Genomic DNA, 124,040 nt, shown 5'->3' with positions numbered 1-124,040 from the left:
AAATCTTTACCATAATGATATGGTTACATCAGCTTAATTAAGGGATAAAATCACTTTCCACAACATTTCTAAGAACATGGTGAATGACTACAGAGACAGAGAACAACCATAAACTTAACATAAACATGGAAGTACAAATAACCCAGCAATCTACAAAGTTATAAGCATCTAGTCCAAAGTTTGGCTATGTCAGTTTCATTAAAATGTTACTTGTATATGGAATAGAAAGAATAATAGATGTTGTATAGATGATTTGATTAATATGGCAAATAAAGCAACTCTCTCCAACTACCAGCTGCAATTTTAATCTACTTCACATGATCACGAATGAGTATTTGTGTTGTTAACTATTTATAAACAAATGAAATACACAAGGTAAACTGAATTATCACAACTTTCGTTAGAACACTATACTCTAAAATAGATAACTTCATATCTGTAGAAAAATAATGAATTATTTATGTGAACACAATCGAGTGTGTGGTAATGTTGTGGATTGGGGCACTTTAAAAAAAGAAGAAGAAGGAAGCCAGTGGTATTTGACTATCTGTGCAATCCGTACCTTACTTGTTATCGATCAACTGTTTATATTTATCCAAAAGTTTTAGCAAGCTTAAATTATCAAAAATCATGTGTAAAGCCGGTTCCTCAAATAAATCTATAAGGCTGGCAGAGCGGTCCTAAAGACACTGAAATATGCAAATCACAGAAAAACAAAGAGAAAATGGAATTTACGGATAATGATGGAATGATAAATGGTGTATTGTTATAAAGTGACCACTAATAAAAAAAAATTCTAGCATATTTTTGGTCCTCCTCTGTTCAATTTGAAGAAAGTATACTTGAAAAGTAAAGGCTTGCCGCTCTATGATTCCTTTTACTACTTTATTTTCTTTAAATGCCTCCATATATTTTTAAAAGTGGTACCTGAGAAGTATCAACATCAACAGTTTATTAACTTTCAGCGATATACTTCATATATGTTAATAAACCAATTAAAATTGTTTCATAATTTGAGGGGGAAAAAAACAGATCAAAAGTAAAAGGAGATAATGTACTTGGAATATCTTACCGGTGAAAAAATGTTAGTCAGAAAAGAAAAAAATATATATATATATATATATATATATATATATATATATATAAATACATAAATGTGCACAGAAACTGTTAAAGACTTCTAGCATATATTCAGTCGTCTACTATTTAATTTGAAGAAAGTGAACTTGAAAAGTATGTGGATTGCCACTTGAGGTTCTTTTCACTACTTTACTTTTTTTTTTAAATTTAGAAAAGTCTTAAATGCAGTTCCTCAAACGAATCTATAATCTGGCAGAGTGGTCCTAAAATACTGAAAGATGATGAAGGGAAAAAAAGGGATATATATATATATATATGTATGCATGCATGCATAGAAAGGCTGGTTCTTCAGAAGTAAAATTCTAGAGGTCACCCGTACTATGTCGAACACAGCCTTAGAGAATCTAGACATTAAGTACATTTAGAGGGAGGTACCCTTTTCTCAAATATATGGTAAATAAAATAGAAAAGAGAAAAACAAACAAAACCTGAAAGAAATGGTAATTATGTGTCAGCAAGTGACAGTAGCAAGAGATACACTGATATTTCATGGTGGCACAACACTAGCAGTGCTTGCTAAGGAAGAATCACTTTCAAAAATAGAGATGAAAGAAGATAAAATATTAAAGGTGAAACAAGCAAAAAGCATCAACAGTGAATCTTGGACTAAACGATGAGAAAGGATTCTGTCAAAGTGTTTATTTAAGCAATTATAACTTTGTTCTCCGTGGGGAAAAAAATGAAAAAAAAAATCTGAGTCCCAAGTTTCTACCATTGGTATTAAGACCAAGATGATCTGTGAGAGATCTATAAAGCAAACCACAATTACATCAAGAAAATTCTGCGAGCTTTGGAGTATCAAGTCATTTTTTATATAAAGAGTTTAAAGTCCTATGAAATAATTTTTTGTTCATCTGGGAATAATTTAAGTCACTGTCGGATTTTCTTAAATAATGAAGCAAAATTAAATTAACCATGGAACTTTTCAATATGCATTAGGCTGATTGGGGATTAATCTTCCAGAAATAGATCAAAGACAATGTCTATCGACAGCTATGATTCAAACACACGGTTAAGTTGTAAAAGAGACTGTGTAGTACAAGACCGTCTATGACACGAGAACAGAAGTAAAAGCATGAGTTGGAAGTCTACTACATTTCTCTAAAATGAAGACATTCATGTCTTTCTCGTAAATGTATGTAATTCTCTATCTACATCATCTATAGGTTAGGCATTTTATTGACAAAAATAATATTTGGCTCAGCTATTGCAAACATATCATTTCATAATACATTCAGCTGCTTTTAAGGTAAAGTATAACACAAATCACCCAATTTTTTAAAACCAACTCAATTTACAAAACAAAATTTAAAAATATAAAAAATAAAATAAAGAGTAAACTTATATCACACAATTCCCACAAAACCAGAAATGTCTTGATTTAATTAATAAAGATAAGTTTGATTTTTAGGATCCAACCACAGATTTGGTCTTGTTCTGGAATGTACCGTCTTCATCTACACAAAACGTTATATATTTGTCATAGCGGTGGCAATCTGATTAGCTTAAAAGTTGTTCATTAAGAAATAATTTCTGTGCTGGAAAAGAGAGGAGCTTGTCTGCACTGCCTATTGAATTACATTTGCTCAATTCACCAAGAGTGACCAAAACAGTTTAATTTTCAGAAAAGAAAATCTTAAATTCTCGGATGCACATGAGGATGATGATACTGCATAATTTTTCACAAAATAATAATTCTTAGATTTCATCTACAATACAAACTTTAACGTTTCCCCTACACAGACTATGTTTCCTCTACCTTAGTATAATTTAGAGCAAATAATTTTTTTGTTTCCTAATTTGAAAAGAAAGAGTAATTTTTGAATAAAAAAGGTTATCCTCTACTTTGTACATCATTAAGTCTGATATAGTATAAAATGTGAATTTCTTAAAGTAAGAGTAAAATGTATGAAACGCTTATAAAAAACTACTACTGATAATGATTTGTAACCCTTGAAAGCTAAAGATGTAAAATAAATTGAAGAAAAAATAACGACTATTGCAAAATTTGAAGAACAGATCTGAAATATGATTTGGAAATGAAGAACAATGCAGAAAAGGAAATATTGCATATGTGTGAGAGCAAACCTGAAAACTGATTATACGCGTTCTAAATTTTTAAGTGTCAAGACCTCCATACAACCACTGCTAACTTTAACTCTCACCAATAAAACATCACACACATAGTGAAAAGAATTTCCTACAAAAGTACTAAAAAGTTATAACCAATCAGCATGTAATGGTGAGCGCAGATTGAAACATTACAACATGTACAACTTGACTGAATGTATCAAAGTCAATCGAGTGTCAAAAGTTTTGACCGTCTTTTCCCCAAAAAATTTTTAAAATGTTACAGAATATTCCAGCAGAAAGGAGATGTTGATAGAAATGTATCATTTCTACTTTTTCTTGTTCAAAAGATTGTGAATCACATAATCAATAACTCAGAAAGGTGCTTGCTGGCAGCAGTGAGTTGGTCTCTTCATATATTTCGAACAGGTCCTTCCACTTGTCCAAGGTTCCAAGAAGGAATTTATTGCCTGTGACTCTTTAACTCTCACCAATAAAACATCACACACATAGTGAAAAGAATTTCCTACAAAAGTACTAAAAAGTTAAAACCAATCAGCATGTAATGGTGAGCGCAGATTGAAACATTACAACATGTACAACTTGACTGAATGTATCAAAGTCAATCGAGTGTCAAAAGTTTTGACCGTCTTTTCCCCAAAAAATTTTTAAAATGTTACAGAATATTCCAGCAGAAAGGAGATGTTGATAGAAATGTATCATTTCTACTTTTTCTTGTTCAAAAGATTGTGAATCACATAATCAATAACTCAGAAAGGTGCTTGCTGGCAGCAGTGAGTTGGTCTCTTCATATATTTCGAACAGGTCCTTCCACTTGTCCAAGGTTCCAAGAAGGAATTTATTGCCTGTGATAGTGGAAGAAATATCATTATTGAACACACAGTGTACTTTTTCAGTGGACAAGCCAATTTGCCTTCACACAGGAAGTGTTTACAATCATATGGTGGCTGGTCAATTAATTAGGTGCGCTCAAGGATGTATCCTAATGGCAGTACTTGGTGTATTTATGCTGTCCAGTAACACATTATTAATGCTCGAGTGAATTTGAGGAGGACTATTTCCTATAGGTAGGCTTGACCGACATGCACGGCTCCACAACTCTAAAATGATAGTGTTGGCAGTGTTTAAGTACACGTAACAGTGACAGGACAATCAACTCACCGACTACAATGTGCCCTCTTCGAGCTCTTGTCATGGCCACGTTCATCTGGTTTTCATCCATCGTAAATCCGAGATGGCGTATCTTCCAGCCCTTCCCAGGTCTGTCTTCTATTTCAATTTTGGACATGGATCTGACAGTGGAGAATATCACATAATCCCATTCGCTCCCTAAGAGGAAGTGATTTAAAAATTATTACTGAAAATTATTTGAGACATGAATCCACAATCAGAGGATCTTTATCAAAGTTAACATACTTCATTCATTGCTCTTTCAAATTCCCCTTCCACAAATTCTATTTGGTTTATCATGAAAGGTGGAAAGTTCCTGCCGAAAAAAAAAAACCCATTCAATTTGGGTAAGATGACTTAGATGAATTGATTCATAAGAAAACTCCTACAATTTTGCCATATACATAAAGAAAAATGAGGTAACGATTTTTACCAGTATTCTAAAGAAGGAAACAAGATATCGGCGGCATGAACTATGCTATAAAAATATTCTTGACGAAAAGAAATTATGAAAAGTGATAGAAAATAAAACAAAAGGAAAAATACAAATTTATATCCTTGTTTGAAGAAGATTAAATTTTGTGTCCATTTAAGTCTCTTTACAAAATGAATTTGTTGATGATAATGTTAACTCGTTGGGTCTTCCCTCTTCAACCCTTACTTGCAAGAGACAGAGTTTATCAATTAAAGCTCCCTGAAGAACTGACACAGCCTATTCTTGTGTGATCTTAAACAGTGCTCTGGAAGTGAAACTTAAGTATTTAAAAATAGTCCAGACTCTCAGTAAAATACGAGCGATGTTCTAATACTTATTCGATCAAATTTCAACTGCAGAAATTTGTGTGCAATATTTTGGCTAGCTGCTGACAAAAACCATCACTTGCCCCTAATGACTTTGTAATTATACATTTTTATCATTGATTCATAGCTATTATATTTAATGTTCCTTTGGTATTAACAATATCTGCCAGGGGATATCTTCTGTCTATTAGTTTTTGAGAGAAAAAGAGAAAGAACAAAAACCAATCGATGAGTATAATCGTTACGTAAATGATATATTCTTTACCTTGACTCTTAATTACAGTCGAGACATGTATACCAGTGAGTCCAGCAGCTTTGAGTTTTTCTTCGATCTGTGAACACTGTAGTCTATACTGCGACAGAATTGCCAACTGTCCCGGACGTACCTTCAGACGATTTACAAGGAACTTTGCTATGCGAACCTGACGAGGAAGTGAAAAATTTACGTCAAAGATGTTTCATTGGCACAGTGTTTACTTCTACCCTTAACAAGTGACGAACTTCATTCCAAACCCTGTGTAGCGACCTTTCATGCACCTCATCTTGTACACCTCACTACTCCTCCATCATATGCAAGCATTTATTCATTTTTCAACATGCAGGCGATTTGTTTTTCTTTTCTTTTTTCTGTGAGTTTTAACTGGGTAAATAATTTTTAAAGGATATTCTGGTGGGAGACAAAGTGATACTTATATGGAAAAGAAAATATTCCAAACTGGTAGTTTTGAAGAAAGAAAAAAACCCATCTCAACATCTTCCTCTGGTATGGTTGATCGAATAAACTACTTTCTGACTGGCTAAATCCCCAACTACTTCATTAAGTTGGATCGCAGTTGGGGGAACTTGTGATGTTATCTGGGCAGATACTCTTCACATACTTTTCTTGAATACTATGATATTAAAACCTTGTTGTTGAATTATCCTTGAAATGTGATACATTTGAAAACTTTGCTGTGGCTGTCAAGGTCCTCTGTATTCAGAATTTCATCAAAATGCACTTTTCTGTAGAAGTATTATTTTTGTATGTGCATTAAGGGAATTCAATATATTGAGGGGAAAAACACAAAAGATTTCTTCAGCTGAATTGAGGCAATGACATCATGAATTCTGTGATGTCATCATGTTATACTGTTCCAGTCTGTCAAGAGTGAGGGTGCATTTCTTTCATCTTTCAGATCATACTTTTTAAGTTATACTGTTCCTGTCTGCCCAGTGTCAGGGAGTATTTTGTTTATCTTCCAGATTATACTTGTTAAGTTATACTGTTCCTTAACTTTCTCTTTTGAGATGTTTCTTGCTCATTATTTGTGTTACTTGACCAAGACTGGGGCCATGTAGCATCATAGTCATGTTGTATACAAGCCATATGATATATATTTATATATGCATCCCAGATAATGGTTCCTTTATATGTCAGCAAAGCAGAATGAACTGTATATTACTCACCACTTGGTAAATCTCCAGTGGGTTACTGCGAGACATCTCATTTCCCTCTTCAGATCTCACCGTAAGCATCTCTTCGACTCCAACAATGTGACAAAACACACGCGGATAGTCAGGACCATTGGGCCAGATGCGACCAGTTTGTTCATCAAAAATGCGTTTTTTCACAGCTTCCGCTGTTTGTAGTTCCCCTTCGTAGAAGGCTTCTGAAGGGAAGTGACATATCTCTTCATGCTATGGACAAAACGTGAAGTCATGAATAAACATACATAAAATGGATAATAAGAAGCATGGAAGTTGCTGCCTTACAGATATACCTACAAACAAACAAGCGTCTTCTTCCATTGTTAGCTTACAATAGCTATGGTTGTTTTATAAAGATAGCCGTTCACCTTTCATTTATTTTGGATATGGATCAATAGGTTAATTTTCCTTTAGTAATAATCTTGTTAATTAGTACCAGGATAAGTGATGCAATCAAAATGTCTGCTTAGCTTTTAAGTTACTCTGACTTTAAAGGTTTCGACAAAAGTGCAATTTTTTGTAACGAACAGTTGTTTGTCTCTGTTGAAAAATGACTTTTCGGCCCAATTGCAGTATGAAGGTTCTATTCAATATGATCTTGCCTGATACATTCATGAAAAAATCTGCAAAACTAACAATTTGTCAAAATCGAAATCAACTAGGCTATCAAGAACTAGGTTGCACACCTATTAGTAGATACAGCAAAATGTGTGCCATATATTCCACTTAGACCAATAAAACTATTCCTTAAACATGTCGCCATTCTGTTAAATCACACGGTCATGAAATTGATCTTATCAATCTATGCAGTGCAACTGTCAAATAAGAAACAAATATCTGGGAATACAGTAGAAACTACTTCCAAACATTTTATCTTAAAAAGTCTCTCAAACTCTGTGACACCATGTATCCAAAGTAAGACATAAAGAACATTGGGAAATCAAGAGAGAAATGCTCCATTAGAAGAGCAAAGACATGTGACTCTCATTTTGATTAATGATAATAACATTTTTTGTTTGTAAAGTATAGCTTGCTCACCATTCGGTATTGAATATTAAGAGTGATCGCCCTCTTCTCGTACCTCTGGTACTTCTCCATGAGCGACGTCTCTGCTCCAAGTTCTCTAGCATGAGGCTCTTGAATGATTGGTCTACAAAGGAAGGAAAATTTGACAAACATAAATAATTCTGTGAGGAAACCGAAAAGCAACCGATCTCAGTATGTTACAAATTAACTTCATTTTGGACCTTTAAAAACCTTTATTTTCATGTATGAAGCCTTAAAAACCTTTATTACTTCATTAACAACCTTAATAAAAGCCTTTATTTTGTCTTTTTTATCTTGTTTTGAGAGGTCTGGACCCTTAATACCAGATGAGTTCAATTCTTCCCTTTTTATTAAAAAAAAGTAGCCTTTTGTGTAGTTGCTGCATACAATACACACCAGTGACAAAGTGCAAAAGAGTCAGACGAAACTATTTGGAAAGATGGATTACCTCAACTGCATGTGGTCTCCGATCAGGACGACCTGGCTTGGGTTGTGGTTCACCAACGGGATGAGTGTGTCTGGCTCGGAGCACATACCAGCTTCATCTATGATAACCTGGACTATATTTATGGTATCAATCTCGGTTAATATCCTTCGTCCAGAAGCATTACACGTGCAGAGAATTACATGGTGCTTCATCAACTCCTCTGTCTGTAGACGGGGGTAATAATGAAAGAATATGATTCAATAATTTGTAAATCAAGTTTACAAGAAGACTCATTGATATAAGCTAGGAGCATGTGGGCTCTAGAACATCGATCAAAGTGGAGAGAAATAACTAGTTCTAGCTTTTATATATTTACCCACACAGGTTTTTGCTGTGGATAAGCACTTTGTTAACAGTTTTCCTCTCTTTCGCTCTCAACTTAAAATCAGGAAAGTAAGGAACCTTAATTACCATTGCCTTGGCAATCAGCTTTTTGAGAGTTTTAATTTCCTTCTTTACAGCTTTAGTAATCCTAACTGGGCCATCTCTAAGTTTCCTCTCAATGGTGAGTATGTCGTGGCCGTATCGAGAGCTTTCAGCTCGAATCCTGTGATGCAGAGAGATATTACTGTGCCGAGGATCCATCTTCGTTTCATCTTTCGAGCCAAACTTTCTCTCTATTCTGTTCACACCAGGCATGGGAAAGTCTTGTTGCTCGATGGACTCGCTGTAAACACGAACAATGCTAAAGTCATCCTTCTTCCGCATGAACTCTTTCAAGTACTCTGTGAGAAAACAGTATCGGTCATTATTCAAGCAGCAATGACAACCAGAGTTGCACCCTCAAGAGATGAACAATAAAGACAAATCAAGATGAGCTTTATGTTACGTTAACAGGTTAAACCAAAATAAAAAACAGAAGGCCTACTGTCTTATAGTGATATCAATTCCTCATCATACATCACATGACAATAACTTGAAACATCAAAGACAAATTACAGTTTTCCAAGTTTTGACTGATGCTGAAGGACATTATATTTTTGACACTTCAGAGGCAAAAAATACAATCAAATTCTTGTTCTTGCCATAGTAGATCTTCAAATCAAGTATGAACTTCATGCAAGCTGTACTTTTGAAGTTATCATATTATTACAATATTGTCATATTAATTTGATCTCTGGAGATCTCTGATATTTATAAACCCTACAACAGACGAAAGGGTTCTTGTATTAACTTTTAAACACTGATATATACCAAGTATGCACTTCATTCAAGCTTTACCTTTGCAGTTATGGTGTTAACAATGCTTTAGATGTTGACCGCTGTTGACAACAAAGACCTTTGACCTCCATGATAAATGATTAGTAAAATATACGCAGCAACTAGTCTTTGAAAAGTTTTGTTAGTGGGGGCAAGTACATGAGGTTCAGAAGGTAAAACCAGAGAAAAGAAGCTGGGATCATTATTATTTTGAACGTTAATTCACAAGGTAATCAAACACTCAGTGTTGAGAGAGGTGTCTTTGGCATTAAATCATTGAAATTCTTTTGTCAGAAATTAGAGTTAAGAGGTCACTAGTCAGTCTACTCATTGCTAAAATTAAAACAAAAGTAAAAGAAGAAAAAATTGCCACTAAGCTTCCTCCATACCAGTGATGACATCCACAGATTTGTTGGAAGGACCACAGTACAGTATCTGAGGAATGGTACCGGACCTGGGATTACACGGCAACGATTGGTTGATCCGACTGAAGAAATAAGCCAAATAGGCTCCAGTCCTTGTTTTGCCTGTTCCTATGAAGAAAGGCAATTAAGAAACGCCTAGAATGCAAGCAACTGATGTCTTGAATGTTTATATGATACAACACAATAATGAACATAAAAATATCAAAATTACATTAAGATGTGAAAGTGTGGGGAGCAGGGGGATCTTTCTCAGTGTTATAAGTGTAAAACTTATCATAATTTGAGGACCCATTTGTCTTAGAAGACTGGATGTTTTATATATCACCAACAAATGTCACACTATATAATTTTTATTCCATAACATTGACTCATCTGTTTCTTCCATTAACGTAATTCAATCTTAGTCATCCGTTTCTTCCATAAACTTTACTAATCTGATTCTATATACCATAAACCTTACTCATCTGTTTCTTCCATAAACCTTACATCGGTTTTTACGATAAATATTACTCAACCTTACTCTGCTGTTTATTCTATAAACCTTACTCATGTATTTTTTATATAAACCTTACTCATCTGTTTCTTCTATAAACCTTACTCAATATTACTCCTCTGTTGCTGCTGTATGATGAACCTCAGTCAACCTTACTCATCTGTTTCTGCTATGAATCTCAGTCAACCTTACTCATCTGTTTCTTCTATAAATCTTATTCATCTGTTTCTGCTATCAACCTTTCTCAACCTTACTCCTCTGTTTCTTCTATAAACCTTATTCATATGTTTATGCTATCAACCTTGCTCAACCTTACTCCTCTGTTTCTTCCATAGACTGTACTCAATTTTACACATCTGTTTCTGCCATAAACCTCACTCCTCTGTTTCTTCTATAAACCTTACTCTCTTATTTCTGCCATGAACCTCACTCAACTTACCTTATCTGTTTCTGGCAACAATCTTACACATCTTCCATAAGCCTACTGTATCTCAACATTACTCAATCTGAATGATGAGAAACTGTCTAACTCTTAATTTACAATGATATCATGGTAGATCATAAACATATAGTTCTTTGGCCAAAATTAAGCAAGTATATGCATAAAAGACTTCTTAGTGTATTCCAGTAACAAATTTGTAAACATCACACATTCAGCCCATGATACCAAAAATATATTGGAACTGCATTAAAGGTTCTGCTTGAAGGGTTGGGTCTTTTTACTGCTCTTTTTTCGACAGAGATCTTCATTGAGACTTGAAGCTTGCATCTTCAAAATTGTGTTTTATTTCTTGCTTTTTTATCCTCAACAATTGCATACCTTGTTTGATGCAGGTTGAGTAACATTGAAACTTACTTTCAAAATTAACTTTATGAAATTAAATTCCCAGATATGGATACCCAAGCACTCATGAAACTACAATGACATAAGGTTAATTACTTAGCTTACTACATGTCATATTATAAAAAAAAACAGAGAAAGCTTAAATTATAATTTATTTTTACCTGGTGGTCCCTGGATGACTGTAAAGGTATTTGACAATGCAAACTGGAGTGCCTTTTTCTGTGACTCGTTGGGAGGGCTATAATTCAATCCAGGAATATTTTGTGATAAGTTGAACCTTGGCCCATGTCTCAGAAGGTATTTGGAAACAACTTTGATATTTAAAGAAGTGAAAGAAGGAGAAAGGTTATAAGTAGTAGTGATAAACCAACTATACCATGATAGTATAAAAAGACAGCTGTAGAATGCAATTCTCCTTCCATCTGACCCACCCACAACCTCTCGTACATACATGATCAGGAAACCGTTTCCATGGTGTCTTGTATTAATGTCACAAAAATATTTTAGAATAAGCAATCCTGTGGACTACATCTCTAAGTGGGGAAGGGCCAAAATGTAGCCCTGTCTCCTCTGCCCTATCCTCCCCTTACCCTCATACGTGGCACAATAGTAGTAACCCCTTACATTTCAATGTTGATTGAATTAAACAGGATAAAATTTCATTTAAACCAAAGTTGATTGGGTTACGATTAATTGGTTCACGTTTATTCAATTAAGGCCTACCATCACTGTCTTCCACATTGTTCATATCAATCAGAGGACGTTGTAAACAGATGTGACGGATTAGATTCCTGCACACTTTTGTATCAGCAACCATCACCACTGCCTGTTCTACTCGTCTGTGGGAAAAACATCCGCATATTGGCACTAAAATTGTATGTTTGATATCTGACTGCAGTCACCATGGTAACCACATTTTGGGACACTAACTTTCAAAAATAAATATAATATCTTACAGAGTTTTTCTTTTTATCCAATTTAGAGTCTTAGATTTAGATGCCTTACTATAATATTTTTCTGTTTACTCTGTGATGCTTTCTGACACTTCCTTTTGTAAGTGCTTATATTGTTAATTTCTATAAATGATCATAAATATGTTTGATCTTAATACACCTATTAGAATTTAGACTAGAATAGACTAAAACTGACAAAAGTAAACCATGGAACAACACCAGAACGTGAGCATGCAAATACCCACCCATTCAACAATTTACACACTTGAAGAATATCTGCTAAGCCATTAAGGAGCTGTTTTAACAGAAAGACTCAACTAAAATTTGAACATTTTGGCTGTGTAACCTTGGTCTAAGTTATCATAGCAACCACATAGTTTGAAGCACTTGACATGCCTATTGAAAAGATTGCATGTCAATTCAATAATTCCCCTTGGAGTTACAGCTAAAAAGAACTTTTGCTTGATTTGCTGTTGGACCTTTTGTTCTAAAGGAATGCAAGACACACAAGTTACCTACACAGGGCACCTTCCTAATAAGTTTATAAAAGCACCTGGGCTATTTAAGAGGAGGTTGCAACAACTATTTTCACTAAAGTGATACATCCAAGACTGCACCCTGTAACCATTGATCCCATTTACCATGGTAACCACATTTGTTGACAGACCTAACAATATCAATGAAGATGGCAAGTCAATTCAATGGTTCTTCTTGAAGTAACACCAATGAATTTTTGTGTAATTTGAATTTTCCTTCTAAATATCTGGGAGACACATGTTCCTACCAAGTTTGAAGAAAATCAGCTCAGCCATTTACGAGCATTTTATGAATACAAAATGAAAGTGTAACAGACAAACACATGGACAGCTCTTCCTGATATGGACTTATGATCACCCTCAGTTACTCTGCCATAGGTGACCCCCTGGAAGTCACTGCTCAGGAACAATTATTTTTTACCATGGCAACCATTGCTCTGGCAACCATAATAGGTTTCAATAACCAACTATTTACAACATCTCATCTCCACCCAATATGAAATAATATGTCAACTTTTTGCCATTTTTGGTGACTTATGGTAATACCTTTACAAAAATTTCTTCCATTTTTGGCTTATTTAGCAAAATTTCTGCCATCTTAACAGCAAAGTCAAACCCTGATGACTGCTTCAAATCTATGATCAAGGTATTACAATTTCATAGCTAAATGCTTTGAAACTCGAAACACTCACCTATCTGGACTTGATTTTGGGATCATTTCAATAGTGCAAAGGGTCAAAGACTTCTTCGTCTGATCAAATAGTTCGTCTGGAATCTCGCACGAGGTATAATGCTCTTCAAATACTATATTAACAGTGTCGTTCTTCTTGTCTTCCGTTACTGAACTTGTAACTGCGTGGATGACCAATGACATGCTTCCACTGTGAGGGTTTGTGGTGTCAAAGCTACTTCCTGGCTTATGTTCCAGCTTCTTAAGTTTCATTTGAGTGCTGGGGTTTATGGTATGACCATGCACACGGATGCAGAGATAACTTCTGGCCAGCAAATCTTCTTCGGCGACGTCGTCCTCTGTCATCTTCTTCCTGTTGGAATGTTGATCATGTTTACCTTTCTGAGGCAAATAAAGTTTGATGTTTCTATCATTGCACCAGTCCATCTTCAGTGAGAAGCAGCCGCATTTTACCACTGAGCCGTTCTTCCTTTGCTCCTTAAACCATTCCACTGGCACATCTCGAATGTAGGTGGTCTCATCTCCAGACACAGTATTATGTACCACCATCATTTCCACCAGAGGGAGCCAGGATTCTACATATTGTGTGACTGTCTTACACTTGTCTGGAGGCTTTTCAGCTAACTTTGCAAAACAGATGATAGGATTTTCCCGGTGTTCAATGCAAAAGTTGAACTTTGGGGACATATTAAATAGCTGTATTTTTGGTACAAGCAATCCCTGTTCCAGTCCTGCTGTCAGCTGTACCTGAACCACTTGACCAGATTCAAAGTCACATCTAAAGTCTACATACTTCTTGGGGGCCACGTCGTCTCCGGTAGAGGTTCGGACATCAACTTCACTGGTAATTTCAGAAATCCTTGACGATTGGTCCTCACTGGCTGACAGACCCATTTCGACATCCCGAACCATCTCATATAGCAAGTCTTCCATCTGAAGTTCATCATCATCTTTCAGAGCAGAAAGAATCTTAGTCCAAGATGACTTTGGAACTGGTTGGATGAACCTATCTGTTTTCAAGGTGGCATCTCTGGCCCTGATCTCAGGAACTTTAGCTTTGTAGTCATAGATGCTGTTTTTAAATTGAAGAATTACTGAATTTATTGTTTCTCCATCATCCGGTTTCTTAGAAGGCTTCAGATGCTTAAGAGGAATGCTGGTTGAGCTCCGTGTTGCTTGAAGGTATCTCTCATGAGGATACAACACTCGAAGGCCAGAATCATTGGCAGATTCTATAAATGACAACTTAGGCTCTGCTGCCACCTTTAACTTAAGTGCCATTAGCAGACACTGTGTCATCTTACCAAATTTATTTGCCTTAAAGGTTTGGTTGTTACAATGATGGCAAATTTCATCCAACTCCCTGGCACTGTAAGGCGGTTCTTCTCCTTTAAGACTTGCAACCAGCATCCGGTGAACAACAAGGTCAATGAATCTTCTAATTGGGGAAGTAAAATGAGTGTAAAAGTCTTTCTGAAGAGAGAAGTGATGACATCCATGTTGCTGATCGCTTGCATTGGTGTACAGCGCATTGCCGAGTATCTTGTAAAGATGAGACAGAGCAACAGCTTGCTTAGGATGTCCTCCTTCATTACCTATAATGTATTGAAGCTCCAGGTGAGAATGGTTATCATTTGCCAAAGTGTTTCTGATATTTTGCCACGTTGCTTTTGTCAATGGAACACTCGACGCTTCTTGACCATCATCCTCCATGCTAAAGTCACTAACATCACTGTCCGGAATGCTGCCTTCTTCATCCCCGTCAATGTGTTGCAGTGGATTTCCATTGCTGTCTTCATTGGTCACTTCTTTGATCAATGGCAGCACTGATGATAATTTCAGGCCAGCATCTGCCTCGTTGCCAAAGTTGGTAAGCCAATCTTGAGCCTTTGCCGGATCTGGGGGAGGCTGACATCTGACAGGGACATTTCTTCCTGTGTTTTTAACCAAATAATTACCTACCACCTCATTTGCAAGAATCATCATTTCTTCGACAAGGGTGTGAGCCATCAAGTTTTTAGCCTCCTGCTCTCCCTCATCTGGTTGGTTAAAGAAGCGGCCATCACCTAGTCTCTCTGCTCGAAGAAAGGCGGTTAGATTTTGTAGATCTTTTAATTGGCTTCTCACAACTGGCAATATATCCTGGTCACCTATCTGGTCTGCCAAAAGTACCTCAACCTGTCCATAGCTCAATCTCTGCACTGAACAGACAACGGATCTTAAAATTTCGGGATCCCCGATGAGTGCACCACTTTTATTGAATGTGAACAAGACAGTCAGAGTCAGTCTGTCTTTGGAAGGAAGAAGACTGCACAGATTGGTGCTGAACTGAGTTGGTAACATGTGACTGGCTTTGGCATGAAAGTGTGGATAAAAGGTAACCCCTCTCTTGCTGGCCTCTTTATCCAGATTGGAACCTTTCTTAATAAAGTAGGAAACATCTGCAATGTGTACACCAACCCTTAATCTACCATCGGTCAACTTCTCAACATGAAGTGCATCATCAAGGTCTTTTGACTCAGGTGGGTCCACTGTAAATACGTCCTTGTTGCGAAAGTCCCCACCAGCTCTGATTATCAACTCTGATTTAGGTATCTCCCAGTTGTCTGGAAATTGTTCTTCAATTTCATGAGCAAGTGAACGATGCCAATTATCTTTGACACCATGCATTAGCTTTAAGATTCTCATTCCATTTCTTGGTGAATCGCATGGTGGCAACACCTCTGTAACAAGCCCCATGGGATATGGGGTATTTGGAAACCATTCATAGTATTGCACAACAAAGAGTTGGTTGGATTTGTCTTGATAACTCACAGAAACTATCCTGTCTTTCTCAAATACACCATTTCCTTGGTTCCTAATTTTGTATATTTGAAGCTTTGTTGCAGAGCCGTGACCTCTTTTTTCCCCCTTCTTACGACCCATGGGAAACATCTTTGGCGAGCTTCGATCAACAGGACACATGAGATCATAATTGACTTGGTCAATAGTACACACAAATTTCTTGAATTTTGGATTGACCGACCTTTCCAGGATGTGTTTAACTTCCCCATAAAGCTTTGTAGGTTTACTATCATCAGCTTGTGTCAGAGGCAGAGTCTCATAATCCCCTTCTGTCTCAGAGAGAATGTGTATCACCACCTTGTCTCCATCTAGTGCTCGTTCCCGTCTCCTCTTACTGCTGATGATGATCTCCTCGGTTGAGCTACCGTCGGCTAAAACCGCATAGACCCTTCCCGTTGGCTCAAACCTCACGACACAGATCTTGTACTGTTCCGGATGTTCGACGGTCTTCTGGAGCCAGTCATCTGTGTCATCTTGGTTCAACCTAGTTTCCCTCACTTCTTCGTCCTCATCAGAATCATAGACTTCGTTATCTCTGGCACTCTGAAGGTTGGGACGATTCGCATTACCTCGAACTAGATATATACCCCCATCTCTCTCTACCATGTGAAAATTAATACCTGTTGAAGAAGGCAGGGCATCTGTCTGATCCAACAAACTGTCATCTCCTGCAGGAGGCTGATCAATAGGCTCCAGAAATATGCCGACATCATCATCATTTTTCTCATCATGGCCAGCTTCTTCAATTTCCTCTTCATTTTCACTTCCTGAGGTGTGCAAGATAAAACTATCATTATCATCCTCATCATTACCATCACCAGCAGACTGCTCGGTAGCTTCCTCTAAAACGTCCCAAAGTGTTTTATCTTGTTTCAGTGTTCTCTCATCTTTCTGCACTTGTTTTCTCAATTCTTTCAAGATGTCATCGTCAATCTCCAATTCTTCTTCATAGTCACCAAACTCGTCCTCTGCAACCTCCTCTGTGGGTTCATAAAGTGGTGGAAACTCAGAACTAGAGAGTCTCTGCAGCGAAATGTTACTTGAACTTGAGGAAGGGTTGCTGGTGAAGGCACTGCTGGTTCCCACAATCTTTGGTGGTCCCTTTGTCCACGCCGAGGGCATTGCCGGTGGCTTAGGATATGGAGAAGACTCTTTAGCAGGTTCTTGAACCTGTTTTGGTTCTTCAATTCTTCTTTCAATTGGTTGAAAACTGGATGCAAATGGGTTTAACTGTTGCTTAGCTGCCTCAATTTCTTGTTTGATGGATTGCAGAGTCGTTCCAATTGGAAAGAGACTGTAATTTTCCTGACATTCCTTAATATATTTCTCCCAAGTTCCATGACAATCTCCTACAGAGCACAGAGCAATGGGATCTCCAATGACGTAGAGAAGACACTGGCAACGGGTAATGGCTGTAATTAGTTCTCCCTCGTCAGATAGGAACCCATAGTAATACTGCTCATTGTGGGCTTGGCCAGAATTTGATATGGCCGTAATTTGCGCTTTGTTCAATGTGTTTCTGGTCCTAACTGTGCTGATGAAAACAGCTCGGAACTGCTTACCTGAAATTAAGCAACACAAATCAAGCAAAGGCTGATTAAATTGCAAAGTCACTGTTAGGTACAATACCAGTACAGTCATGTACTAACAGTCCTGAACAAAACAGAGAGATATGATTGGCGTATGATCTGTTGGGCGGGGCTTGCAAATTTTGATTGAAGTCTGTAGAATCTACGGACTCTTTAATACATCTGGCTAATTTTATTCAGCTCCAAATGTTTAATGACAGATAACTCAATAAAAATAATGAATATTAATATGAAAAATTGCATAGAACAGTGATATTTTCACTCAGCTTTTAGGGCAATACAGGTACAATACCAGTACGGTTATGTTACTGTTAGACAATACAGAACATTCATAATCACTATAAGTATCAGTAGTGTAATCTTAATGTACTGGTAGCATAGTTTGCTGTTGCCTTCAGTAAGGAATAAACAAAGCATATTGATTTTTAGATAAACTTTCTTGCCACCCTTATTAACCTTGTCCTGAACTATGCCCACCCCCCCCCCCAGTTTGATTAAATACTACCTACCTTGAACATTTTGGACACCTTCAACATTGACTTTTCCAAGCCCCACTGCTCGAAGTTTATTCCTTATCTGATCAACCTGCAGGATAGGAATGTTCAAAATTAACCATTTTCTCAAAACTTGTATCAATTATATTTTACATATATATTGTGTAAAAGTAAGTTGGCCTGACATTTCGGTCATAGTAGGATCTTTTTCAGAGGCTAAATGACAAGTAACAGATGGGATAAAAACATGCAAGTACATATATTGTATTAACTTCACATTCTAGAAATGTTGTCATCCTGATGCTTTTCCATAATAGTGTAAATGAAATTCAAAGCTTTTTCTCACTCCTTTATTTTAAAATTTGTCAAATGTACATATCTACCAACAAGTGCTCACTGTAGAAAAAAAATTCAAAGCAAGTGAGCCAATTTCTATTAAACCAACGATACCACCAAATAATAAAATATTAAGATAAAAAAATCTTCATATCATTAATAATATTATGTTAAACTTAATTGTTACAATATATGCATAAAGTGTTCTATACTTAATGCAGAGTACACATTAATTTAATGGAAATGTTTTTGGGCAGGTCCTTGTCAACACTTTATTGTTGCCATGCAGTAACTGACCACAATGGTGTAAATATCTTCATAATTAATCAAAGCTGAAATTTAATTCACATGCGATTAGGAGACTGAATATGAAATTTGATCACAAATAAAAACTAATGGCAAAGTTGTTGAAAACTAGAAAGCCTAAGTTTTGTGCAAATTGACATTTTGGCAAGAATGGCTTCATCTTCTGACAATGACAGGCTTCTTATTTAAACATATTTTGCTTACCTGAAGCCTGTAGGGTGTTAAGACTGCAATGTCTAAATCTCCCCACTGATGGGGCCATCTTCTTGCCAGCTCCTGAACTTCTTGAACGATTGCATTGACCTACGAAGAGAGATACAAAATGCATCAGCTCAAGACCTGGTTCTATGCAAACTAATATGACAGTCCCGCAACAACTGACTAGTCCAGCAGTAACTGCAGGCCTCAATATCACGGCGCCCACGACGGCCATGGCCGATGGTGCCCTTCCAACTGGCCTTGGTGCCTATAGGAAATCTGACGTTTTTATGGCCAAAATGCCTTGCCCTTTTTGCTCCGATGGCCGCTGTGCCCTTTTTGAGAAACAAACCCCTTGCACATCCGGACAACTAGGTCAACGGAAAACATAATAAAACACATTTTTTAATGAACATCTTTCATTTTTTCTTTCAAAAAACCACAACCTCTTCTGACAAGAACCAAAATTTCTCCAACTCTTACAGATCATTGAATTCGTTTGAAAATATATATATCATAACAATCAACCACAAGGTACAGGGTTTACAACACTCCATTACAGAGATTTTGCTAATATAGACAATGATGCTTTTCCAAAATTCCAGTAATTTGATTTGATTATAGTCCCTATCCATTGTCTGGAAACATTCTGCATCTGTGCTCAATGAACACGAAGTTGTTTAACAACAATTACTTGCAACGTTACTTTCCCCTGTGTAGATATAACAAAGTTTGTTGTATAGGCTATCATATGTGCGCACTTAAATATCATAATGTTAGGTCTTGCCGCATACCATCCTACGTAACTTTTGACAATTACTCCTGGTAAGAAGATGCACTTGAATTGTCACATAATATTTGAATCATTGTTTTGATCAGAAAATGTTATGAATTGAGACAATCTATGAATTTTGTGGGAAGCTAACATCTGTGATCCTGAAAAGGATATTACATCTCACAGTAGGTTTCTTCTCTCTGCATTGATAGTTGCTAATGTGAAATGTGCATTCATACCACAGTGGTTTCTGTTGCAAATTTTTTTGCCGTCCAATTGACCACATGCATCAGCTGATTTTTTTGGTGCAACGTTGGTGTGTAACTACTGTGAATCTTCAAAGTAGACATTGAAGTTTGATGTTTTAATCCACATTCTGTAAAAAACATTTCACATAGGCCTGCTGTAATTTTCGTAGATATGATTGTTTGCAAAGAGCCTAGCCCAGGATAAATGTTGGGTCAGGTTTTGTGCATGTGTAGTTGAAATGAAGTTCGAACAGGCCTATGTACATGCAATAGTACAGTGAACTGTATGGAATTTAGCGAGGATGCACACTGTAGGAACAGGGAGTTTTGAAGAGTCAATGAATGGAGCTAGTACTACGTAGTTGGCGAGTATGGAAGTACAAGGGCGGATGAAGGGGAGGGGGAGTGGGGTAAAAATTGGTTGAAACGGCAGGATGGGCGAAAAAAGGGGTGGGCTAGGCCACCCCTGTCAAACAGCCAAGCTAAGGCACTGAGCCATCTGCCCTATCTATTGTGTATACCATTCACTAAGTTATCTATGGGTTAAATAATTCTATTGGAAAAAAAGGAAAGCAAAGTGAGAAAGACCACCTTCTTAGTGTTCAACCGATTATGCATAACAGAAAATACCGATTACCGATTATTTTTTTCATAATCGTACCGATTCCGATTCCGATTATTTGAAAATGAGAAAATATCCCGTTTATACAAAATCGGCAATAAAGTTTGACAGAAACAGTTATTGTTGTGATTTTCCCCTGTTTCCTTTTGCTTCGTTGTTATACAAGGCTCTAAGGTATCATTTTGTATGTACCAAATTACCTCTGGAGTTTCTCGGAAAGAAAAAAAAAGGTTTTTTTTTTTTTTTAATTTCCAAAATACGGAGATATGACATCCTACCTAGTCAGCACTGTGCTAAGCGAATGGCCTAACCACCTCGACGTGAATGTCACCTGTTAATGGCTTGAAATGGGCTAAGAATAGTTACTCAAAATATCCATCTCAAAAAGTATCTCAGACAAACCATCCATCTTCAATCTTTACCAAAGTGTAAATTTTAATGACATATTGCCTTCATTCCGACATTATTTTGTACTTATTTTCAGTATTATACCGTTTATGAACAAATAGAAATGTTATGAACTTGAAGTTAAACATACCTATTCGTTACCTATATAACTCCATTCAGGTTCAATTAGAATGTGTAAGCTTAGGCCAATCAAACTGAAAAGCAAATTGTACCATCGTAACTTGTTTAAAATTACTCTAAAATGTAATACCAGATTGATGTAAAGAAATAATAACAACTAGAAACTACTCCAATATAAAATATAGCATTCCCTCTATAAGACATATCACTTACATTACCTTTCCAAACAAATGCCGATTTCCAGCAAATGGAAAGTTGTAAACTAAGCTACGCAATTTTTTTTTTTTTTTTTTTTGCAAACCGATGGTTAGGCTACATTTCCCATTGACTTAGTGTGGTTGTTAGGCTAACATGTGGTCGAAGATTGCAGTTTCCGTGGATATTTTTAGTTTTTATTTGCGACACAACTAGAGCGAATAAACAGATGTCAAGTTTAGATTTCCAAGCAGTTGATTTAGTGTGAAGTAAGGCTACCATGTGGTCGGAGATTTGTGAGGATTTTAGGTTATTTTCGCTGGTACTGCAGGCCGTAATTTACCACGGGAAGTTCCCGGTGATTGTGGGCGACCCTCTCGCACTGCTTCAAATTTGATGCGGGATGTGTGAAAACTGTTTGCGCGATTCGCGATGCAACTGCAATTCCTAGCTAAAGCAAACGCATGTCACAATTAATTTTACACAGACACCTGATATAACGAGGGCGATTTTTTTTATAATTCATTTTTCTTTTTCGCACTCGTAATTGTGCTTTAGGAGGGCTTTTTAGCACTTGCGAGGGCGAATCGCCCATCGCCCCCGCTTATTTCCTACCCTGTCCAGCACATTCCTGAATTCGCGAAATTGCTATTGCTGCTATGCTTACTGTGCCAAGAAATATGAAGTCAATAACCACGAGGGAAGCAAAATTGGCGACCCTGGCAGCCTAATTTGATGAAAGTATACACTGTGAAAGACGTATAGGGGGTGCCTTTTTTTAATATTTCATAGTAAAAGAACAAACCTAATACATCAGTTGATATTTTCAACTTCCATATGTTTTTGGATAATGATATTTTCACCTTCCATATGTTTTTGAATAATCGGTATGACATAACTGGTATTCCACGTAATTTTTACCGATTCCGATTATGTACCGATTATGCAATATTCGTACCGATTCCGATTAGGTTAATCGGTTGAACACTACACCTTCTACAGTTCTGCTTCATTAAAACAGCCGCCAGGACCTGAACTGTTTCATGATGTTTAATATTTATGTCCTTGTTGCCCTTTGTTAAGATGCAAGCTGGCCTTGGTGCCTTACCTTATGGCCTTGGAGCCCTTTAAATTTTGCCCCATTCAAGGCCAAGGTGGCCTTGCCCTTAAAATTGTGAAATTGGAGGCCTGTAACTGACTACTCTAGTAGTACTGTAACTGACTAGTCCAGCAGCAACTGACTAATCCAGTAGTAACAGACTAGTCCAGCAGTGACTGACTAGTCCAGCAGTAACTGACTAGTTCAGCAGTAACTGACTAGTCTAACAGCAACTGACTAGTCTAACAGCAACTGACTATTCCAGTAGTAACAGACTAGTCCAGCAGTAAATGACTAGTCCAGCAGTAACTGACTAGTCCAGCAGTAACTGACCTGTCCAGCAGTAACTGACTAACCCAGTAGCTTCAATTGTAAGCTTGCTGTTTGAGATGGTATATTTTTACTCCTTTTCTCCTCTTCTCCTTTACTAAATTTTCCAGCACAGTTATTTCTAGAGTATCTCTTCCTCTTTTCTACAATAACTGATATATTTACAAGGATTTCTAAAATATTTACCTCAGCCATGTTGATGTAAGAGGTGCCAATCAATTGATCATTTCCCTTCACTGTGAGGAAGGACATGGGGTGATAGTCATGGTGACGATAGTGATCGCCTTTAGCTACCAGTGGGCTCTGGTAGTGATACCGAGCGATGAAATCGAGGATCTCCTTTACCATGCGATAGTTGTACGTCAGGAAACATGTGTTTTTGCACCTCCAACGTTTGTACCAGTAGAATTCTCTCTCTAACATCGAAATGTGAAAGTTAAAGTTTCTAGCCATCTCTGAGTAAACCTGCAGCAAGACAAGGAGAAGAAAGCAATGAGTGACAAGCCTATCTTTTATAAGTAAAACTTTTCTTACACACACTAAAAGAACAGACTTCTTTCAAAGGGATTTTCTTGCATAGTCCAGCAGACAATGCAACAACTGTTTATCAAAGAGAAATAATTTTCTGCAATGTTGGTTGAAACGTCCATTACAAGCAATACCTTGTTCCTCCTTCTGGATATGCTATTATGATGAGTTTTGCTCTCCATTTTGTTAAACAAGAACTTTAGCCACTAGAAAATTGCTTTATTTAGCTTTAAGTCCTTCCAAAATGACCAAAAATAATTTTCAGTGCTATTAACGGAAGCAAAAACAAAACAAACTTATCCTCCAGCTGTCTATGTAGCCTTATGACCAACACAAACTCAGATTAGAAAGCCTAACCATGCAGTGGTTTAAATGATCCCCTCTCTACGTTGTAAACGGTTTAAGCCATTGAACCTAGGAGAATGATAAGCAAAGACTCAAGCAACCCCAAGACCAGTTTGTCATTGGAGTAGCCTGTCATAAAATATAATTACATATCAATTTAAGAATATTATTTTCTCAGAGTTTACCTTTGGTCTCATCTGAATGTGGTCTCCTGCCAAGACAACGACGGTATTCTCAATTGCAAGCCCAAGAGGAATGATAGCTTCGGTTTCAAGAGCTTGTCCGGCCTCATCAATAATGATATATTTAAAATAACCTTTGACTGTCTGATGACCTTCCTGTAAGGCCACCAGATGGATGGACGTTGCGAGGGTAGCTATGACGATGTTGCAGCCTACAATGGACAAAAGGTTTTTGTTCTCAAAAGGTATACACACAATTGAATATTTACAAGATGTTCTGATACATGTATAGCTTCTGTTTCTTTGGTTAAGTAATGCAACTGTTCATGCTTATGTATGTCAAGTTTATGTCTCATTTCTGTTCTTGTTTACCCCATTTCTATACCTGCATTCAGTTAAGGTCATTCCTCTCCATTGTACAGAGCCCCTTATGACCATTTCATCTTTCACACTAACTTCTTCATCCACCACTTCTTGCTATTCATGTCAACAGACAATGCAGACTTAGCTTTTTGTTATAAGATCAAAATTGTGTAAAATGGAATTAACTTGTTTAATTTCAGTACAGAGAAAATAATAGTTACTACATGTAAAATGGCATATTATGATCAGTTTTGTAGCTACCAATAACATCTTGATGGGTTGGTTTTCTGAATGTCCTAGGTACCACACCCTCCTCAAAGATGGCATAGTTATCTCTGATAACCTCTTTAACAGAAGCAGGGCTTTTGATAGTGGCATATACCCTGAGGAGTTTCCTGTTGTACCAAGATTCTTCTCCCTTCTTCCTGGTTAAGTGTGGGTGAAGGTATTCGGTGATCAACCAATCAGCAGCGCTGTTAGAAAAGGAAATCAGTGTATGCTTAACATTAAAATCATCCTTGTTCACACCCAGTGCATGCTGGAAGAAAAATGGTCCATTCTGTGACATTTTAACAATGCATTTTTGTACAGCAGTAAGTTCAGTCGTAGCTAGGTTACCAAATGTCTTCTACACTTTAACCCCAAACTGTGTGCCTCGCTCTGAAAAGTTAACTTTCCGTTGCTGGCAGGTAAAGTTTTCTTCTTTTTGCTACAAAATGCAGACAGTAATGAAACATGATACCTTGTTATCTTTTATCTAGACCTGAGATGTCCACCGCTGCTATGTACACTGTGTTGTGGGTATTCTCAGTAGCTGTATGTAATGACTGTACACTAGTCTAATTACTGACAGTAGCAAGCTGTGTGTGTATTTTCTGGTATCGATGGTGGTGTCGTACACTTACCGGCATGAGACGTTTCTTTGTGCGTGTGTCTTCACACCCTTTAAGTACCAGTTCAAAGCCCTCGAACTGACAGTTTGAGCAGTTTTAATATTTTGGTGTGATCAGATATTAAGGTTAGGAACTGTTTGAACTGACAGTACGAGTGATTTGCAGCATGGTATGGGAGGACAATATCGAGTGGCTTTAGGATTAGAAAATTTTCCCAACTGGCTCCACGACATGATTTTGATCGTGACTATTCATTACATGATTTGCATAGTAATTAAAGTTATGTTGGCTGGCTATATACTGAGTAGCTAGAATTTGTAGTAGTCATTTCAAGCAGTCCTGTATATTTAATAAGCACAATGGAAGAAAGACGTTCACAACTGATCCTTTTCGAACAATGTGCTGTGATAAAGTTTGATGAAAAATTTGAACAAAAAAGCACTTTTAAGTGAAGGCATGCACAAAATGATGCAACATTTAATGAATTACAGGTTTACCAATATTTTTATGGTATATTAATTATTTCTATCAATCAATCAATACTATCAATATCACTACCTATTTGAGTGAGTACAAACAAGAATCTTGTTGTTAGGAGATTGGTCCAAGAGTTTGATGATGGTCAGGGCAAGAGTCAGTGTCTTTCCTGTGCCAAATGGGCCGATGATCAGGGTAGGGCCGGGCACAAATGGAAGGCTTTTGCCAGCGCCAACGATGTACTTTGATGCATCAGCTTGGCGAGGATTCATTTCTATACACTCCTCTCTCCTCACCCCTGGAAATCTTTTTCAAAAAAGAAAAGGGAAATGAATTTAGTTGAAAGTAGGAAATTAATACAAGCTATGATTTCTTCCTTCCAAAAGCTAGTTCCCCCCGACTTCTGCAAAATATGCAAAACAGATAACTGAAATTGTTTACTGAAAAATAAAACCTTTTCGTCACTCAACTCACAAACTGTGTTAATGACAACAAATTGCTTATGCTAAAGATATGCCTTAGTTTTACAAGTACTTTACTGTGTAACAACATGCAGCCTTATATCAAGTGTCATTAGTATGTACGTCAGTGCATTTAACCCTCCTGTTTTACAACTCTTGAGGATAAAACATGTTTACCAGTAACATCGAACCTACCTTGGCACCATGTTAGCGGGGGGGAAAATCAGTTTCATCTCTGTAAGGTTGTCAACGCCAAAATGCATCTCACAAAACGAAATTCTCTCCAACTGAAACTGGACCAAAACCTTGCTCAGTGATTTATTCGGTTCCAGCTTTTGCTCCTGAACACACTGCATTCCCAAACTAACATAGAGAGAATCTGCCTTTCTAAGGTCCAAGTGTTTCTCAGTCAAGATTTTTCCTTGGTACACCTTCTCCGATGCTTCATCGAACTTGATAAGAGCAAATCGGACGTTGGACACCACAATTTGACTGGCCTCTGAGTCATCTAGTAGGGAATCTGTCAGAGAAATCTTGGCATACAATTCTCCACCTTGTGCTTTGTAGTAGCCATTCTCTGTGATGGTGTCAAAGAGTTCCAATTTTGTCCATCCGCTAAACCTGCAAAAGCGCAAACATTTATTAATCATAAAAGCATGCAGTTAATGAAAACAACATTTCCCACATTTTGAAACCAAAAGAATGAACTACAGTTCTGTGTATCTCTAGCTTAGTATTAACTTTCCCATACATACATGTCAATGCTGTGAAGATTGTTCCTCTCTCTCTCTCTCTTTAAGGTAGGATGGCTTTGAATAACAATCATTTCATTTTCATTCTTTATTCCAGTATACGTTTACAGAGAATATATAAATAGGATAACAATAAACAGAACATCAAAAATACAGGTTAAGACATATAAAAGTTTATGAGATTAAGATAATAATGAAGGATAAAAAGCATTACAAAAGTTATCAAAATTATCAAGAAGCTACAACAAAGGATCCAAGAAGCTGACTTTACCAGTTTACAAAAAGGGGCTGCTCTGTAAATAAAATGAGTTCTTAAAGAGTAACAATTCTAAAACATTATCAAAAAGCTACAATAAAGGATCTAAGGAGCCGTTTTGTACAAAAAGGGCTGCTCTGTAAATAAACGAGTTCGCAAAGAGTATAATTCTAAAACATGGCTTGATATTTGGATTTCTCAAATCATAATTTGTTTTATTGCACAGAGAGTTGAGCTTGGAATGTAGAGGATGTTTGTTAGTAGTTTGAATATTTTTGACAAGTTTTACAAATTCATTCCTAGCAGATTCAATGACTCTATATACAAGATTCTCATAATTATTAGCCTGAAACGAATATTCTTCTCTTATCTTTAACGTGTAAAAAAGGATGGGCAAGACAAACGTCGTGAACACCCTTTCTATTGTATCACTGGAAAAGTATGGGACAGTGAATGCTAATGTCGAAACAATATAATACACTTTAGCTAACATTTTCGAGATATGATTTGTAAAAGTTAGCCTATCGTCAATGCACACTCCTAGATACAAAGTGCAAGAGGTACGTTCAACGCACGAGAATTATAGTTCTCTGTTCGTTAACATTCATTAAACCTTTGTGCTTAACATTTATATTTTCAAACAAGATTTCATTTTATTTACTTGGATTCAAAATGAGATTTTTCTGCTCACACAAGATAACAATTCTAGAAATAAAGTACTGATAATCGTCTTGATCTTTATTGTGTGTGCTTTTACTGATTCTGCAGGAAACAGCAGGAAAAATGTAAAACGTATTAATGCAGTGGCCTTACTTTTTCAACCTGTCATTACAAGCCAGTTCTTCCAGATACAGCATCTTGTGGTAGTGATCCTTTACATTGTCAGGTCTCATTTGGTGCCTTTCCTCCAGGACAATGTCGCACGGTACAGGCGGTGGATACTTCTCCTTGAGAGACAGATAAAATGGGTCCTTTGGGTATCGCTCTGGGTATTCCACTATCACCGAATTGTTAGTATTCCATGGTTCCATAAAGCTGATGGCTGGAGTAGAGAACTGAGGCGTGAAGTCTTCAGAGCCGATCTTGATCTGCAATGGCACATAAAGTGCAGGGTTTTTACCAAAGTCCAGTACGACCCACTGATGGAATCCTCCCAGCACCTCAGAGGTGAAGAATACCTCGAAGGAATATGTGGTCCACTCGCTATTCCCAACCAGCCTGCTGCCAGGACATATCTGTGGGCGTTCCTCGTCCGAAGGGCGAGACAAGTAAAAATGTTGACGGTGTTCATCATACAGTAGCCCAATTCTTTTTAGCTTTTTCTGGTGAAAAGGGAAAAAAGGGGTTAAATGCAATGGTAGTGATTTGGACAACTTGTGTACTTTCAGTGAGGCTGTGAAAAGGAGCCATAAAGAGACAATTAAATGAGTGAAATCGGAGAGAGGGAGCATAAAAAACATATAGAAAAGGAATCTTCAAAGCAATGATATATGTGCTGTTTTATGTACTACATTATATTTTATTTTTCACATGCTTTACAATAATGCATGAAGAAATGGTAAGAAATTGGTATAATTACACATATGATAGGCACTAGAAAAACAAGAATGTTAATCAAAGCTAGTGACAGAGAGAAGAAACATACTGTGAGATGTAATATCCTTTTCACGATCAGAGATGATACAAATTCATAGATTGTCTCAACTCATAACATATTCTGATCAAAACAAAGATTCAAATATCACGTGATAGTCTCAGAAACAATTCAAGTGCATCTTCGTACCAGGAGTGATTGTTGTCAAAAGTTATGTAGGACAGTATGTGGCAATGCCTAACATTATGATATTTGAGTGCACACATATGATAGCCTATACAACTGACTTTGTCATCTCTACACAGGGGAAAGTACGTTGCAAGTACTTGTTGTTAAACAACTTCGTGTTCATTGAGCACAGATGCAAGAATGTTTCCAGACAATGGATAGGGACTATTAGCCAATCAAATTACAGGAATTTTGGAAAAGCATCGTCTATTTTTAGCATGAAAATCTCTGTAATGGAGTGTTGTACACCCAGTACCTTGTGGTTGATTGTTATGATATATTTATTTTCCAACGAATTCAATGATCTGTAAGAGTTGGAGAAATTTTGGTTCTTGTCAGAAGAGGTTGTGGTTTTTTGAAAGAAATAATGAAAGATGATCATTACAAAATGTGTTTTATTATGTTTTCCGTTGACCTAGTTGTCAGGGTGTACAAGAGCTTTGTTTCTCAAAAAGGGCACAGCGGCCATAAGAGCAAAAAGGGCAAGGCATTTTGGCCGAAAAACGTCAGATTCCCTATAGGCACAGAGGCCAGTTGGAAGGGCACCGTCGACCACGGTCTTTGTGAAATTTGAGGCCTGATAGGGGAGGTGTTGGGGTTTGTGAGAATTCTGGTTAGTCTTTACATTATTCAGAAAACACAGTTACTGGCACTTATTAAGTCATTACTGCAGTCCAGACGACAGGAGTCGATGGAAAGTTTCAGAGGATAGTTCAAGAGATCATTTCCCCCCCCCCCCCCCCACATGTAGAAGAGGAGTATTATCCAAAGCACAACGAAGAAATTATTATTGGCTTTGTACTAATCACACCATAGACTATAAATATGAATTTAGAATTAACTGCTGATGACACCATGTATATTCCACGATAAAGATGAAACAAGCCAATCAATTGCTTGTTACAAATATGCCTTTAATGTCAAATGCACAAGTTGTGGTTCCAACATACACAATGCTGTCGCATAACAAACCTTTTCGCTATGAACTTGGAATTGCCAACGTGTCTTATAGGGCTGGTCGTTGTCAGTCTTCTCTTTAATTTCCATGGACACCTCTAAATCTTGTTCACATTTGACCTCCACTCCTGGTAATGCCTTCATCATCTAGATGAAAGAAATGGTTATTGATAATTCTCCTCAGCAGGGATGTAAACATTAAACAGTGTGGAAATGTTTAAAGGGGGGTTCATGAGGTGAAAGGGCAAGTGACAATGGGCAAGGGTGGGGAATGGGAGGGGGAAGTAGTTAAAAATTTAGACTTCTGGTGATGCTTACTGACACTTCATTATATTACTCTGATAACTTCAAACAAACATTTTGACCTTATCCAGTGTTCTACTATCACATATGGAGTGTAATGTAGTATGTAGTTATATCCCCATCATATTACTTTAAACATGTGCTTCCATGATTCTTTGTGTTAAGAGTAACTACTTACTTCCTGTTCCCCAGTTGATTCATCCTACACCCACATCATATTCGTAGAAGCCCCCTTTGTCTTTATTCCGTGAAATATTCATGCTTAACCACAGATGACAACCTGTTGCATCTCTTGTGTTTTACAAATGTGGTTAGTCGTAGCCATCTCCTATGTGCCTTAGTAATTATAAGTAATAAACTCTGTGACCAAGAGTTTATGTCACAGATAGGTTGTTGCCCATTCACAGGAAGTTGTAATGACTTAAATACTGTAGTTTTTTAGTATGGAAAGGACTAAGATCCCAGACTTCAGAGAGAGTAGTTCAGATACACTCCAGCAACAATATCGCCACACAGAATAAATAAAGCTTATATTCTACAACTATATCTATGTCTGGAGTTTCTCTTTACCTGTTGTTCATTATACTTATTTAATAAGGGAGCCCAAACTAATTGAGCCAGAGCACCCCAATGTAACATGGCGCCCCACGTTGGGCGCCATGTTATGTTGGGGTGCTCGATATTAATTGTTCAAATAAATAGCTTACTTCCAAATAATCCTGATGTTGAAATGAGAAACTGCCTGCCATACTGGATTGTTGCATTCTGGCATCGTCTTCAAAATTAACTACTACCATTGTCAGTACGCCCCCCATCATCAATTGGGGGGGATGAAAGTTCACTCTGCAGATTTTTTTACATTCAGTAGGGGGAAGACTTAGACCACTCCTATGGGTATCCAGCCGCACCCTTCCCCTCACCCCCTTTTCAACCTCACGCAAATATACAAGAGTACTTATTAGTCTATAATTACTTTACGACTAGACCTTATTTTAGAGTCTAAATATTTATAGTCTAAATATGCCACAGAATGCACTCATTGAAGTCTACATTATCGTACATGTGAGTCGTCTACACGACCCCAGGGCCACACCACTCCTTTATTTAAAATTTCTTAATCCTGCTTTGGCCCTTGAATTAAAGTTCATGCACCATGAAAAGCTGTGCATGCCAGTGTGCTTGATGGCTCTTTTTTCAGCAATAAGGGCTTGTGAGTTCTCTGGAGCATGAAGAAAGACAGGAAGATTTTGACATATGGCTCCTATTACCCAAAGCCAACTGACATACACTCATACGTCATGGACTAGATCAAGTTGGGGAGCTTGGAACATTCTGTCTGAACAAAACAGTACAGCTTGTCCAAGTTTTGCATGTAAATTGGAAAACACTTATTACAGAGGTGCAACCTTTTCCTGTTTGATCTTACCACAGTTTCCTTTTGGTTGGTGAAATTGTAAGCCTGTAACAGTTCGTCGAGGAAAGAGAATAACCTCTGTTCTCTCACTTTCTTCATCTTCATCATTCTGTACTTGTGTCTCTCTTTCCATTCCTTCAGTTCGTCTTCTCCGTGAGCCAAGTCGCATATGTTATCTTCGTCCCTCTTCCCAGAATACCGACACATTCCAGACTGATCACTGTTGACACGACAAGCAGATTAAAAATATGACGTTGCATGCTTCAGGGAATTAAGGCAATCCGAGCTACTTGCAACCAACGATGATAAAATATTGCGTGTTGTTGAATTCTGATCCATAGCAACTGAGTTGCCACGGTAGAAGACACAACTGCATTATGCCGCTAAACAATATCATGGTTTTGAAAAGTTGGGCAAGGCCACAAAATTATTTGAGATCAAAAAGTTCACTTGATAACTTTTTGACTGTGAGAAAAGTAGGAAAAAAAAACAACTCACAATTTGCAAATCTTGTAGTCACCGTTTGTCACTCCTGGTGGGGGGTCGCGATGCTCCCACTTCTTCTCTCTATCCGAGTTTATGTTAGCCAAGTGATCCGGAGCCTTGAGATGTTGTTCCAGTTGCCATTTCTCATCCCATGACTTTTTGCAGTAGGAGCAGAAAAACTGACTTCCTGCACCCTTGGGGCCGATAGACATACTTCTCACTTGCCTCTGGTCTTGTGCTGGTTGAGAATTACTCACAGATGAACCAGCGTTTGTGCCGCCTTTTTCTCTCACAGCAATGACTTCTGCGATTGTCGACACTACACAAAAAGAGACATAGGAAGCATATTGAGAAAATAAAATAAAAATGAGAAAAGACTTTGAAGAAAGCCTGCTTGGATTTCAACTCGTTTGTGGGGGCATGGGGTGGGGGTGGGCCATATAAATTTAATATTATTTCCCCACACAACACTATGTTAATTGTTTTTCTCTCTTTGGCTTTCAGTAAACCTGTTACAGTACCCCTTTGGGTGATCTACCTCATCTACTTTGTAGATTGGTTTTACATAATGATTCGTTATGTTCCCAGTTCTCTCTCCTTTTCCCTTGTGTCTGCTGTCTCTCTGTTCACAATGTCTAATCGCAACTTCTGGCTTCACAAGATCAGATTAAATGATTCCAATGAATTCATGCATTTTTTTTCCTGACTAATTCTACTCTATGTGTTTTTTGTTGCAATGTTCTAATTAGCTTGTCTTCCTCATCTACCTGTTTTAACTGCCGTTTTCCTCTGTGTTCTTTTAGGAGCTTGACCTGGAAGAAGAAGATGCTATGATCAAAATGTCAAGCCCTCTAATCACATGACCAAACCGGACTAGGTAACTGAAGGAATCTACTCACATGAATATTGCCGTTGATACACCCATAGAGCAACTTCCTCTGGGTAGTGACAAAACATGCACTGGGAGTTATGACTTTCTCTGTAGGAGCATCTTGATCCATGCCTGCAAAGGATGGGATGGACACTGGCTCTCAACTTTGGGTTCCGGGGGTAGACTCTCACCCACTTGTTACTAGTTGTCAAAAGTTGGTAAATGGCATAACTCTTTCGCCAAGGGTGAGCTGACATGCTGCATATCTTAGGATTATTCGCATTTTGCACGGAGATCTTCTGCGGATAGCAGATCCCACAGAGGGCTTGCAGTTCATACTTGAATGGTGGGGTAACTTTTGATGTGGATGGTGTGCTTTGTTGTTCAACTTTCGGTGCAGGAAGGGTCTTCTTCTTTTGCTCAGCGGGACGCTGGTGTATGAGTTGGCAAAGTTCAACGACTTCATCACGAGGGATGAAGGAAGTCCTCTGCTCAAACTCCCAGAATTCTACCTCGAAATTGTTATGCGCAAAGCTGCAACTGTGGCCATGTTTACAGCCGTAGTGTTTCATGTTGTGCCAACAGAGAGAAACACGAGCAGGTCTGTTTGGAGGTCGGGGACGCACTTCCCAAAACTGCCGGTTGTAGCTGAAAAACACCAGGACACGGTTGTTGATATTCCATTGATGACTTTGTTCGTTATTAGTGCAGATTGTCCTCTTCTTTGGATGTTGTACACTGATGCGACCAGGAAAACCATGAAAACATTGTTGGCAGCAGAAGAGAAAGTAGCCCTGTAAATTTTGGATTAAGTCTTCTATGATCTTTGACCTCTCAGATGTGTGCCCAGAGGCCTTCTCTGGACTTATCTTCTTTGCCTTCGTTGCTGGTTTCGATACATTTGTACTTTTCTCCTGTTGACTTGCTTTCTTGGAGATCTGTTTTGTAATTTCAGGTTCCTTTACAGGTGCAGGGAATGCTGGAGGCTGAGCAGGAGAAACTTTGTGTACCGCTGGTCTTGGTGGTGTCAACTGAGCCAGTGGCATCTGCGGTGCTGTACGTACTTCCACCCTCTGCTGAGAAGCTAATCGTTGGGATTGCTTAAGTTGAATTAGCTGTTGTCTTAAGAAAGCCACCAATTCTTTGCCGTTGAAGTTGTTCTGTCTTTCCGCTTGCCATATCACCATCTCCTCCTGGCTGTGAGCATAATGGCACAAGTTGTAACCGATTTGACAGCGCAGTCCTTGGAAGAAAGTCTGACATAATCTGAAATTCCCGGCAAAGTTTGGATTGGTTCTTTGGCGGATCCGTCCCCATATTCTCTTTTCTTCACCGAGGCTCTTCAATTGGCAGATTAAGAGGTCGCCTACACAAACATGATTCTCTCTGGGGAGAAAGTTGAATGCTTGGATACCCTCATAACGTGAATCCTGGACGAAACAGCTGGTACAGGCCAGTCGGAACTGAAATTTTTGCAGCCACAATCGTGTCATGGGCGACAATGAACGTGAAAGTGCCTCAAAATCATTCTTCGTTTGGGTTTGAGTTGGTGCGATAGGAGGTGGCACTGGCTGCTGTGGTGTTGAATGGGTGTGACTGAAGTTTGCTTTCCGTTGCTGATACCCAGTTGCTTGGTGCTGGGGTGGCATGGGACGACCCAGGGTTTGAGTTGGTGCAATAGGAGGGGGCGCTGGCTGCTGTGGTGTTGAATGGGTGTGACTGAACTTTGCTGTCTGCTGCTGATACCCAGTTGCTTGGTGCTTGGGTGGTGTGGGACGATGCAGATGTGCCTCAGTTTTTTGGAAGTCATCGAGGCCGTAACCCGATTTGGTCGAGGGTCTCTGGATTTGTTGTGATGATCTCTGTGGATGTTTCTTGGGAGGTTGTACCCCATCTTGATATTGCACTCTTTGTACTGGATCAGCTGGTTTAAACACCTTGTTGACAACTGCAGGGCTTGAAACTTTGGAATTCACAACCTAATGTTTGATGGGAAAATCAAATTTAATGATCCATTATACAAACATTTCTGTTGTTTCTAGTTAGAGTTTGATGAGATAATTTTACATCAGTGTACTGAAACCAAATTTGATTTCATTTTGAAGTTTCCAAACCTACACGACAGTTCTGCCATCTTAAATTGAAAAAAAAGCAAAAGGAGTTGCTGAGGCTAAAAATTAAGCTACAGTATACTTTCACAAGTCATAAGTTAATAGTACTGTTTTGTAGAGTGACACCAAAAATGGTAAATATCCTACAATGGCCAAAAAGTTCTTTTCAAAGTTTCAAGACCATGCAGCACATTTATTCATAATTTTATAATATATGGCAATCGTTAAAATCACAAGTTTGCAAAGGCACATGAACTGAACAAAACATATATAAACATCAGGAATAATGCAAGGCAGTCACAACGTCGCATCAATCGTTTGTTAATGAGTTTCCATGGCAAAAGATGCACAGTTAACACTTTGAAGACTGAAACTCTCATTGGGAGACATTTCAACCTTGCTACCCACATTGTATCTGACATGGGCCTTTCAAGGCATTGAACGTTTACCTTAGCAGGGAATGGCTGTGGGGGCAATGCCTTTGCACCACTCAACCCCAATGTCTCAACATCTAATATAAAGGGAATGACTAAACACCACCTCTCCTACCTCCCTATACTGACCGACCCCCTTCCTCCATCCCTCCTCTCCTCATCACAATTCCTGTCCTTCCACAACATTCACTTGTTACTTTCCTTCTTTTCCCGCTTTTTCACTTTCCTTTGACATATACTTACTAATTAACTACTAATTAACCCACATTATAATACACATCCTTCTGCACAGTTTATGTCCTAAGCTGTTTTGTCTCCTTTGTTCAATCCCCTTTCTTTTTTCATTGCTCATTAATGACTGGTCGAATTGAGTTGTCTGTCCATCTGTCTAGTTCTAAATGTGTTCTTTTCTATATTCGTTTCAATTTGCCTTTGCAATTTGCCTCCTGTTGGGATCGAAACATCACACCCTCTAACTTATATAACCTAAATTTATGAGATGGTATAATTCTATGCTGAATTTAACATGATCGTAAACAAATACCAAGTTATCTAAAGCAGGGGGAATGAAATAAAGTGGGATGGAAAATAATGTTTCTTCCATTTCAATTACATACATAAAGGGAAAAAGAAATACTTAAAAAAAGGGGCCCAGTGACATAATGTCCCGGGCCCCACCTGGCTCTTGACGTCCCTGGGCCCCAGAGGTAAGCATTGTGGTTTGATAAAAAATGGAAATTTATACTCAATCTACTTCTACTGAGTTTTTGCTTTGGAAGTAATTTATGCAACTACATGAAGTGAGAAACTGAAATTTAAGGAAACTGAACCTTCCTAGCAGGGAGTAGTTGACTTTCACAATTATTTATTTTGTGTAAAAGTAAGTTGGCCTGACATTTTGATCCTAGCAGGATCTTCTTCAAAGGCTAAATTACAAGTAACAGTAACAGAAGGGACAAAAACACACACAGAATACAGACAGGTTATTGAGCATGGTGAACACAAAGAGATAGATGTAAGGGGATTAGTAGACAAGGGATGGAGAAAAGAAAGAAAGAAACCAACAGGGGAAGAGAAGAGGTAGGAGATAATTATTTATTTTAATTGCAAATTACCTTGGCAGCTGGTGACCCATTCTTGGTTGGTTGATGTCTAGCATTCTTCTCTACTGCTCTTCTGCTACTCTTCGAGTATCCTGGAAGTATAGTAAAGGTTATGTTTATTACAATGAATATGCAAAAAAAAGAAAACAAATTATAAAATGGGCAAATCTATTCTTAAGACCAGCAGAAATGCATGTAACTTTGGTGTCATATATGATAAATTACTATTTCAGCCATGTGGAAACATCACTTAGTAGTTTCTTTTCCTGATTATTCAAATTTTCGTTGTTAGTAGCTGCTCCGATTAATGGGTTCTTCTTGATAAATCAAGCATCTGCTACTTCATTTATATCATGCACACTGATACAATGAAGGAAACGTATTTTGGACATCAAGTTCCCATAATAACCAGCTGCTAAACCCAACCTGGCCACATTATACAGATTTCAAAAACAAAGTTTATGATAGCCAAAAGCTTTTTACTCTGTCCAAGTTTCCTAACGATTTCCTGGTAAGCTTTTTACTGTTGATTTACTTATATGCTGACATTAAAAAGCCCTGTATATCTTAAATTCCAAATCCCTGGTGTAATGATTGTTGTTATTCTAAGATATCGACCTCTATTACCAGAGAGAGCATAACCCTGTAACGTATTGAAGAACATAATAAACCGACATAAAAATCCACAAGATTCTCCACTAATATTTACATGGTGACAGAATTGGGATCGATTTTTTTGCAATGGAAGGCCTACGTCCACCGGAGAATCTAATTTTGACAGGAAATGTTGCTGAACAGTGGAAGTTTTGGAAGCAGAAATTTACACTTTATAAACATGCTTCAGGCCTAAGCGCAAAGGACCCTATAGTACAGTGTAGTACGTTGCTACACATAATAGGCGATGATGCATTACAGGTATACAATACGTTTACTTTCGCGACTGACGAAGAGAAAAAGGACCTAAACGTCCTGATACAAAAGTTCGAAGAGCATTTCTTACCACAGAAAAACGTAACATTTGAGCGACACGTATTCAATACGACATTTCAACGCGACGGTGAATCATTTGAACAATTTTTGACCGAGTTGAAAAATCTTGCTAAGACATGTGATTTTGGCACACTCACAGATGACCTTGTGAAAGATAGAATTGTGGTCGAACTCCGAGATGATGCTGTTCGAGCAAATTTGCTTGCAAAGAAAGACCTAGACCTTGCCAAAGCTGCAGAAATATGCAAAGCTTCAGAAAGAAGTAAAGCTCAGATGACACAACTGAACAAATCTACGCGACAAAGTACAAGTGAAAGTGAAGTGTACACAGTCTATCATAACAGAAGTAACAAAGCAAATAACGATAAGCCTAGACAGTCTCGAAACTATGATAGGTCTAACACACAAAGCAATAGGCCTAGCTCAACTCGACACCAGTGCAGTAAATGTGGTTATAACCATGATCGCAGTGGATATTGCCCAGCAGAAGGGAAATCTTGTAATAATTGTGGCAAAACAAACCATTTTGCCAATATGTGCCAAACAAAATTAAATCAGTCAAAAGGCTCCAAAATACAACATGACAGACGTAACCAACAAAAGGTACATACAGTAGACGAGGCAAACAGTGATACCGGTACAGAAGGATCCGGCAACTCAGACTTTTTCATTGACGTTCTAGAGTCTCAGCAATGCAAAACAGCTGATAGTGAATGGAACATCAATTTGTTAGTCGAAGATGAGAAAGTCAACTTCAAGCTTGACACTGGATCACAATGCAATGTGATTTCTTCATCAGTTCTGGAAAACATGGAGAATGTGAAGTTGCAGAGATCAAAGATGCATCTGATAACTTACTCAGGACACAAGCTACAACCAATGGGGAAGTGTGTACTCCTCTGTGAACACAAAAATCGCTACTATGACCTCAGTTTCCAAGTCGTCAAAGGAATGAAGAAGCCCTTACTTGGCTTGAAAGCGTGCACAGCCCTAGGACTGATTCAACGTATCGACAGTGTGGAGTCATCGAAAACTCCAGAACCACAGGACAATTACAGTGATGTATTTAAAGGACTTGGTTGTTTGCCAGGTAAAGTGACACTCAAAGTAAAAGAAGGTAGTAGGCCAGTAGTTCACCCGCCCCGTAAAGTTCCCATTGCATTGAGAGAAGAGGTAAAAGAAGAGCTTAAACGTATGGTTGATTTAGATGTAATAGAGAAGGTCACTGAACCAAGTGATTGGGTTAGTAGTATGGTAACTGTCATAAAACCTGATAGAAAGAGGGTACGGATATGTTTAGATCCAAAAGATCTGAATGAGGCATTAGATAGAGCTCATTATCCAATGAAAACAGTGGAAGAAATCATAACTAGGCTTCCACAAGCTAAAGTTTTTAGTACTTTGGATGCAAATTGTGGGTATTGGCAGTTGGCCTTAGACTCAAAAAGTTCAAAATTATGTACTTTCAACACACCCATAGGGAGGTATAGGTACAAGAGGTTGCCTTTCGGTATTAATGCTGCCCCCGAAATATTCCAAAGAGTCATGACAGAATTATTCGATGATTTAAGTGGTGTAGAAGTCATGATGGATGACATCATTGTGTGGGGAGCTGATGAGGCTGAGCATAACATTAGGCTACAAAATGTCTTACAAAGATGTCAAGAAAACAATCTAAAACTAAACATAGACAAGTGTAAGTTTAAAGTCAGTGAAGTCAAATATATTGGTCACATATTGACATCAAATGGTATAAAATCTGACCCAAAGAAAATAGAGGCAATTCAGGAAATGCAGCCTCCAACAAATGTAACTGAGCCAAAGAGATTTCTGGGAATGATAAATTATGTTGCTAAGTTTATTAGGAATTTACCAGCTATCTCTGAACCTTTGAGAGTGCTCCTGCGTAAAGAAACAGTATGGCATTAGGAAGAAGAACAGAAAAAATGCTTCAATTCCCTAAAACAATTGATAACTAAAACTCCAGTACTACAGTATTTCGACACCAACAAACCTGTAACAGTAAGCGTGGATGCTTCAAAAGGTGGAGTTGGGGCTGTACTACTGCAAAATGAAAAACCAGTTGCATATGCATCAAAAACGTTCACAGATGCGCAAACAAGATATGCACAAATTGAAAAAGAGTTGGCCGCTATTGTATTTGGATGCGAAAAATTCCATCAATACATATTTGGCAGGATGACATACATTGAAACTGATCATAAGCCCCTAGAGGCTATATTTAGGAAACCATTAAGTGTAGCACCCCCGAGGCTTCAGAGAATGTTGCTTAAGTTGCAAAAGTATCAGCTTACAGTTAATTATAAGAAAGGCTGTGAATTATATGTTGCTGATGCTTTAAGTCGTAGTTATTTACCTGATACATCAGATGAAGTTAATGACAGCTTACATATCATGGAATGTGTAGTATCTCCTTTGCCAATTTCAAATTCAAAATTGACAGACATAGAGAATGAAACACAAAAAGATCCAGTTTTGGCAAAGCTTCATCAGCAAATTGTTTCAGGATGGCCAAACAGTAAACAAACTCTGGACAAAGATTTAACTCCATATTGGGCTTGCCAAAGTGAATTGACAGTTGAGAATGGGTTAATTTTCAAAAATGAAAAGGTGCTCATTCCTGTGAAATTGCGAAAAATGATGCTTGGAAAAGTTCACCAAGGGCATCAAGGAATCGAAAAAACTAAAAGGTTGGCAAGAGATCTAATGTATTGGCCAAACATGGCAGTGCAAATCACAGAAACAATTGAAAATTGTGATGTTTGTAATCGTTTTAGACATCAAAACCAAAAGGAGCCACTGAAGAAACATGAAAGCCCAGTGCGCCCATGGCAAAAAGTGGGAACAGATCTTTTTGTGTATGATTCAGACACCTACATAGTAATGGTAGACTATTACTCCAGTTACTTTGAGGTTCAGAAATTATCCAAGACTAAGTCAAATCAAATAATTCAGTTTTGTAAACAACAGTTTGCTAGATTCGGTATCCCTAGCATAGTAGTCTCTGACAATGGGCCACAGTATTCATCTGTTGAATTCAAGGAGTTTAGCAGAGCATATGGCTTTAAGCATGTGACATCTTCGCCATTGTATCCTCAATCTAATGGTAAGGCAGAAAAGGCGGTTCAAATAGCTAAGAACCTAATTCGAAAATCCAAGCTTTCTGGACAAGACCCCTATACTGCTTTGCTTAATTACAGAAACTCTCCCCAAGAAGGAATCGATTCGCCGGTACAAATGTTAATGAGCCGACGAACCCAAACACTACTTCCAACTTCACCCGCCTTGTTAAAAAGCAAAACACCAAAGAATGTCCAACAGAAATTCAAGAAAAGGGCACACAATCAGGAGAAGTACTATAACCGTGGTGCTAAGTCTTTGCCCCCCATAAGTGTTGGAGAGTCAGTGAGTGTCAGATTTGGCAAAGAGTGGAAACCTGCAGTGGTAGTTGCCAAGTCTCCCTATCCCAGATCATATGTTATTCAAGTTGGTTCTCAGCAATATCGAAGAAATCGTAGAGATCTGAGAAAAGTGAGACCTAAGTATGAAATACCATATGTGCAGGATAATGATGACGATCAACCTGCAAACGACATTGTTGACCCTGACCCGGTTTGTTCAAGAAGAGGACGGATACTCAAACCAAATCGTGATCCAAACTTTTCGTATTATTGATCGATGGGTTGACAAATGACAACTATAGGAAATTATGTGTTTTGTGTAATCATTTATTTATTACATGTTCAGTTTAATTTTTATATGTGATGTCTCACTTCCTTAAAAAAAAAAAAAAAAAAAAAAAAAAAGGGAGATGTAATGATTGTTGTTATTCTAAGATATCGCCCTCTATTACCAGAGAGAGCATAACCCTGTAACGTATTGAAGAACATAATAAACCGACATAAAAATCCACAAGATTCTCCACTAATATTTACACCTGGCACTTTCCTTGTTTTTTTTTTGGGGGGGGTGGGGAGAGGGGGAAGGTATCACATGACACTAAAATGTAATGTAATGTATCTGTCTGACACACCAGCAGAGAGATGGATGCAGAGGGATCAGCACCAAACCAAGGGACTAAACAGCTCAGTTTTTGTTTGGTCCTGAGGTTCGGTGGTCCAAATGCCAATCTTGCCAATAATTTCTTTGCTCATTCGGATCTGTAATGGAATTGCCGATGACTCCACAGCCTTCAAGACCGTCACCACAGATGATGTCATTTTATCCCAGATGAATATCAAATTTACGATACCTGAAGTGTTGGTGGGGCTTTCTGAATCCGAGTCCATTTCGTCAAATTTCACGTCTTTAGAGGATGATGCATCCCCGCCACCTCCGACAACTCCTTCATGTTGACTAGGCTTTCTCGGACCTTTGCTTCTTTTCTTTGATGTGTCGTCTGCAAGAGGGTCAAAAGGGATACAAATAGAGTGACTGTCTGTCATGTACCTTTGCCTGCAAATTCAGGCTACGTCATAAACTTGACAACTGTTGTTGTTACAGGACCGAGAAGGAAGAGAAGATGTATTAAACGGAGGGGCAGGTTGTTACAGGAGGAGAGAGATGGAAGGATCAAAGGGATCATGATGATGACGAGGACGATGAGAAGGAGGAGGAGGAGGAGGAGTGAAAGGAGGAGGAGTGAAAGGATAGGTTTGAAGGAAAAGAGAGAGGTGAGGAGAATAGGAATATAGCCGGACACAAAGGAGAGATGGGCAAATAAGAGGTTGCAAATGGTAAGTTCATATCAAAAGGACAAAACGATTCAAATTGCTTTGCTAAGATAAACACCTTACAAAGTCTTAGAAGTCTAATTATATTATGAGATCGTTCACTGAGAACGATAGTGGAGGAGAATTTCAAAAGGTGATCTCAAATCCAATCAAAAACCAAGCAAAATGTTCAGAATTTTCATTTTGAAAATGGTGCATAAAAACAAAGAAAGTTAAATCATTGTTCTTTGCAAAGATGTAGCACATCCACAATTGTGTCATGCAGTTTTGAGAAGTAAAAAAGTTTCACTCACCCGAAGAAACAGTGGTTACTGAGTCTGATCGTTGACGAGACGGCCTTGAACGAGACTTTTTCTTCTTCTGTGCAAAGAGGAAGAAGATAAGCAGTTGATTCACTTCTTCTTAAAGGGTGCAATAGCACTCAGCGTTTCAGCTCCATTCCAATACCAGATTTGCCTGATTTAGCCATGAAATCCAGTCTGAATTCTAGCCCAAATTTACCATATTTTGAAAATTGACATGATGTAATAGAATCTTTAAGGTAACAAGGAGAGGGGTGGAGTATTTTATGTTAATCAATGGGTGATGTTTGAAGAGAAAAAGATCTTTCTATGTAAGACTTTGTACAAGGAATAAGTATTATTTGAACTCCACTGTTTATACTAGGCTGCAGTGTAAATTCCCACAAATGTAGTCTGACATTCTAAACACATATAGTATTTCAACGGTACAGTTTGCAGACAACTGCTGCAAATTGTAGTGCATCAAGCCACTACTGTTAAAAACCACAACTGGAAATTAGATCAGAAATGCAAATGTAACCTGAAGGTGCCCAGCACTATCAAGGCTGACAGTGAAAGTGTTCTTAAAATTGATCTTGAGATAGAATCTCACAATTTCTGTTACTCACTCAGTTTGTACAAAAAGTGCTACAAATTTCCAGTTCGAATAATTATTGATTTCATTAGGGTAGTAAGGTGGAATCTACATTTTTTAAATGTTGAAGTTTGATTGTGAAGAAGTTTGTATTAATTGGGATAAAAGTTTTACTTTATCACTATATTTGACTTGTGGAAGTACAAAAAAAAGGACAAGAAAAAATCTTTTAAATGCTATTTTCATCAATTGAATTATGTTCCAATGAAAATAGGGATAATAATTTGAAAAGCAGTTTGATAGAATTTTAGTGTAGGCTGCAATAAAACCTAGCATGGACCTATGGTAACACAGTTTAAGCTTGGCAGCAGACCGTACTATGTGTGGTAGCTCTGGAACCAGTGTTTGTATAGTGGAAAAGGGGATGGTGGGTGATATTCATGATGCATTGTAAGTGACTTGTAAATCTACCACCTCTGAATGGAAGCCAGGTACCAGATTTGAAAACTTCCTCTAACGCTGCTGGAAGTCTGGTCAGATTTGAAAACCTACATTACTTTAACACACACACAAAGCTTTTGCCAATATTTGTTTTTATTGTATGACATGTAAATAAAAGAAAATCTGATTCTAGCCTCCAACAATCATTTTTAAAGTTTGTACTGCCAGGTATGAATCTCCATATCAACTATAGCCTGGACACAGCAAAGTCCTTCACTGAGAAATGCCATTCAGTCATTCTTGGCTATGTCAGGAAGTTCTTATGGAAATGCCAGTAGGGAGGCATCCTGAAAATATTAAATGTGGCTTGAAAAATATTCCACTAAAGGTAACAACAGAATACTGTTGTACACCATAAGCCTGACGATGCTCTGAATGCCAGAGATGAAGACATGTTTCTCTTTAACTGACGATTGTTACCTTATTGCGTTTTATGTTCTGGCAGATCATTTATGCCAGTCCCTCTCTCTACTGACAAATCACTAAAATCTATTGGCAATTCAGCCAATGCACAGCCTGAATTACGAGGCCCTTAGATATAAATGCCAATAAAAGACAGCAAAACCTCACAAGCACTACGTTCTATGACAGTAATTTACTATACAAATAAAACTATCCCAAGTAATTACAGACAATTATACCTCTTGCTTTTTCGTTTTGTTTGCTTCCACTTTCTCCTGGTGCTTCTTAACGCCTTCTGGAATCCAGGCGAGATCGGGGGCTTCAGTTTTATTGGCCTCAGCTTCAGCACTTTCCTGATACGGTCCCAACTCCTTGTCCAGTTCTTTTATCATCAGGTTCAACATTGCCTCCTGTCCTGTTCCCTGAAAGATAAAGAGATTGCATGATATCAGCAGGGAAATAATCATTTCGATAACTAATCTAGTACGATTCTGTTACTATGGACACAATATCGATCCAGGACGTTCCAGGATACACATTTTACAAATTTGAAGAAAAAACATGAACAAGAGATTTCGCTAACTGACTGCACCATGTAAAATATCCTTTAACAAAAGGGTCTTTAAGGCTTACCATCATGGCACCCTCAAACTTTCCTGTGACACAGACCTACAAATTAGTCACACAGGTCACACAGGCTAGAGCTATCAACATTCTTCGAGACATGGTTTAAAATTGTCTCAACATTTGAAACAAGGTATTTCAAACAAAACGTTCCCTTGTTTATAAATAACATAATTACTGATTTTCAATAAAAGGATATGAGACAAGAAGCGGAAATAAACTAAGAATGGTGAACTGGGAGGATGGAGAGGGAGGGAAGATGGGGAGCTGGTATTAAGAAAGTTCCGTGAAGTAAGCCATTATGTCTCTGGCTTCCTTTCATAGTGGACATAGATTGCTGCAATTAATCAGTCATGTACTAGATGTGTTTAAAGATTAAGAAGACAAATATACTCACATTCAAACGATGAAGAATTCTCTGTTGTCTCTCTAGTTCGATCTTGCTTATCCCTTTTTCTCTGTATTTTAATAAATCCAATCCTGCTTTTGACACCGTTATTATCAGCTGGGCCTCTTTCCTCCTCTCTGTGTACTGATCTTTTAAGTCAATCATTTCGGCAACTATCGAAAACAAAATAAATAAAACCAATAAAAAAAAAATGTTGACAGTATTTTTTACTTATTTTTCTTAAATTTACTAACACTGGACACAAAATGCTAAAGAGAAAAAGGTGATAAAATTTAAAAGAATATAACTTGATTGTGTATATAATGAATGTTTTGTAACATTTGCACGTAGAACATTGTGATCACCTTAGCATCAGTATGATTTCAAAAAAATTTTTTGTAATATACTACTCTGAGTTCAGACTTGAGACTAACAGAGAGTTCACATATTTTCTTCACATACCCAACATACCCATGCATGTTAAACCTGCATTCTTTAATATGTAAGAAAATAATTTTGAAATTGAGTTTTCTGATTCATAGTAATACAAGAGAAGTTAATAGTCAAGGCAGTATGGTTAAACTTTTGGTTTTATGCTAGCTCAACTCTGGTATTCTAATTACAGAAATACAATGAACATCTTTATTACCAAATTTAGCTTCAGCAATTGCCCACTGAAATATGCCCTGTAGAGAAAAGGAAAAATAAAAAATAAAACCAAATGCATTTTTGCCATAATTATGAAGTCCCTTTATAAAAACTTGATACTTGACCAGAAATCCAAAGAATCTCAATTTCAGTTGACTCTCATCTCCCAATCCCCCCCCCCTCCCTCCCCTTTGTAATAACCCTCCTCTCCTGCAATAAAAAACCTTTTACTATCACATAAAAGAAGAAAAAAAGTCCACAATGTAATAGCCCATGCATGCTGTAATGTTGGTTTATGATATGAAACAAGATTGTTATGTCTGCTGGATATACACTATACTAAAAGATGTTTGATAAACTGTCTACTTAAATGTAGAATGCCAGTGTTGATGTTTCATTTTAACCTCACTGGGACTTCCTGACTGACGGAACTCACACTCATACTTGAGTTTCACTTTGTTCATAATACGAAGACAACTTCAAGCGGCAATCAATCTACAATGACCAATCTACCATTCTTCATCAAATGAAGAATGAAAAAAATATATATATAAAATTAAATCTTATATTGGAAAAGGAAAAACATAAACGACATCTCACCGAATACACTGACATCGCTGCTTTAAACATACGGATCTCCAGAACCCGTTTCTCATCTTCGGGGATCTCCAGTCCGAGTGGATAAATGTGTTGCACATACACTAACAAACATTGGTGCAACAGAATAGCTGATTCTCTGAAATTTTTTTCCCCTTTCAAATCGATGGCCTCAGCCACCATATTCTTCAATAATTCATCGATGAAGGGTCTCAACTGAAATGAAATTTTTCAGGATAGCCAATCGTATAAGTAGGGTATTAAGTTAAACCATACATATCCTATCAGGCCAATTTTTCTCTAGTTGTCCCTGAGACAACCACGGCCTACTTTTCAGTCGTCCAATGGTAAATTTGGTTGTTCGAGAAAATGTAGCAAATGACAACGATTAAGGATCATAAATATATCAACTGTAGGAGATTAATCAATCAAGTTTATTTGCTACATTCCATTTTCTACATTTTGAACAATATAGGATAAATATAAATGGTGTCAAATGCAGTAAACAGTAAATATAGAGTATCGAAATAATAAAAGTGAGATGGAAGTAGAGAAACCACAAATAAGTGGATACTTTTCTGGTCTGGTCCCTTTTTGTAACATAGAAAGTGCAAATATACAACACCCACCCCACTACCCTTCCCCTAAGATGTGTAAGTAAGGAGAATTAAAACAGCAGGTTTTGGGCCAGAGATAACACTCTTTCGGGTGGATCATAGGCCTACAACTATTTTTTTATCTTCAAAGTGATGGAGGACGGTACCAATTTATTATTTTACCTATTTGGGGTGCTAAGTCGTCTGCTTCAGAAAGACCTCCAAAGCTGAGTTTGACCGTCCTTACAGAAATTTGGTCATCACGGATGACCATAAAAGAAAATTTTGCCCTACTTATTAGCATATTGCTTTAGTTAAGGTATTGTAATATAAACTTTGTACTGACTAAGTTGCCATTTCAAACAATGAAGAAACAATAGTCGGAGAATTTAAACTGTTCCCTGCAGCTTTGCTGGATGAATATTAATGCTACAGCATCATTGATGCAAATTTGTTGAGTTTTGAGTCCATTGACAACAGTTTAACTATTCCAAGGGGAGGCCTGTCATATACCCTGGTGGTATTTTTTTTCAAATGATGAAACCGTAGGGTTTCGTCATTTGAAACACAATTAATATTTGGGTTTGTCCAGTCATGAATATTCATGTTAACAAGTTGCAAAGTCACCCAATTATCAACACATTTGCTATGAAATATCCATAGTATACATGTGTATTGGGCATTGCAGTAGGTTTCTTCATATTGCAGTCTTCCAGATAGAAGGCCTTTACCAGTAAAAAAAATTAAGCTACTTCCTGTCATGTGCAGGTCTATGATCTTCAGTGTGTAACATGTCATGAGTCAAGTAATGAAGTAACCATAGAGATAGCACAGTGACTCGAGTGTATACAGTACTTGAGTATTTGTATATTGGGCGATGCACTTAGGTACTTAATATGGCATTCTTCCAAATAGAAGGCCTTTGCCATTAAATTCTTTGTACATGGTATGCTCTTAATAGTACTGTTGACATGATAATATTCAATTCATAGCCACATACATGATATACATGTACAGTGTATTACATCTGTGAGCAGGATTGCCAACATGGATAGGCTATAGTATCATAGTGTGTTAAACGACTAAATATCCAACTTACCACATCACCAGGTGGCATATAGAATGGATTCAGGTTACTGAAAGTGAAACCAAATTAAAGAAAATTAATAGATTAAAAATAATTTAGTATTGTCCTGAAATATGATAGAACGACAAATATGGTCTGATGAATTTATAAGCTTGTAAACAACATTGGAGATTTACTAAAGATCATCAAGGCCAAAAAATGGATTTCACTGATATAAAGAAAGACTTAGACATGGTTTCAAAATTAAGATCAACATTTCCGTGAATACACTCTGTAATAAAGGACCTTAGCTCAAACCACTAAATTGCAGATCAATAAAACACATAAAGGTGATGAGGATATCATTGTAAACACTGCAAATACATACATACATTTGCACATTATATGAGTTATATGATCACAATGTAAACACATATCAATCACCAGGGGAAAATCATATTGCAGCTTGCATTACCAAGTACAGGTTTAATTCAGAATTTATGAATTATTCTGCTGTTTAATATCTCCTAAGTTTGTGTCTGTTTTGTCTACCACTTGATCTCAACTGCGTCTACCCAATGTCTTGAAATATGTTTACGTGATTTTTCATGAAATATCAACATAAAACAAATTAGTAGCTCTGGTACTGCTTGTCGAGAGCTGTTGAAAGACTTTATACACCAGATTTCACATCTTTGCAAAGACTCCACCATCACTCAAAGAAATGACACCACAGAAACTATTTCTAGTTCAAGTTGTGAAGAACCTTAACAATTGCTTGTGACGTGAATGTTCGGACTAAAAGGGCACACACAAGTCCCTATAGTCTGTGTATAGCATAACAATTAAGCTGTGGTTTTGCATGTAAACGCATTTTGAAATAAAACCCTGAAACCAAGTTTGTTGCTTCAAACTTCTTGCTAATGTTTTTTTTTTTTTTGTCTTGGAGTGAGAGTATCTCAAGGATATTCCACTGACAGACAATATAACACTTTAATCATAAGGAGAAGTTAACGCACAGTAATCCACGCCCAGTCTTGCGCAATATCTTGCCAATAACTTGAGAAATGGCTGAGTAAATGGAAACCTAATGTGATTGGCGAAACCCTTCCCTTGCCTTGGGGAACTTTAGAAGCATATATCACAGTAAGTTGTCATCCATAAACAGATGTTTTTACAATATCCATATATGTACTGTTGCTTTCTCAAGGGTAGAATCCTTTGTTTTACCATGTAGCTATCATATGTAGCTAAGTATCATATGTAGCTATCATATGTAGCTATCATATGTAGGCTATGTACTATAGATAGCAATTACATTTTGCTAGGCTCCATGAAAACCTATCCTAATCCGTAATCAATTCCTCATCATACTCCCTGTATGTCAATATTCAATACTTTAGTTTTTCTCTTCAACCATCATTTCAACTTTATTATATTACAGATTTGAGTGATTATTCACAACAGAATAGTTCCAAAAAAAGATCCCTTGGATCATCAGGATTGAATGCATAATGAGGCTTAAAGTTGTATTTTCTATTCTTTTCCTTTATTGTTTGTGTCTTAACAATCACTAGCTTTTCTAAATAAACAGTTTTGTTTTCCTTCGTACTGTCTCCTTCATATTGCACTAATACTCAGATCGTTACTGGATAGCCATTTGTAAATTTCGAATATAAGCTAGATCGATTTGACCGGAATCTTTGATACTGTCAGAAGATCCAAAGCACTGTTTGTGTAAATCTATTACAGGTATATGACAGATTTTCATTTCTTTAATTTCTTCAAATATTAGAAGCCGGTCTTTCAAAATAGTACTTCAAGATTGATAATACACAAGGCAAAAATTCTAATTGATGTGGGCAAGGTTGCCCAAACCTTAACGACATGTATGTAACCTGTCATTCTGAGATGGTATAAAGAAGACCAATCCACCACTACTGCTACTCCCATTCCCTTTAACATCCAGCCTCAAATCATTCCTTCCTATGCTACTTTTTGCTTTTAATAGAGATTATTGAGTAACACCTTCAAAATGACTACGATTGCAAATGATAGCACATTCTATCTCTGTGTTGCTAGCAACTAACTTGTTCAACGAAGCTGGTTAAAGATTCACGTTTTTCTTTGATTAATTTGTTTCTTTTAATATTAACTGTACACTAAGTATGTGTTGAACCATGTAATTTTTTTTTTCTTTTTTTTTCTATCTGAAAAACAGCACTGTGTCATTTAAGGCCATAAATCTAATTTGGGGGAAATGAACCTTTGATATTTACATTGTGCCTCAACAAATAAAATTTTTCAAGTCTTTCATTTTACACTACACCCATCAGGGATTTTTAATGTCTAAAGACCTGTACCAAGTACACATACATTGGTAGCAAAGGATATCTGTCCTTGTGGGCAAGACAACACGGAAACAGCTGTAAATGAATTAACATTTGAACAATAGACCCTGGTGTTACGACAGACTCGCATACTGTATATGATCTGTGAAGAACGCCATGTTTGATGAATGTTTGAAAACTGCAACAACTGTGATCTTTTCTGAGCACTCCCATTTTCAAACCAAGAAAAAGAAGAAGATGTCAGAAGGGAGGTATTCACAATGTCTTCAAAATTTGACCTAAGTTGACCTGAACTGACCTTTCATCTCCATAAAAAAAAAGAGCAAGGTTGTTGTACTCAACAAGGTGGATCCACTGATTGTTTGATTTGAATATCATGACTATAAGCCAAGGTGTGACATGGATACACTCATACACAAAGGGGAGACAAAGCAGGAAAATATCCGTGTTTTCAAAATTTGACCTATGTTGACCTGAACTGACCTTTCATCTCCATAAAATAAAAGAGCAAGGTTCTTGTACTCAACAAGGTGGATCCACTGATTGTTTGATTTGAATATCATGTATATAAGCCAAGGTGTGACATGGATACACTCATACACAAAGGGGGGCGGGAGGGTGGGGGACGAAAGCAGGAAAAACTCCATAAAAATTTGCCCTGCTATATAGTACACCGCTGATTTCTTATAAACAGTTACAAATTATTACACAACTTCTTGCCAGATAACTAACATGAAGTCATATGTCACCAAGTCGTATGCCTCCTGACTTTCATCTTTCTTGCTGGGTGTTGTTTTTTTGTTAAAGAGAGCATTAAGGTTTAGTTTAATCCAAGGGGAATTTTTTTTTTTTTTGGACACTGTGACAAATTGTATTTAACATTTTCTTTTGTTTCTGTATTTTGCAGTACTTCTTTGTTACTGTTTTTAAATCCCTATTATAAACATAAACTAACCGCTATCTGAACTCTACAAGTGGGTTTTTGTACTATTGTGTTTAGGAAATAACTACACCATCACGACGCTGTACTTATTCTTTTTTGCATGCGTGAGCTCAAGAAGATTGCGTGATTATTCACAACAGAATAGTACAAAAGAAAAAAAGATTTTTTTTTTTTGGACACTGTTACAAATTGTATTTAATATTTTCTTTTGTTTCTGTATTTTGCAGTCCTTCTGTGTGCTGTTTTTACATCCCCATTATAAACATAAACTAACCGCTATCTGAACTCTACAAGTGGGTGTTTTACTATTGTGTTTAGGAAATAACCACACCTTCACGACACTGTACTTCTTCTTTTTTGCATGCGTGAGCTCAAGAAGATTGCGTGATTATTCACAACAGAAGGGGGAAAAAAATCTTTTTTTTATATTTTTTTTGACACTGTGACAAATTGTATTTAACATTTTCTTTTGTTTCTGTTTTCAGTATTTGAAGTCCTTCTTTGTTGCTGATTTTAAATCCCCATTATAAACATAAACTAACCGCTATCTGAACTCTACAAGTGGGTTTTTTACTATTGTGTTTAGGAAATAACTACACCATCACGACACTGTTCTTCTTTTTTTTTGCAAGCGTGAGCTCAAGAAGATTGCGTGATTATTCACAACAGAAGGGGGAAAAAAATCTTTTTTTTTTATCTTTTTTTTGACACTGTGACAAATTGTATTTACATTTTCTTTTGTTTCTGTTTCTCAATTTCAGTACTTCTTTGTTACTGTTTTTAAATCCCTATTATAGACATAAACTAACCGCTATCTGAACTCTACAAGTGGGTTTTTGTACTATTGTGTTTAGGAAATAACCACACCTTAACATTTTCTTTTGTTTCTGTTTCTCAATTTCAGTACTTCTTTGTTACTGTTTTTTAAATCCCCATTATAAACATAAACTAACCGCTATCTGAACTCTACAAGATCTGATCTTTCCCACAACTTTCTTACTTCATATGGCTAGTTTCTGTTTGAAAATTACACTATGCCAAAAGCTTTGGGCATTTCTATTGTTATTCTGCTAAGGATGATTACACTTATACATTTTCTTTACAAAAATTCAAGCACCTGGTAAGGAAACAAACAAATAACATGAAAAGAGAACAAGGAAGGAAAGTTGGATTTGAACTTGTACTTACTCCAAACGAAGGAGGTTGTCCTGGATTTCAAGGTTTCTTCTAACCCTGCGTTCTGCCATCTTGAGAGGCCTTCCGTTATTTCACCTCTTACTTGCAAATAGAAAAATCAAACAAAAAGATTTAATACGCCCTCCCTTTTTTCTTGACAGGAGACTGAGAGCACACTTTTGGCAATATTTTTTACTGTGTACAAAAATAGAGTGTATGTGATGTTCCAACACAATCCAAAGGGGTTCTTACTGACATGAAGCTCAAAACAAGTTTATAAAGTATTTAGCAGAAAGGTCTCTTTTCTTCCAGTGACAACAAACCATTTAATATACACTGCATTTGCTGACTCTCCATTAATACTTGCTGAATATTTTTTATGGCTGAGACATAGCATATATATTAATTAATCATAATAAGAACATTTGACATATATTTGTAACACTTGTTTTTTGAAATTTGTAAGCTATATTTTCTATTTGTAGTTTGCTAATATTTATACTGCATAGTTTCTGAATATTCATAAATTTATAATTTCACAGGATGATGAACAGTTATGAACAAAAATTAATCAAATACAAAAAAAATTTAAAAATCTAACAATCCTTCTGAAAAATTACAGATGCAACTCAACCACATGCTATGAATAACTTACGAAAAGACTATTTGCCAGCACCAGAGTTTCCAGTTTTTGAAAAGATGCCAAATACTAATTTTCCGTTGTTTTTCAATGTTCAGTGGACACTGTATAAGGGTAGATCTTGTGTTGGATGGCATTTTGTTGTATTTTGGGATCACCTCAGTCAACATTAGGAAGTGAAACGTGCTAAAAAACATCCAATGTTACTGACAAGTAGGCCTATACTTATATGAAACCAATTGAGTCGATCTGAACAACAGAATGGGTTGAAAAAGTTGTTGTACAGTTTTCTGTAATCAATAGGCTATTAAAAGATGACCAAAATGGCAAAGATGCTGATTGCATGGCCAGACATTTCAATTTTCATTTTCCTCCAGCCAAGGAAATTTGAAAATTACCAATTTTTTCTTACATTTGGCAAAGAGGGGTTAACTTCTGTAAATTACTACTAGTTCTAGAGGAGTACTGCTATTACTCTCATGTGCAAACGAACTTGCAATGTGTACTTAATCTGAATGTTGGCAAAAATCTTACCAGTAATACTAGAGAACATAAACACCAACACCTGTTGCTGAAATAAAACCATCTACGATTAGTGGTGAGATGGCTAAAAAACAAAACCTGTCAGACTCCTACTTCAAAGCATATCGTAATTTCATAAAACAGGTCACAATTTCAAGTTCAACATTGAAATCATGGGTATGACGAAAGTGAAGGTCTAAGTACTAGGCTAGCCTAACTTAGATCTATGATCTGGGTCACGTACTCTTAACAAATTAAGGAAGGCTAATGTTAAGCCTAACATGAAAGTAGTAACTATCCATAGGATAGGTTCAAACTTACGCGGTTTTGAAATGTTATTGCCCGTGGAACTTCCAAGGTTAATCTAAGAAAAGCACTGTGCCCGAAATCCACAGATACGGTGGTTTGTGCCAGGATTTGGCATTCTTCTGAATCTCCAGACCCCAAAACATGTACTAAAATCTCCTAGCTTTACAATGACAGCGCAGACGGTCGAAGCATAACAAGGTTTTCCTACGTACACTGAAAAGGAAAGCTCATTAATGAATACCATGCATGCACGTATTATGTATGTATATAGCCTTATATACAAGTAACCCCTGGTCGCCAGCCAATCAATGTGCTGACTTTGTTTGTTGATCTATTCACAAAGGACGGAATTCCCCAAACCGCGTTTGTAGGGGATTTCCCGACATTGCGCTCTTCTACTAACGCGCTTTAACGTTGGAGACGTTTTTTGAGATAATGGTGGTCCAACCACGGATGATTTACCTCCATGGTCCAACTTAAGGACAGACCTTTCCTGGCTGTGTGTACACGTTTACAAAAAATATATAAAATAATGAGACATTCCATATTTACAGTTATTGAGTAATAAAAGGAATCGGTAAAGATGACTGGTTGATTTTGTGTATGCAAATTTGTGCATCGTCAATTGTAGCAGGGAGTTGTTGATTGTAGTATATGACCAGAGGCAATGGAAAGGGTCGAACAACGGCAGTTGTATGTAGCCTACTGCACAAGTGCATATATTATACCTACTATGATATATATATATACTGAGGATTAATTAACTCGAAATCACTGCTAAGTAGACAACGGAACACACTTGCCCTTTCCCATAGCACATGTTCCTGGCGGCACCAGCACCAGAAATTGTTTATACAGAAGATGAGTTAATGATAGTTGATTTGAAGAAACAATTTCAAAATGATGCGTTCATTACCCTTTGCTTTAAATTACAACACCCAATTCTTGTATTCATATGTTGAGTGTTCAATTGCTATGAATATTCCAAGGTGATGCTCAAATTCAGTGAAGTTTAATCGAGCCAGAACTTTTTTGTCACAGTTATGTATCACCCCCACCCCCCCCCCCCCTCCAAAAAAAAAACTTTCTAGACCAATGATCACAATGTCCCGTAACACGAGTCCCTCAACACTAAAAAAATAGCTGCACGTTTGAAGGCACCAACTTTATATAGCGTCCATATAACTTTAAGGATATTTGATTGACGCCTCTCACACATGCAGTTCATTCTAACAATTGTGTTGGCAAGGCTTTCATCGCAAGCAAATAAACCATTTCGCAAATTGTATGACGACACAATTTCCACTTAGTAAACCACTCGCAAATTCGAAACAATACCGGTTATGTACGTAGACCAGCTTGCTTGTCGTGACATGTTTTAGATATGCCACAACTTGCTTCAATTTCATCACAGATTACGAAACCGCTCTCCTGTGTCGAAATAATATCACTAACATACATATATGCTAACGATCGTCAAGGGCGGTATGAAAGTCAACACCATTGTACGAGTATGGCAGGCCGAATGGGAAATAATTGCTGAGTTATCTCCGACATAATTGCTGAATTATGTCCGACATAAATCCGAATTATGTACCAAATACGAATTATGTCGGACATAAATCGACCAATCAGGTGAGCGCATCTCGATGCTTATTTATGCGGTACATTAATCGTATTTATGTACCGCATAAATCCGAATTATGTACCGCATAAATCAGTGGCGTAGGAAGGTACTTTTGAGTAGGGGGGACTGAAGACTGATGGCCGGCCTGGGGGAGGGGTCTAAGGGGAGGGGGTTTCCCCCTCCCCTTTAGAATTTTTTTGCATTTCCAGGTGGCCTCAGATGCAATTTAGTGCAATATAGCACACTTCAACACCCACTCCATTTTGTAAAGAATTTTGCATTTTCACCTGGTCTTAGATGCAATTTGGTGCTTCAAATGAGATTTTTTTCTCATTTGGAAATGAAAAAGGGGTTTTCTGACTTGCGGAGCGGGGGGGGGGGCGGAACGATACTTCCGCCCCCCCCCCCATATGTTTCACTGGGGGCGCTGGCGCCCCCCCCCCAGCCCCCCCGGTTCCTACGCCCTTGGCATAAATCGTACATGTACCACATAATATCTGCGTGATTTTCGTCGAGAAGCGAACGATACTTGTAGGTTATTGACAAATATCGACAATCCCACACAATCCGATGTTTTACCAGTAAACTATGCTTTGAACCGGTTTGTAAATCGTCGAAGAGCATTACGCTAGGCAAAGCTCGGAAGACTCCTGAAAGACGAGTACAATGTCGCATCAGTGTCTCTGGATGAATCAACGGGGGAAGTTTAACGCCTGGCAGAATAGCTGGAAACTTGTTAATAACATTGTATAATACACGTAGCCAACTAAAGTTGCAGTGCCAACTTAACAAATATGGTATATTTAAAGCCGGTATTAATTCCATCTAATGCCGGTATTAATTCTATTTAATGCCCGTATTAATTCTATTTAATGCCCGTATTAATTCTATTTAATGCCCGTATTAATTCTATTTAATACTGGCATATGAAGCTGCATGGTGATAGGCTGAGAATTAATGCCGGTATTAAATAGAATTAATGCCGGTATTAAATAGAATTAATACCGGTAATAATTTTAATTCGTATGGACATTAAATCAGCAATGATTTCCCGTATGGCCTACCATATACGTGTTTGTTATATACGATCAACCATGAACGTATCTGCTCACGATCATGTAGCTCAGTCTTAGAAAAGTTCGTTGGTTGAGTTTTCCAGTCGTGAAAACCTTCATCAAGTTTGTGTACCATTGGAAGCGAAATGTACATTATAAGTTCAAATGATTAAACAGTTGAAAGGTATATAGCCAGGGAGGTTAACAGTCGGCCTAAAATGCAGCCGCGTTTGTTTCTGTTTAGTTTCATGTTTCCCTTTAAGTTGCTTCCTTTTCTTAAAATCGTAATGTTCTGATTCTTTAGGGAAAGAAGTCTACACAAACATAAATCATAACAGCCTCTCTTCCCATCGGAAAAAATACCTGTTTTGTAATCCATACCATGCACAAGGTAACAGAACCCCTAACAATACAAGCGGTAAACCTTAAATGCTCCGAATATTAAACTGGTGACAAAGTAACAGGGTCTTGTACCATCACATCACAGAGACTGCCATGGCTACGTGTGCACTTGCATACATATGCTCTACATACCTCGCTACCCCCCCCCCCCCCCTGACTGATGCGAGATACGTACGACATAAATTGCCAGTCTGATGTGATCGTCAACATCCCGAGTGGGAAATTGCTATATGCAAATGAAAATGAATTAGTTGCGGGTAAAATGACCATGTATATACAGGCATGGCGTAGGAGGCAATATTTTTGTGGAAATTCGGGCAATATGCTGAGAATTCTTCGGGCACCTACTGAAAGAAAAAATAAATTATAACCAATATGGAAGGGTAGTACCGGTAACCCGACAAATGATTGTATGTTATTGGCATGCGATGAAATAACCGATGCATGCCTATATGATATTAGATTAACATATTGAAAAATTTGGTTATATTTTTCGGGCAAGTCGTTACAGCACCCCCCCCCCCCCATCAAACTGGGCTCCTATACGCCTATGATAGCCACGAGAATCGGAGGCTTGTTTGTAGAAATTATAAAAAGATAGATGTTGCATTTGTTTTGTTTTTGGCACTTTTCGCATTTGAGAGAGGGTGTCATTTCGCATGTTGGGGGAGGGCAAAGGGAAGGGATCGCCAGAACAACAGAGGGCCATCGTTTCAGTTCGAAGAAAATAAGATTAAATGATCATAAGAACTTTTGTCACAGGGGTTTTAATGAATGGAATGTCAGAAAAACCCTACAGTATGACTACATGATGTTCTCTGGGGTTCTTCCGTCACATTTTGATGTTAATTTATATCAAGAACTGAACGAAAGGTAAATCGCTCTCCAAACGTTGCATAACGAATCGCACAAATTTGTTGTTAACTGGTTTGGAAGATTAAAACACGTTGTTGGCACCTCTTCTGCAACATGGCCGCCCCCATAACTGATCATGGTTCACGTGAAAAATATAATACAATGGACATCTACAGAGAACTTGGCGTACAGATCTACAAGCAAAGAGAGTCAGCACGTCCTGAGAAAACAGCAACATTCCTGAATCCAAAAATGAGGGTTAACAGGTTGGTGAATGAAATGCAGTATTATCCTGACCAATTCGTGTACAGTTTATGTACACTGTGTAAAAGCAAGAACTAGTTCAGCGAAATTCGTGATCGTGGAACAAACTTCAATGATTCTCGAAAAGATCTTACTTACATATGATGACGACACTGCAAGAATTGCAATGAGCTTTAAATGTAAGGAAACTTTAAGCCAAATCTCATGGCTCATTTAAAAGAATAAGTTAGTCAGGGCTGATTCAATAATACTTAATAGTTGGCTCGGAATGCCATCAGCTTATGTTATTTAAACCTTAGAATTGCCAGGCTTTTTGCTGCAGATGTAAGGATCTAATACACTTCAAAGTTCAACTTCTATCTGTAAGTTAGTTACCAAGTGCATACTATTAATTGTCTGTAATGTGAGTTATTTCTAAGCTGTTCATTGGTTTTTGAGAACTCACAGTTCAATATAAGTTTCAATGCACTTAATAAGTGGAAGCAACTGTTTAGCTGCAAAATTCAGCGTCATGTTTGTTGGTACATTTTCTGTTCTATTAAATACACTGTATAATTCCTGTCCTAAAAGCCTATTTCTTTCAGCCTTTTTCTGACAGGTAACCTACAGTCACATTACAATGATGAGATATTTATCCTGGCAGATGTTAGTCCTTTTGCTAAGGATGATCTAATGTCAAAAAGGATTGCAAAACCAAAGCATGCGTCCTGTTTATTTGCTGTCAGATTAACTGTATAATTTGAAAACATACATAAAAGAAATTGAGCAAACCGAACAATCTTTCTCTTAAATGGTGATAGAAGTGCTTGTAGTTAACAACTGTGTCAAATAGCTAAGAAAAATTTGTCTCAGATTTTGATTTTTGAGAAATACTGTATTCTGTTTGTTCCTTGAACACTACAAATAATAAGTAAAATTTATATAGCGCATAATCACCAAAGCTGCTCAAAGCGCTTTACAAATGTAATACCTAAAAACAAGTCTGACTGAAGACTTGAGCAAATGTAAAAATGACATCATAGAACCACTCATGCTTGAATGTTTATTACTTTTTACCCCAACAATTACAGTATTGTCTTTACTATACTGGTGGTGTAAATATGTAAATTGATGGTTTTGTTTTTTTGACAAAGTTTCTAACATTACATAGCTTTGTTTTGTTTTTTTTAGTAACAATACTGTTTACTTAAACCTGAAAATATGAAAAGAAAAAAAATTATGGAGAACATGGCAATAGGACAATATGACATGATAACAAACAATGACAAAATTAACAGCCCATGGACATGACATTTGAAGCAGCTAGGGTATCTCCTAAAATGAAAGGAGAATTTTCTTATCTATAATTTTGGGGGGATTATTCCTCACAAGCATTTATTCATCCTGCAACATAAAGATGCGGATTAGATTTGCTTGTAAATCATCTTTTGCAATATGTAATAACTTGGTACAGTACATATATGCTTTGACCTCTCACTGTTTAACTTTAGTAAGTTCAATTGTGCATACATTAGCCATATCAGTCACAGACCAGCCCTATTATGATCATTTTACAGGGTATTAACAAGGAAAGGTAAGATGACTGATAACTTTGACCTGGACCTTTCAATCTCATAGAAGTGATAATGTATGTACATTTCCTTTGTCTAGAGAGCTCATTCTACTGACACTCGCAGTCAAGGTCAAATGTCAAGGAGATGATGACATCACAAGTTGTCTGGATGCCTTCTCTGCTTCTGGTGAGTACATCTACTTCTTCATTTTCCATATCATGACGTACAAAAACCAGAACCTTTGTGTAGTTTCAATGCATAGATTTGTACTGTAAGCAATGTCTGATAAGTATAATGATTCTTGAGAGTATCTCTCTAAACCAGTTATGGCTTTTTTAAAGGCATTGAAGACTCGCCCCAAACCGCGTTCTGAAAAAGTTAACTTTCTGTTGCTTGCAAGTGACATTTTGTTTGTGTCGCTACAAAATGTAGACAGTAATGAAATGTGATACCTTGTTATCTTTAGCTGGACCTGAGATGTCCATCGCTGTATCGTTTATACACTGTGCTGTGGGTATTGACCGCAGCTGTATATACTGACTGTACACTAGTGTCTAATTATCGACGGTAGCAAGCTGTGTGTGTATTTTCTGGGATCGATGGTGGTGTCTAACACTTCTGTTACACCTCATTCGAAACTAGGTCAGATTACCGGCATTTGACATTTCTTTTTGCGTGAGTCTTCACACGCTTTAAGTCTTTCATCAAGTTCAAAGCATAATATCAATGTGAATGGACACCAAGGTGCCATGGAACTATCACCAAAGGTACAAAAATAGTATGAATTCTACTCTCTCTATATTAAAATGCCTATGCAATATGTTTTTATTTTTTATTCATTTTTATTTTTATTTTTTTGTGTGTCATGGTGGAGGTCTTCCCAGTACTGAATGGTAGTTAGTCATATTTCAAATTATCAGTAAGTAACAATGTTATCATGCAGTTTTTATGTATTTTAATGCAGCATATGGAAAACTTTGACTGATATACTGAGGAGGGCTGAAAGGATTTAGCGGATTGTGTTATCCCTGAAGGGAACTGCAACTTATAGTGCTAAGTCAGTCATAAAAGAACAATTTGTACAAATTGTATTTACCATTGGCTACTATACCCTCGCTCTGATGCCATCAGTTTTACCAGATGACATAACAATTTAAAAAGGTGTCCAGTTGAGATTTATCTATAGATTTATTTTCACATGATGTTGTCTTGTAATTATATGGAGTTTATTTGTTGACTCTTTAAAGCTATTTTTCCAGACTTCCGGGCATCCCCGGAAGTTTGTTTAAACTCCTAATTCCTTTTACTCCTTTATAAAGAAGTCAAGACTTTATTACTGCAATTTTTTTAACTAAACTTTTTGGAAAAAGTTGTTTTCTAAGCCAGTTGTTCTGTTTTGATGGCATTCTTGTGTAGGCAGAGCTTCATGAGAAGTTGTCTTTCCCTAATTCCTACACTCCCTTATAAAACAAGAAGTCAAGAAAGTAATTAAGAGCATTTTATAAAGAAGAGCTTACATGGAAAGTTTCTTTGACACTTGTGACTGATTCCTTGGAGGAACTCAACCATAAAAAAGAAATTATGGGGGGGGGGGGGGGGGGGAAGGGGGTGATTTAATTCCACCAATAATGATCCTGTAAGTAACATCCCATAATTTAGTTTTCTGGATCAAGGCAGTTTTCACAGCTCACCAAGGCCTGGTCAGATCTCAAATAGTTATACTCAGACTTACCTTAATTGTGGCACACGGTAGACAATTGCGTGATCAACACTGATATTTAATTGATTATGACTCATTGATTGTGTGAATATTGTCAAACTTTAAAGATCGATTTAAATCTCTCTTCACACATTCACCACAAAATTAAAAAAACAGAACAAAGATTGTTCCAGCTACTATACTGTAATGTACTGTACTGCACTATACAATACTGTTCTGTACTGTACTGCACTATACTGTACTATTCTGCACTGTTCTACGGTGCAATGTATTGCACTGTACTCTTCTGTACTCTACTGTAGTACTACAGACATATCCCAATTCACAGACTTCAGTATAAATTTTGTACCATGGGAATATCAAAGCCTAGATTGCCAAAGATTCTAAAAGCAGCAGTAATACTGTATCTAATGATTGTTATTTAAAGGCATTGAAGACTCGCCCCAAACCTTGTGCGGCCATCTGAAAAAGTTAAATTTCTGTTGCTTGCAAGTGACGTTTTGTTCGTGTCACTACAAAATGCAGACAGTACAGTAATGAAACGTGATACCTTGTTATCTTTAGCTGGACCTGAGATGTCCATCACTGTATTGTTTGTACACTGTGCTGTGTGTATTGACCGCAGCTGTATGTATTGACTATACACTCGTGTCTAATGACCGATGGTATTCAAAGATTCTAAAAGCAGCAGTAATGTCTGATGATTGTTATATAAAGGCATTGAAGACTCGCCCCAAACCGCGTGCGGCCATCTGAAAAAGTTAAATTTCTGTTGCTTGCAAGTGACGTTTTGTTCGTGTCACTACAAAATGCAGACAGTACAGTAATGAAACGTGATACCTTGTTATCTTTAGCTGGACCTGAGATGTCCATCACTGTATTGTTTGTACACTGTGCTGTGTGTATTGACCGCAGCTGTATGTATTGACTATACACTCGTGTCTAATGACCGATGGTATTCAAAGATTCTAAAAGCAGCAGTAATGTCTGATGATTGTTATATAAAGGCATTGAAGACTAGCCCCAAACCGCGTGCGGCCATCTGAAAAAGTTAAATTTCTGTTGCTTGCAAGTGACGTTTTGTTCGTGTCACTACAAAATGCAGACAGTACAGTAATGAAACGTGATACCTTGTTATCTTTAGCTGGACCTGAGATGTCCATCACTGTATCGTTTGTACACTGTGCTGTGTGTATTGACCGCAGCTGTATGTATTGACTATACACTCGTGTCTAATGACCGATGGTATTCAAAGATTCTAAAAGCAGCAGTAATGTCTGATGATTGTTATTTAAAGGCATTGAAGACTCGCCCCAAACCGCGTGCGGTCATCTGAAAAAGTTAACTTTCCGTTGCTTGCAAGTGACGTTTTGTTGGTGTCGCTACAAAATGCAGACAGTACAGTAATGAAACGTGATACCTTGTTATCTTTAGCTGGACCTGAGATGTCCATCGCTGTATCGTTTGTACACTGTGTTGTGGGTATTGACTGCAGCTGTATGTACTGACTATACCCTCGTGTCTAATTACAGATGGTAGCAAGCTGTGTATGTGTATGTTCTGGGATCGATGGTGGTGTCTAACACTTCTGTTACACCTCATTCGAAACTAGGTCAGATTACCGGCATTAGACGTTTCTTTTTGCGCGAGTCTTCATACCCTTTAAGCAGTGAACATTTCCATCTGTAAGTTTTTCACAGAGTAGGTTTTGAACCCTTTCTATAGTGCTAAATTGCAGACATGTGCAATATATTAGACACTATTTGTAAACCTTAACAGATCACGATGAAAACAGTGATTGTGGCAAACTTATGAAAAAGTTATGAAAATTATTTTAATCCCTTAGCTTTTTCACAACATTCAATTGAAATGGAAACAGGAAATGAGTCCAACATGATAATTCAGAGATTTTTGTCAACTAACGTACAAGGAAAGGATTGAGAATGGGTCATAACAACAAACAGCCCACACCAAAGTCAGAATTGTGGGTGGCACGTCCATTGCTGCCATTGTGCCGACACAAATGGTAATATTGTGGGTGTAATGTATCCTTCTCAGTCTCTGTTAATGGTCTGTGCCAAATCTTTCATGGTTTGGTTCTCATAAGTTCAAAGGTTGATACATCTTGAGTCATATATGGTAGGAGAATGCATATTGTTCTTTGATTTTACATTAAGTTGATATCTATGCATCTGTTGTTCACTGAATTGCCCCCTGTTATGTAATCAAATAGTAAAATTCACATGTTTTGTTTCTCACATATATACTACAAAGCTGAATAGGCCAGTGTAAAAATAAATGTTTCTTTTGTATTAATTCAAGTTTCAACTTGTTTTTAGACAGTAAATTGTTTTTATACAAATGGTTAAAAATTGTGAAATTCTAGTTCCTGGCTGATGACTTAGCTGTAAGTAGGACTTACCCATATACAGTAATATTAAAACTTTTAAAGTCTAGATGACTGAGTGTTTGAAGACTCTTACTTCCATAAAAGTAGCCAGGTATAACTTTTTTCCCTTTTCTGGAGGGGGGGGGGTGCAAGGAGGGGGGAGTTTGGTGAAGATTTGATATACTTTGTTTTTGCCCAGGTGGTAGACAATTTTTGTTATAAGAGCACATTGCAATATTTAATTGTAATTGAATTTTTCTATAGATCAAATCAAAATCTTTTTACAATTTACAAATACAGTATAATTCTTCTGGAAATTGGAATGATATTCAGGTTCAAAATATTTATTCTTTCTTCCCTCAAACAACCTCACTTTTGAACTGTTTTAAATATCTCATCAAATAAATATATATTTATATATATTGAGACCATGTTTCATCTGTTTGTGTTAACAATGATGTAGAAGTCTCTCTGCATTGGCTGGAAGGCTTGGAAATAAGCTAGTTTACACTCCTTAGTAAAATCACTTCCTCTCTCTTCCTCTCTTGCCCTCATTGCAAAGGAAAAGAGTCCACTGAGTAAATAATTTTTTATTTTTAAAAAGCGGGAATTTCATCAGATATTGCCACTGTAATTTATACTTGGTTATGATTCTGTTGCCTTATATGTATATTTAATAAACTTTACATATTGTTGGCTGGTTCAAGGCATCTCAAATAGCTAGAATTTTATATCAACATCAAATTAAAGTTTCTTCACCCCCGGTCCCCACTTTATTTTTCATATCAGCAACTACAGAAACGTTGTCAGTGATGTCGTCACCAACGTTCATTGATCTGTGTATCACTATCGGTGCCTTCCTAACTCTCTCAGATATTGCATACATAGACAGGCATTCAACAATTCCTCAAATTTTCAAAACAGTTGGTTTAATCACAACTAAACAATCAAAGTATTGATTTTCCTATTTTTAGCTTTGGAATTTCCAGATAGTCCTATGTTGCAATCAAAGATAAACATGTGTACTGTGTGAAACATATGAGGTCAAAATATTGACACACACACTAGCAAAAAGGTTAAGTGTCTACGTACAGTACTTAAAGATGGGAATCAAACAAGAGTTGTGAACCTTCATTTGTTTCACAAGTAGGTTTAAGTGGTCCCTAACTCGTTTTGTCATCATGTGTGAGTTAATCAGGCACGTAGCCAAGGGGGGGGGGGGGTGAAGGTGGCAGCTGCCCCCCCCTTGAGCATATTTTTTTTTTTAATGTTTTTATGATATCGCTAGTATTCTCAAAAGAGAAAATGCTAAGATGCAACTTACAAGACCTGGGAAGTGCCATTTCCAGCAATCTGGGAGGCATTTTCAGCCAAAATTTTCTTGTGCGCTTCGTGCCAACCATGGTGGCACTACGCTTAGATAGTTTGCAATGCCAAATCTACAGTTTTGCTGGTAGTTTGTCTTGAAACTCATTTTACTTGAGTTCCGACATTCACAACATATTTGCATAGCCTATAACATTTTTTAAGTTGTTTACTGTTCAGCCTTCTGTTCGTTATCTGATGTGCACTGATGAGTTATCTGATAGGCTGGCAGTGGGAGCCTACGGTAGCTTATAAAACAAGGTTTCCACAATTTGGCCTCTGGTGACCCCAAATGGACTAGGACCTCCAAGATCCCTGTTGCTTTTGGTGGAGGTGTGTATATCCACGTACAGTAGACTGACCTGTGTTAATCATGCCATAGTGTTATTGTATCAAAATGGTGGTTCGGTCCCTTTCTAGTGTAACAGCTAGTTCTGCTTATACTAACAAGCAGAAATCTAGTGCACTGAAGTCATCGAAACCTTAATGCATTTGCATTCTGGTTAGCATGACGCGGTTAAGCAATTTTGAACAGCGCAGATGGCAACAACGTAAGTTTAGACAACCACGTATGTTTTGACAAAGGAAGTTAAGACATCAGTGAGTTTGAGCAACAACGTGGTAAAACAGCAGCAACAACTTTAGTTTAGACAACAACAAACTAAGTTTAGACATTGAAATAAGTTTGCCCTTTTCGCATTCCATACATATAAGCCAGTGTTACAAATGACTCAAGTTATGGAATGCAGTTGAGGCACAATTGTAGCTTGACTTCAGGGCAAATTGTTTGTTTTTTTGTCTGATTTTTGCCTCTGACAATCAGATCTTACTTTTTTTGGGGGGTTTTCAGAACGGCATATATGGTTACAACTTTGAATAAATGAAGCAAAAAGCAAAAGTAAAGAGTGACTTATACAGTATGTACACACTGTAGGAGAGTTTGGTAAATTATAGAACACCAGCTTTGGGCCAGTATTGGGTAAACCTCCCCCCCCACCCCCTTGGGTGGATCATAGGCTTACAGTACCACTATTTTGTGTTTTATTTCATTATGCCCAAAGAGATGTAAGGTGATACCCTGCAGTTGATCACTCTAAATATATTTATTTGGGAGTAGGCCTATTTAGTTACAATGCAGGGATGTGCATGCCCACGCTGGGCGGCCCCGCCCAGCACTAAAAATTACCGCCCAGCACTGTCTTAAAAATCGTGAATCCCGCCCAGCACTATTTTCATCTAAAATCCCGACATTCCTAACAATAAATTCAACATAAATTGGGCCTAGCCTATGCCAAAATCATACAGACTAATAATGCATCAGTTACGCATGCGAGAATCATTACTTACGGCTCTCAATCGGTCCCTTGTAAAAATCTCTTTGAAACAAACTAATAACTTTAACCAGATACAGTACGTAATATATTTCACTAAAAAAAAATTTAAAAATGTAAATTGTTAGCAAAACTAGTACTTGTGTATGTGCTTAGAAAGCTACACAAGTGCCAGCATTTGGCATCTGAACACCTTCAAAAATCGAAAAAATTTCCCCTCCCCTTAGACCCCTCCCCCAGGAGGGCAATCAGTATACCCGGCACTCAGGAAATCCTTGGCACATCCCTGCAATGCAATCTGAAGTTTATGTATATATTTAAACAACTTCCGGGAACGACCTTCAAAGAGGATATATATTCTTTTTCTCATTAACAATGAAGATGCACAGGTTTTGCAAATTATGCTGAGACAGAAATATCGACGGAAGTTGTTCATGAATATGGCCTAATACTGGCGAATGTCGGTTTCACTTCAAAACTAGTTGTCCTTCTTCTACCTTGATTTACAGCTGGAAAGTAAATGGGTCAATACATAAGAACAGATCAACTATGACATCACACTGACTGACAAAATGGCAGCCACCAATTCTCTTTTTAACTGCCTTTTAATCCCCCAAAAAACTGAACAAAACTTGTCCTGAAAAGTTATAGTTGGGAGAATTTGTCTTGTTCATGATCACATAGATCTCTATCATTTATTATGTACTAAAGATGATATAGCTTGGATTGATTTTCCTTTCAGTATTTTGTTCTTATAGTACTGTAACAGAAAGCATTTTACCATGATAATTTTGTCCTAATACCGTTACCCTATGTTAACCTTTACAATCTCTTAGCTAGTAACACAGACAGGAAACCCCCTGACATCACACTTCCCAGAATAACAGTGTCTATTTACAAGCCATAACATAACATATTATTATTCTTTTCCTACTTCTTAGTCCCCAGTAGATCACTTACACTTTGACCTCCACAGTAAATCTCTACAACAGAAACCCTGTACAGGTGTCTGTGCATCAAGAACTTCTCTACATGATCTGTACCAAGGAAGTAACCTTCAGTATGATGTCATTCCCAATGATGTCATAGTGTGGTCATTTCTTAGTACAGTAGCTGTAGTCTGTTTCAGGAGAAAAGTCAATATGTGGACAGAGTAAATTCCTGTTCCATCCTCTGTAATTTATCCTTAAAGAGTATATAATAATAATAATAATAATAATAATAATAATAATAATAACTAAGATTTATAATGCGCTAATCATAAACAAAATAGTTGTCAAATGCGCCGTACATATATAGTTTGAATAGAAAGAAAAGCAAAAACAATAATGCAACAATGAAAAATAATTACAAATCAAATTGCAAAAATGTTTAGCATAGAGGTAGGCTTTTAGTTTAGATTTGAAAAGTGATTTAATAGGTATACATTTTAAATGGTTTGGGAGGGAATTCCACAATTTGGTACCAGAAGCTGAAAAAGCACGGTTGGCATAGGTAACCCCATTGGTACGTTCTAGGTACTAGGAGGGTAATGAATTTTGACTGACGGGTGGCATGCTTGTATTGTTTTACTTATAGAAGTTCGAAAAGGTAATTTGGAGATAACTTGTTTATATAAATACAATTGTGGATTAAAATAAGGACTTTGAAATGTATACGCATTTCAATTGGAAGCCAGTGTAATGCTTTAAGAAGAGGGGTAACATGTGTAAACTTAGTATGAAAGATGTACCTTCAGTGGCGGAGCGTCCATACAGTCAGGGGGGGGGGGCGAATGCCCCCCCCCTGATGGACTCAAATAGACTGCTGGCGCCCTTTTCAGCTCTTTACCCCTTTTTACTTATTCGTGATTATTAACTTTTTTATTGCGCTCTCATCAACATATTGACATTTGTCACATTTTGTTGGTGTAATTTGAAGTGTCATTTCCGGCGATCTAGGGAGTATCTTCACTCAAAAAAATTTCTCTCCGCTACGCGCCAACCTGTGGTGGCGCTCCACTTAGATAGTGACGAAAGCGCCCCTACAGACCATTCTCGCCCCTCCTGACCAATACCCCTAGCTCCACCACTGTGTACCTTTCACCACTTGTATTCAGTTTGATTCAACCTACAGGAGCCGTGCTTAGCTTGTTCCAACCTGACACCTCATAGTATTCAGTAGTAGATATCTAGCCAGTTGAAGATCTAAATACCGTTAATTCGGTGACATCCCCATCAGTTCCGACGTCTCTATGTTCCGACGTCTCTATGTTCCGACAAAAAGAAAAAATTTGGAGCATTTTTTTTTATCCAAAAATTTGTTTGTACCAAGAAAACTAGTTTTGTGATCCCAATTTTTTGGGGGGACTCAATTTTTTTGGACCCAAATTTTTTGGGGGGGACTTAATTTAAACAAATTTTGGTCCGAAAAATTTTGGTCACAAAAATGTTGGGGTCTGAAAAATTGTTTTTTGTCCTTTCCATTTTTTGGGAAAAAAAGGTTCCCAAATTATTTCTATTGTCGGAACATAGAGATGTTACCGTTAATTCTACTACCGTTCATGTCATTTCTTGTTCACATATATACACTGTGACAGTACTTCCTTATTATTTACCACATAAATGAACTTGATGTAACAAACATTTGAAGCTTTCTTTTGTCTTTAAGTGGTTAGGAACCAGAAAAACCACAGAGGGAGGTCTCAGATTATTGCAGGATGTTAAGGAAGTGACATTTTCTGTGTCATATGTACAGTATGTTGGTAGCTGTATCTATGTTAACAGGTCTGTGGGCGTGAAAATGATAACCCACCGCTCTCATGGTGCCCACATTTCACAACACATTTTCTGTGGTGAAGTTTGTTAAGTCTGCAGTTAACAAAGGCATCTTGTGACACAAAATGTATTGTATTCAATTGAATATATTTGCCAAAAGTCTATATCTATTCATCATGCAGGTTAAATTGTTAGTACAAAGGATACAGTCAAGATGGGGTGGGAAGGGAGGTTTGGTGGTCTGCAATTGGATCATTCCTATGTGAGTCAGTTTTCTGCTATTAATAGGAAAGAGATCAAATCTCAATTTAGACAAAGAAAATGCAATGGAATTATCATCTGTAAGTGCATGTTTTTTAAGCACCATTGTACTGTAAAACCCAGGTGTAATTCTGGTAAATAACCTAAATGGATTAAATTTACTCTTACTACATGGACTCTGTTAATTGGTAACCGACCAGTTACCATGATGTAAAAATCAAGTAAAATGTAGTTGGACCAACGTCTTAGGGTTCACTTGTGAAAGATTTTGGTCTCTCTGTAATATCACACACGAACGAAGCAGTGAATTGCATTGGGACTGTGACTGTGTGATCATCGTCGGGTGTGCATCACCATCCCCCTCGAAAGAGAACAGATACTACACATGATCTTAGCCAAAAGGCCGTATTCAACTACGGTGATCAAACCCAATTGGTTCTGTGTAACCGCAAAACCAAGTCATTGGACCCGTCATTTTTTAGAGGGAATGAAGATCCCAACATACAGTACCTAGTAAGAAATCTATTCACTTTACTCCTCTCTCAGCTGTCTCCTGTGGAGTGTTAGCTCAGAGGTTAACGCCGGTGCCTTTCAATCATTTATGGTCCCAAGTTCCAGTCACTCCAAGATTAATGTATGTCGTCCAGTTACAGAGTTGTTGACCATTGACAATTCATAATCATGGAAGTTAAATATGAATCTAAGAGACTGACTTTGGTCAGCTTGCGGCTTTGATAAGCCAATGATGGCTTCTTCGCGAGTTCCTGCTTGCAGGAGGATCTAAAATACATACAAAACAATACATACATTCAACATACACACCCTGAAATATTGTACCTAGCCTGCAACACTTGTTAACATATATATGATACTGATCCAACTGCGAGAAGCCCCTGGTCCATATGTTATGTTATGCCCTCATCCTAAATCTTAGACTTTGACATTTCCGTAAGTCATTGTAAAAGTCACGAGGTCAAGTTGGAGAATCTTTGATTAATGCTATTCTCCAGTTTCTTTGTAAATGGAACACTTTGAGAAAGGTTTTTCTCTTTATGTTGATTGTGTAGATTAATTCACTCCTCACTTCCCTGTCTACCCACAACTAATGCACTCTTACTCTACCACATTAAGAGCTCTTGGTAAACCTTTTCACACCATGCCCCTCCCACCCCCCCCCCCCCCGATGATTGGCCCATTCCGATCTACAGCCCTCCATGTTTTCTACCGCCCATAGTGTTTGGAAGTTCTTAACGAGTAGGAAATTCTACCTCTGTGCTATAAGCTAGTCACCTGAAATGTTCTTCGTTTCCTGGGAAACCATTGAACAGAAAGAGCACTTCTCATTTAGCTTTGGAATATCTTACTTTTGATATGCCTAAAAAAAACAAATAATAAAACCCTATATCGTAAGATGTCAGGCAGGAAGGGTCCTTGTAGGTAAAGGAAGAAAACATTAACGAAACATGACAATAAGTCTAGGAACTTAGGAAGTCGTTAATGCTCCACTAAATTGAAGATAATTTGAGCTACTAGATTGTGAAAGGTCATTCATGATGAATGAAAGTCAAAACAATGAGGTGTTGGTAAAATGCTGATTGCCCACTATATCAGTTTCAAAAGTTGCAATTTATTTAGTGTAATGTTTGTCACATGCCTCAAACAGCAAGTTTGCAAAATATATATTTCTAGGTCTCCGTATTTTGCTGTTTGTGACTCCTGGAAAACCTTGGAACAGTCATTGTTATAAAATCATGTATTAAATAACTTATAATTATAATAATAATAATAAAGTCAATTTGATATTGATTTTCTGCAGGTGTGCAAGCATTGCAATGGAAGAAATTTCTCGGGAAGAAGGTGAAAGTCACGGCCAATGATCTGAAACCAGAAGCCGTGGCTGGTATCAATGAAAACTGTCAACTGAATGGCTGTGACTTCCAGGACTATCCAGAAACCATCCAATCAGAAGCCGTAATAGAAACCAGCTGTAAGAATGCCAACTTGTTGCTTCATGAAAGGTCTTTCCAGTGCATGTGAGTATCGATTGGTGAGGTGACTTCATATCACTTCTACCTAGATTTTGGGATGTTTTAAAAAAAACTGAGTTTTTTGTCAACAGCATCAACAGCAGATTGCTACCAATTGCCACATAATTTTAAATCAAAATAGAGGCAAGTAGCAGTATCCTGGAGAAGAAAAACTTTTCCATGGATTTGCTTTTCTTTGATGATATACCGTACTTGAACATAGTGAATGTTCAGCGTTGGTAAATGACTCTGTCTCAACTGTTCTTGTGGGATATTAAAAGAAAAAGTTACCTTGTTATTGAAAGTTGCCTACATAGTCGATACGTGGTTGGTCGAATGTAGTCGACAGGTAACATATAACGTTTGCAAATATATTTCAACAATTCTTGCACTTATCACAAATAATAATGGAATAATAGCAAATTTACAGCAGCTTTTTCAACAATGTCAATTTATCGGTTCTGTTTGATTCTAAGCTCCAGTAACAGTGCAGTTCATTAGCATTCATAGTCATGTTTTGGTTTCAAGTAATAGAGAAAACTATCAAAATATTTTGAAAATATGAAGTCATAACATAAATAGGAAATATTTACCCATCAGTTGTATTTTTGATCTTATTCTAGACAAAAAAGAAAGGCAACTATTATTGTTTCGAGCAATAACGGATATCAAATCCAATTAATGAAGCAATTTTATGTCATGAAGTTATTTTCTTAGTGACGCCCCTACAAAAGAAAACACTTTAATTCAAGCTTGCACAGAAAGACAAATGAAGTCCCATCCAGGGACAGGTTTTAGCTACAATAACTTGATGCATTGCCCACTTTCATACTCATCCCTCTCCCTCCCCCGCACCTCCTCCTCCTCCCCAAAGATTAAATGGGGAAAATTTTCAAACATTCAGATCGAAGTATTTATATTGTGCAGAGATTTTCACAGCTGCAAAAACATCTGTTTACAAATAGCCGTTTTTCAAGTGCGCAATAGAAATTGGCACTGGTATTATATATATGTTTTTTAAAACTCAGATACATGTACAACGTGGCAATATAACGTAATAGCAACTTGACGCCATACCGGAACTCTCCAGTTCAACCTAGCTTCTCGGCTATTTGAACTCTACTTGTACAGTACAGGGTATTCTCATTCTACATAATGCAACTTACATCACTTAGGTGGTTTGTGTTCTTGTACAGTCAAGTCTCTACGTGCATACAAGGTGTCGTCCTGAAATCAATTTATTTACAGCATTCGGGGGGAAAGTCCAAGGACTGTTTTGAATCCACAATGGTTTTACTGATAGCTGACGACAGTATTACTGCAATTGGGGATTTCCACCCTTCCAAGAACATGATTTGTCAATTTAAGGGCAAAGGTTGAACTTTTACAAACTTGTGATGAACTTTGCTCTGCTTAGAAATACTGTATCTCTCAAAGTAACTTGAACTCATAAATAAACCAGCAAGTGTGAGTTTGGGTGGGGGGAGGGGGGGTCAAGGGTGAGGGATTGGTGAAGATACCCCAATCAAACCATGTTAACTAGTAAATAACAAGGACAAAAGGGAAACCTCACTAAGTTATCCATGCCATGGAATCTGAGACGATAAGTTCATTTAGTTTACTTAAATTACATCCACCAGTGGTGTCACATGTTCACAAAGTAAAAGCCTGGCAGTGGGCCCCTAGCCAGAGCAGTCAACAGTCAGGTCAGGCCCCAGGGACATATTTGTCACCTACCTCCTCCTTCCCCCGCCCCCCTACTTCCTTTATGTACGCTTCATTTAAATTGCATGTTTGTGTGGGTGTGTGCGTGCGTGTTGTCTGTGTGTATATATGTGTGTGTGACTCTTTAGTTTGTATGCACAATATGAACTTGACAAGGGAATTATTTATTATGAAAATACTTGGGACACGAGTGGACCATACTTACACAGGAAACCTATTTATTTTAGTGCTTATATCATGAATATTTATGAAGCCACAGTGTGACAAATTTCAAAAACTTCAAATTGCAATAACTTGCAACCAAAAGTCAGAATTTCCTCAAACTTTTATGGTGATATTGGTACTAGATAGCCTGCACATGCTGATGTGTGTTGCATTTGATATCATGCATATTTATAAGGAGGTAGCTCTCATTATTTAGACTACCAAGGTTGTACTTGTATCCACCATGAATCAACAAGGGAATGGATTGCATATCCCTAATTTAGTTTAAAACAAATTTATACACACTTTCTACTGTATGAAACCCCCAAATATGAGTTGATTGTTGATTCTCATTTGCATAAAGAAATGTTGTTATGTAATATGAAGCATGTAGCCATGTAATACTCTGTATTTCAATGACAAAAATCAACAGCAAGGAACCACACGATGCTAGGCATTCTGGTTCACTTAAAGTATATTGTGAAATTACTCTTCATCCATACTCTCCTGGGTTCCCATTTGACTCCCGGCCCGCCCCGCCCCTTGTCAGGCCTGGCCCTACAGCTGATTTGTAACTCTGTTAACGCCACCACTACGATATATACAAATTACGTCAGTCAGAGTCTTCTTGCGTCCCTGCCACGCTATCACTGATTGTTTTAACACTTCACCCAAAATGGTGGTCGTTTGGTTTAAACTGAACTTCAAATGACAGTATTAAAATTCAGTGAAGAATGCCTTGCTCTATTGTTGCCACCATCAAAAAGGTGTGAACGAAACACCGTTGTGACGTTTAATATGATTACCATGCAGTTTTTTGTGTGTCCAAAACGTCAAAACATTGTTAGGTTTAACTTCCGTGTAAGGTTTTTTTTTTTTAAGGTTTTGTGACCATTCTTGTATATCTAGCAATTTCTATGTTAACATATAGTCCCTATAAAGGCACCGGCGTGAATATACAATCTGCAGGTCTTCCTCATTTTTATTAATTTTTTTCCCCAGACATCTGGATCCATTTGGGTCATCAGTAAATTTCTTAGATGCCGCTTTCAGCAACCTTCCCAAAGACGGTATCTTATCCGTCACCTCCACCGATGTTTCGGCTTTCCTCGGGAAATGTCCGCAGGTCACGATGAGGCACTACAACGGTCACGTGATCAAATGCGAATACCAACCAGAGCTAGCATGTCGGTTGATCTTAGCATCTCTGGCCAGGTGCGTTCAGGTTGCTTTACCTCTCGTACATTGATAATTGCTCAGGACTTAAAAGTATAATATTGAAATAAGTCAAATATATCAAGGTAATACAGGACCTAATGTTTGGATCCAAGCAACCTCTCTTTCAGACACAGGCTAGAGACATCCGTGGTAAAACATTCTGCTAGGATCAAAAAGTCGGGCCCTCTAACTTTCATTTATTGCCCCCTACACAGTAGTACGGTGGCCCGACAGTCAAGCATTTCAGGTCACTAACCTTCATCTGGTTTGACCTTTTGCCAGAGGCATGTACGTCTGGTATATCTACCAAAAGGCCTGTTTTTATTACTTAAGAATACTTAAAGGTTGTGTTCTGAAGAAGAAAAAAAAATTAAAATAGAGATAAAACAGTTACGAGAAAAGAATTTTAAAATAGATATAAAAAAATTCCTGAAGATGAAATATTCACCAATACCTTTCATCATCATAACAGAATCAGTTGATGTCGTTATCAGAACAATGAACATTAAGTTATCTTAAGAATTCTTTTTGGTAATGTAAATATAAAAAGGTTAAAGTACACAATTCCAGAGGTTCCAGAAATTCCATTTGTCATGTGTTGTCATCATGGTACTTGTACCTGTATTGCATGTTGTGAAATAGACATATTTAAGTGAGCATGTCAGAAGAATGTGTGCTAATATGTTCTACTTTGCTTTAGATATTATGACTAAAGTACCACCTTAGCAGTGCTTTTTCACAGTGTCTTTGTAGCAAGTTTCTGTTGTTGAAAGAACATTTAAAAAATTTTCTAAAAATTAAATTGTTCTAACCCGAACACCACTAAATGTCTGCAAACAATATGGAAAGTCACAACCATCAGAAAAAAGCACTTTTGAAAAATATTGATGGGTGGGGGGGGTGGGGTTTACTTTTAGGCTTACACCTGCCAACTGCATATACATCCTTGTCTTCCTCAAAGGGCAGCAGCGAGATGTCACAAAGGGTTAGAAGTCCTATTCGCATTTGCCAAGGAACATTTCATCCTAACCGCGGTGAGGGTGCGACGAGGGTACAAGAAAGCCGACGAAAGCTTGAGCCAGGTCCGTAGATTATTACACTGTAACCTCTGTGAAGAGAGAACATTCCTGAAGGAGTCATTGTTAGCAGAAGGTATGAACAAAGCTCTTTCTTTTCTGCAGAACACTCAGTGGTCGATTGGCCTACTGGCTTTAATGCCGCGTCTGAACCCCTGCCTCGTGCTGCTGGATCTGAGGTGTCAAAGGCACCACCAGGTTTGAGCTGTCAAAGTGATAGTTTCTGTGGGGCGCCAAATGTGCCACTAATTGTCTCATGGCCCAGGCACCACCATTACTGAGCCGGCAGCAGTGTTTGAAGTATCAGTCCACCACTGAGCGCTCTCAGTTTAATTGCTCTGGAATGTGTCATATTACTTCCAGTCGATTTAAATCACCTGATTTGAATCGATACACTTTGACGAGGTGATTTTTCTTTGAAACTCAGAGCCTGGAATCCAACGGATACGTTGTATTTCGGTTACGGGAGGGGCACAGGGCAGCCTAGGTCCACCTATATGTTTATCTGGCCACCAGAAAAACTGTCAGAATATTTGTTGTTGTTGTTGTAAAAAACAGATTCTACCTGCCTCCTAGAAATGCATTGACCCCCCCCTCCCCCTCAGAAAAAGAAGTGTAGCAACAGCCCCGGCATAAGGCTTAACACATTTTTCATATTTGGATGTGCACAGATCTTTGTCTAAAGGTTAACTTGGAAGATGGGTCCTGAATTGTTTGGAATCACTGTACCATAATGTCAATTATAGTTGTGGTTTATTCATTATCATTCTCTTTTTGTTTTGTTTTTACAGATAACCTGTATAAGAATCTTGACTGTTCATGTTACAAAGCACATCCAGGAAAAACAGCATCCCTTCTGGGACCTGTTTGGTACGTACACAAATGACTAATTAATTAACTGTTTGGTCGTTCTGTTGTCTTTCATCTGTTGGCTGAGGAGATGGTAATGCTTAGATGAACATAATACCCTCAGACAGAGGCTATGAGATCCAGGTTGGGCCCAGTGATACAATTATGTCACCAGAACTCCTTTCCGGGTTCTTTATTTCTCCTCCAGCATGATATCAAAATGAGAATACAATATTCTTTACCCCAAGTTGACCTTAAGCCATGTTGCCATCATCTCCCCCCCCCCCCCACACCCTACTGCCCTTTTCAGACTTGCTCTCAGATACGGAAACTTTCTTCACTAGACAATAATGAAAACAATTCATTCTCTTCTTATCTTCTTGCTCCAGTTGTGAGCTATCAGGGGGGGGAGGGGTTTAGGCAATGTCACTGTAACTTTTCAACATTCATAAGATCTGTAAAACATTAAAAAACATTGTTAGAACTAGTGGTTTGTTTGTCTCCTATTAGGTCGGGAAGTATTTTCAGCCAGGTATTTGTAGACGATATGAAGACCTTTTCCGCTGAAATACCGGGCATAAGTCAAGAGGTTAGAAGCATCCTCGAGAAGATGTCGGAAGAATCGAGGATAGGAAATCAGTCAAGTTGTAACCCGGACACAGATGGCAAACTGCAGACCTTGGGGAAACGGAAGATTGACTTGGATGGGGAAAATGACCGAAAAACTCGGAAACAGGATTCAGAAACGGCTGATGGAGGATCCACAATACCCAGTGCCGACCAAAAACTTGAAGAGAAAATCACCGAAGGAGGGTCACGCGGTAATGCGAAAGATGGTAAAGAAGAAAGGAATAATGTATGGAAGCCAGAGAGGACCAACATCACAGTGACAGAAAATATCTCTGGTACCTCGGTCATAGGTAGAGGCGTAATGGCAGAAACATATTCGTGTTCCGACAAGGAGAAGATCAAAGTTGCAGATACTCTGACCGGAGTGGAAAATAAGAAGCCATCCGTGAATAAACTCAAAGAAGAAGCTAAAGAGAAGAGGGACGATAATTCCAAAAATGATAGTTCTGCACAAGCTATGCATACCCCTTTCTATTTCACTGTGGTTAAACATTGTCCCAACAAGGGCAAGTGGCCAAGGTAATGAAGTATTGTCTTTTATCTTCTTACAAAATATGTGTAATACAATGTGTAATTCTGCTTTCTATCTCGTGTTGTTGTCATGTCAATAAATCAGGTAGAAGTTACTAACAGCACATCCAAACAAACATATTGTTCTTAAGAAAAGAGGGCAGCAATCCTAAATAACAACTACTTATAATAATCAAAGGTAATATATGTCATACAGTAATACAACAGGTTAATTGGCACATTAATGATTTTTATTTTCTATATTTTTCTCTCTTTGGTCTTCGTTTTACTTCGAATTTTATGTTTTTATGCTTCTACACATATTTCAGTTTGCATTTTATAAATAATTGAAAGCTTCCCTTATTTCTGTAAAAAAAAAATGTTTTCTGTTATCCTGTGAATATAACTTAAAGGGAACACAAACCAAACAATCATCTTTGATTTATATGACAGAGATCTTTGTGAAGAACAACTTCCCCAAAACAGCTAAAAGAAATATTGGCCTCGTGGGAGATATTCTAGTTTAAAAGAACAATCTTGCCATAGTACTTTTCCCAGCTCCTTAAACTTTGATTGCATTTCAAATCAACGTTGAACTCTTTCAAAGATTCACTACTTGATATCTTGGAAATTGTTCTTTGTTTCTGGCTTTTTGTTAACAACATTTTTCTGGAAATGTCAGCCACAAATATGTCACCAGAGCATAGAGTATAACTTACATTCTCTCCTACTTAAGGGATGAATTTTGACAGACACCAAGCAAAATAAAATTTTAATTGGTGTCCTCTCACTGAAATCTTGCCACAAAATTTGAGACGATTAGAAAAGAAATGCTTACAGTGACTTTGAAACCTCCATTGATTGAAATGTTATGAAATGATTCCATAATATATCAAAGTCATTTTCTTGTGGACAAGTTGTCCTTTGCCATTTCTTTATTTAAATATTGATAAAACAGTAGCTGCCTGAGTTTTCCATCCATTGTAATCATTAAGAGAATACAAAACTGTAAGTGTTGTTTAAGTATGATGAAAGTTAATGCTGCAATATTTACTTCATTTTTCCCAAACAGAATGAAAACAGTGCTGGATATTCTGAAAGCTAAGGGCCACCAGGCAGCATTGACAATCTTCCACCATCACGGTGTAAGGACAACGGCCAGTTTACAACAGTACATGCAAGCACTTCAAGAGTGCAGTGATTCTTGAAAGCTAGCTGGCCACAACAAGGAAGAATGTTGCTAGGCAACTACAATTAAACCTGGACCTTTCCAGACAAGTCGGGAGTTGACATTGTCTGGATATGGAAATGAAAGGAGTGTGTGACATTCTGAAAGCTGACGATTAACCAGCAATCCTCCACCGTGATGGTGAAGACAGTGCTGGATATTATGAAAACAGAGGGCCACCAAGCAGGATTGATAATCCCCATCGTTGTGGTGAAGACAGTGCTGCACGATCTGAAAGCTGAGGGCCACCAAGCAGGATTGATAATCTTCACCATCATGGTGAAGACAGTTCAGCACCATCTGAAAGCTAAGGGCCACCAAGCAGCATTGATAATCTTCCAGCTTCATGGTGTAAGGACAATGGCCAGTATACAACAGTACATACAAGCACTTCAACAAGAGTGCAATGATTCATGAAGGGTAGCTCTTGACAATACAGATGGGTGTTGCTAGGCAACTATAGGAAAACCTGGGCTTTCCAGTCAAGGCATGACAACAGTTTGTCCTGGATATGGACATATAATCAAGTTTCCTATTCCTTATGATAGCTTGCCATTTTTGGAAATAAATATCATAATTTATAAAGTAACATAGCCACAGTGAAGCTTGCTTCAGAATTGGGCAAGGTGTATAGTGACTGCTTTGTTGTTTGGGATTCAAAATCGTGTTGTTTTTGTAAATGGAATTATTTAAGAACTGGACTGTGGTGATAAGGGTAGTACTATGATGTTATGACTGATCCAGTTAATCAAGGATCTGGTCAAGAATAAGTCAAGTATTACTGTATATCATTTATTATGGCATACTTCATACTGTGCATTATGTTTCTATGGTAACCTGGGATATAACATTTGGAAGAAGAAGGAAAGAACAATTTTCCTCCCATCATCTGTCATTGTTACAGGCGTGTGGTGTTTCCCTTTGGGATCTAACATGGCGCCCTATATACATTACCCTTCAAGTGATAAAGCACATATAGCAGTATTGTCTCTCTGCATCTGTGATATAATCATAATCAGCAGTTATTTTCAATTTAGAAAGTCAATTCAGATGGGAAAACTGTAGATTGCTCTTGAATGAAAAACCCACCTTACTAAGACCCGACCGGGTATCGAACCCGGAACCTCCCGATTGCTAAGCCTCATTGCATCAAATGCCAACCCCTTTATCCACTCCGCCACAGCACCGGCACATGTCAATTAGTCATTATGACTGGCCACATCAATTGTTTGCACATACTTATTACTTGAGAAATGTTTGATTGCGGTTTATCAAAAGTTCTGAGATTCCATCCCAAATTTTAATAACTGATCAGTCTTTTTTTTTCTATAAATTCAGGAAATACCAGACATTGCAGTTGCTTTCTGGATTCAAAAGCAAATCTCCAAGGAGATGTGATTTTACAAGTCATAATGTTTAAGTACCGTCGTAACATTCATCGTTAAACAGAGAGAGGAAATAAATCTACTTTACATCAATCCGAAGTTTCCTGATTTTCTGACTACATCTTCCCTACAAATCTAGGCCAATGTCATAGAACTACCATGAAACCTACAATGGAACATTGCTTCTCAACAGGACTGGACAATAAGCACAACCATCCCTCTCCAATCTCAACCACAAACCTACAACAAAACTCATTTAATATTATCCAAGGACTAATATAGTACTACTTTCTCTGGCAACTGCAAACTGCAGAGCAAATTATACTTCAGAAGAAACTCTCAGCTTGACTTTGCTTAAGAAAAGCAATATATCTTATGGGTTACTCTTATCACAGTTTGATAATTAAAGTTTCTGTGGCATAGGTTCCAGCCCCCTCCCCACACCCCCACCCACCCCACCCCCATGAAATGAAAGAAAACACTTGGAAAGGGTCTTTAAAGCTTCGTAATCTCTTGTACTTGCATTTCGATGAAGAGAAAGTCGAAAACTTCAGATCGCGTATAGCCAGCGATACCGACACAACATACAAAGTAAAAGTACAGAAAAATGAGGGCGCTAAACGAAAACCTAACAGAGCCGTATATAGATTCTGACCTGCAGCTTGCTTCCCTTCCCTGTTCGGACCCATGGTATGAAAGAAAACACTTGGAAAGGGTCTGTAAAACTTCATAATCTCTTGTACTTGCATTGTCGATGTAGAGAAAGTCGAAAACTTCAGATCGCGTATAACCAGCCATACCGACACAACATACAAAGTAAAAGTACAGAAAATAGGCTGAGGAAGCTAAACGAAAAGGCTATAGCGAAAACCTAACAGAGCCGTATATAGATTCTGACCTAAAGCTTGTTTCCCTTCTCTGTTCGGACGCCACTTCCCAAGATTTACGGAGAATTGTCCCCTACACACACAACTCAGAATTTCTGGCTACAGGCAAAATCAACATATCCTACATTATAACATGGCAAATATCAACTTTTCTGTTCTAGACGCCTCTTAACTCGAGTGAAAGACGTAAGTATTTCTATTACGATCTCAAATCAACCCTCGGTTAGCACATGTTGAGTAAAGAGTACAAAGGTTATTACTTATCCTGAAATCCTAGTCATCAGTTTAGTGTGTTAAATTGCTACAAGTTTTCAAATGAACTTTTCTGGCGGGTTTGGCCATCCAAAGCATTCCTAACATGGAGGGTGATACATCATTGGATTACCTTAGCATTCATTTTCAGCAAGGTAACGATTTGAGCATAAAATATAATAAGACAAACAATACAGTGCCTCGATCAGGTTGAGTACTGTGAGGGTGATAGGGAATTTCAAGCTTATACATGAATTAATGACCATTATTTGTCATATTCAGCAGCAAGTTACGGTTCAAATAAATATTTCTTGTTATGCGGTTTCAATGATTGATCATGGTTTACAATTTCGTTTCGTACATGCGCCGTATATTTTTGTACATGTTTCATTCCCTTTGACATCGATGGCGTATGCTCGTTATGTTTAGGTTAACCATTACTGACATAAACATCTCAATCATATGACAAAATTTTGCATACAATTGCGACATTGCCATTATCATAACAAGAAACAAGGTAAAAACAAGTAGAGAGTTAATATATGGAGAGATAAAGTGTTTCAATAAGAAGATTTTTATACTATTTTACAACCGTTTCTGCCCTCGTACCAAGTATTGGGTAAGGCTAAGACTTAAAGAGGCCGCCATTGTTAACAACAGTTACATTACTGTGACTACACAGCTATACACTATAGTACAGTTACTTAGCGTAGCTAGGCGTAAAATAGCCTATATTATAATATTTAGAACCATAGCGTAGCTAGGCGTATGTGTCACATTGTCTAGACCTCCCGGCTGCTAGCCTCATTTATTAACGTTACTGTTAGTGGTATAGGCTAATGCATTAGCCTCTTAGTCTAGATGGAGCCAGGCATTAGTTAAGGCTAGCCAACATGACCTCATATTCCATAGGTGGGGCTTATCCGCAGGGCAGCCCTGCGAATAGCCAGACACATACACCTTATTCACAGGGCAGCCTTAGACTGGGTTAACGGGTTCAGTAACTTTTGGGGCTATTCGAGTTTGCTTTTGGGCACCAGCTACCTTTTGAGAGTCTTTATTGGGAGCCTCTATATTTTTGAGGAATTTGTTGGCCTTTGGGATTCCTACCTCAATGCTGTTAGGATTGGTTTTGGGAGCCTAGGGCCTTAAGATTGAACCAGTCTAGCATTAGTACCACCAACATAAAAAATGTCATCCCTCATTTCACCTTTGTTTTTGCAGAGTGACTGCTCATTTGCATGTAAAGGTGTGGGAGGGGGGGGGTGTCACACCCTTGACCATATTGGCTTTCAGGCAATATCGGCTTTTGGGGAATCCCAAGATAAGCTCCCTTAAAATAAGCTTTTAAAATTGAACTGCTGGGGTTCCAAAATTTAGCTTATGAAGTGGCTAAGACTATTTGGGCCCAAAAGGTTGGCTTTTTCAAGGCCCCTAAACTGACTGGTATCAATAGCAAAACCTAATAATAAACCTATTTTCAAAATCGTCACAGCCCTGCGAATAAGGTGTCTGTGTACGTTATTCGCCGGGCTGCCCTGCGAATAATCACTTCGTATTCCATAACTTACTCTAGGCCTATAGCTGGCTATAGTAATTAGTAGTGCTCATGGTCGGCTCATAATTGACACACTTAAGGATTTGATCAACGGTGTCTATGAAGGAAAAATCCAAATCACTCAACTGAATGTGTTTTTCATATGTGTAGTTCCTCAGAAATGTAATGATCTCAAACTGTGTTCTGTGCTTCTGCACCATACAATTGAGCAGAATTTGACCACAAAATGTCTGCCGTGTCAAGTTCTTTCATACCCCTAAATTGACACATTCGTCGATAAGCTAACTGTAGTATAGGCCTTAGTATACATCCATTGACTTTGGATGTTGTTTGCTATGCTTTGAGCCTCTAAGCTCGGACAGGTCAGGTCTCAGAGAGTAGTGGTATCATATTGAGGTAATGTTGGTTACTTTTAGGGTGTAAGATTTCCAAATGCCCAAAAAACGTTCAAACGGGGGGGGGGGGGGGGGGGGGAGGGTGTTAAAAGCTTAAGAAAAACCACAATTTGGTCAGCAAATAGCTGAAATGGATTCAAGCTCATGAAATATGTAATTCTGCTTGACTGCAAAATGTTTAGGTGGCCTGCTGTATCGTTGCTAGTAATATTTGAAGGTGCGTCAATTACGAGGGTGCATCAATTATGAAGCCTTTACTATATAGTGTATTTAGTCTAAGTAACTGTTGAGTGTTGTAAGCCTAATTTAGACCTGAGCCAGACTGCAAAGTAGAGATGATGCCCATAGGACTTGATGCACTGACTAGCCTACATGATGTTCTTATAATATGATATGCCTATTTCCACGAAAATGTAGCTGACACTTTGTATGTTCAGCACATATCCAGTGCTTCCATCTTAGTTCCCCACATTAAGAAATAACTTTTAGTACAGTCTGGGGCCAAAGTTTGACATCAAAATACACTGTACAAATGTTCAGACATATTCTATGTGTTGTAAGTTACTGGATTGATAATCCTATAATATTAGACAATAGTTTTCAATAAGCAGCAAGTTGCTTTTTTCTTCTTATTATTACTACAAAACAGTAACCAATTAGGATGGGGTGTTAAAACCTTCAACATTATTTTCTTTAAAGTTTACAAGCAAGCCTCCTGCTCACTTAGCTGCCACAAAAGACTGCCCGTGATTATGGAAATTTTGACAAAAGATGGTTCACAATTAGTCTAAAAATCACATTTTTACATTAAGTTTCCTCAGCTCATCACTGACAAAGTCATATTCACATGCATGTAAGCCAGTCCTATTGTTACAAATGTGGGCTGTTACCACCATGGGACAAAGGTCTGTGAGCATTTCCTTGAATTACATGTGCACTGAATGTATGAGCGTGTACAAATATACAACTACAGTTACTAACGCTAGTAGGGCCAAGAAGTGTGTGGAAGAGGCCGCTGCATATAAAATTGTTCACGGTTCCATGTCCACATGTGAATATAAAAATTAAAGCAGTCAGTTCCACTTTGTGAGAACACATGTCAACAGTCTGTACCAGTACATTCTACAGGGCTAATAATAATAGACACTATGACCAAGGGCTATTAATAATAATAATCAGGAGTTAATTTTACGACGAGTAAGTGACCACGAATGTGGGAGAAGCCCGCAAGGGCTTATGGATTACAACTTTCACAACGTACTATGCATATTACACTAGTTCATCTTTAAATGCCAAAAAATGTTCTGGTTTAGATTTATTGAAACATGTTTGAACACATATCGAATGTGATTAAATACTACATGAGTATTCACTTATCATATGTAAGCAGTTTGGCAAATCTTGTTTCTTGCAAACAATCATGTGATGTAAATTGATAAAAGAACAAATAAATTCTCTGTTCCTGCTGCAGATTTTACAATGTCTGATTTGGTGTTTCAAGAACCAACGAAACAAATTAAAAATGTAGCAGATTTGGCAACGTGGAAGAAATCCCAGGTAAGTGGTAATTGGATAGTATATCTGTTAAGGCATAAATATATGTATATTGAGATGTGTTCCCATGCATTGATGTCTAACTACAGAGAATTGTAGGAGTGGCTAGTCTGCTTGAAATTTAAAAAAACCAATCCTGGAATATTCCTGTAATTTGACCTTAAAGAGGAGAACCTGTTACTTTTCTAAACTAATCAAATGCGCAAAAATTGAAGCATTTGGCAAATCTAGAAATTATCGTTCATATGAAGTTCGACAACCTTATTTGTCTCTTCTTCATTTTGTAAATATGACACTTTCCTTGAAAAAAAGATGCGGAATTAAAATATGTTTTCATTTCTGGAAAGTTATGTTAAGGTCAAAGAAACTATGACATTCTCTTCTCAGTCCAGGCTCAAGTTATAAATATTAATTCATTTTCTTACATATTCTAGTAACACTAATATAACATGATATTTTTGTTTCAAACTATAGCCAACATGATGTTTTTCCCCATATAAATAGCATGATGTGGTGTAATTATATACAACATCTTTAACTGTTAATCTGTTCTTTTATACATTTTATTTGCAAGGCATATAGTGATTACATGGGCTTTGTAAGGTTGATGAACACCACCGTCAAGGGGAAGAAACTGACAGATGAGTGCAATGTCTCTGAGGTGATTCTCTAATTCTATCTGATAATAATAATAATAATAATATTTGATTTTTATATAGTGCTTTACACCAGCAATAGGTCTCAAAGCGCTTTACAGACATTATACTACCCTTGGTCAATGATAACCTGTCCCAGAGACAATCCCTCCAGTCGGCAGCAGTTATATACTGCGCCCAATAACAAGTTACCTCAGTAACCTCACAGGTACCCATTTAATCCCCCTGGGTGGAGAGAGGCAAGTGAGATAAAGCATCTTGCCCAAGGACACAACGTAATGAACTAGGCAGGAATCGAACCAGCAATCCTTGGATCATGAGTCCGACGCCTTAGCCAATTGGCCACCACACTCTCTGAAGTACTGTAGCTACAGCTGATGGTGATGATGAAGAGAGGAGAGAGTGTATGTGTCTTTGTGCGTGAGTAGCGAGGGGCATTGAGCATGGGAGGGGGTGGCATTGGACATGGCATGGGAGGGGACTCAGGGAGAGGTTGGCATTGGACAAGGCATGAGCCCGGAATCAAGAGGCTTAGTTCTAATATAATGCTGATCTCAGCCAGTGAGGTAAGCCTTCGACTTGTACTTTTTATAAAATATTGAAGAAAGTCTCAGAGGGTTTATCTTCAACTAAAAAAGTTGATTTTCATAGCAAAAAGCCTCGCTTGATGCTTTCAGGCAGTTTACTTTGAAGTTGCCGACATTGACATGCTCGTGTTCAAACCATATGTAAAATCGTCAGTCTAAATTTATCTCTTCCTATAATTCAATTCCATCGGTTGTTCTCTTTGTACTAAGTGAAATTCAAAAACCGATTCTGAATGAGTTCACACAGGTTGACTGCAAGAGTCTGTCTTACAGTTTTAATATTTTTCAAATCATGCAAAGATATATGCTAAGACTTATTCTCGTTTTCGTTGAAGTCGATCTTTCTTCATATTTCAGACCTGCCAGAAATTGATTACGATGATTGATACCTTGGATGGATGGGCGGAGGAAATCCCCCCTTTACAGCAACCACAGAGATACGGTAACCAGGCATTTAGAAATTGGCATACAAAATTAAAGGAGGTGAGTTATAAGTGGAAGACCTGAAATTATTGTGGTTTGCTAATTGGGCAACCATTTGGTCCAATAAAGGGGACTTGTCAAAGCTATTTGTCATTTTTTTTTCATTGCATGGCATTGCAAGAATTTGAAATATCAATAATATATGACAGCCTTGAACCTGCTAATGGTATGTTGCTGAATGTTTAGCACATCCCCCAACTGTTAACTGTGGCAAATTAAATGTCTAAACATTCTGATTTGAATGTTTTTGTATTTGCAAGTAATTTGTCAAACTTTGTGGGTGTTGTGATGAAAAATAACAACCTTTAAACTTAACTATCCATCTGTGGTTATTAATTTTCACATAATTTTTAGCAATTTGTTTTTGTGCTCTCTAATAGAGAAATGTTACTTTTTGCCTTTTGGTCTCATCCCACCTGTATCATTTTGTAATTAATCTGCAAGAATGGAAATATCGGACACTTACATGCATGCAGATAGGTTTGTTCCTGGCAAACTTCCTCATATGAGATGGAAAACCAACTGTGAAGTCAAATATGTAAAGCTTAACTTCTTAAGTTCTTAATAAACATCTTCATTGTGTAGCATATTACAAACCAGCAGAACCAAAAAATATGAACATTTGTGTGTTGCAGGGTCATGAAAGGATAGACTCATACTTTCTACTCAGATTGACTCAAAAATTTGCAAGGCAATAAAAATATTTCCATATTTTTTTTTTGTGTGGCCTCTTTAAAGAATGCAGAGACTTTAATTCAAGATATCTTGCCAGACAACTGCAAGGGTGCATCGATAGAATTAAAATCCTATCTGACAGAAGGGTTCGGTAACTACACCAGGATTGATTACGGGACTGGTCACGAGATGAACTACGCCACTTTCCTCTGTTGCCTCTTCAAACTCAGGGTGCTGGAAGAGACAGACTCTGAAGCAGTGGTCCATCGTGTATTTGACAGGTAGTTTGAACAGTTGGTTCATGTATCTCTTCAACAGCTGTACGATGTGAAAATGGTACTAATTACCTTCTGTCGTTGAGTTTATCCTCTGGATAATTAAGGAGATTTCTGCTCATGGATCTAGACTTAATGTTTCATTCATACAGTCTGTCTGTCTGTCTACCTATTCTATTACTAGATTTTGAATTTTTATATTCTTTATATTGAGGCCAATATGCACAGATATCTTTCATGACTGATGGACTTGGTAAACAAAATTCTTCACCGTGACCATTCAGCTATCCACATAACCATACAGGACTTGCTCTAATATGTCTAGAAACATTTGGTATTATCCACATAACCGTAGTTCTCTTAATGTACTGGTTGTATAAAAAGTTGTTAACCATATAGCTAGGACCTACTGTAGCCTAGGCTAAGCTATGGCTATAGCCATGTAGTGTCCTTTTAGTTATCCTCCCTATGGGACTAGCCAGTTGTGGTCTTCCACAAACATTTGGTATCATCGACATAACCGTAGTTCTCTTAATGTACAGTTATTAACCATATAGCACAGCCCTACTGTAGCCTAGGCTAGGTTATGGCTATAGCCACATAGTGTATTTTTAGTACTCCTCCCTATGGGACTAGAAAGTTGTGGTCTTCCACAAACATTTGGTATTATCCACACAACCGTAGTTCTCTTAATGTACTGGTTGCATAAAAAGTTGTTAACCGTATAGCACTGACCTACTGTAGCCTATGTTAAGTTATGGCTATACCCACGTAGTGTACTTTTAGTAATCCTCCCCATGGGACTAGTTGATTGTTCCTTCTCAGTCTATCATCCGAAGAGTATGGATTAGAACAATGGTTCTCTCGTATGCTTCATCTACTAACATCATATGTCACTATATGATCTGTTCTTTCATAGGTACTTAGAATTTATGAGGAAATTACAGACGAAGTACATGATGGAACCAGCTGGAAGTCAGGGCGTTTGGGGACTGGATGATTTTCAGTTTCTTCCTTACATTTGGGGAAGCTCACAGCTACTAGGTAAGAAGAGATAAAAATGGGGCGGGGGGGGGGGGGTGGATGGGGAAGAGGGAGGGAGACAGTTTCCTTTCTGATTACCAGGAAAGAAGAACCTTTTTGGGTACTTAACTTTACCGTTTTACTCCCCACTCACCTGTTCTTTCCATCCCTAAACTACCTTATTCTGACAAAGTTAGACTTAGCAAATCATTTTAACCCCTGTCACCTTCTAATTCAGTTACTGGATTTGCCCACCCTTCATTAGATGAGACAAGTTAATTGGAATAAGAAGTTAATTGGTTCATTGAACAATGAACAGAGTAGACTAATAGACAGAACAATGTAGTGAGGTGAAAGAAAATTACCACTTTCACTGCCTGCCTTATTTTTAAATTTTTCCTCTGAAGAAACGACAGGCTTTTCCTGTTTAATGCCATTAAAATAAAAATGTATTTGATAGGCGAACTGAAATCTGAAGCTGATCACGTGTAACATTCATCGATAAAGTCAGTTATTAATATTTGATTGTTTCCCTTACAAACTTGTTAAACATATCTTCTGGTCTGTATTTCAAGCTTTGTGGTCATTTTTTGGTTAAAAGTAAATATAATATTTTTTTGCTCTACAGGTCATCCCAAAGTATCCCCCAAAGACTTTGTGGAACAAGATGTGTCGCATTTTTACAAAGATGAATACATGTTTATGGCGTGTATAGAATACATAAACCAGGTAACGTCCTCACATTCTGCTTGGGTTTTAACCATTTGTTTAAGAAAAAATAAGACAAAAACTAAAACCTAATCATGTAATTTTCTAGTGCAATTTCGGTGGATCGAAGTAGTCAAGTTTACCGTTGCTATGGTCAAATGAATAAAAGTGGTGGTATAAGACGCAATGAAACTTAGCATCTGGGAGGTAATGGAGTAACCAGGAGAAATCCTTTTATTTTCCCCATCTGAAATGGTCTTTCCTCACTGCCAAAAAATATGTATAAGCTAAAAATTGAAAATAGGATAGCCTCTCTATGCAATAGATTCAACATGTAGGTCAAAATGTACGCCATTCGACTTCTCCCACATGCAAGTGTGGTCGTATAGATTACTGTAAGGTTATTAAATTATAATAAAGTCAATGCCAAATTCAGCATTAAAGGTATGCAACAGCGTAGGTAGGTGGAGTGTCATAGCTTTAAGAATCTTTCTACTCACCTAGCCATTTTTTTTTCCCCTCCCCCTATCCTCATCAACAGTACCCCTACTTTGACAAAACACCTATTGAGTGCACTCAGGTATAAAACAAGTCCAAAATTTCATAACGGCCCACGGGATGCAAGGAAAAACCATCCCCGACTTGCAGGAAATTCTTCCTTGTTCTTGGGTATTCACAAAAAAAAATTCTCAGGAGCAAGGAGTGATCTACTTCATACTAGCTGTTAGTCTGTTTGAAAATTCATTAGAACTGTCCGCTACAGATTATTGTAAATATTTTGCGGATGATTTCAAGTTGCTTCCGAGAATTGATCGTTTCTTGTCATCATAGTTTGAAAACTTCAATTTAAATATCTCAAGAACACTTGTACCATATCCTCTCCATTGTAGGTGAAGACTGGACCATTTGCTGAACATTCGAATCAACTTTGGAATATCAGTGGCGTGATGCACTGGACAAAAGTCAACTCGGGATTAATTAAGATGTACATGGAAGAAGTAAGAAAAATTTCCCAAAATTTTCCTTTATTTTTCGAAAGACAACGGAAGAGTAAGAAGAGGTCGGCGATTTTAAGTACTGATTACTTTTACATATCGTTAAAGTGTTACACATTTGAGGCAGCTGTTGTTTACTATTTAGCATCTCCCACTACTTAAGCATGTGTGCATAATGTTGTTAACATACATGTTGAAATAGGGTATAGGTTTGGTTGATGTAATTTTAGGAACCAAACATCTATTAATTACATCAACACAATTATGTAATGTTAAAAACCAAACATGAATAACAAATTTTTAGAAAACAAACCCCATAAGGTTATTTTAGTAATTAAACACAAATACATACATTTTAGAACTTCACACTATCATGTAATGTTAGAAGCCAAACATGTTTATGTAATTGTAGAAACCAAACACGATTACATAAATTTTTGAACTTCACACTATCATGTAATGTTAGAAGCCTCACCTTACAACAAGTTGTTGTATGTAGTGTTTTAACAATTGCAATCTTATTTTGCACTTTAGCTGTTCTCCCTCTGGTAAAGTTGGTGACCAAACTCAGAAAGCTGCTTTAAACCTCGCTCACACACACCCCCTCTCCCCCCCCCTCCCCCTCACCAAGCCCTACAGATGAATATATGTTAGATCTAAAACTGTTTCTCATGTCATAACATCATTACAGGTCTTAGGTAAATTTCCAGTGGTGCAACATTTCCACTTTGGTAACTTGATGTCGATGAAGCCAGCCTGAGTGACCAGTCGAGGCTGACCACTCTTGCCATTGCGGTCAAAGAGGAACAGGAGCGGAAGGTGAGGGGAGAGTGTTTAGTTCAGAAATCATATACCTTGTATAGTGTGTGGCTGAAGGGATCGTACCAAACTCATGAAGAGTGAGTGGTACAGCCCACAATGCGGTAGCGAAAGAGATATTTTATTATGTATATGTTAGCAAAATGGTTAAGAGAAAAAAGTTATGAAGAATTGTAGACTAAAATTTTGTATCGAGAGCAAAGGAATTTTTTGCTACTTTTCGCTAATTGATATTGATTATGAGGAGATGAAAAGAGAGTCTTTTGTGCAATGATGTAATTCTGACATAAATAGCTCATCAATGTTTCATCGCTGATATCTTGTATTGTACATGGCAAATGAATTGTGACCGTTTGTTGCCATCTCCCATAACTTGTATTGTACATGGCAATGAATTGTGACCCGTCGTTGCCGTTGCCGATACCTTGTATTGTGCATGGCAAATGAATTGTGACCATTTGTTGCCATCTCCCATAACTTGTATTGTACATGGCAAATGAATTGTGACCATTTGTTCCCATCGCCGATAACTTGTATTGTACATGGCAAATGAATTGTGTCTAGTCATAGCCATATTCTGTGTGTGACCTTCATTCATAAGTTCAGTGTATACGTAATGAGAAGTAGTACTACTTCCTATGTGGATCTGTTTGTCCTATTATCTCGTTCAGCGTGACATCATCGTCGTCAGTTGTCGATGAAAGAGGAACTGATAACCTTTCAATGCAACTGATGTCACACTTTCACGGTAGCATCCTGCGTACTTCCTTTGTGCCACTTGATCTATAAGAGATTATGAAAGGTTATAATTTATGAATTGCAGTTTCCATTTTGAAAGGCCTGTTTCACTTTCTTTTCCTCGTCGAGTTGAAGCCGATATGCCTCGTGTGTTTGGGCTGCACCGGATGAAGAGTTTATTATGAAAGAAATGTGAAATGTTATCATACGATGCAAATTTAGCAAAGGTCTGTAGGAACGCTACATTGAGGCAGTGGCAGCTTGCTTCCTTGTACAAACAACAGTTTAATACATCCATCACTCTTGCATGTTAGATTCCCTGCCAAAGGCGAAAGGAATCGATGTAATGGTTATAGTGTGTGTGTGTATCATGGCGTGTGTGTGTGTGTGTATCTGAAATGTTTTCCAGAGGTTTGCTTTGAAGCAACTCTGCAAACATACTAGAGTATAATGCACTAAACGGCTCATTTTCACACCATACCTCATACATACCAAACGTAGCATAGCAGGAACTATATCCATAGGTAAATTATATCGTTTAAAAAACTATAAAAAAAATATGTCTTTTTTCATCCAGTACCTACCCAGTCTCGACCCCTGTATCAATTAGGGGAACTCCTTGTTTATGGCAATTGGGCATTTTGTTAATCTAAGCATTGATATAGGTCTCTTTACATAAAATTCACCTTCCATTGAACCAAAATCTTCACTATTCTCACCCACGGTTAACACCATTACAATCTCATCCCATACGTGTGCTATTAGACAAAGGAAATGTGATCGTCAATCTCTTTTCAAAATAATATATTTCAAATGAAAGAAATGTTTTAGGCAATGTTAATATTTTAACATCTGTTTGGTCCAAGTCAGTTAAGCTTCTGAACTGAAATAAATTTTCAGGGATCAAAATCCAGTGAGTGTCCAAACAGCTTTCAAAGAAATCGCAAAATTACACCTTCTAATTTGTTGTCAGATCAGTTGTGATACATCATTCCCTTTGTTCCATGACACAATATATAGTACATTAAAACCAAAGCCATGAAAACATGAAATCTTTTTACAGTAACTTGTGTGAAGCTATTTCCTTCAAAGGAGTCCATTCCTTATTCAAGAACAGCCTTTTTTTTCACTCCATGGAGAATTTCTCTACCAGAACACATGAGGTCAAGAATTTCCTGCACAAATTTTACCATTAAAAGGCGATTTTCTCTGCCTCCCAAGAGACAGTCAGAAATTGGTTGATGAATTTCCTTATTTCAAGTAACCACTGTGAGGATTCATCACTCTGGCCGGTTTTTTTTTTTTTTTTCCATTTGAATGAAAAAATATATACAGGAAGAGGTCAAATCATTAAACTGGCTGTGTCTTGTCTAAAGTCGTTTCATTTAAAATGATACCAGGAAGCAGCTGTTCTTTATTTCATGTGAATTGATACATGTTGATTTTCCTTTCAGAGAGAGTGTTTGTGGTCTTTATTATTCCTGTTGCTATTTGTGTCCAGAGCTAGTTCGGGTTTAAACATATTTTTCGATGTACAATTACTTGCACGTGGATGATGTATTATCCTAAAGTAGCGCTGATATTAAATAAGCCTGATTAAGGAAACTGGAGTTATTGCAAATGTTATTTCAGTTATTTTTGATGTCGTACATGGTTTCCTTTTATGTTCTAGAGTGTCCTGCTAATATGGAATATAAAAGTAGATAATAAAATTAGTGTTACTTTCGATATTTTTATCAATCAAGTGAATTTTTTTGGGTCTAATTAACCTATCATATCAGTACATTATCCCAAGTCTCATAAAATTGGAAAAATGGAAAGGGAAAAAATATCACTAAATGGACAAAACTTCAACCTTTTCTCTGAAATGATTTTAATAAAAATATCCTTTTTTTCCTACAAGCACCTTGTCTGCAGTTTCATTATCCTCTTATTTCAGTATCTATTTGAAAATCGTAATATTTCTTCTAATTAAACTCGAGCCTTGAATGCGATGTGACTATGCATTGAACAACAATACTTTGTGTCAGAGTCGTAAATTAATCACCCTATCAAGTGATCGAGTTTCGTTATTTTGAGTAGTTTTACCAACTCAATTCCTTGTTTCATAGAAAGGACTCCTCACCTTTTTTTTTTATCCAGTTTTATTTTTCATTTTTTCTTTTTGTAGTGTTACATAATACAGAAATGGTACAACTCCAGTTGAGACATATTAAAATATTCCTTACGATAAAAATAGTCTCTTTTCCTTTTTCCTGCTAGGAATTTTTTTTTTTTTACCTTTTTAAAGTTTGTCCAAGACAGAGTGGGAGAGAGATAAAGTGATATAAATATTAACGGAAATAATAGAAGACTTCAAACACTTCAGTTTAATTTTATCTGGAGAGTGTGGGCTTCTCTTCCTACGTTGGGCTCCACTTTTCATGTTGTTATCCTTGGCACTTGCAATGTGAGACGAGTGATAAATTTGACATATTTCATTTCTTTGAATGAAACTATTTTTGCCAAGAGCGGCCTATAGCATCCTATAGCTGTAACATTATAACTACATGTAACTCCAGATTTAGTTTGATAAGTGGTAATTTTTGACATTAAATGTCAAAAGGTATCACTTCGTGTGGGTGGACTACAATGTAAACCAGAAAGAAAATGTCCCAACACTTACAGTCTGTCACGGTCTCTTTCTACAAACAAATACTGGATGATGGTCCGTACCTATATCTACAGCAAGTGTCCAGTTTGCTTATAATAAGTGTATGAAAAGATATCACTTTGCAGTTGAGCAATAGATGTCCGCTACACAATGAACTTAACATATATGTATGTATGTATATGTGATCTTCCCGCAAGCAGGAACTCGCGAAAGAAGCCATGGAGGCTTGTAGACTCGCAAGCTGACCGAAGCCAATCTCTCGGCACACATCCATTTAACGTCCATGTCGGGAAGTTGTTATTGAACAACACCCTTGCCAGACGACACACATTGCTGTCGGCGGGAATCGAACCGGGGATCTCATGACTGGGAGACGCCGGCGTTAACCACTAGGCTATACAATCCGCACTACTATATATAGCACATCAAGCATATAGCATATAGCACATCAAATAATGTGGTTTGGTACATAGTATACAGAACCAATTCCTGGATCCAGGATGATGGTCAATAACTATTTACAGTAACCATCCACTTTGCTTATAAATGTAAAATCATGTTATTGAAGTTTTAAGTTGAAGGTTTATACTCCTGTATCACGGCAAGACCTGTGCAACTACACATCACTTCACCCCTGGTCATTGGTAACCTGTCACACCCACACACCCAAGTATGCACAATTCAAACAGTCACTTCCAGTGCACCTACAGTGTGCCATCTATGTGTCCCCAGGGGGACTGCCTGTAGGGTGCAGCCGCACACCAGCGCACGCAACTATATTTACAAGCTACCTCACTGGTCCCCATTTCATAAAGTGAGGCAGTGAAGATTAAGTGCCTTGCCCAAAAACACAACGTAAGGATCGGGCTAGGATTCGAACCTGCAATCGTTAGAATGCAAGTCCAAGACCATAGCCATTTGACCACTACGCTATTGCTGTACAGTGAACTTCTACAACCCAAGCAGGTCCTTCTTTAACCCAAGCAAAAGATTCTTGCTATATAATAAACATTCATATAAACAAGCTGTTACTTATTCTTTACTACTTCATGCAGTAATCTTGGTCTGCTTGCCTTAAAAAGTGGATATTACACAATAAACATAAATAGCGCCCTCTATTTTGTTTTTCTCTCTCTCTATACGTATTTACATTACATATATCTTATATATACATACACGTAAGGTTCTGAATAAGGGTGTAGCCAGAAAGTCTGAAATAGTTCATTCAACTCTCCCAGGTGCTTGTGTAATGTACAGTGTGTGTGTAATGTACACAATAACAGAGACAATTAGTATACTACACTGACTGCACACTTTCTCTGTGATGGAAGTAATACAGGATGAAGTTCAAATAACTGATTGGTGATGAGCGTAACATGACAGGGTCTGTACTGTAACAGACAGTATGGTGATGTAACTCCGGCCAGCGTGGAGTGAGTGATGTGGTATCGAGGTGTGTCACTGGTGGGTTATAATATAATAAGCATGAACCAGCACTTAGTAGTCTGCTGTGTTATAGTTAAATAAATTCTCAGTGACAAGGAAATGATGTAAACAGTTATTGGAGGAGTCTGATGAAATGGAATAGTGGACTGTTGCATCATTTACCAAGGATTATTATTATCATTGTTTATTGTATTTGTAAATTGTAAATGACAGATAACAGGGAGGGAGGTGGGATGGAGGGAGGGGAGAGGTATCAGGTCCTTATAGACTAAATCATGGCTTGTTTGTGTCATTGAATTACTGTTACATGGATTCAAAACAGATGGTGTTTGCCAAATACACTATGAGAACAGTAAGTTTGTCCATCTTCCTTGGACAAAGAAGTATCTTTTTAATACCAAAAATAAACATCTGATTTCATTGGACAATTTCTATTCCACATTTGATACTTTTTAATAGAATGTTCAGGCAATAAAATCGGTTTTCAGGAAAAGGAGCAAAATTTTATTTTTCAGCTCTTTGAAATCTTGGTGATTCTAATGCATTGTTTTTTAGTGTTTATAAATGTACCCCATATGGGGGAATATGGGATATGAGCTGATGGCTAAAGATGCAATTGGTTTGGTACGACAATGCATACTATATCTAATCTGTAAAATATGCAGCTAAAATTTGATAAATTGAAACAGAAATGAGTTGGAAAATCCAGAACAGTGAAAAAACTTCCAGCCTCCACCAGGATTCAAACCTGGGCCTCTCGCTTTAAAATGCAGACACCCTAACAAACTAGGCCATGGACACTGATTGTATGTCAGGAGGTTCAAAACCAGTAAGGAAGGTTTTCATTCCGCTGTATATATATATATATATATACATACATACATACATACATACATACATATATAGCAGCCCTGATTGATCGCAAACATGATCGCCAAATATTTTAGCTTTAGTTTCCCATCGGTTTCGTTGTTATGTTTGGTCTGGGTGGAAGTGGAAATGTACTAACAATAATCTCCAAATTTTATACTACCTTGTGCATTGAAAAACTTTGAATAAAAATGAAGAATGCAGCTCATGACCCCTTTATTTTGGGGGCGAGGGGGGAGGTTCCTGATTGAGTGGCCCTATAATTTATCCATTTTTTATTATTTGTTTGATTGGAGGGTGAGTGTGATTTCACAGCAGCTGGGGAAGGGTAGAAATCTCCTTTTCATTGTAACCCTTCTCCGTTGTTTTAGACTATAGTAAACCTCTCCACATTCCTGTCTCCTCTCCTAAATCTCACCACTCTTACCTTCACTTGCCCCCATATTTATCTTATTTCCAGTTCAAGTCACACCCTTATAAAACCCAATGAAATCATTTTAGTTCTAAAAAGTTTTTAAAAAAAAAAAATTAAAAAAGTGCATTCATCCACACTTGCCAGTATATTTTTTTCTAGTTCTAGTCACACCCAATAAAATCATTTAGTTCTACTAAAAAAGTGCCCCCTCAAAAAAAAAGAACAAAATGTGCATTCATCTGCACTATTCATGAATAGCATATTACAAATTCCTTAGTCTGTATGGGAGTACAAGGAGCAGCAATAGCAGCAGTGCTAAAAGGAGTCTACTACCACCTCCATAGGAGGCTAGTCATCACAAATCAATAAGACCACAGCATGCAGCACACAGCAAGTTTCCCAGTTGCGTGAGAGAGAGAGAGCCGTGTGGGCGTGAGCTGGTTTCATGGATCACGCTTACCAGGGTCTTTTGTTTACCCAGACAGCTAATATCACCTTTGCTATTACATTGTATTCTCCGTACAGAGTTTGTACGCACTGCCTGTGCGTAGGTGCGTGACTCAGTATTGGTTTAAAGGGAAGTAGCACGAACTGGCATTGCTATCATGCCCTGAATAAAACGTGAGGTCATTTGAGGCATATAGTTCTATTTCTCCTTAAAATGGTGGCCTTTCTCTGAATTAGGTTCTGTAATTCTCACTTTTATTTTTTGTGTTCTTTATTGGAATAGTGGATATTTTTTGAAATGGAAATCCCAAGAAAAAAAAGCTTAGGTTACACCCAAGGACAAATTGTAATGAAGGGAAATTTGGGGTGTATTTTGATGATAGTTGTATGGCATGTAAATAAACAACCAATTGTTTTAATATGAACTATAGTTTCTTGTCACTCAGTTGAAGGGTATGTGCAGATTGTGTAATAGGCCTAAGTTATTTTGTGCATATGGTGCAATGTGGAATTTTGCATGTCACCATTGGCAAGCAATTGAGCTATGATATGAGAGGGGCAGAAAGAGAAGGGGGGGAGGGGGGATTGGGTTAAAGGAAAAAACAACACTGAACATACAGCTATAAATTAAGTCAGATGATAATACAAAATTATTCTAATTTTAAAAATAAAATACCATTTTACAACCCTATTTCATTTGGTCCAACAACAAAAATCGCACCGCACATTTTAACAGATGATACAAACGTCTTTAATTTCCTTGGAACTGAAACCTTCGGGGCTGCTTTTCCCAAACGTTGTTCCATACTACTCTGTTTTAAGCCTAAGTGGCAGAGTTCCTAGAATCACTTTTGATTTACAACCAAAAACCAAATCACTTTAGCTCCCAGGCAGAAGCCGACATTGTAGCAAGAAGCTATTATCCAGTAGCACGCTGTATTTTACTTCCGTTGCCCGTCAGGAGACGTGAGTAGTGTTTTCATGCAGAGTTAACTCAGATATGTGCAAACAAGCCTTAGACTGGTAATCTTTTAACCAAAATAACAAGAAACAATTTACATGAAGTGGCAGAATATTTTTTGCAATATAATAAATGGGTATTTGATTTTAGAATTGTTGTAAGTGAAATCTTCAAGTTTCGGGCAAATCAATCTCCATGCTTTTTTTTTTTCTTAAAAGTCTTCAGGTTTTTACACCTTTGGGGCAGGGGGAGGGGGGAGGGAGGAGATTTTTTTTAAAGTCTCCAGGTTTTTTCTCCAGGGGACCAAAATGTCAGGCTTTTGGCTGGTCTGATCAATTTTGGAGAGTCATAATTTTTCAGTCAGAAAAGTACTTTTTGAAACTTTTAGCATAAATTTAAGCATGCCGAAACTGAACAACAACAACAGGGCTAGGATGCCAGGAAGTGATCTCTACCAGCTTATTTCGTTCTTGATGATATAAGTAGAGATCGTGCAATATGTTGGTACGGTTTGCACACAGAAGTTGCATGTGTAGATATGTATACTGTAGCTGTTACTGCCTCAATAAATACCAGGATATATAACAAATGAATAGGGCTAGAGTTAATATTTAATTCAACCTAACCTGCTGTACTCAGGTTTGGTAGATTGTTAGAAGCGGCTTAAAGCCAGCTTTTAAAAAGTACAAATGAAGCACATCAAATCAAAAATAATAAGAAAAAAATAAATACAGAGAAACCCCAAGGTGTAATAAACAAAATGCAAATTTGTAAAAGGATTACACTACTAGAGGGTCCAAAGGCTTTCTTTTTTTTTGGAGGGGGGAGGGGGTGTTTGAAGCTTTCAAATTATACTAAAAAAGTCCCCCCCAATAAAGGATGTTGGTATAATTCAAATGATTTCTGGAATACTGGGTATGAAAATTGAAGATATTTCATAAAGGCCTACTTATAATTCTCAAGCACATAGCTAATAAATTTGTTTTTACATTTCACAACAGTTGGCAGAAAATAAGGTTTGGCTCAATGCTATCAAAAACAATTTTCATGCAGACAAGTTTAAAATTCCCCCCAAAATGGAATATATATTGTTTTTTTCAAAAAGATTCCAACCAATTTAGCTACAGCAAGTCTCCCCCCCCCCCAAAAAAAATGACAAAATTTGTAGAAAAGTGTGGCTTTTTTTAAAACCAATACACCAATTGTCTGATTGATTGTACTTTGTATTGAGAGGATATAAGTACAATCCTAGTTGATACTGTGTACTAATGCTGCTTACTGTGTGTCAGTCTGCTAACTGAGTAAAGTAAAGAAACAGAGTACATAATTGTGGCAAAGGCTGGTGATATGAGCTGTTCAACTGCCAAAAAAAAGTTTGTGAACTTTGGTCTTAACCCTTTGTGGGAGTCTGTTAAACCACAAGAATGTCATGAATTGGAGGAAGTTGTTGGTGGCTGGCAACCAGCCATGTCTGTGGATGCATGCATGCATGCGGTCACCACATGCAGCAGTCACAATGTGATATATATGTATATATATAAGGATATATATAACAAGATAATCGGTCTCAACTACACAGATGTATGATGAAAACTGGAGTATTTACATAAAGGCACATACTGTTTTAATTGGCATATACCTTGGGAAATAGTATTAAATGTGAATCATATATGCATAATTAGAAGTTGTCACAGCTATTAGATCTACTGGTCTCAATATACTATTTTACATAGTGAAGAGAGCCTTGAAGTGTCAATTGAGAAAACTATAAATTTCTGTGATTGTTCATGCGTTACACAATTGCTTTCAGGTGTGTACGTATAGGTACGTACGTGACTGAGAAAATTGCTGGGCTTTTGTTCTTGTGTGGATGTGTGTGTGTGTGATTCACAGTTGAGTCTTATAACCTGGAAGTATTGTATTTGAGCCTTGAGTGACAATTAGTCAGAACCTTTTTTGGTAATGAAATGGGTACAAAAACACACACACACAGACACACACACAAGAAAACAAAACAAAAAAAAACAATCAGAATTGATTTTCTCGTGATGGAAATGCAGTGAATGAGTGGATTAAGAACTGAATGTACTCGCTGAGTGATCAGATCAAAATACTTTGCCGGAAATGACTCAAATCTGAACGTCAAATTTGGGGAACTATTTGAAATTGTGAGAAATTTAAAAGTTAAAGGACATGACATTTCAGTGATTATGCACTTGGATCATTTTTCAACTTTATCAAGAAATGTTAAGCAATGATAAAGGTCAATTTAGTTAGTGTGTTCGTAACTTTGTTTGCGGGGTAACTTTTACATTTCCTGTTACTTGGTAGATTATCAACACACTTATTATCGGATAATAAGATTTTTCATAATTTTTTTGGCTCACAATACATTGCAAGGAAAAAGTAAAATTGAGGCTTCCATGGCTATTTCATCTCATTAGAGAGAGAAACAAGCACTGCTCATATGTAATTTTCATAGAATAAGAAATGCTGCATGTGTGTGTTGGAAGGTAGTTTATAGACTAGTTATTGCTCTGGGAGGGCGAGGGAAACATGCCCTAAATGTTCAGTGCCTCTCCACCCCCTCCCCCTCCCCCCCAAAGAAATTTTGCCATGTCCAAAACAAAAAAAAATAGTCAGGATGATAGATAAGTGTTTCAATTCTACCGGCTATAAATTAATTACAACTACTAAAACTGATCTTGAAGCTGATATGTAAGTTCTGGATATGATGAAAGTTGCAACCCCCCTCCCCCTCTCATACCCCACAAGGGGCCTATGGTGGGCCCTGGATCCCATGCCGGTAATGCGTTTTACCCGCATCCTCTGCCCGGCCCTCCTAATGTTGCTCTCATTTTTGCTGTGCCACTGATCATCCCAATCCCCCCCTCCCAGGGGCGGCGATTTGTTTCAAATATTGGGGGGATATTGCTTGGGTGCAGGCGAATTACTATCAAAGCGGAGCGCCACCATTGGTTGGCGCGCAGCGTACAAGAAAATTTCTGGTTTTGATAGCCCCCCAGATCACCAGAAATGGCACTTCTCGGGCTTGAAAATGACCAACCAGATGTACACTTTTGCCTGAGAACCAAGTTTTTCCCAATAGTTTTTTTTTTCATTCATAACCTTTTTCAAGATTGTCACAAGTCACACATCATGTTCGACCTCATCGCATCTCCTGTGGATCATTGATTTTGTAGGTAATTCTACGTAACGCCCCACAATACCCGTCAGCCCCACTTTTCATGGTTTTAAGCCCATTATTTGTTCAGAATTTGAATAATAAATTCACTTCAAAACATATCCATAATGTTGCACAAAATTTCATCTAATGGATAACCAATATAGAAAAACCTCCTTCAACCCCTAACAGACCGGTCAAAATTGCACGAGTAGAGGGAAGTATGATGAAGAATGTTGGTCAAGGAATTTTCGAAAATTCAGACACAGTTAATTTATTGGTGTACAAATATTAAAACCTCTTATAACGGCTACTATAAAACTTAGATATCATAAAAAAATACCCAAAAAATATGCTCACGGGGGGCGGTCTCCACCCTCCCCCCCCCCTTGGCTACGCGCCTGCGGTTAGAAATCTTGTAGGAAACAGGCCAAATGGAAATCAGTGAACCCATATCGATGTGGATCTGTCATTTACCTCATGCAGCATGTGTTATTTTCTATTTATAGCCACACACAAAAATTATGCCACCAAATATTGGGGGGATATTAGTTACTATTAGATACTACCGTATACCCCCCACCTAAAATATTGGGGGGTCCGTCTAGCTATTCATTTCGAAAAAAGTAAAAACTACTTTTGGTCATATATAGTAACAAATTGTGACACGGTTAGACAGGCGCCTTGCGAGGGATTTGCCAAGGGAGAGGCAAAGCTTGTAGGCAAACTATCTAAGCGTAGCGCCACCATAAGTTGGCGCGAAGCGCAAAAGAAAATTTTTGCCGAAAATGCCTCCCAGATGGCTGGAAATGGCACTTCCCAGGCCTTGTAAGTTGCATCTAAGCATTTTCTACTTTGAAATTACTAGCGATATCATACAAAATATGCTAAAAAAAAACTATGCCACCAAATATTGGGGGGGATATTAGATACTATCCCCCCACCTAAAATATTGGGGGGACATGTCCCCCCCGTCCCCCCATGATCACCGCCCATGCCCCCCCTTCCCCCCTTACTCCCCCAAATTTGAAATGACTGATGAAGACAATGCATTAGGTGTCCTACAATCAGAATGTCAGAAAGCAAAGGAAATATGGCATTAATTAACATAGAATGGTTTTCAGTTAGAAAGTTATTCATCATTAAGGCTTATGAGGTATGTGTGGAATTTCAAATATGACAAGTTATTAGAGGCCACGTGTACTATTGTAATACATAATACTCTGGGGTAGATCTCACTCTCTGAAATTTAAGTCTTCTATAAATGTTTGTTCTATTGTCTTGAGTTCGCAGTGTTTCCAAAGAGTTTGGAGGTTTGCCAGATCAAGAGCAATTCCTGTGTCTGCTGTGATGATAAATAGCGGTTTTGACAGTTGGTAGTGAAAGTCTTAAGTGAGACAAATTATTACTCATAAGCATGACTTGTTAAGCCACAAATGATTATTCAGATGTTCTTTTTTTTAAATCGGTCTTAAAGTTTCTAGATTATTTCCGGCAAACTAATTATGATTTTTTTTTTCTGGCATAATCACTGTTACTTGCACATGCACACAATAACATGATGGACAAATGTTATAGTCATATGAATGTTCTGGGAAAAATCGCAAAAGACTTCAAGACCGGAGCACATTTTCAGAGCAGATTTTCACTCTGTTGTAGAGAGTTATTGTGGAGGTCACAGTGTACTTGATCTACTGGGACTTAGAAGTTGGAAAAGTATATTTTTATTATGCATTACAGTTACGCTAGTAAAATTGGAAACTGTAAGTAAACTTTCTGGCAATTAAGTGTGTGATGTAGGAGGACAAAATTCCTGTCTGTGCTCCCAGCTAAGAGATTGTAAAGGTAAGCCTAGGCTAAAGGGATGGAATAAATCTCTGTAAAAATTCTCTCTGTTATAATATATATCGCACAACCTGAACAGTCAAAAGTTCTTCAACACAGCCGTTTCAAAAGTAGCAAAGTTATATCAACCGTTTTTGCATCTAAGCATGATCCAAACCTTTTCACCCAAACTTCCTGGTGTTAGCTAAAAAGGTTGGTGTGTAATGTGTATAAATAGATCACCGATCTGTACGATAAATATACTACTGTAAGGCAGTATATGTATTTAGGGACATGAAAATACATGCCTCTATTAAGTACAGTTAACCTGCGACAGAGTAAAATCTTAATTGTGTAGTTTTCTGTCACGATCGCCGTGTAGCTACCAACTCTAAAGCTTTGCTTATCAATCCTCACTATTAGTAGATATCATCTTATATACCTTCATTGCCTGCTACAAATGTCAACCTAGTTACTTCCCATCCACGGCCAATTAACCGAGATCAGATATACCTTTCTACTACTGTGTTTTGGAAGTGGCATGGTGTCATGCATAATTCATTTGTTTCATTGTGAAGCTCGTCCAATCAGAAGCTCTGATAGCTAACCGTTAATCAGTTTGCTGTCATTGTATGCAAACTGTGAGTATTTGTTGTGTTCATTTATGGTGATCTGGAAGGGAGACATATGTCAATTTGTATATGGGTTTTTTCTGCTCTCTCTCTGAAGGGAATTTTGTCATATATTTACACTAGTGCGTGTATACAATGGTGTATGTAAGAGTACAGAAGAATGCTAAGCAGGGTCAGCAAGCATGAACTTAATTCAGAGTTAAAAATAGTATTCACTGTAAGTGGTGTTTAGGGAATTCTGAGGGGGGAAGTTTATCAAATCTGGTTCTCACTTGCTATTTGCTGGTGGTAATCAAGTAGTATGTGTTGTGTTGATCTTGTCACAAGATTTGTTCTTTGCCAATTAATGCAGTATATTAAATACACTGTAGCAAGCTGTAGTCAAGCTGATGAATAAAAAAGGAAGGGGGGGGGGGGACTGGAAATGAATAATTACGTAATTTTCTAATTTGCTCTTTCCATGTAATAATCATACTACATATAAATATAACAAATGTTTTGGCCATAGTAATTGCCATAGTAATTGATTATTGTTTGGTGTTTAATGCAATTTTATAGATAGAAAATTGGATGTAATTTAAGTTTGGTCATTTTTGTAATCTTGTGCGATTGCTTTGGTAAGGACAGAGGTGGCTACCAGGCCAAAACAGCTGCATTATCATCCCAAGTGGCTAAGCTTTATCTACAAGTCAATAGCGAAGTGGCTATATAGGTATTGAAAGGTAGTGACTTCTACCAGGGTGCATATGTAGCCAGAGTTGTGTTTAACGGGAGCCAAATGCTTTTCTAGGGTGCCAGCCAAGACCTATTTTCTAAAATTCAGAATAAAAAACTTTCCAAAAATTTCTTGGGGAGGCCTGAGAGAATTGTGTGTGTGCAGGTGAGGGGGAGAAGGTAAGGGGGGGGGGGCTAGAGCTATCTCCATAGATACAGGACTATACAGTTATCAATATACCATCAGGTGTGCAAGGAGTTTAAACAAATTAAGGTTAATTTCTTACTTTTGGTTGTCAAATTGCTAGAATAAAGGGAAACTCAAATGAAACCCAACTTGTGCGCGACCAGTTTGGTCATTTAAGGTACTTTTGCAATATGCCCCAATTCCCAAACACTTGAAACCATAGTAACGGTACTGTTATGAATGTTTCATCACCTCAATTGAACAGTTTATTCCTAAGTTCCATCAGCTAAACTGTTGAAGGGACAGTCCAACTCAAAATATGATCATGATATATTGTAGAGAAAGTCACCGACCCCATTGCCTCCACGGCTACATGCTTGTAGAAAGTCACTACACTCTTAACTGATAACACTGTGTGCTCTGTTCTCATACTATTTACAGTACATAAAGGTATCGTTCACACTTTGTCTACAAAAGCCTATGTATTTCTTTATAATTGGATGATTCATTTCTTCAGTAAAATTCTTATTTGCCAAATCAAATGTACATACATACATACATCCATACACATTATAAACATACCTTACAATGTTAATACAACACACACCATAATACATGCATGTCATCAATTCTACACTTTTATAACATATAAATTTATATCACATTATTACTTACAATTTAAACTTTCTGTTCATTTCTCATAGTTAAGTACTAAAACTCAAAATACGATGCAGTGACACAGCATGTCATTTATATCCATATACTCAAAAAATTATTTTAACACTATTAACATGTCCCCTGGAATCTGTATCAACCTTGAAATCACTGAGTATATCAGTGAGTCATGTTCTTTTAATTTAAAGCTCCTTCAAGCCAGGACTATTGACATCTTCCCTACTATAAGCAGAAAATTGTTATGACCTTCTATCAGGTCAAACGTGTCTCAAGGGTATATTACTGTTTTCGGAGAACAGGTTTTTAACTGACCTTAAACAACTCTCTCTGAATTGCTAAGCAGAATCAATGAGTGGGTATTTTTCAAGGTTTAAATCCCTAAAAAGATGGGGAAGTATATTTGTCTTGCTTTTTCCGGTAGGTATTTTTTTTTTTGTACACACTTGTCTTGTTGGCTGTATGTTTCAATTACATCCTGGTAAATTTACAAGATCTATCTCCGTTGGGTTTACGTCAGTCGAGGAATCTAGATTTACAATTTATGGAGGAAAAAGGAAAGAAGAATCGTAGTCACGGAGGGGGTTTTAGGAAGGATGTGGGTGAGAGGGAGGAGGAGTGGGAGAGGTGTATTTATATTCTAAATGTAGATTAGGACTTAAGACATTTTAAAACACAGCTGTATATACTACAGCTACTTTCTTATGATAAAATCGGAATAACATGTTTCTTTGAAAGCAGGAAGTATTCATCATCTTAAAGGACATTATGATGATTTTTACTACAATTGGGTTGAAGGTCAGATTAATACACCAGTCTTGATCTGCAGTGTAATTTATATTTTTCCTTTTTTTTTTGCTGGTTGGTTGTGGTTGCATAACCTAAGGTCACTGTAGGATAGATTTGTATTCTTTAAAAACAGGAAGTTAGTATATATCTTTTTTATATCTTTTGGAGATTTCTTCATATCAGTTTCTGACATGTTTTGAACTAGAAGAAAACAATGGTGAATCATAGCTAAAGATTCATGTTTCATCCGCGCAGCAAAATGTATTTTTTACGTTTTTCATAAAAAAATGTGGGTGTGTCCTGGTTGTAGTGTGTTGACAGAAGTATATATTGAAACTGTATTCTTTGAAAATATTAAGTGTGTATGTATATATATATATATACATGTATATATATATATATATAAATATATAAATATATATATATATATATATATATATATATATATGTATATATATATATATATAATTGAAAATGTAATGAGTTGGAAACTCCAGAACAGTGTAAAAACTCACAGCCTCCACCAGTATTCGAACCCGGGCCTCCCGCTTTATATGCGGACACCCTAACCACTAGGCTATAGACACTGATTGTATGTCCAGAGGTTCGAAACCGGTAAGGTAGGTCGTAATTCCACTGTAGGCGTATATATATATATATATATATTTACATGTATATATATATATATATGTAAACTTTACATATCTGAGACATGTTCATTTCAAGTCTAAACATGTGATATAATAAATCAATCAATCAATAACAAAATACCGGTGTTTTTCAAAGAAACAATAGAATAGATAGAACTGCAATATGTATTGTTTAAATTTAAACTCTCTTAAGAACATGCCGATCAAACTACATAAAAATTCAACATTGTTAATTTACACTCCATAGTTAGATTGGCATAAATATAAGCTTCACAAACACCCAGCCACCCAGCCAGCCAGTAGTGAAAGGTGGAACCATACCCAATGCAAGGTCAAACTGGTCGGAGTGGAGATTAAAACAAGAACGAAACAAATATTTGTCAATGTGTGTCTACGACAACCCACTTTATACCTTATACTTTATACTAAGTTCCCTCTTAATACAAATTATGGCACTTTGAGCAGCAATATCTGGAAAACAGGATGTAGGAAAAATTGCACCAAGATATTTCAAATTAAGTTCCTCTTTTGCAGGTCCAAATTGGTTCACCTCTTGAGCTTTTTTTTTTAAATTGGCCAAACAGCATGTGAAGCAAGTTTTTCTTTTGCAACATTTTTCATGCATTTTGTTGCATTGTTGTATTAGCATGTTAATGAAACTTACTTTTTGGGGTGAGGGGAGCCTAATGCTTTCATTCTGATTGTGAGCAATGTTCCAATCTAACGCATTTTACGCACATGAAGAGGAAGGAAGGAAATTATACAGATTACCTTTTGCTTGCACGATTTTCATTAGCTCATTTGTATAAGGTGCAATGCTCAATGAAGTACGTTGTGTGAACCATGTTTATTTTGTAGCACAATTTTCCAGCAAATTTATTTTAGGTGCATACATCAAGTGTTTTCACATGGACTTTTCTTTTATTTACTGCACATGCCAATCTCTCCAATTTCACATAATTTATCCATGACATCGCACAAGACAAAACGTACAGCCAATACTTCTTGAGGGAGTGGAGAATGATGAATTAACAGGTATCGAATTATAAAAATTTATTATTAGAAGGTCTGCATAATCCAACTGCAGTAGTCAGATCTCCTCCACCTTCAGAAGCACTGCAGTTAATAGCAATTAATGTATAGCTTTCATAATAGTATCTGAAAGTTAAGTTGAAAATGATTTCCGATGTTGGACTTTGCAGTTGCTGATATACAGTCACAACCTTTGAGAGGGGAGTTTTCCCCCTAAGGGTGTTAACAATTGACAAATAAACTGTCTGGTTGTAGTGTGTTCATTCTACTTCCTTCACAGAAACCTCACTCAAGGTGATGTTGAGGTCAAACTTCCTGTACCCTGAAGGGATTAACATTACCAACTCTTTTTAAGACCACTGATCACACCCCAAGCCTTCAGAGGTCAGACATGCTCTCCACAAACAATTGCAGAGACATTCCTGTGTAATGAGAGTATATCCTGTCACCACAGACAAATACTAGACCTCCCCAGGGGAATTTTGTGTACATCCTGTTGGTACCTGTCCATGACCTTTTCAGATTTGTAGGAAGGCTTTGAACATCCTCACCTTGTCCTGTGATAGTTCGGTGTGTCTTATTTTCATTTCACCTGCTGTGGAGAGTAGGATATTGATTTACCTTAAATGACCTTTCTGGGAAGCAACCATACTGCCCTTTGTATTGTAGTAGTGTTACAGACCAGTCTACAGGGTAATGTCCCCATAGCTACTGTGGTAAAATGCACAGACTGTGAGCACTTTCAGTAGGCTGAATAAATTGGAATCAGTTCATATCTTGCTGTATTTATTAGCAGACCTTTTTACCATTTATTTTGTTAACATTATGTTACAATTGTTCACCTGTTTAATTATTATTTACGTTATATTTGAGGATTGTTTATCATATTTTGACATTTCTACATTGTGTCTCTGGGAACCTACAAAAAATATGTCCACAAACAAGAAGTGGATTATTAAATCATATAACACTCTATGGTAATAAATTACCAGTATTATTTATGTTTATCATTATAATTACTGATATCTTTATTTCTTTAGAAATTTGAGTTTGTAACTATATTTTGTTAGTAGCAAGATGATAATAAATCATTAGACAATAAAATGTCTTGAGATAATTGATATGGTTCAGAATAAACCATGAGTCAAATGCTTTGTATACAACATATCTTTTTATAGGGAGTTGGAATGGTTGTCCCCTATGAGGCTGTCCATTTATCCTGTTTGCTACAGGTTGACTTAATGGTACAAAGCATGACAATTTCAACTGTCAACATCTCACATCAGGATATATACATGATCATTTCTCCAAGATGCTTAGAATACGTTCATCTTTTTTCATAATGGTCAAATATAAATTTTTCTTTCCGTTTAAGTAACTTCAGTGTGGAAACTTTCTATACTTTACATGTTTCTGTTAGCATGATTATAAAAGCTTAAATAATATCTTCAATGCATGTGAATTTAATTTACAGATCTGGGCCATTGGACTGTCAGCAACATTTTAGGGGAAATTTTGTTTATAGTATTATTTCCTTTTCAGGAATTTTGTGTATCTAAACTTTAAAATTTCTTCATTTAGGTCATAACAAAGATTTTAGATATAGTATAACATTGTAGCACCTGATTGATAATGTAAATGTTTCCCAAAGTTATTTCCGTAACCCCTGCTGTGACTTTATCGGATTAAGCACTAAATTATTAACAATTTTTGGAAATGTAAATTGAGATGGAATTGAAGGTAACATTTGCACAGAAATTTTTATGTCATGAGGAAGATTATTTCTGTACAAATGTTAATTTTTTTTCTTTCTTAATTTCTGTGACACAGATGCAAAATGCATTAATTATCAGACAATATATAAATAGAAATATTGCAACAAGTCCTGTCTATGTTGTATTTTTTTTAATATTTAATTTATGGATTTCACTTCCAATATTTGAAATCTTTGTAAATATTCTTGTTTGGTATGCCAATGTTTGCGTATGCCACGTACTGTAAAGTTTGCTGTTAAACTCAAAATTGAAACAAGGCAGGTCCAAGGGCATAGGAACAGGGGGGACTGGGGGGGCGCCATTCCCCCCAGTGAAAAACATGGAGGGGCGGAAGTATCATTCCGCCCCCCCGCTTCGCAAGTCAAAAAACCCCTTTTTCATTTCCAAATGAGAAAAAAATCTCATTTGGAGCACCAAATTGCATCTAAGGCCAGGTGAAAATGCAAGATTATATACAAAATGGAGTGGGTGGGTTGAAGTGTGCTATATTGCACCAAATTGCATCTGAGGCCACCTGGAAATGCAAAAAAATTCCCTCCCCTTTGACCCCTCCACCAGTCCGGCCATCAGTCTTCAGCCCCCCCACTCAAAAGTACCTTCCTACGCCACTGGGCAGGTCAACATAGTGTATAGAGAAATCAGTAACATTGTTGTTTTTGTAGAGAAAGTATAAAACTCACTCACTCAACCACCTACAGAGTTCCATTAATGGTTTCCTAGAAGATTGTTATGCGGAAGTCTTAGATTCGAAGAGATCAACATTGTCATGCAGCATTTAACTTGTGTATCAAATCCTGAGGAATGAACGATTTTGAAAAATTTGTCACCGAGATGAAAACAAATAGTTTTCGTTTTAAGACAACATATTTGCCCTTTACTAACTTTGGAAACTGATATCAAAATACAGAAAGGGCAAATGTCATACAGTAAATGCCATTCTTATTGGAATTGAAAAAGATGTTCGTCAAGTTTTTAACGACACAATTGTTACCTTAAACCTCGTCACAAATATAAACAAGAGGACAATCTGTTGAATTGCAAATCTCATCACCATGATGAATTTACTCCTGGCATTCTAATTTTGCCAAAAAGGATGATGCCATTTGTTCACACAGACAGTCTGAACTTGAACCTGACTTCACAATATACTTTTTTGTGTGCACAATTTGGACCAAATTGACCTTTGACCTCAAATGACCTTTGTCATAACACAAGTTAGCAGAGACAAATCCCCGGGGAGGAGGCCAAGGCAGCAAAACTTCAATAATTTTTTTTATGATAAAAAGGTACATAGTGGGATAAAAGGCAGTCTGCTCACATTCACCTATGATTTAATTCTCAACCACCATTCTTTTGGAAGTAAGTCTCCCACCCCTCCCCCACCCTTGTGACAAATCTGAAACTACTGGTTTACTGCATCGGAAATACTACAGGCCGATCTTAATGGTGGAAGTACACTGCTCAAGGGTTTTGTGTGCTGACTTGCTATTCTCACCAATACAGTGGCTCTTTTTAGTTCTGTATATAAAGTAGCAGCATCTTGAATACATTGGCCAGATGTAACCAGATTTTCCACTTATTTCTGGATCAGACCATTCTCTAGGGAGAGTGACCCATCCTTTCCTTGACCGACTTAATAACAAGAAGCCCATCTTTACAATGGGACATGAAGACATGTCTTTGTTGATTGGTCATGCATGCCCAGAGGGACTGAATTGAAGCCAACTGGAGCCTTTGATTGCATGATGAGTCATTCAAATTTCTTGGCAGAACTGCAATCAGTCTATTGCATCATCTTTAGTAGGAAGTTGACATTCCTTGTTTACTAATACTGATTCACAAAGTGGTTAGGCCACAGCCCACACATTTGTATACATTATTTTGAATGTAATGGTGTAACAAGTTTTCACCTTTCACCACACCCTCACTTCTCTGCAAGGCTTCTTTGTTACCACCGAAAAAAATTATCACTAAAACACTTGAAATAGAGGGAACAATGGTATGATGGCCTTGAATTATTACAGGTTTATAGATAGTTGCTAGAACTCTGACTGTGAATTCCAGGAATATTTCATTTCTTAGTAAATCAGAAGATTGTGCTTTAAATATCTTTTCTTGTTACATGCGATATTTTTGTAGATATGCATTGATCTTTGAGTTTTGGTGAATAATGGAGACATCCAGACTGCTTTAATGTAGTGCTTTGATACAAAATATTCTGGTCCCACTGAAACTTATTTTGCTTGACATTTCAGTGGCTTTACATTTGCTTACATTACATTGCTTACATTACAGTGGAGTACATTTCAGTGGCTGGAAAGTAAACTTGGTGATACTTTGCGAATGCAATAACTAGAAACAACTGAGGCAGGGAGTTGGTAGTACTGAAGGAACAATGTGATCATCACAATTAGGCTGTCAATGATTCTTCATTTTTATACTATTTACTTCATTTATCCACATGGGAAAATATGAACTACCAAAATATTTCTTTTTATCAAATTCAGAAAAACATTGACAACTCGCAAATGTTCATGGATCAACAAGATTATAGTAGCAATGTAATGCTTTTAAAAATATACCATGATGACATTAAAAACGACCTAATGTGAACCAATTTCTGGAGCATGGGAGGGTTTAGCAAGTCAAAACAGGCTAAAATCAAACCAAACCTAGAACAAGGTTATTACAAACTTCCAGCAACTTGAACTGAAGGACAGAAATAGAAATTGAAAAGAAAACAAAATTAAGAAAACAATTCAAGTTTCTATATTTTCAATTTTTATTATCTTTCTCTCTTTTTTTTTCTCTCCTCTCTTTCTCTTCTCCTCTTTGTTATAATTCATTATTAAACAATTCTTTTTTTTAATATTTTTTCTTCCTGGCCAAACCATACTTGTTTTAACTAGAATGACATTAACAAATGGCAACTTGATTTAACCAAGGCCTAGTCATTACATCAAGTCACGCAAAAAGTGTTCTCATCGACGAAACTGGCAAACAAGTCACTAACAACGCAAAATGAAACAATATTGTGATTAAGGTTTGCAACGACTATAACCGATCAATTTTCAAAGTCACAGAATAAAATTTGGACAAACATTGAATAGTACACAGTCTACCAAATACAAGTGAGTTTATAAAACCAACCAACACATCCACTTCTTTGTCACATTCTTTTAAGGCACCCAAATATACTTCAGTGTTGATGCAGAATTGCAAAAGGTACTATGTCATTAGGCAACCTCGAAAAAATTCTGTGAAATTCACACAATGTCATCAACATAAAAAAAACAAAATACCCACACAGTGACCCAAAAGGGGAAGTAAAACTATCGATCGCAGGTAGTTAATGCAGTATCATTATTCGTTACACTTGGAAACATTTGTTAATCAGATCCTGCGCCATCTATTGCTTCCTGATAAAGTGGTAAGGTTTTACCCTCTTTCAGGAAATTATTCATTTAGATGAGTTTTCTTATCAATCCCTTTAAGTTGCTACTATGTGAAAAGACACAGTGCGTTTAGACATCGCATTACAATCCTTCCTTCCAATTCTACCAGACACGGATATGATGCACAGGATTTGGAAGGATAGGACTAATCTGGCGCAGGAAATGTCTTAACTATGCTTTATGGCGATGGAACATTATTAGTATTTATATGCAATTTCAAAACGGTTCGAAGTAATACAAACAAACAAAAAACATGGGATATTCAGTGAAGAATTAACAAACCAAATCGCTAGGCAAATTAATTAAGATGCATTGAGAAAGGCAGTTAAAGGCTTAATCAGCATATGATTTACATAACATAAATGTTCTTTTAGCTACAATTGAAATTGCTGTCAAAAAGTGTACACAAACAAGTGCTAGAATTTGAATGCTCAGAAGGCAAGTGTTTTTAACATTCATACAGAAGTAAAATACATCGTTCAAATCATCTTGTTTGGTTCAGAGAGGGTACACCCCTAAGTGCCGTAAATGACTTATTATCACTTGTAATCATCATTAAATAAACTGGACTGTGAAATTATGAATGATAATGTAAAGATCATATTTATACTGATGTAGCCTAGTAATATGCTAGATGGCTGTAGATTCGGACAGTCAGCAACTTTTCATACTATGTTAGAAACCAAAAAGGTTGAAAAAGGGCTAGGAACAATTGAGGCTAAAACACAAAATGGTTGAGAAGGCTTAACAGTAACAATACACCCTTTTACACACATAGCTACTAAAGTGGAATTCTACTGTTTTAGTGATAATCAAACTGCAGGAGATAGTCCTACCCACCCTAGTTTACCGAATTACCAACTTGTACTTGTAGCTTAAATATTTCCATGTTTAAGATCCATTGGTCCAAGTCAACATTGTTCACAACACAGCCAATTAATATATTCCCACTATTGTTTGGCAGAATATGCTAAACCTGACTACAATATGCCTCACATACAGTTGTAACTTATAGGCTATAACATGTTATGCAGTACAGAGAATGAGACCTCGCAAAGTCCTCTTGGATTTGGACTTTTCAAAGGCCGTTGTTTTAATACGATATGCCAAACTTGGTGCTTGGGCCGCAGATGATCTCACAACCTGATGGGACCAGAGGTAACAGCGGCAGCAGGACAACAGATTTCTGGGTGTGCTAGTAATATCGCAGCGCTGAGTGCCACCATGTGGCAAGGAGCAGCACCAAACCTCTTCAATTCATCATAAGGTAGGCTAACCCCCATTCCTAGGGGGTATGCTCAGTCCATCAACAAGCTGCAATTGAAATTGGACCTTGAACAAAGGCAGGCCTCTGATGAGAATAGTGATTGTTTGCCTGAGATGACTGTGATTGAACATCACCAGACAATCCTTGCAATCCACTTCTGAAAATATTAACAAGGGATGATATATTGGAGCTTTCTGACTTTACAGCAACTATCTCAACAGTACTGGATGATTTTGCTGGCACTGAGTCATGCTCGGTCTTTGCTTTCTTTGGTAATATTGAGTCACAAGCTTCTTCTATTTCAGATCTCTTTCTTTTGCACGTTTTGTCGGTATTTTGTTCCGTAGATGTACAGTTTGCTAAGATTTGTCTCTGGGATGGGTTCTCTGGTTCGGTGGAAGTTTCACATCTGCTCATTTCAACCGATTTAAGCTCGGTAAATTCAATCGATTGTTCAGGTTCGTTTTCTTTGTCCACGCCGTCTACATTGCACTGTCCATATGACGCGTCTTGTGGCGGGTTCTGGTCACATGGCGTGGAACTGGTTACTATGTTACTTGATTCACGAGAATCCGCTAATTCTTTTCTATCCCATTCGGACGGAGTAGAAGTACTGTTAGAAATATCGTAATCTTCCTCGATACTGGTTGAATGCTCCTGCATCCTATTGCACATTTCTTCATAGTAATAAGCACGAGCTGTTGATAGTACTGAGGCCACGAGTAAATTTTTACGTAAGCATATACCGCCACGTTGTGTTCTAGATCCAGCAATTTTGCCGATGGAAAGAGTGATTAAATGTTGAGCGTTAACGGCCATTTTTGAAGTTAAATCCTTCTTCGTAATTGTATCAAAGCACCAAAATCAAAGATAATAACACTAAACAAGTTGTAACGGTTTAGTGTTAAAAGTACTTCGACGACCCGAAAGTAGGATGTATGGCCGACAGAGAATAGCTGGTGAATGAAATGGCGCAGATTACGCTACGCACTGTTAATAAGAATTTGTTCTCACACACATCCGTTTGACGTCATTCAAAAAAGAAAATTGACCAATCACAACACTGCATCACTATAAATAGACATTGCCTCGCTTTAGGCAATGTTACTTCAGCCAATCAAGCTTGAGCTTAGTAAAACCCAAATTCCTTCCGTATACGTCACGATGTCAACAATGGAATTCCACGTCGTCTTGTAAACCGTCATACATCGCACACCAGTCATGGGACAAAGGGCATATAGTAAAGTAAAGATGGTGTACGTACGCGTATGAAACACAAGATGCGTTGTGCAGAGAACCGTGGAAATAAAAATAACACTGTTTGATAACAATCAAATCCGATTTGAGAACAATAAATCCGACCGTAAGATGTAGACTTGAAAAAGGTCGTATTTTCAGAAAATGTACTTTTTATTTACGTAATTAATTGTTTATTTTATATTAATACATTTACATGGCTCAGAGGCATAATCCATGTATACTTCCAAAGTGCAGATCATTTCAATTAGAACCCATCCTAGTCTACTTCCCAAGGTCACCATGTAAATTATGTCGACTATAGTTAATTTTTCCTATGCAGAATTGTGGCTCTGTTCGAATTTTGATAGGGAAACACAAAGTGTTACTGAATAAATAAATATCAAACACGCTGAAAAATGCTGCATGCACAGATAAAAACCAGGTACAAAGTAGGACTTCTATTCTTCTGAAATTTTATTGCAATATAGCTTATAGCTGTTTATTTAAGAACTGTACCTGGCAACAGGTGAGTGATGAAAGTGATCATATTAAATAAAACAAGAGCCTTTCAAAAAGACAACCAATTTTGAAATCTTGAAAATACATTACCATATAGACTAAATATCACAACGCTGTCAACGCATGTAACTTCTATAACAGTGGCCATCAAAAACCTGATTGGTGGCCATATCTTGTCAGTAGGAGCAATTGCCTAATGCCTATAGAATCATAATGTTTTTAATATTGATGAATAGAAATAGCGGAGAGTGTCTACATTGAGCCTAACATCTGCCACTAAATGACTACTTGGCCATACTCAGGGGATTTGAGAGCTATAGGTAGGGCCCTGGTGACAATTAAGTCACCGGGTCCTCATAAATTCATGGGCAATGTGATGATTATAACAGCCATTCTTGGTACCATATTTGGCCTGACCTTTAATCTACTCCAGGCCTAAAGGCTATAGATTCACTTGGCTACCCTTTTCATCCCATAATCACTCCCTCCCACACACACACAAAAACCCCAATTCCTACTGTCTTTCTCCGGTATCCTCACTTCCACAATTCTCGTTCGTGCAACAGTGTCGAATATTTGCATACAATAAACAGTGTTTATTTCCAGCAAGTACCTGTGTGTTTTATACTCGTACGCGACTATCTTTGTTTAATCATACGACCAAAACTGCGCAATGAGTAAGCAAAAACACGAGTTAGAAGAAGGGCGGGAACGGATCTACAGTCACGTTCGAACGAGTTTGAGTTGTTGCGTCAACAAAGCAGCGTTGCCATGGATGCAGTACTTCCTGGAAGGCAAAGTGCAAGAAGAAGGAATTCGACGAAAGCCGTGGCGCTGTATTTACAATGACGAAATGATCAGTAACAGCATGCAATGCAACGCGTGTTGCGAATTTGGGGGATATCCCAAGACCCGCAGAAACTGATTAAGTTCCTAAATGTCTGTGCACTGTTTCTCCACAGTTTCTTAACAGAATCATTCCTATTTTCGTCTCTGTTAGGAAACGTTGTTTAATATTTAACTTGTCTGTTTCTATGGCATATTAATGAACATTAACCAATACCAAGAAGTGTACATCATGTGTAAACAAAGGGTCCAAGGGGTAAAAAAAATATGCACAGAAAAGAGAAAGACAAAACAATAATAATAATAACGATCGAAGGAGCTGTTATTCACAGTGGTATGAATGTAGAGACAACTGTGGAATATTTTACAATTATTTGTAATGAACTGGACAAATTCATATACCGTCCCTGCCAAAATGAGCATATTTAGGCTAATTAAAAGGAACTCTCTCTTGATATATTAGAACTAGCCTATTAGACTTAGTTCACTTTCAGAATCAAATTTAGCAAGTGATTTATACGAAAAACTATAGGGATTATGATCAGTGATTTCATGTTAGCTGCACATTCTTAGTGCACTATGCTTAGTGCAATGTAGCCTTAGCTTAGTCAACAGAATAGTGGTTAATAGCTGCAGATCTCCACAATTAACACAGTGAAAACCGTTGAATTAGTTTGCCTATTATTTACCAGACTTGAAGCACTCCAGTCAGTACTCATATACTTATGTACTTGCAGAAATGAAAATCAGGTACTCATTCTTATAGCCATGGTTTTGTACTTGGGACATTCATGTATTCACGTATACAAATCTTCTTTAGAGCATACTGGCGTCAATTAATATATGGCAGGGATCAACTTAATTAATGGACAGAGAGTGAACAATTTGGGATACATACATGCAGCCTCCCCCCCCCAACCCACCAACATCCCCCACCACCCACTTTCCCAATGTATAATAACTTAAGTTATACATATACATAAACCACAGGCTGATCAGAGATACAATATTTATATATCACCAGCCACATACTGTCAGGAGTCTGACTGGTAGCAATTGTTCAGGGATTTGTGTCAATTGTAAAGGTGCTTCTATTTTCTCTCAAATCAATTGTATAGGTTTTTCTATACATTCATCTATGTCCTATCAGTCAATGCTATTCAGCTTATCATTAACAATGAACATTAGAATCAGCTATAATGCATTTCAATCCAATTACTCTCCAAACATCAATTTCCCTGGACTACTCAAGCAGAGCAATTAATCAATAAACTATTGTTAGTAACCATGCAGAGAATGAAGAAATTAACCAAGGATTACAGACAATTATAGTGTTGGGAGGTGATCATAAAGGTGACTTTACAAACAGAAGTTAACAACAATCATGTGATCTGCACATCTCAGATATTGTTGATTTATCCATCAATATTCATTGCACATTAGTTGTCTCATCTCAGATAATGATGTGGGATTATCAGGAATAAGTGACAATGTAGGAAAGACAGCTCTAAATACAGTTTAATTTTTTTGCATTTGATCTGCAATTTCAACAAACCTATAAGATATCGCTGAATGTAAGATTGTAAGTCACCAAAGCCAGGAGTTGTTCCCTGATCAAAGTAACATCTGGCCCAGTTCCTGCTACTTTTCTTCTCTCCAAATGAAGGTCCATTCAGTTCTCAACATATTTATAGTCAAACTGCTTTGTTAACATTACTCAAAAATCTTGTGCAAAAATTAGCAGCAACATGGAAAATTTCAAAATTTTATTGTTATAATGTGAAATTAAAGGCAATGATTGTCAAGTTATGAATGAATAACTACCAGAAGCAAACGTTCTGACTGGAGGATACACTATTACTGGCTGGGATAAAAGGGGGAGGGGTGTAGGGGGAGAGCAGTAAGGGTCACAGAGTGCTAGTAAGGGTCCATGGCAGAATAGTCCCTAGAAACTCAGCAGCTTTTACAGATATTCTTCACATCCTCTCCTAGCAAATTTGAAGCACAAAATTGCATGTAAGAAATAGCAACTAAAATTTAGATTAGATTGCTTCTCTTACTTTCGTCTTCTAATGTTTCTTTAGCAATTATTACTGAAGTGGTACATGGGGAGAGGGGGGCTGGGGGGGGGGAATATCCCATCTAGCATATTAATCCTGACTAAATTGTTATGGGATTTTAGTAGTGTCTGTATTGAAGATTAATGCAAAACTTGTAATACTTTAATTTTTAAAGTGCAATATTCTGCCCGGTTTCATGTATATTCAAAGCAATATAGATATATAATATCTTTCTCCAAATTTTATACACACTGGTCTAACCACAGGATGTGGCTATCTATGATTAACTGGCCTAATTTGCAGGCTAAGCTAAAGAAACTGCCTGACATTTGAGTTTTCAATCGTGTTTCATTTGAATACCGTGTAACACTGGTCCATGTGGCTAAAAATCTGATACTCAGCGCATGGATATGTAAACCACCGGCAAAATGATAGGATATTGAGTAGACTTCCTGTTCCTGTTTCCATGGAAATATCACACATTTTGCTTCCATACCGTCAACTGTGTAACATTCATTGAGGAGTGTCACTAAATTGACTAGGCAGTATCTTTACTGTCATTAGACCAGTGCTGATTGATGTGTTAATATATAACTTCATCAAATTATAGTTTAATTATACTTTACAACTTTTATTAGTCACCCTGCTTTGATTGAACACAGAATGATATGGGAATTCTCTTTGAAGCCATTATTCTTCATTATCTTGAAGGTGTCAGTTACATTCAGTTGCACTAACTATAACTAACTAATATAACTAACTAATATATATATATATGTTGAGACTAGTTGAGACTAGTGGAACACTAGTAGTTGTAACTCAGAGTTTCACGCGTTGAGCGATCATCAGACAACTGATAGCTTCAAGTTATGCTCCATGAATATATAGGCTCCTCGTCGGGATTACCGGGGATTATAGGGTTGTTGGTGTATTGTTCTTCTGCCGCGGTGTATTCTCTTTTGCGTCCGTTCTGTTGGTGGAGTTATTTGCCTTTCTTCGGTGTTCAGGTTCAAACCTCGGTGTCGACACTGACACCAATTTTCACCCCGCTCCTTTCTCGTGGTAGGAAAGTGGCTACACGTGGAAAGCGGTACTCACGTCCTTCGGAGGGGACGTTAAATTGCGGTCCCGGGAGCAGGACTACACACCCCTGCCTCGTTACTTCAGGGCACTATTCGAAAAGAGAAGGCGAGTTTCGCCGGTGTCCTTCCACGCACAAAAACTTGGAACCTCAATAATTTCCGACTAAGGATTTCCTTAGTCTGCTGAAGCACCTTCGGGTGGAAGCGTAATACGAGGTGTATCATATCATATCATCGGTGTTCAGCTGTTGGTGTATTCTCTTTTGCGTCCGTTCTGTTGGTGGGGTTTTTTGCCTTTCTTCGGTGTTCACTCCTTAGTTGTGTGTGGTTCCCTTCTCGGTGTTTGGTGGTTGGGCTGGAATTGTTTATGTGAAACTTGTTTTCGTGGCGGCACTTCGATATGAGCTCTGGGCGTTTGTTCAGGAGGGTCCGTTTGTCTGCGTTGACAATGGTGAGTTTTCTGTGAGACAGAGGTTGCACCGTGCTTCGACTCGTTGTTGTAGACTTTGGCTCTGCTGGCGATCGACCAATTGATGGTGAATGGCTTGTTGTTCTGCTTCAGCTGCCAGATGTGCTTTGAGAGTTCCGTTACATTTTCGTGTTTTTCGTGGTTGAATGACATCTTGTGGTTGCCATATCTAAGCTTGAAAGGGGGTTCCGTTAGACCTATGTAAATCTTGCAGTTGTCGGTGGTTTTCACTTCGGCCTTGTATATGATGTTTGATGCCTGGCAGTTTCCATTTAGTGGGCATGTGTCCTTTTGTCGGCAGTTGCAAGTTTCCTTTTCTTTCGTTGTGTGGGTGGTTGAAATACGTTTGTTGTGTCCTTTGATGATGCTGGTGATGTTGGGCATACAGCTGTAACTGACTTTCACGGTGTTTCTGTTGAATATCTTGTGCAGTTTCGATGTCTTCGGGAAGTGTTTGTTGATGAGTTTCAGGAATGTGCCTCCTATGTTCGTGGCTACGTTGCTGCTGAAAGGGGGGTTGAACCAGATGATGTTGCGCCTTCTGTTGCGGTTGTTCTTGGTTGGTTGGTTGGCGATGTATGAGAGTCCCTCAGTGTAGTTACTTGACTTGAGTGCTTCCTCGTATATATATATATATATATTCCAGGATGTGGCTCTTCTGGCATATTAATATTCTTAAATTACCTACAGAGTTACAGGCCACAGAATTTAGAAGCCACAGAAGGCAAATATTAAACCATAGAGGTAACTGTGAAACCAGTTAATATAAAACAGTATGTAGTACGTAATATATATATATATATATACGGTGGCAACAGAACAGTTACTTTGAGCCTACTTTACAGTTTAAATATTCCAGTAGAAGGTTAAATTAATTAAATGAGTTCTGAGATAATTCCCATGTGACCAGTGTGTCTTGTTTTGTTTTGCTTCTTGTACCCATGTGACATAACAATTTCATGATCATGCATGCAGTTACAGTTTTGTTTTAGGGGGGGGGTTGTTGGGGGAGGGGAGGGAACAGAGGTGTGTGTGACAAGGAGTTGGAAATTAAGATAACTTTGCCTGAAAATGACCCATCAGTAAAGACGAAACTCAACAAAGATCAGAATCTGCCAAAAGATGCCAAATTTTTCATGAAAACTGATACTCTGCAAGTGCTGTAAATGGTTGAACAAGCTGGGTCATATGCTGTCACGCATTGACCATCTTGCTAATATCATCGGAGAAGTCTAGCAAGTACAGAATAGTTTTATATTTTGGAAATAATTGAATCTAATTAATGTATGAATTCAAGGACACACTGCCTGGGTACTTTACTATTTGTTTTTAAACACCCTGGAATTTATTGATTGGACAGCAGAGTGAAGCGTGATATCAGACTACCAGTTGTAGAACAACCGTGTGATATGTTTTGTCCAGGTTCTGATGCAACAGTAACGCTTTATTGAACCGCTAATCGGTTCATATCTGTATATGCACCTCACCTGTTTGTTATGATAATTGTATGTACCTGTTTGCAATTCAAGTTTGTTTCACAGAACAAAATATATATGTATATATGTTTATATATATAGGAATAACGGAAAAACTGTTAAACAACTGTTAAACAACTTAAACAACATGTTTATTTATATATATACATATATATATACATATATATTTTGTTACATATATATATATACATATATATTTTGTTACATATATATATATATATATATATATATATATATATATATATATATATATATATATATATATATATATATATATATATGTATATCGTAATGAGTTGAAAAATCCTATATACACACGAAGGGCTCAGTAGGAGTAATTACACAAGACTTGACTCTGTAGGTAGGCGTACAACACAAGGGACACACTATTAAGCTATAAAATTACAACTTGAAGACAAGTTAATTTGAAACATATCGAAGATACTAGTACTCAAACTACTTCACAAAATAGTCATAAATTAAGAGACTGTACCAAAATAACATGTGGTAAAGTATGTAAGCAGCTACGTTTACAGTAATGGGCTTAGAATATCCAATTGACTAGCTGTGCTAGCTTGGGTGTGGCCATTTTTATCCTCTTTTAGTACTATGTAATTATTTCATCCATTAGTCATTAGGATGTCGATGTCATGAGAGTATCTAAATGTGTATCGATGATTCTGTCTGCTTTATTTATCAATGCAGTATTTATTATCAGTCAAATTAGTTCACGTGGAGGGTGGTAAGTAATGGAAGTGTTTTACAATAAAAGTTGAAAGTTTCACCTTAGATTAACATGCAAAGTAACGAAAATCAGACATTCAAAATCTATAACCTTAATGAAAGGTTACAGTGATGTAACGTGACCAGACATTCTCGATTTTTGGTGACAGTCCCCGAATTCCAATGTTTTGTCCCAAATTAACAAGTGTCCCCAAAAATGTCCCAGATCTAACAAGAAGAAATTTGAAATACAACATTTTATTCGCGACAGAATGCAAAATCTACCTTCAAGATTGTTATACATTTACGGCACGTCATTAAAAATCCATAGATGTACACAAATACCTCGCACAGAAGATCACAGGGATCAAAATAAGAACTACTATAATGTAGGGTGGAACTATCCTAATATCTGCACAGAGTAAAAGTACAAGCGTAACAGTGTAACCTAGAACATAGAAGTTGTGTTACTCCTGTACTGACCTATAGGGCTACTCTTGATTATGTCATGTCTGTGCTCTACCAGACTAGCACTTTTTTCTCAAGGG

General features: G+C 37.4%; 5 protein-coding genes across 8 annotated transcripts; 3 read left to right on the top strand and 2 right to left on the bottom strand.

Annotated features, from left to right (window-relative positions):
* Positions 1–3,923: 3,923 nt before the first annotated feature.
* On the bottom strand, positions 3,924–54,304 carry LOC139963527 (3'-5' exoribonuclease HELZ2-like). 3 transcript variants are annotated; one of them, XM_071964368.1, is made up of 34 exons: positions 54,063–54,304; positions 52,592–52,681; positions 48,143–48,179; positions 46,451–46,663; positions 45,852–45,888; positions 45,212–45,375; positions 44,430–44,612; positions 42,705–42,771; positions 41,931–42,077; positions 36,680–36,759; positions 34,789–34,998; positions 33,048–34,665; positions 32,161–32,467; positions 31,675–31,882; positions 29,961–30,092; positions 27,980–28,488; positions 26,354–26,779; positions 25,779–26,003; positions 24,589–24,800; positions 23,968–24,176; positions 23,096–23,374; positions 19,119–19,217; positions 18,288–18,363; positions 13,347–17,751; positions 11,889–12,004; positions 11,327–11,476; positions 9,793–9,936; positions 8,615–8,928; positions 8,165–8,367; positions 7,708–7,819; positions 6,649–6,879; positions 5,468–5,624; positions 4,393–4,560; positions 3,924–4,076 (listed from the first exon to the last, which is right to left on the bottom strand). In XM_071964368.1, the coding sequence occupies exons 2-34, from the start codon at positions 52,648–52,650 to the stop codon at positions 3,973–3,975; spliced, it is 11,601 nt and encodes a 3,866-aa protein (XP_071820469.1). In that variant the 5' UTR covers positions 52,651–52,681; positions 54,063–54,304; the 3' UTR covers positions 3,924–3,972. The 3 variants fall into 3 exon arrangements, with proteins under 3 accessions (XP_071820469.1, XP_071820467.1, XP_071820468.1); XM_071964366.1 differs by having other exon boundaries at positions 33,048–34,998; XM_071964367.1 differs by having other exon boundaries at positions 33,048–34,998; positions 52,592–52,677.
* On the top strand, positions 37,305–41,616 carry LOC139963530 (uncharacterized). The gene is made up of 2 exons (XM_071964371.1): positions 37,305–38,747; positions 40,879–41,616. The coding sequence occupies exons 1-2, from the start codon at positions 37,409–37,411 to the stop codon at positions 40,920–40,922; spliced, it is 1,383 nt and encodes a 460-aa protein (XP_071820472.1). The 5' UTR covers positions 37,305–37,408; the 3' UTR covers positions 40,923–41,616.
* Positions 54,305–55,489: 1,185 nt separating the features above from the next.
* LOC139963462 (TRMT1-like protein) lies at positions 55,490–80,589 on the top strand. 2 transcript variants are annotated; one of them, XM_071964255.1, is made up of 8 exons: positions 55,490–55,685; positions 59,904–59,992; positions 71,445–71,661; positions 74,587–74,799; positions 75,764–75,954; positions 76,670–76,748; positions 77,238–77,876; positions 78,940–80,589. In XM_071964255.1, exons 1-8 carry the CDS (start codon positions 55,642–55,644, stop codon positions 79,073–79,075), a joined length of 1,608 nt encoding a protein of 535 aa, XP_071820356.1. In that variant the 5' UTR covers positions 55,490–55,641; the 3' UTR covers positions 79,076–80,589. The 2 variants fall into 2 exon arrangements, with proteins under 2 accessions (XP_071820356.1, XP_071820355.1); XM_071964254.1 differs by lacking the exon at positions 55,490–55,685 and adding an exon at positions 57,854–58,255.
* A 1,399-nt stretch (positions 80,590–81,988) lies between these two features.
* Positions 81,989–113,635, top strand: LOC139963466 (serine/threonine-protein phosphatase 2A activator-like). Its single transcript, XM_071964259.1, has 11 exons — positions 81,989–82,136; positions 85,044–85,129; positions 85,701–85,787; positions 86,727–86,852; positions 87,591–87,808; positions 88,722–88,846; positions 89,454–89,554; positions 90,424–90,531; positions 91,220–96,202; positions 108,817–110,597; positions 110,953–113,635. The coding sequence occupies exons 1-9, from the start codon at positions 82,082–82,084 to the stop codon at positions 91,286–91,288; spliced, it is 975 nt and encodes a 324-aa protein (XP_071820360.1). The 5' UTR covers positions 81,989–82,081; the 3' UTR covers positions 91,289–96,202; positions 108,817–110,597; positions 110,953–113,635.
* On the bottom strand, positions 113,095–116,043 carry LOC139963467 (uncharacterized). Its single transcript, XM_071964260.1, has one exon. The coding sequence runs from the start codon at positions 115,875–115,877 to the stop codon at positions 115,098–115,100; it is 780 nt and encodes a 259-aa protein (XP_071820361.1). The 5' UTR covers positions 115,878–116,043; the 3' UTR covers positions 113,095–115,097.
* Between the last annotated feature and the right edge of the window lie 7,997 nt (positions 116,044–124,040).

This window comes from Apostichopus japonicus, chromosome 22, assembly GCF_037975245.1.
Source record: "Apostichopus japonicus isolate 1M-3 chromosome 22, ASM3797524v1, whole genome shotgun sequence".
NCBI classification, from domain to species: Eukaryota; Metazoa; Echinodermata; class Holothuroidea; order Aspidochirotida; family Stichopodidae; genus Apostichopus; species Apostichopus japonicus.
Note: the sequence above shows the minus strand (reverse complement) of the source record. Positions and strands in the feature narration are given on the sequence as shown.

Coding starts and splice junctions, on each gene's coding strand:
- LOC139963530 (XM_071964371.1), top strand. CDS start 37,409: ATGGAAGGCCTACGTCCACCGGAGAATCTAATTTTGACAGGAAATGTT. Junction 38,748..40,878: donor AGGACTTGGTTGTTTGCCAG/GTAAAGTGACAC, acceptor GCTTAATTACAG/AAACTCTCCCCAAGAAGGAA.
- LOC139963527 (XM_071964366.1), bottom strand. CDS start 52,650: ATGGCAGAACGCAGGGTTAGAAGAAACCTTGAAATCCAGGACAACCTC. Junction 32,468..33,047: donor GTATCAACGGCAATATTCAT/GTGAGTAGATTC, acceptor CTTTTTGTGTAG/TGTCGACAATCGCAGAAGTC. Junction 31,883..32,160: donor GACTACAAGATTTGCAAATT/GTGAGTTGTTTT, acceptor TCGTGTCAACAG/TGATCAGTCTGGAATGTGTC.
- LOC139963462 (XM_071964254.1), top strand. CDS start 58,104: ATGGCCGCCCCCATAACTGATCATGGTTCACGTGAAAAATATAATACA. Junction 71,662..74,586: donor GAAAGGTCTTTCCAGTGCAT/GTGAGTATCGAT, acceptor TTTTTTCCCCAG/ACATCTGGATCCATTTGGGT. Junction 75,955..76,669: donor GGAGTCATTGTTAGCAGAAG/GTATGAACAAAG, acceptor TTGTTTTTACAG/ATAACCTGTATAAGAATCTT.
- LOC139963466 (XM_071964259.1), top strand. CDS start 82,082: ATGACAAAATTTTGCATACAATTGCGACATTGCCATTATCATAACAAG. Junction 88,847..89,453: donor GGGAAGCTCACAGCTACTAG/GTAAGAAGAGAT, acceptor TTTGCTCTACAG/GTCATCCCAAAGTATCCCCC. Junction 90,532..91,219: donor TTAAGATGTACATGGAAGAA/GTAAGAAAAATT, acceptor ACATCATTACAG/GTCTTAGGTAAATTTCCAGT.
- LOC139963467 (XM_071964260.1), bottom strand. CDS start 115,877: ATGGCCGTTAACGCTCAACATTTAATCACTCTTTCCATCGGCAAAATT.